At 46.2% G+C, this 139,708-nt stretch overlaps 11 protein-coding genes, 1 long non-coding RNA gene and 2 other non-coding genes across 39 annotated transcripts; 9 read left to right on the top strand and 5 right to left on the bottom strand.

Annotated features, from left to right (window-relative positions):
* Positions 1 to 31,570: 31,570 nt before the first annotated feature.
* On the top strand, positions 31,571 to 36,257 carry LOC120688463 (methionine aminopeptidase 1A-like). The gene is made up of 17 exons (XM_039970797.1): positions 31,571 to 31,713; positions 31,817 to 31,890; positions 32,234 to 32,284; positions 32,730 to 32,876; positions 33,441 to 33,516; positions 33,685 to 33,732; positions 33,812 to 33,856; positions 33,949 to 34,048; positions 34,184 to 34,235; positions 34,322 to 34,363; positions 34,520 to 34,581; positions 34,670 to 34,768; positions 34,937 to 35,010; positions 35,097 to 35,166; positions 35,302 to 35,367; positions 35,462 to 35,550; positions 35,848 to 36,257. Exons 2-17 carry the CDS (start codon positions 31,826 to 31,828, stop codon positions 35,923 to 35,925), a joined length of 1,164 nt encoding a protein of 387 aa, XP_039826731.1. The 5' UTR covers positions 31,571 to 31,713; positions 31,817 to 31,825; the 3' UTR covers positions 35,926 to 36,257.
* Positions 36,258 to 36,329: 72 nt separating this feature from the next.
* On the bottom strand, positions 36,330 to 46,267 carry LOC120688462 (tubulin-folding cofactor D-like). Of its 2 annotated transcripts, none has more exons than XM_039970795.1 (17): positions 45,962 to 46,267; positions 44,530 to 45,077; positions 44,191 to 44,293; positions 43,785 to 43,961; positions 42,514 to 42,693; positions 41,187 to 41,303; positions 40,962 to 41,066; positions 40,562 to 40,732; positions 40,226 to 40,441; positions 39,543 to 39,741; positions 39,232 to 39,437; positions 38,742 to 38,966; positions 38,086 to 38,637; positions 37,465 to 37,734; positions 37,103 to 37,147; positions 36,841 to 37,023; positions 36,330 to 36,758 (listed from the first exon to the last, which is right to left on the bottom strand). In XM_039970795.1, exons 1-17 carry the CDS (start codon positions 46,220 to 46,222, stop codon positions 36,468 to 36,470), a joined length of 3,849 nt encoding a protein of 1,282 aa, XP_039826729.1. In that variant the 5' UTR covers positions 46,223 to 46,267; the 3' UTR covers positions 36,330 to 36,467. The 2 variants fall into 2 exon arrangements, with proteins under 2 accessions (XP_039826729.1, XP_039826730.1); XM_039970796.1 differs by having other exon boundaries at positions 44,530 to 45,083; positions 45,962 to 46,244.
* Positions 46,268 to 46,702: 435 nt separating this feature from the next.
* LOC120688461 lies at positions 46,703 to 48,914 on the top strand. 6 transcript variants are annotated; one of them, XR_005681108.1, is made up of 5 exons: positions 46,705 to 47,295; positions 47,403 to 47,433; positions 47,583 to 47,664; positions 47,776 to 48,437; positions 48,531 to 48,914. It is a non-coding gene; the product is annotated as an uncharacterized LOC120688461 (long non-coding RNA). The 6 variants fall into 6 exon arrangements; XR_005681105.1 differs by having other exon boundaries at positions 46,703 to 47,295; positions 47,508 to 48,437; XR_005681107.1 differs by having other exon boundaries at positions 46,705 to 47,433.
* A 204-nt stretch (positions 48,915 to 49,118) lies between these two features.
* Positions 49,119 to 52,269, top strand: LOC120688460. Its single transcript, XM_039970794.1, has 6 exons — positions 49,119 to 49,301; positions 49,393 to 49,448; positions 49,541 to 49,664; positions 50,295 to 50,401; positions 51,788 to 51,854; positions 51,939 to 52,269. Exons 1-6 carry the CDS (start codon positions 49,205 to 49,207, stop codon positions 52,016 to 52,018), a joined length of 531 nt encoding a protein of 176 aa, XP_039826728.1. The 5' UTR covers positions 49,119 to 49,204; the 3' UTR covers positions 52,019 to 52,269.
* Positions 52,270 to 53,211: 942 nt separating this feature from the next.
* Positions 53,212 to 54,421, bottom strand: LOC120688459 (pectinesterase inhibitor 9-like). The gene has a single exon (XM_039970793.1). It carries the CDS (start codon positions 54,272 to 54,274, stop codon positions 53,612 to 53,614), a length of 663 nt encoding a protein of 220 aa, XP_039826727.1. The 5' UTR covers positions 54,275 to 54,421; the 3' UTR covers positions 53,212 to 53,611.
* Positions 54,422 to 55,897: 1,476 nt separating this feature from the next.
* LOC120688828 lies at positions 55,898 to 58,172 on the top strand. Its single transcript, XM_039971195.1, has 4 exons — positions 55,898 to 56,241; positions 56,369 to 56,566; positions 56,822 to 57,019; positions 57,675 to 58,172. Exons 1-4 carry the CDS (start codon positions 55,898 to 55,900, stop codon positions 57,712 to 57,714), a joined length of 780 nt encoding a protein of 259 aa, XP_039827129.1. The 3' UTR covers positions 57,715 to 58,172.
* A 5,545-nt stretch (positions 58,173 to 63,717) lies between these two features.
* On the bottom strand, positions 63,718 to 64,391 carry LOC120688458. The gene has a single exon (XM_039970791.1). It carries the CDS (start codon positions 64,346 to 64,348, stop codon positions 63,920 to 63,922), a length of 429 nt encoding a protein of 142 aa, XP_039826725.1. The 5' UTR covers positions 64,349 to 64,391; the 3' UTR covers positions 63,718 to 63,919.
* Positions 64,392 to 64,435: 44 nt separating this feature from the next.
* Positions 64,436 to 69,204, bottom strand: LOC120688457 (protein Rf1, mitochondrial-like). 2 transcript variants are annotated; one of them, XM_039970789.1, is made up of 3 exons: positions 66,594 to 69,204; positions 64,528 to 65,195; positions 64,436 to 64,453 (listed from the first exon to the last, which is right to left on the bottom strand). In XM_039970789.1, the coding sequence occupies exon 1, from the start codon at positions 68,998 to 69,000 to the stop codon at positions 66,646 to 66,648; it is 2,355 nt and encodes a 784-aa protein (XP_039826723.1). In that variant the 5' UTR covers positions 69,001 to 69,204; the 3' UTR covers positions 64,436 to 64,453; positions 64,528 to 65,195; positions 66,594 to 66,645. The 2 variants fall into 2 exon arrangements, with proteins under 2 accessions (XP_039826723.1, XP_039826724.1); XM_039970790.1 differs by lacking the exon at positions 64,436 to 64,453 and having other exon boundaries at positions 64,592 to 64,922; positions 65,055 to 65,195.
* A 354-nt stretch (positions 69,205 to 69,558) lies between these two features.
* Positions 69,559 to 79,007, top strand: LOC120688454 (endonuclease MutS2-like). Of its 14 annotated transcripts, none has more exons than XR_005681099.1 (21): positions 69,559 to 69,891; positions 70,013 to 70,144; positions 70,576 to 70,743; positions 70,837 to 70,920; positions 71,399 to 71,449; positions 71,770 to 71,826; positions 71,903 to 71,985; positions 72,157 to 72,280; positions 72,354 to 72,413; positions 73,206 to 73,448; positions 73,625 to 73,705; positions 73,776 to 73,923; positions 74,177 to 74,304; positions 74,465 to 74,512; positions 75,278 to 75,408; positions 76,440 to 76,522; positions 76,975 to 77,078; positions 77,473 to 77,543; positions 77,897 to 78,191; positions 78,300 to 78,691; positions 78,808 to 79,007. XR_005681099.1 is itself a non-coding variant. In XM_039970785.1 (20 exons), the coding sequence occupies exons 1-20, from the start codon at positions 69,661 to 69,663 to the stop codon at positions 78,467 to 78,469; spliced, it is 2,496 nt and encodes an 831-aa protein (XP_039826719.1). In that variant the 5' UTR covers positions 69,562 to 69,660; the 3' UTR covers positions 78,470 to 78,717. The 14 variants fall into 14 exon arrangements, 5 of the variants coding, with proteins under 5 accessions (XP_039826721.1, XP_039826720.1, XP_039826722.1 ...); XR_005681095.1 differs by having other exon boundaries at positions 69,562 to 69,891; positions 77,893 to 78,191; XR_005681094.1 differs by having other exon boundaries at positions 69,563 to 69,891; positions 77,893 to 78,197.
* Positions 79,008 to 86,228: 7,221 nt separating this feature from the next.
* LOC120688453 lies at positions 86,229 to 89,384 on the top strand. Its single transcript, XM_039970783.1, has 3 exons — positions 86,229 to 86,332; positions 87,096 to 88,481; positions 89,001 to 89,384. Exon 2 carries the CDS (start codon positions 87,154 to 87,156, stop codon positions 87,583 to 87,585), a length of 432 nt encoding a protein of 143 aa, XP_039826717.1. The 5' UTR covers positions 86,229 to 86,332; positions 87,096 to 87,153; the 3' UTR covers positions 87,586 to 88,481; positions 89,001 to 89,384.
* Positions 89,385 to 106,857: 17,473 nt separating this feature from the next.
* On the top strand, positions 106,858 to 126,903 carry LOC120688451 (probable plastid-lipid-associated protein 10, chloroplastic). Of its 6 annotated transcripts, none has more exons than XR_005681092.1 (9): positions 106,867 to 107,112; positions 107,193 to 107,297; positions 107,407 to 107,547; positions 107,993 to 108,088; positions 108,333 to 108,413; positions 108,969 to 109,055; positions 110,322 to 110,377; positions 110,453 to 110,640; positions 126,601 to 126,903. XR_005681092.1 is itself a non-coding variant. In XM_039970779.1 (8 exons), exons 1-8 carry the CDS (start codon positions 106,948 to 106,950, stop codon positions 110,565 to 110,567), a joined length of 846 nt encoding a protein of 281 aa, XP_039826713.1. In that variant the 5' UTR covers positions 106,868 to 106,947; the 3' UTR covers positions 110,568 to 110,941. The 6 variants fall into 6 exon arrangements, 2 of the variants coding, with proteins under 2 accessions (XP_039826714.1, XP_039826713.1); XR_005681093.1 differs by having other exon boundaries at positions 126,551 to 126,903; XR_005681091.1 differs by lacking the exon at positions 126,601 to 126,903 and adding an exon at positions 111,119 to 111,453.
* A 244-nt stretch (positions 126,904 to 127,147) lies between these two features.
* On the bottom strand, positions 127,148 to 128,018 carry LOC120688452 (protein RESPONSE TO LOW SULFUR 3-like). The gene has a single exon (XM_039970781.1). The coding sequence runs from the start codon at positions 127,793 to 127,795 to the stop codon at positions 127,445 to 127,447; it is 351 nt and encodes a 116-aa protein (XP_039826715.1). The 5' UTR covers positions 127,796 to 128,018; the 3' UTR covers positions 127,148 to 127,444.
* A 7,601-nt stretch (positions 128,019 to 135,619) lies between these two features.
* Positions 135,620 to 135,756, top strand: LOC120693681. Its single transcript, XR_005683137.1, has one exon. It is a non-coding gene; the product is annotated as a small nucleolar RNA snoR77 (small nucleolar RNA).
* Positions 135,757 to 136,069: 313 nt separating this feature from the next.
* LOC120693682 lies at positions 136,070 to 136,207 on the top strand. The gene has a single exon (XR_005683138.1). It is a non-coding gene; the product is annotated as a small nucleolar RNA snoR77 (small nucleolar RNA).
* The last annotated feature ends 3,501 nt before the right edge of the window (positions 136,208 to 139,708 follow it).

The raw sequence follows: 139,708 nt of genomic DNA, 5'->3' as shown, positions 1-139,708 counted from the left end.
TGGAACTCATTATATCTACAATCTATTTGTGTTCCTAAATCATATCTGAACATCCTCTGTAAGCAGCCAAGCACATATGTTTGTTCGTCATTTGCCTGGAGCTAATCTTGCAATGACTTCTTCAGGGGAACCATATCTTGGCTTCCCTAAAACCATATGACATTACACATGAACACCATAATCGATTAACCCCCAGGTCAACAAAAACCTTGCAAATGGTAAACTCCAAAGTTCACCTCTAAGCAAACTTCGCGTGTGGCATCTAGTTTAACAAGCTAGCTTCTGATAGATATGGGGAATGTATAATCTATGGTGTAAATAGGTATAACATGAGATCATGGCGACCATATCCATGTGGACGAGAACACCAGATCTGGCTAAGGGAGTAGGCGTGTACCTTAACGGAGGCCGACCTGGAGACGGTGAGACCGAGGAAGATGATGAAGAAGAAGGGCCCCCACAGGTCTCAGTCCCTGAGCGCCTTGCCGAGGTCCTCGCGCTCAGTTAAGGGTTGGCGCACGGCGAGGACAGGGACGGAGCGGCGCTGGAATTGGGGGCTCGGCACTTAGTTGGGGACAGCGCTGGAGTTGGGGATGGAGTACCTCTGGGGAGCGGGACTCAGTTTGGGGCGGCGGCGCGGCGCTGGAGTTGGGGATCTCTGCGGAGCGGCACTCAGTTGGGGGACGGCACTGGAGTTGAGGACGAAGCAGCGCGCGGACGAAGATGGTGGCTGGAGCAGCGCGTGGCAGGACGAGGTGGCCGGAGCGGCGGCCGGATCTGGGGGTGGGGTGGGAGCGGCGCCGTGTAGGAGGTACGAGGAGGCGGCGGCGGGCGGAATGCAGCGCGGGGGAGGAAAATTTTTTTTGGGCCTTCCGCTTAGGTATGGCGCTCGCCATACCGCGCCATAACAGGCGCTCCGCCCCTGTGTACAACCATTTTTTGAGCTCAAAAAATCCTATTTGGATCCAGGCTATATAGTTGGTACTAACTGGGTAGCTACTATCAGCTAGTTTGAAGGTTTTTAGTTGCATATTAGTTGGTTCCATTTGGATCCACGCCAACTAAAATTTGTTTGGATTAGCGGGTAGATCCAGGGGCGGATCTAGCGGTGGGGCGGGAGGCCGGGGCTCTGGCCCCTCCTACCGCCGTCGGATTCATGGAGCCCCTTCTATAACTTTTTGTCATGGATGCACTGCAAGGAGAGGTTGAAATTGTCTAGAGGTGGAAGAAAGCCCCTCCTAACAATTATCCTGGATCTTAAGTTCAAAAAAACAATTATCCTGGATCCCCACTGGGTAGATCTAAACTGGCTCCAAATATGAACATTTGGAATATAGTATTTTCGAGCTCAAATCATTGATGCATTGACTACAAACAGAAATATAATCAATTTTACTATATCACACCAGAGTGTTGAATGTAACTAAAGACTACTCTATAAGTACATTGCACGATCTATCGATCGCTGGACTAATGCTAGATAAAAAAAATATAGTATCCAAAATATATAAAAAGAATCTGCAGGGAAAACCCTAGTAACTAAAGCCATCTCGTCCAGCAGTACGTAGCCAAGGTAGGTGCTACTGCTACCTATGCATGCACGATCACCCGCTTGGTCTCCCGGGCCCGGGCGAGTGACAGGGAGCCAGAGAGAGAGAGAGAGGAGAGAGAGTACGAGCAGCTATCTAGCTGCGTGCTCTGTTCATGCTTACAGAGTACTGAATGAAGTGTATGTGTCCAAAAATAATGCAGTGGGTCCTCAGGAAGATTATTATTACTAAATGCAAGTGTAGAGAGAGGGAGGGAGGGAGGAGAGAGAGAAGGGCATGCGGAAATGAAAAACAAAGGCGCCATTCACTTTTGGTGATTTGACCTCACCATGCAGTCAGGAGTAACAGAAGGGCAGCATGCAGCTCCAGGGCCGTGGCAGAGATCCACCATCTTCTCTCTGCCCACCCCTCTCCATGCTAGTACCCTCTCTCTCTACCCCCTTGCCCTGTTCATGCAGTCATCTTGGAAATCACCGTGCAGGAAATTCTGCTCAAATTTACACAAGAATGTCCCGAATGTTTAAGGCTGTGTTTAGATCTGTAAAATAGTGGTAAAAAGGGTTGCATCAAACATTGTAGCATACTGTAGCACTTTTCGTTTGTTTGTGGTAATTGTTGTCCTACCATGACCTAACTAGGCTCAAAAGATTCGTCTCGTCGTGTACATCAAAACTATGCAATTAGTTTTTTTATTTACCTACATTTAATGCTCCATGCATGAGGCAAAAAATTTGATGTGATAGATAAATAGTGAAGTTTGGAGAGAGAAATTTTGAAACTAACAACAGCCTAAGAGGCCAGAGGGCGGGGAAAAGTACAGTAAGTGGCAATAAAAATTGCTAGCTATAGCTTGGTAGGTGAAATGGTGTGTGTTCACCTATTATTTCCATCTCACGGCAGAACCACTACGGGAAATCGCTAGTTTGCCATGTGCCAGGTCTTTGCCGTGTGCTTTTTGTCGAGCACACGGCAAAGAGATACTTTGCCCTGTGCCACGACGAAAACGCACGGCAAAAAAAAGCACGCGGCAAAACAGCAGTCTCCCGTAGTGAACCCTAGGATCGATGAAGATTAGTTGGTCTCTGATTTTTAGGCCGGGCAATGGGCATCATATCCTCATATATAGCTAGCTTGTAAGAACTTCTTTCATCTTAGAAACCAAGATCAATAACAGACCAGCACAGAGCATACTGCATACAAACTGAGCATAGTTACATATATGAACACACCCTGCTTAACATGCATGGGCAGAATTATTGAAATGAAGAAGATAATAAATTCTTGGTAGTACGTAGGCAAGAAAAAAAACTCGTAAATAAAAACCATCGGCATCGTGAGAGACCTAGCTAGCTTGCCATGAACTTGGGTCTTGTAATAATATGTGGCCTGATTTCGTCTCTAGAGACGAATAAAGCTGGATCGACACTCTATCCTTTATCTAAAAACACTGCTAGAAAACTTAGCTTTTGTAACACAAAATTGTGTTACTATAGTTTAATAAATGTGGTACTAGGTATCCTAGTAACACATGTTCGTTAGTGTTCCTATTGTTGATGTTACTACTGTATGATCAATTGTAATACAAGATATGTGTTCCTTTACATCCAAAAAAGTGTTACTATTTGATATATAGTAACACATGACATGTGTTCCTTTACATCAAAAAAGTGTTACTACCAGATCTATTGTAACACAATACATGTGTTTCTTTACAACAAAAAAAAGTGTTACTACTCTATATAGTACACAATTAAAAGATACCAATTTTTTATCCACATGCCATACATGGGATTCGAATTTGCAACCTTCTTTTTGCACATTGCCTCTCTTACCATCCCACCACAATGTGTTTCTTGTCAAAAACGATATAGGTTTTTCTTTTAACTATTCTTTGCTAAATTGATGATGAATATTTGGACAACCTAAATGATTTCAAATAAAATAATCTTGAACTGCAACATTGTAGATCTTGTTGAGACCTAAAATTTTATATAAATATTTTTTCTCATCCAAGAAGTTGTATACTTTTTTTTTAATTTTCTTGTATCTCACTATAAACTTGAAAATTGACTCTTATTTTTCAACAAACCAACTTACATGATGCATATGTTATCTTAGTGATCATGATATTTTTATTGGTGGAGTTCAGCACTCCTCTCTAGTGTATACTTGCATCATAAATATTTCATCTGATATAGAAATAGTGCCTTTCACTTGAGCATGAAGAGTTTGTTTTGTATAAATAACATGTGTTAAAATTTATTTTGTATTAAGAATTAATATAGTTACTTAGCCATGATATCGTATTGTTTATCCTTTTGAAGTAATTTAGGAATGTTTACCCTTTTCCCATAATGTAATGTCTATTGTGCCTTCGGTAAAGTTTGCGCTGCTCATAGTATTAAAGTTTTGATAAACATAACAGATGTGTCACAACATTAACGCCACTGAATAAATAAATATTTTATGGTTATTTTCTTTATTTTGAAAAGTTGAATCATATCTTTTTAATCAACTTTAAATAAAAAGTATCAAGTATAAAGAATATATGAAAGTTAATATCAGCTAATAAAAAATATGAATAGCTAGAGCAATTGCCTAGAACATATCATAGATTTAATTCTTATTTGTATAATTTTTTATTCCAATATCAATATTATTTCTTCTCAACAATTAATAATTTTGAAGGAAAACATTGGACACAAAGATATGAAATCTTATGAATAAATTGTCTGCATTCAATCATAACAAAAATAATATGTTACTTTGTAACATTTTAGTTCTAATATTATTTGTATGTGTTAAAAATATTACCACTTTGTAACATTTTAGGTGTAACATTAATTTTGTGTTACTATTTTAGTTGTTTGTAACACAATTTTATAGAACAAGAGGTATATGTTACAATGTTTGTTGTAACACAAAATTTTGTGTTCCTATGATTCTTCTTGGTAACACATTAATGAATGTGTTACAAGAGTGTGTTACAATAATATCTATGTTTTGTAGTAGTGTAGCTTGCCATGAATAAGTCGACCCTTAGCTTTGCAAACTGGAGAGCGAGCATTTCGCCATGCTGCAGGTATACTCTTGGTAATTTCGTTCCTCCTGATGTCTCATTCTTCCTCCAATTAGGTCATGGTGGGGCTCATTCGATTGCTTGACGCCAGGCCTGGTCTATGCCCCTGCCTCCCGGCCCTTGCCTTGCCTGCATGCCTGCATGCTTCTCCATCTCGGCATTCTTGCCATTGTCCTGCAGACCTGCACACCACCTCACCTTTGGCGCATGGCCCCCATGCATGGTGAGTATCCGGCCGGGAGGGGATGCCTTTTATTTTGGGTGGAAACCAAAACAGTGCTCCTCCTATATGTCACTTCTAGGCTCTAGCTTTTGCAAGCCCATCAGTAGCATCGATGCATCTACCAGTGTAGAATGCTCCATTGCCAATTATATTGTTCAGCATGCACATCTGCTTGCTTGCTTGCACCCCGCGTGGAAACTGAGAGCATCATGTCCTCGGACATACGGTTTGGACAGTTTGATGCGGTGAACAATCCAATTAAACTTGTGACAAACATAGAAGATGGCAAAAGCTAGTGCAACTAGATTTAATTTGAGTATAACTACTTGAGCAAATTAAAATCATGCACATTTTGAGTTTAGGGTGTGTTTAGTAAACTTGTACTAATTCAAACTCAAACAATATGCTCTATGCTCTTACCGTCGTCGTCTTCTGCGAGAGTCAGTCCCAATCAACCGCTGCTGAGGCAAAGCGATGCCGGTCGCCATGTTCACGATCCCCTAAGAATCTAAGATGGGGACCAATAATATCACGTCCCTGCAGTTCCGAGGGCTGCAAGTTAAAGGGCTTTAGTTTTTCTTTTCCTTTTTGTTTTCTGAAAAGAAATCAAGGTGTCACAGTCACAGTGTGTCGATCACGTATGCCATCGACCTCTCTGTCTTCTTGTTTGGCAGGTGACGATGGGACACCTGCCGATGGGTGTGGCCGGCTGAGAGTCCCGGTACGGACAGATCCCAACTGATGATTGCCGAATGCTGCTAATACCCGGCCGGCCCCTTTCCAATCACTGTATACTGTTGGATCGAAGAGGTTAACAGCAGTAATGTTGACAAAAAAAAAGAGAAGAGGTTAACAGCTAGCAGAGCTGTTGGCATGGAAGCATCAGTGGTTAACTGCTTCAGTAGTTGGCAGCTACAGAGACCGAGCCTGAAGAACGTAACCCGCTCTCAGTCAGCCTGTCACCTACACACAGGATTACGATGGTTTTGCCCCGTTTTCTTGCGAGATCACGGCGTCTCAACAGGCACCCCGAGACCGCATGCAGGTCCGCAGGACGCGCGCGGGAGGGCGAGGGCGACCGCGGCCAGGTTGTTGTGGGAGAGAGAGAGATCTAGAGAGCACAGGAGGGTGACCACGCGATCCCTCCCGCGGGTGGCTGGTGGGGCGGTGACGACGGTCACGCCGGCCGGGGCGCGCGGGCATTTACTGGCTTTGCTCGCACCGAGAAAGGCTGGCTGGCTGGCGGCGGCAGCGGCAGCGGCAGCGGCCAGGGGGAGAGCCCCCGGTTGGGGAGCCCCGAATCTAACAAGAGCCCGCATGGAACCCGCCCATTCCTCCCCCCTCCCTTTCCTATTTTATTGCTGCGCCGCCCGCGCCTGCGCCTGCGCCCTTCTTTCTTTCTCTGCGCCTGCGCCCGCATCCCCCCTCCCTCCATTAATCCGTTGAGGCGACCGAGGAGAGGAGGGCCGCGCCGGCAGGCAGGGCAGGGCACTGACTGGCGTCGAGGCATTCACGCCGCGCGCAGGCGACGATCGATGCTCTCGTACGCAGCCGCGTACAGGTGCCGCGCACGTAGGCGGGCGGGCGGGCGGGCGAACCTCGTGCCACTACCACGGCGAACAATAAGTACTAGTAAAAATGGTTAGGTTTGAGTTGATTTCTATCGCTCCATGAGTTAGTTGACTTGGTGTTAACGATAGATAGATCCTCGAGCTACTGCCGACCTGCGTGCTCGGTGTCAGGAGCTCATCGAGGGGAGTATGGCGCGCCGAGTGCAGACACAGGAGCAAATACAACGCAAGCAACTGCCCGTATGAAGGCCCCATGCCATGCTCGTCTGCTGGTGGCATGGCAGCGGCATGTACGTCCGGCGTCTAGTATGGATCAGGCATCGATCGCTGAATTTAATTTCCACGAGTTAAAGAAATGCTGGGAGAGGCGGAGGATGTAGATTCGTACTAAAGAAAATGAAAGGGAAAGCTAAATCTCACTCGAGTGATTTGGAGGCTCTCCTCACTCGAATTTTTTCCCGCAACTCCGGCGAGGTTAGGATTCGGATTAGGGTTCCGGGTTGCGGGGGGGGGGGGGGGCGTTGCTCACCACCGGCCTTAGAAGGAGGGGCGGCGGAGGAAGGCTGTTGGGCGGGGCCGGGGCGGGGGCGTCGGCGGCGCGAGGCGGTGGCGGGAGCCCTAGCCCGCCCGCGCCGGAGGGGTGGTGGCGGGTCTGGGCGGCGGGGTGGGCGCCGGTTCGAGGTAGAAGATGAAGGAGAGCCATTGGATTTTAATCTAATGGTCCAAAAAATCGAGTGAGGAGGAGTGATATTTCACTCAAGTGAGGGATAGACACTCCCAAATGAAAATGTAGCAGCAGAGAGCAAGAACAAAGCAACGCTCTGCATGCAGTATGTAACACAATGCAAGCGCGGGGGTATAGACGATGTCACATATCAAAACTTAACGACCGCTATAGCGTTTTTCAGGCCCCTAGACGTGGTAGCGGTTCATTGCTAGCCTAACATCTCATTAAAACTAGGCGTATAGCCCACGCATTTGCGCGGCTAGTATTGAAAATTCAAAAATTTGCATGTCGTTATATCCTTACTTAAATATTATACTATTTTTTTACCATACATTACCCTATTCATTATCGTAAATTGTCTTATTGTTGGTTAAAACAATTCAAATGTGATCTACCTATAATAACAATTTGATTTGTTGAGCTTTAATACTATTATGAATATAATTATTCTTATTTTTGTTTTATTTTGATTGAACGTTGTTAGTTTTAGTTTTTATTAATAGTATATGTTTGTAACTGATACATAGCTAAATGGTGTTTTATATTTAATTTTCATAATGGCATTGGTGGGTGATTTTTAATTAGGCACATGAGTATTTTAGACTATTTTTTTATTATAATGGCAGTAGTGAGTAATTTTTATTTTTCTATTTTTCTCAGGTTAACGTGAGAATTTCTAGACCTTGAGAGCGAACGTGGAGGCTCCAATTATTGACCAAATAATAAGATAATAGATGTAATTCTTTTACCTTTTTTTCCTCTCGTGGTCCCTTTAATAAAACTACATAAATTTTGAAGCAATAGAAAAAAATAATTAATTTTAAATTTTTGTTAGGCTAATTTTAGTGCACAATTTTATTGTACAGTTACCAAAATTGAGAACTAGATCACTGTATCAGCTGAGTTTTACGAAAACTACTCTCTCATTCTATAAAATTCTCTCCTCTCTCCTCTTCATATCAGCAAAACTGATGATGTGATATAGCATTTAATTCAATAAAGCTTTCCATGAAATTTTTATTGTGACTGGCCTTATATTGGTACCTTATTTGGGTGTACAACTCAATCCTTGTTTTAACAGTTTAGCTTCGTCACTTACAACGCAACGATAGGAATTCATGGCTCTAAAGATTGAACAGTCAGGTAACCTCTCCCGGCTCCCGGCCCTTCTGGAAAGTATGGGCCCTTCAAAGAAGATGGGCTACTTAGGCCTTCCGCAGTGGTGAAGCGTTGCCTTAAAAAAAAAGTAGGCCCAAAGAATAGGACACAGCAGCGATGCCCGTGAAGCTGCAGTGTCAAAAAAATTTGGCACCGATGCCATCTACCATCACCGGGACCTGCATCGAATAAAATACATGTCCCTCCATTCTTCTCCGTCTGGTCCCTTCGCGGGAGGAAAATCACTACAGTGAATTTATATATTTCTATGAATTGGGCATCGGTGAATCTACATTCACCACTTCACTGTTTCACATGAATCACACTTCACTGTTTCACATGAATCACTTCTACCTAGCACTGCTACCTGCAGTGTTGGGAGTGATGCCCAAACACACTCTCTCTATTTTTGGGCATCACTCTCACAGCACACTGCGGAAGGCTTTATCTAATATCTTGAATAGCATTACCAGTCTTGTGGTCAATCTTTTGGGCCACACGCATAACGCCTTTGCAGCAAGTAGAAACGATCAAAATAAAAAAGCACCAGGTCGATCAACTCTCATCAAACAAGGAGTATTGCATTTGAATTTTGAGTTGTTACAGCAAACAGGTACCGGCAAACAAACAGGTCTGACGCCGTATTTTTGGTGGCGGTTTTTTCATCCGCCATCAATCTTTTGCCAGTACAAATCAACATTTATACTGGCGAGTGCACAGACGCCGGCATAAATGCATTTGTGCTGCTGGCTTGTCTTAAGCATCCGCCAGCACAAATCGATTCAAAGTTTTTACAACTTTAAAATACAAAAATCAAAATATAAAAAAATATTTACATTTTAGTAGGCATCTACATCTGACCGTCCATCATTTGGCCCAAGTTTCATACTTTTCGAGGACATGCTACTTCGTGCGGTCCTTCCTTACCATCTCATCTATGCATTATATCTTGTATTTTCAAGATATTCTATTCTTTTTATATCACCTTTCTGAAATCTTACTTTGAATGTTTGGTACTCTAAACGATGTCAAATTAAAAAGTTATTAACTACAAAATTTTAGATGTCTAGCACTACAACTTTGGTATAAAGTTCATCTTCATCTGAGGTTGTTTAAAACATTCAAAATTTTGTTTTTAAAATTAGATTTTAGAAATGGTAACAAATATTTAGCCTAGTAAATGATCTTGAATGAAAAAATTATCAACTACAAAGTTTTAGATCTTGTCGAACTCTATAATATAAGGTTTGTTTTCATCTTAGGTTGCCTAATCTTACTTGCTTTAAGATTTGATTTCTGAAATGGCAACAAATGTTTGGCCAGTAAACGGTCTTGAATGAAAATATTGTCAACTATAAATTTTTAAATATCATCGACCCTCTATAACTTCTGTATAACATTCTTCATCCGACTTCATATGAAATGATTATTTATTTATTTATTTATTAAGAAAAAATGATTTGTACGGGTGGTCGACATAAGCGCCAGCACAAATACCCTCTATTTGGGCTGGCAGTCGCTTAAGCCAACTGTCAGTATAAATTGATTTATGTGGTGCTTGCTTATGTCACGGTAGGCAATAACGACCGTGAGCAAAAAAAAATTGAGGTGTCAGTACAAATGCTTTCTGTACTTGTGTGAAATAAACAACTTTTACATAGGAACTAGCGAATACAAGACCCAAAAGGTGTGAGAACCGCCCAATTTGATACTATTTTAAACGAACCGCCGGTCATTATCATCCAGATGAGAGTTAACACGTGCTTGCCGGAGAGCGTGACACGTGTTATCCCACATCTAGAGACACGAATAACCGACACGTCATTCATCCAAAATAAAATCAAATCCGGTAGTCCCGGTATGTGCTCCAACATACGCCCAGAATCAGCATATGCACATACCGTTTACAATCGAATACATCACCAAAAATCCACAAAGAGCAGTTTTATACAATCAGAGTTCACAGCTTAATATTACAAATTCAACATAGGTGGGTTTCAAGCTTCACTTTACAAGCATTGGGCTCACGCAAGTCATATTAAACAAAGATTTAGAGCTTATTGAAAATACATGCTCTCCCGAAGCTCAGCTACGATAAAACTTACTTAAGATGATGATGCCTTGCTCAAAGACATCACCACAGCAGCAACAGCCTACTCTTCCCCCGCATTAGGATCAGCGGGGTAGAAATGGCCGAACACCACTTCCGGCTCACCTGCAACTAGGTTTAGAAAGCACCCTGAGTACAAAAGGTACTCCGCAAGTCTTACGCGATTAAATAAGCAAGGATCATGCATTGGCTCAATTAAAAGCTTTAAGGTTAAGTAATTATTGCATAAGCATTAGCTCTCTACACTATCACCTAGCAGAATTAATTAATATTGCCCAACCCCAAACAATTTTAGTTGATTAAGAGAGTAATACAAACTATAACTGTTCATAGCTGTAACAAGAACCATTCTCATCATAAACGATAATCTATGAGGAGTTCATGGGTTAAAGAGCGTGCTCATAACCGAGAGCGCGGCAATTCGAATTGGTTATAACCTTGCAAGAGTGTACTACTTTACCCACACGGCGCGAGGACCATGCGACTCACCCAACCGGCCAGAGTTGGATAAGGGGATACTCGCGTCAACCGTTCCCAACAAGGCTCAACCGTTGAGGGTACGCCCAGCTTGCGCGTGGAGACTTAGTTCCACCGAGGACATCTCTAAATTTTCCTACACATAGCTCCACTCGGGGACCTGCTAAGCCTCCCTACATAGCCCGTTGGCCACGCATCTGGGACCGGGCCCCAATGATCAAGTCAAAGAAGGTATTTGGCTTATCCGTTCCATTATATTGGATATGTGGTAGCACGGAAAAGTGCTCAAAACCGACGTCGTCCACTCGGTCCTTAATCGATCCAAGCGGACTATGCCCATGTGACTTCATTCTCTAGGCCCTAACATTCCGCTCGAATCTCGATACTACCAACTTATACTTGCCCCGGCTCAAGTGCGATTAAGGATAAACAGGTAAGTGTGATACTCCAAACCAATCCTTTCTAGCAAGCACTACAAGTAATCTAAGCAGGGCTAAGCATCTAGTCAAATTAAGTAGTTCATTGACTAACAAGTGACAACGGTATGGATAACAATTCAAGGAATGGTAATGCAGGAAATTAGGTACAAGAATGCAATACAAATATAACATATCACCCAACATTACCCGGTGAGATAGCTAAACTAAATCAGATTAAATAGGTGCAAGGAATATGCTTAGCTGCTTGCCTGGGTTAACTTCCGACTCGACCCCGAACGGGACTCCGGGTTCGGGCTCCACGGACTCGGCGGGTTCCTCGGGTTCGTTCTCCGACGGTCCGGTCACTAAAATGCATGAATGCGATGCATGCATTAGTGCGATGCTATGCTTATGCATAAAATAAAATACACGAGATGATATGCGCGAAAAGATATGCACGAGGTAACATTTTGGATATGCAATCCTGACAAACCCGGAAGTTCCGGAATTTCAAACCCGGAGGTTCCGGTTTCAAACCCAGAGGTTCCGGTTTTTCAAACCCGGAAGTTCCGGTTTCACTGGACTTCGCCAAAACGTGCGCGGCGCGCGGCCGGCGCGACACAGCGGTGACGGCGAGTGGCGGAATGGTGAGGTGAGGCTGGAATGAGCAAGAGAAGGCGCGCACGACGCGTTCTAGGGCGAGGCGAAGCTCACCGGCAAGGGCACAAGCGGAGAGGAGCAACGACGGGGTGGCGCGATGACGAACGGCGGCTACAGACAGAGGCGCACGCCGGCGGCCCTGTGCAGTGAGAGGTGAGGCCGGGTGAGCATCAGAATCGATAAAAGGAGAAGGAGAAGAAGCTTCCCGCGAGAGGAATCGAGGAGAGGCCGACCAGAGACGACGATTCGACGGCGACGGCGGAGCTCGGGACGGCGACGACGATGGAGGACGAGAAGAGCTAGGGTTTGGCAAAGGGGTGAGTCTAGAAAGACGAGGAGAGGATGAGCAGATGGATAAGTACGCACGCGTGGAACAAGGATGGCCGGCGCGTGGCACGAGGTTGGCCGGCGGCGGTGGTGACGTGGGGCGCGCCGCGATTCGTGCTCTGCCCACTGAGCAGAGTAAAACCAGATGTTCCGGTTTTTGAACCCGGAACTTCCGGAATTACTAAACTTCCAAAACTTGGGATGTTACAATCTACCCCCCTTAAAGAAATCTCATCCCGAGATTTAGGTAAACAAGAGGGGAAGGATAAAACTCAGACTAGGTTGAGGCCATATTCACCTAGACAAGATAAACATCTACGAGATGATGCACAAATGTAGGGATGATGTGGTGTGAGGCATTCCTAGGGTTTTCTTGATGGTGACTGTGTACACATATATAACATCTAGAACTATGAACTTCATCAAGAAAGCGGGGTGTGGTAGATAGAGAACTTACTCATCGGAAAAGAAATCTGGGTATTCTTGACGTAACCGATCCTCACATTCCCACGTGGCTTCATCTTCGGTATGATTGCTCCATTGAACCTTTACAAATTTTACCATACTACGCTTCACTTTTCTTTCATCACAATCAAGAATGGCAATTGGGTGTTCCTCGTAGGTAAGGCCCGGTTGAAGATCCAGTGACTCAAGGTCGATGGCGTCAGCTGGAACACGATGGCATTTCTTCAACTGAGAGACGTGAAAAACATTATGCGGAGAGTGATTGAGGAATGTGACATCCCAGAGTTTTTAAATGCTAAGTAAGAAATATTAGATACGATATTATGCATAATCAACCAAGAAGATGGACTCGAATACATTTATGTGTGCATGCATGTGTATGTGTATAGATGCATAGGTCAGAAACCGTAAATAATTTTGTAAACCAATGCAAGTATACATATGAAAGCGAATAGGCGTCTCTCTAAAATCATGTTAAATCAAAGTCTTGTTGAAGTCAAAGAGAGAAAATAAAAGTTTGAACATAAAATGACAGGTCAAATTTCAAACTAATCTGCTTTGAAAATAATTTCTAAATTATAGCTCAAATGAATTTTTGTCCAAAACCAAAGTTGTAGGTTTTCAAAATACGAACAATTTTCGTGTTCAAAGTTTTTCGAGTTGCCGCACAAAAATGGAAGAAATATTTGAATTTCGAAGCACAAAGGACATTTTCAAATGTACTTAAGTTTTAAATTGTATCTTTCAAACGAAGCTTCAAATGAACTTTTGCCTAAAACGAAAGTTGTAGATCTCGAAATTCTAAGCAAGTTTGGTATTCAAAAGTTTTTCATTTGAGGCCATGTAGAAGGAGAAAATATTAGTTTTCAAACTGGAGTTTTGAACTTCGTTTTATTTACGAAACTGCCATTACCTCCATCCCCTCGCACCTCCCTCTCTGTTCTCGCCGTGACGACGGCGTTTGCCAGCGCCGCCGGCCACGCGCCGCGCCCCAGCCCTCTCCGCGCCTCTGGTGTTTCCCTGAAGCTTCGCGACATCGCCACGCGGCGCCATCTCCCTACGCGCACGCCGAGGACGGCCGTCGACGCGCCACGGCGACGAACACGCCGAGCCGTGCCGTGTGCTGCTTCGCAGCTCGCCGCGAAACCCCTGCCCTGCCCCTCCTCCGCCACAACTCAGCGCCCAGATAGCATCTCTCTCGTCCTGTGCATCTCCCAGGCCTGCCCACCGCCTCTCCCTGGACGCGCAGAGGCGCCACCACACCATGGCCGCCGCCTCCACCTAGGCCGCCGCCGAGCCTCCTCCTGCGCCTCTCCTCTCCCCAAACCGACCCTTTAGCGAGCTTCCTCGACCTCCACTGGTCCTCCCAAGCCCAGCCAAGCCGCCTCCCACTCGCCGGAGTGCCGCAGCCGCGGCACAGGGCCGCCGCCGGCCGCCGCCGCCCGCGGACAGCCCGCTACGAGCCACCTCAGCCTCCACGGAGACCATCTACAGGTGCGGCTCGACCTCCTCTCCATTTCCCCCAACCTAGCCCCCACCTCCGGTGCCTCTCCTCGCCGGGAAACGGACCGCCGTCGTTCCTCTGTTCCTGGTCCGTCCAGGGACCTACGGTTAGAAGAAACAGAAGTCCAGGGGGCCAAGCGCAAAAACGCCATGAACTCAAAACAGTGAACTTTGAAAATACCTAGAAAATCGTAGAAAAATCAAAAAAATACAAATCCAAATGTTTTGGAATCCTTGCAACAAGACCTACAACTTTTGTTACATCCAGTTTTGCATTTGACCAATAGTTTTATCTCTATATTAAATATTAGTTTTATACACCTTTGTATGTATCTCCTGTTGTAGTCATGAACTAAGGCTAGTTTTTGGACAGTTTGCTACACCATAGATGAATAGAGTACTGTAAAAATTTGAGTACATTTTGACAACTCTAGCTATATATTTCATTAGATCTTGGTTTATGCTTGTGTTAAATAGAGTTAAATCCACAGGGTTCTATACTAGTTTTCTTGAGCTGAAATTTTTATTACAGTCTTAACTTTGTTTATAGATGCTACAGAAAAATTTTGGGAATTTTTAGTAATGTGTAACTAGTACTTTTGATTTATTCATGAATAAACTTTGTAAATCAAAAGCCCTAGTTTCGTTTATTAGAAAAATCTCATGTTTTTATTAGAGCTTGATTTTCAGTACATGAACATTCCTGTAAAATTTTAGCCACTGAAACTTAGTATTTTGGTCTGAATAAATTGAACTTGGTCTATGTTACTATAACTTGATTTACTTTGGATGCCTTTTATAGCGCTTGTTTAAATCTGAAAAATATACAGTAGGCTCATCATGAGATCGCCAACACTTAGTGAAGAATCCCTTATCTTTACTTGCATGTTTTGACCTGTACCTTTTATCTTTGTTTAATTAGTGTCTGTTGAAACACTTGCGTTATATGACTTAGCCAGATTCTGGGAAGCCACCCCACGTTGTTTTTATGAACTAAATTGCATCAAGTTACTACTCTATAAATGACTGCCCAGTAAGTAGGAAATGAAATAAGTGTTTTCTTGACTTAAGTTTTATGTGGACTACAACTTTATCGTGAAGGAAAAATAATAACATCTATATTGTTGAGCAACTCGAAACTGTGCATTCATACATATGCATTGTTGCATTTCATTTAGGTACGATAGATGAATCATGTGAAGGACGCGACGTTGGAGTCAAGCCAGAAGACGGTGAATGGTGGACACATCCAGAAGATGGACGGATGGATCCCGATGTGCACGACCGAAGGAAGATGCTCGCCGAGCACTTATCCTCTAACTAACACTGACCTAGTGTTATTCCCAGGCAAGCCCCGGAGCATGTCCTACTATGGAAAAATTTATGCAACTTATTATTGTTTCTATCTACTTGTGCATCTAAGTTACAGGAGTTGATTGGAACCTTAGTTGCATGATCCTAGGTACCTATGCTTGAACACTAGTATGTGTAGGTCGCTAGTTGGCTATGCTAAGTGTTCGGTAGAAGTCGAGTGATTTCCTGTCACTCGCGAGAATTATAGGAGTTGGTTGTTTAATACCTGCTGCAACTATAAGGTTACGGGCGGGGCTGTGGTACTTGTGATGCCCCGTCTGTTTAGTGAAATTTGATAAGGCCGCAGTGTGTGGTAGTGGTGGTTAAGCGTTTGAACGTACTAGACACATGCCGAGAATATGGTAATCGGTAAGCTTAAGTACCTGATTGGACCGGCAAGTGGACTTTACTTTCACCTTCTTTGAACGTCGTTTCTCATGCGCGCACATGCGGGTGCAGAGTCGTCGTACTCTGTAGTCGAGGACGGCGACCCTGATCCACAACCCGGAAAGAAAGGGGAAATGTTGCACGTGTGACTCTGTGAGTAACCACGTGACGTGTGTTTAGGTCTGCCTTGCAAGGTTAACAAATTCGATTCGAATCGTCCGCTTCTCACGGTTTGGGACTGCTTAACCCTTCTGCTACATAGAGTAAGAAGTAACAGATGATGATGATGAATATGGTTGGTTGAATGTTGAAAGATAATTGTTTCCCACCATGTATGCTATTGGGTAGATGTTCACCTAGAGTGGTTAATTGAACTAGAACTTGAAAGCTAAAATTTGAAATTAAGGATCTACTCTTAATGCTTTTCGGCAAAACAAACCCATCAAGCCAAAAGCCTTGCATGTCTAGATAAAGGACTAAATATACCCTTAGTCGGGTAAGCCTTGCTGAGTATTAGTATACTCAGCCTTGCTTGTGGCTTTGTTTTTCAGGTGGTATATCTGAGGGTGTGGCTGACGTCATGTACGGGCTTCATCATGACGTCTTGATTCGTCGGTAGAATATCGTTCATTTCTCCGCCGTACTTAATCTCTGTTGTACTTTTGTGAATTCAAACTTGGTTTGTAATAATAATTTAATTTCATACTCTATGCTGTAAAATTTGTGGAATGTTGCATTCTCTGGACTGCTTTGTCGATCCTGTTCAAGTGGTTTAATCGGGATTTTACCCGACAGCACTGCCGGATTACTCCGTTTTAAGTGCGTATTAACCCTAGTTACTGTTTCGGTAATGGTTAGCGCACTTAAGCCGGATTAATTTAGGCGGGGCTGCCACAGCTGGTATCAGAGCCGAACAAAGCGTGCACCAGAGTTAGTGACGAGTTTTTGAAGGATTTTATTAAAATTTTGACCGTAACACTTGCGTTTGCAAAATACATTGGTTCGTTAAGGTGGTGCCTAGTTCGTAAAGCCCTAAGGGAATTATGGGAAGTTACTAGGTGGCTATCTAACTTATGTCATTATATATCTGACTTCCAGCACTTTACTTTCCGTCAGACCTTATTTTGTGCTCAATCAACCCTTGAATTCTGTAACGACGCACCTACGCTAAGGTAAGGAGGTAAGGATCCTCAGTCAGCTGAGGGAGTCTGACCTTCCCGTCGGTGATGCGAGCCGAACGTTGCCCTCAAGCAATGGCTTACTTGAGGTGCTGCCAATATATCAACTATCGGTTGACTATATTGGGAGTAAAGTATACTCAGTCAGCTGAGGGAGACTGACCTTCCCGTCGGTGATGCGAACTGAACGCTGTGCTCAAGCAGTGGCCTACTTGAGCTGCTACCAATATACCGACCTCGGTCGATTATATTGGGAGTAAAGGAACTTGTGAATACGCCGCTGAGTAGCGTATGTTAACGTTGGCCATACGGCGGAAATTGTATGGCTATCGTTTCTATAGTGAACGGTAATGTATGGGTGAATATGTGGGCAACTGCATATGCGTTACCCATGTGGCGTAGGACACATGGGGGCCGTTCGTGGGTGCTAGCACGAAGGGTCCAGTCGTGAATATTTATATATACCTATTTATGCTGTTCATTTCCTGCAGGTACGCTAACCCCGATTTCGATAGGTTAAGAACGAATAGAATTCGGTTAAATATATATAGGGAGAGACGTAATTTGTGCCAAGCCACCGGTGCTAACCCCGTAAGTCCAAAGCTATTTGGCAGTTGTTTTATTTTGTGAGGACGTATAGGGCGTGCATGCATCATGGCATATCATGGTTTGGTTGATTGCCTTTCTTGTTTTGTTGTTTTATTAAAATATGTTGCTCTTACCTGAATGTCTCCTTAGGTTTTCTGTTGTAGTAATGCGACCGATGTAATATGCTAGTTCAATCTTGAGTTGAGAAGGTCCTTTTGTAAGCTAGTAGCTTCAGGTCTTGCGTGAACCTTACCGTTGATCTTAACCTGTCAATCGATCCAACCCTTGATCAATGTGTTGAATCTATTCCTATCAAAACCATTTTTTTTTCCTTCATGGCTCCCTGGCTAAGCCATGATGTTTGTTAACAAAACCCCATCAATAAACATTCTATTCCTCTTGGTGTTATACCTGATCCTGCCGACTACTTTGATTCCAACATTTAAAAACTTGTACCTTCATTCTTGCTCAGTTAATTTTGGATAAATTTAAAAAAAAATCATGATAATAATAACTTTTGGAAATACAGTCCTTGATGCAACAATCATGCATCCCATCAGTTCATGTCATTCATCAGTGCATGGTGTTGCATCATGATCGGGAATTTGTAGATTAACTAACAGGTATGCATTCGAGTGTAACATCGTGGGCTGTCTTCAGTTTCCTCTAACCTATCTTGCCATTGCTGGCACTGTTGAGTTTCCACTCTTGATTTATCTCGTGGTGGTGTTTAGTCACGTGGCCTTGATGCCGCGACGGAACCTAGACTCTCGTGTGCGCTGCAGCCACATGATTGAGCTACTAGGAGCGCGCTGGTGTCTAGGTATGTGTGACGTAACTCACTGCAATCTCCTTCTATGCAACCTTACTAGTGTCCTAACTTCTGATCCTTACTCAAGTGTATAGGGCTAACGAGTTTTAATCGCGGGAAAATAGGTACGGTATGCGCATTGCAATATGTGCATCATCAACTATCCATATGTGCATCATGCTTATGCATCTCATACATGCATACGTCAAGAACATCATCATCGTTGCATCATGATGTCTGCATCATTGGTCTGGCATCCCGGCAAATGCATCAAGTCACATACACCATTTCATTCGCATGGAGAAGTTCATCATTGCATTGCATGGGCCCTACAATCATTCCTCTCACGAGTCTATCATTATCATGGCTAATGAGCAAATGCATCATGAGTTTGAACATTTTGTCACTATTCCTTAGCATAGTGACACTTCATTGGCATAAAAATCATATTTTGTGACTAGCTAAATCCTGAGCAAGGATGTTCCAAACACTTCTCTAGACCAATCTTCAGTACTATTCTCCCTTGCTATACATAAATCTTGCAATGACTCTCCTCGACACCTGCAAACGTTCAACGCCAAAGAATGTTCTTATCTCGGCTCAGCGAGAGCTTGACCACCTTGCCTTATCGTCGTTGATTGTCTTTTCATCTTTTCTTCTGAACTTGAGAATCTTCCATGTCGAGTTTGTACAATCTAGTTGAAGGGCCGTGCAAGAATCCAAATCGGATGTTTTCTTGAACACGTAGTCGTCATGAAGAGGGGTAGACTTGTTAAAAATGCCGAGGTGATCAAAGGTACCTATGCCAATGCTGTTGGAATGAAAGGGCGTACAACACTTGAAGTCGGATCAATTACCATTTGGACAACAATTACGCAAGATGTGTATTCCTCAATCAACCACTTTGTTCATTTAATCCTTCGCTCAGTGTTCAACCCTTATCTGCATGGGAACATACCGTCAAGATCAACCTTCTCTAGTGTAAGCTTTTCCTTCTGGCTTTGATGGGTATTATGTTTCTCTTCCCTTGGAAGTCTTTCGTTCCGAATCTCGGGACGAGATTCTTTTTAAGGGGGGTAGGTTGTGACATCCCAGAGTTTTTAAATGCTAAGTAAGAAATATTAGATACGATATTATGCATAATCAACCAAGAAGATGGACTCGAATACATTTATGTGTGCATGCATGTGTATGTGTATAGATGCATAGGTCAGAAACCGTAAATAATTTTGTAAACCAATGCAAGTATACATATGAAAGCGAATAGGCGTCTCTCTAAAATCATGTTAAATCAAAGTCTTGTTGAAGTCAAAGAGAGAAAATAAAAGTTTGAACATAAAATGACAGGTCAAATTTCAAACTAATCTGCTTTGAAAATAATTTCTAAATTATAGCTCAAATGAATTTTTGTCCAAAACCAAAGTTGTAGGTTTTCAAAATACGAACAATTTTCGTGTTCAAAGTTTTTCGAGTTGCCGCACAAAAATGGAAGAAATATTTGAATTTCGAAGCACAAAGGACATTTTCAAATGTACTTAAGTTTTAAATTGTATCTTTCAAACGAAGCTTCAAATGAACTTTTGCCTAAAACGAAAGTTGTAGATCTCGAAATTCTAAGCAAGTTTGGTATTCAAAAGTTTTTCATTTGAGGCCATGTAGAAGGAGAAAATATTAGTTTTCAAACTGGAGTTTTGAACTTCGTTTTATTTACGAAACTGCCATTACCTCCATCCCCTCGCACCTCCCTCTCTGTTCTCGCCGTGACGACGGCGTTTGCCAGCGCCGCCGGCCACGCGCCGCGCCCCAGCCCTCTCCGCGCCTCTGGTGTTTCCCTGAAGCTTCGCGACATCGCCACGCGGCGCCATCTCCCTACGCGCACGCCGAGCCGTGCCGTGTGCTGCTTCGCAGCTCGCCGCGAAACCCCTGCCCTACCCCTCCTCCGCCACAACTCAGCGCCCAGATAGCATCTCTCTCGTCCTGTGCATCTCCCAGGCCTGCCCACCGCCTCTCCCTGGACGCGCAGAGGCGCCACCACACCATGGCCGCCGCCTCCACCTAGGCCGCCGCCGAGCCTCCTCCTGCGCCTCTCCTCTCCCCAAACCGACCCTTTAGCGAGCTTCCTCGACCTCCACTGGTCCTCCCAAGCCCAGCCAAGCCGCCTCCCACTCGCCGGAGTGCCGCAGCCGCGGCACAGGGCCGCCGCCGGCCGCCGCCGCCCGCGGACAGCCCGCTACGAGCCACCTCAGCCTCCACGGAGACCATCTACAGGTGCGGCTCGACCTCCTCTCCATTTCCCCCAACCTAGCCCCCACCTCCGGTGCCTCTCCTCGCCGGGAAACGGACCGCCGTCGTTCCTCTGTTCCTGGTCCGTCCAGGGACCTACGGTTAGAAGAAACAGAAGTCCAGGGGGCCAAGCGCAAAAACGCCATGAACTCAAAACAGTGAACTTTGAAAATACCTAGAAAATCGTAGAAAAATCAAAAAAATACAAATACAAATGTTTTGGAATCCTTGCAACAAGACCTACAACTTTTGTTACATCCAGTTTTGCATTTGACCAATAGTTTTATCTCTATATTAAATATTAGTTTTATACACCTTTGTATGTATCTCCTGTTGTAGTCATGAACTAAGGCTAGTTTTTGGACAGTTTGCTACACCATAGATGAATAGAGTACTGTAAAAATTTGAGTACATTTTGACAACTCTAGCTATATATTTCATTAGATCTTGGTTTATGCTTGTGTTAAATAGAGTTAAATCCACAGGGTTCTATACTAGTTTTCTTGAGCTGAAATTTTTATTACAGTCTTAACTTTGTTTATAGATGCTACAGAAAAATTTTGGGAATTTTTAGTAATGTGTAACTAGTACTTTTGATTTATTCATGAATAAACTTTGTAAATCAAAAGCCCTAGTTTCGTTTATTAGAAAAATCTCATGTTTTTATTAGAGCTTGATTTTCAGTACATGAACATTCCTGTAAAATTTTAGCCACTGAAACTTAGTATTTTGGTCTGAATAAATTGAACTTGGTCTATGTTACTATAACTTGATTTACTTTGGATGCCTTTTATAGCGCTTGTTTAAATCTGAAAAATATACAGTAGGCTCATCATGAGATCGCCAACACTTAGTGAAGAATCCCTTATCTTTACTTGCATGTTTTGACCTGTACCTTTTATCTTTGTTTAATTAGTGTCTGTTGAAACACTTGCGTTATATGACTTAGCCAGATTCTGGGAAGCCACCCCACGTTGTTTTTATGAACTAAATTGCATCAAGTTACTACTCTATAAATGACTGCCCAGTAAGTAGGAAATGAAATAAGTGTTTTCTTGACTTAAGTTTTATGTGGACTACAACTTTATCGTGAAGGAAAAATAATAACATCTATATTGTTGAGCAACTCGAAACTGTGCATTCATACATATGCATTGTTGCATTTCATTTAGGTACGATAGATGAATCACGTGAAGGACGCGACGTTGGAGTCAAGCCAGAAGACGGTGAATGGTGGACACATCCAGAAGATGGACGGATGGATCCCGATGTGCACGACCGAAGGAAGATGCTCGCCGAGCACTTATCCTCTAACTAACACTGACCTAGTGTTATTCCCAGGCAAGCCCCGGAGCATGTCCTACTATGGAAAAATTTATGCAACTTATTATTGTTTCTATCTACTTGTGCATCTAAGTTACAGGAGTTGATTGGAACCTTAGTTGCATGATCCTAGGTACCTATGCTTGAACACTAGTATGTGTAGGTCGCTAGTTGGCTATGCTAAGTGTTCGGTAGAAGTCGAGTGATTTCCTGTCACTCGCGAGAATTATAGGAGTTGGTTGTTTAATACCTGCTGCAACTATAAGGTTACGGGCGGGGCTGTGGTACTTGTGATGCCCCGTCTGTTTAGTGAAATTTGATAAGGCCGCAGTGTGTGGTAGTGGTGGTTAAGCGTTTGAACGTACTAGACACATGCCGAGAATATGGTAATCGGTAAGCTTAAGTACCTGATTGGACCGGCAAGTGGACTTTACTTTCACCTTCTTTGAACGTCGTTTCTCATGCGCGCACATGCGGGTGCAGAGTCGTCGTACTCTGTAGTCGAGGACGGCGACCCTGATCCACAACCCGGAAAGAAAGGGGAAATGTTGCACGTGTGACTCTGTGAGTAACCACGTGACGTGTGTTTAGGTCTGCCTTGCAAGGTTAACAAATTCGATTCGAATCGTCCGCTTCTCACGGTTTGGGACTGCTTAACCCTTCTGCTACATAGAGTAAGAAGTAACAGATGATGATGATGAATATGGTTGGTTGAATGTTGAAAGATAATTGTTTCCCACCATGTATGCTATTGGGTAGATGTTCACCTAGAGTGGTTAATTGAACTAGAACTTGAAAGCTAAAATTTGAAATTAAGGATCTACTCTTAATGCTTTTCGGCAAAACAAACCCATCAAGCCAAAAGCCTTGCATGTCTAGATAAAGGACTAAATATACCCTTAGTCGGGTAAGCCTTGCTGAGTATTAGTATACTCAGCCTTGCTTGTGGCTTTGTTTTTCAGGTGGTATATCTGAGGGTGTGGCTGACGTCATGTACGGGCTTCATCATGACGTCTTGATTCGTCGGTAGAATATCGTTCATTTCTCCGCCGTACTTAATCTCTGTTGTACTTTTGTGAATTCAAACTTGGTTTGTAATAATAATTTAATTTCATACTCTATGCTGTAAAATTTGTGGAATGTTGCATTCTCTGGACTGCTTTGTCGATCCTGTTCAAGTGGTTTAATCGGGATTTTACCCGACAGCACTGCCGGATTACTCCGTTTTAAGTGCGTATTAACCCTAGTTACTGTTTCGGTAATGGTTAGCGCACTTAAGCCGGATTAATTTAGGCGGGGCTGCCACAAGGAAGTTCCAATTGATAAGCCACTGCTCCAACTTTCTTGATAATCCGAAAAGGTCCGACATAGCGTGGCGCTAACTTTCCTCTGACTTGAAAACGGCGAGTGCCCTTAAATAGAGAAACCTTAAGATAGACATAATCACCGATTTTGAGATGGAGTTCTCGGCGACGACGATCAGCATAACTCTTTTGACGAGATTGAGCAATGCAAAGATTCTCACGAATAATCCTGACTTGATCCTCGGCATCTTTCACCAAATCTGGACCATAGAAAGGCCTTTCTCCCGATTCGGACCAGTTGATCGGAGTTCTGCACCGTCTTCCATAGAGAGCTTCAAAAGGTGACATTTTGATACTTGCTTGATAACTATTGTTATAGGAGAATTCTGCAAATGGCAAGCAAGTAACCCATCTCTTCTCATAGATTAGAGCACAGGCTCGCAGCATATCTTCTAAGACTTGATTAACTCTCTCGGTCTGACCGTCGGTTTGAGGATGATAAGCAGTACTGTAGGTGAGGTCAGTTCCCATGGCTTCATGAAGACTTCTCCAAAAGTGAGCAACAAACTGAGGACCACGATCAGAGACAATTTTCTTGGGAACACCATGAAGACAAACGATGCGGGTAAGGTACAACTCCGCATATTGCTTGACAAGATAAGTAGTCTTCACTGGAAGGAAATGAGCAGACTTTGTCAATCGATCCACAATTACCCATATAGAATCATATCCTTGAGAAGACCTGGGTAATCCAGTGATGAAATCCATTCCAATTTCTTCCCATTTCCATGATGGAATAGGTAAGGGCTGAAGGGTACCGGCAGGTTTGAGATGCTCGGCTTTAACCCTTTGGCAAACATCACACTCAGAGACGTACCGAGCAATTTCCCGCTTCATGCGAGTCCACCAAAATCTTTGCTTGAGATCTTGATACATTTTAGTACTACCTGGATGAATGGAGAATTGAGAACTATGGGCTTCATCAAGGATAATTCGCCTGAGGTTATGATCCTTAGGCACCACAATTCGCTTCCCAAAGAATAGGACCCCTTGATCATCCGTAGAAAAACACCGAGCTTTGCCCTCATTCATTAACTCCCGAATTCGAGCCATACCCTTATTCTTCTTTTGTTTTTCTTAATTTGATTATAAAGATCAGATCTGACTGTAAGGGTAGCAAGATAACCTTCTTTGACCATAGAAATTCCGAGTTTCCGAAGATCATCACAGAGAGTATGCACAGGAGAAGCTATGGTCAAGCAGTTGCATTGAGCCTTTCGGCTTAGTGCATCAGCGACGACATTCGCCTTTCCAGGATGATAATGTACCTCAAGATCATAATCCTTGATCAGTTCAAGCCATCGACGTTGCCTCATATTGAGATCAGATTGAGTGAAAATATACTTGAGACTCTTGTGATCAGTATAGATATTGCAATGATTACCAAGCAGATAATGACGCCATATTTTTAGAGCATGGACAGCAGCTGCAAGCTCTAAATCATGGGTAGGATAATTTTCTTCATGTCGCTTGAGTTGACGAGAAGCATAGGCCACCACTCGGCCTTCTTGCATAAGAACACAGCCAAGACCGATGCGAGAAGCATCGCAATAAACATCAAAACTCTTGGAAATATCTGGCTGAGAAAGAACTGGAGCAGTAGTGAGACGATCCTTAAAGGTTTGAAAGGCTTCTTCACAGGCTGGGGACCACTCAAACTTGACCCCATTCTTCAGTAACTCGGTCATAGGCTTCGCAATTTTAGAAAAGTTCTCTATGAACCGGCGGTAATATCCCGCAAGTCCCAGAAAACTCCGAACCTCATGGACATTCTGAGGTTGCTTCCAATCAAGAACATCTTGCACCTTGCTAGGATCCACAGCAATACCATCCTTGGAGAGGACATGACCAAGAAAAGATACTTCTTCAAGCCAAAACTCACATTTGCTAAACTTAGCATAAAGATGATGCTCTCTAAGCTTTTGGAGGACGATATGAATATGACGAGCATGATCTTCTTTGGTCTTGGAATAAATGAGGATATCATCAATGAAGATGATCACAAAGACATCCAGTTCCTCCATGAAGATGCTATTTATCAGATACATGAAATAAGCCAGTGCATTGGTGAGGCCAAAAGACATGACAGTGAATTCATAGAGACCATATCTAGTAGAAAAAGCCGTTTCTGGAATGTCTTCAATTCGAATCTTGATTTGATGATAACCTAACCTTAAATCAATCTTAGAGAAATAACGAGCTCCAAATAGTTGATCAAACAAGATATCAATCCGTGGAAGAGGATATTTGTTCTTGATAGTGACTTCATTTAACGGACGGTAATCAACACACAACCGTAAACTATCATCTTTCTTCTTCACAAAAAGAGCCGGGCATCCCCAAGGAGAGGAGCTCGGACGAATAAAACCCTTATCCAACAGAATCTTGAGTTGTTTCTTCAATTCCTTTAACTCATTGGGAGGCATTCGGTAAGGTTGTCTAGAGATAGGAGCAGTCCCGGGCTTGAGCTCTATGACGAACTCCACCTCACGATCAGGAGGCATACCCGGTAATTCTTCTGGAAAGACATCTGGATACTCACAAACCATGGGAATATTTTCCAACGCCGTGGCTATGGTACTCGCCAAGGCATATATACAAGATTCCATCTTGACAAGAGAGAGTAGAACTCTACTCCCGGAAGGATGCAAAAGATCAATGGAGCGGGGCCCACATTTGATAACTCCGTCATGCTTACCCAACCAATTCATTCCAAGAATCACATCTAAACTCATCTGATCTAGGACAAGAAGATTAGCTTGGAAAATAGCTCCCTCGATGAGAATTGGAACCCTATCCACAAAGTTTCTAGAAATGATCTCTCCACCCGGTGATTCTATATGGCATGGCACTTGTAGGTTTTGCATTTCAAGCTTACTATGCAGCACAAATTTCTTGCTGATAAAAGAGAAAGTTGCTCCAGAATCAAAAAGAACCATAGCAGGGTGAGATTTGATTAGGAGCGTACCCATGAGTACTTCAGCATTCTCCGGAATTTCTTCAGTGGTGGTGTAGTTGAGACGGCCACATTTAGGAGCTTGTTGTGTCTTAGCTTCTTGACGCTGTGCTTGAGGCAGAGGAGTATTGGGCCTAGGTGCATTGAAGGCACCGCCACGCCTCGGAGAGGGGCAATCCCTGGAAATGTGGCCTTGGCCACCACAATTAAAGCACGGATCCTTTGCGGTCACACCTGGGTTGTTCCAATAGGCACTGACCGGCCTAGGAGCTTGTCCTTGAGGAGGTTGAGGGTGGCGCACAATCCACATAGGACGTGGAGCTTGAGCACCCGGCGCCCGAGGTGGAAAAGGAGAAGGCCCCAGACGTGGACGTGAAGAGATACCGCCTGCTGAGGTAAGAGCAGGACGCTTGTTCTTTGCCTCAAGATTCTTCATCTTATGCTCAGCTCTGATAGCGATATTCACCAAGTCATTGAAGTCCTCAAACTTGGTAGTGGAGAGCTTATCTTGCAACTCTGCAGAGAGCCCATCGTACAAGCGTTCTTGCTTCTTGGCATCGGTGGCCACTTCTTCAGGTGCATACTGGGAGAGAGTGTTGAAGGCATTGACATAGCCCATCACATCACGACTTCCTTGAGTGAGATTTAGAAATTCCTTCTTCTTGATGTCCATGATACCCTTGGGAATATGGAAGGAGCGAAAAGCTGTGCGGAACTCCTCCCATGTGAAGCGGTAGTTGGCAGGGTGAGATGCCTTGAAATTCCGCCACCAAGCCCCAGTGGCATCATGCAGTTGATGAGCAGCAAAAAGAACCTTCTCATGGGGCTCACACTCAATAAGACCCAGCTTCTCTTCAATGACATTGAGCCAGAAATCTGCATCCAGAGGATCCTTGGAACCACGGAAGATAGGAGGATTGGTGCGGAAGAAATCCCCGAACCTGTTCACTTGAGGCTCAGCCCTGGGACCATTATTGCCGGCATTGCCCAACTGATTGACTAGGGTCGCCATGAGTTCAGTTTGCTGAGCCAAGACGTCCGCGAGGTTTGGGTGAACGGGAGGATTAGGGAGGGGATCCTCATTGTTGCGGTTGTTATTGCCACCCGAACCACTGGCACCATCCCTTTCATTTCCCGAACGCAACACCATCCTGTTAATAAACAAAATGGTTAGCGGTAAGGAATGAAAGATTGAGAATGATACTCAAAGGAAGGGTGGAAAGATAATGTGTAGATAAAAATCTAACACACGATCAACACCGGAACAACATATCTAAGAGAAAGGATAGATTTGGCCCACTAAGATTAGCAAGAACGAGATCAGCAAAAACTAGACCACGACACACCAGATTAGTTAGATGCAGGTTTGAAAACCAAAAGAAAGTATGCATGCATGCGAGGTATGAATGCACATGATGTCTCCTCACATCGTGAGCACGCCTTAACGTTCTAGCACTCACTTACGACCCGAAACAACCGCATTGTCCAGCAGCGCTACAACCCTCCTACTAGCGCCTCGGGCCATGGGTGATTCCCACCTTCTCAACTCTAATAAAAGGCTCAAAAGGTTTCCAGATGGTAAAAGGGTTTTCCTACGCTACGGCCACTCATATAGACAAGAGAGGTTAAGCATATCTTAATTAAACGAGTGAAGCAATAAGGGAGAATTAGCTCTAGGACAAAGGAAGAAAGGTAGCATTTCACCTTAAGTTCAAATTTTTAACAAAAGTAAACCTTAGTGCAAGTGATCAAATTTTATTTTACTCTCAACCCGCTAAACAAATTTTAGATTCACTTCATGGAAACTCAGCTCTGATACCCGTTGTGAGAACCGCCCAATTTGATACTATTTTAAACGAACCGCCGGTCATTATCATCCAGATGAGAGTTAACACGTGCTTGCCGGAGAGCGTGACACGTGTTATCCCACATCTAGAGACACGAATAACCGACACGTCATTCATCCAAAATAATATCAAATCCGGTAGTCCCGGTATGTGCTTCAACATACGCCTAGAATCAGCATATGCACATACCGTTTACAATCGAATACATCACCAAAAATCCACAAAGAGCAGTTTTATACAATCAGAGTTCACAGCTTAATATTACAAATTCAACATAGGTGGGTTTCAAGCTTCACTTTACAAGCCTTGGGCTCACGCAAGTCATATTAAACAGAGATTTAGAGCTTATTGAAAATACATGCTCTCCCGAAGCTCAGCTACGATAAAACTTACTTAAGATGATGATGCCTTGCTCAAGGACATCACCACAGCAGCAACAGCCTACTCTTCCCCCGCATTAGGATCAGCGGGGTAGAAATGGCCGAACACCACTTCCGGCTCACCTGCAACTAGGTTTAGAAAGCACCCTGAGTACAAAAGGTACTCCGCAAGTCTTACGCGATTAAATAAGCAAGGATCATGCATTGGCTCAATTAAAAGCTTTAAGGTTAAGTAATTATTGCATAAGCATTAGCTCTCTACACTATCACCTAGCAGAATTAATTAATATTGCCCAACCCCAAACAATTTTAGTTGATTAAGAGAGTAATACAAACTATAACTGTTCATAGCTGTAACAAGAACCATTCTCATCATAAACGATAATCTATGAGGAGTTCATGGGTTAAAGAGCGTGCTCATAACCGAGAGCGCGGCAATTCGAATTGGTTATAACCTTGCAAGGGTGTACTACTTTACCCACACGGCGCGAGGACCATGCGACTCACCCAACCGGCCAGAGTTGGATAAGGGGATACTCGCGTCAACCGTTCCCAACAAGGCTCAACCGTTGAGGGTACGCCCAGCTTGCGCGTGGAGACTTAGTTCCACCGAGGACATCTCTAAATTTTCCTACACATAGCTCCACTCGGGGACCTGCTAAGCCTCCCTACATAGCCCGTTGGCCACGCATCTGGGACCGGGCCCCAATGATCAAGTCAAAGAAGGTATTTGGCTTATCCGTTCCATTATATTGGATATGTGGTAGCACGGAAAAGTGCTCAAAACCGACGTCGTCCACTCGGTCCTTAATCGATCCAAGCGGACTATGCCCATGTGACTTCATTCTCTAGGCCCTAACATTCCGCTCGAATCTCGATACTACCAACTTATACTTGCCCCGGCTCAAGTGCGATCAAGGATAAACAGGTAAGTGTGATACTCCAAACCAATCCTTTCTAGCAAGCACTACAAGTAATCTAAGCAGGGCTAAGCATCTAGTCAAATTAAGTAGTTCATTGACTAACAAGTGACAACGATATGGATAACAATTCAAGGAATGGTAATGCAGGAAATTAGGTACAAGAATGCAATACAAATATAACATATCACCCAACATTACCCGGTGAGATAGCTAAACTAAATCAGATTAAATAGGTGCAAGGAATATGCTTAGCTGCTTGCCTGGGTTAACTTCCGACTCGATCCCGAACGGGACTCCGGGTTCGGGCTCCACGGACTCGGCGGGTTCCTCGGGTTCGTTCTCCGACGGTCCGGTCACTAAAATGCATGAATGCGATGCATGCATTAGTGCGATGCTATGCTTATGCATAAAATAAAATACACGAGATGATATGCGCGAAAAGATATGCACGAGGTAACATTTTGGATATGCAATCCTGACAAACCCGGAAGTTCCGGAATTTCAAACCCGGAGGTTCCGGTTTCAAACCCAGAGGTTCCGGTTTTTCAAACCCGGAAGTTCCGGTTTCACTGGACTTCGCCAAAACGTGCGCGGCCGGCGCGACACAGCGGTGACGGCGAGTGGCGGAATGGTGAGGTGAGGCTGGAATGAGCAAGAGAAGGCGCGCACGACGCGTTCTAGGGCGAGGCGAAGCTCACCGGCAAGGGCACAAGCGGAGAGGAGCAATGACGGGGTGGCGCGACGACGAACGGCGGCTACAGACAGAGGCGCACGCCGGCGGCCCTGTGCAGTGAGAGGTGAGGCCGGGTGAGCATCAGAATCGATAAAAGGAGAAGGAGAAGAAGCTTCCCGCGAGAGGAATCGAGGAGAGGCCGACCAGAGACGACGATTCGACGGCGACGGCGGAGCTCGGGACGGCGACGGCGATGGAGGACGAGAAGAGCTAGGGTTTGGCAAAGGGGTGAGTCTAGAAAGACGAGGAGAGGATGAGCAGATGGATAAGTACGCACGCGCGGAACAAGGATGGCCGGTGCGTGGCACGAGGTTGGCCGGCGGCGGTGGTGACGTGGGGCGCGCCGCGATTCGTGCTCTGCCCACTGAGCAGAGTAAAACCGGATGTTCCGGTTTTTGAACCCGGAACTTCCGGAATTACTAAACTTCCAAAACTTGGGATGTTACAAAAGGCTTCCAATAGTTGACATCTTCTACCTTCAACGGGACACCTACCTCCAATAGGACACCTGAAATCCAATGGGCAGCTGAAAAATGATGTGAATATAGAAAAGGCAGATTTAGATTTATCAGAGAGTTGAAAGAAACATATATACCGCAACAACACTATTACCTTCGGCTCTTGTACTTAGAGCTCAGTAAATTGGTGGTCACCTTTCTCTTATGCCGGAGGCCATTATTGCTTCTTCCGGTGCTTTTTTCGGCCGGTGGCCATATCAACAAAACTGCAATGCAAGAAACCTACGTGTGTTCGACTTAAAAGGAAGGTATTAGATGGAGAAGAATAAGATAATAACAAATAGATCTCACATATCAGAAGAAAATAGGGACTATTAATAAACTGCTATTTCAAATAGTTAAAGTTTAGGACCTCAAAATAAAAGAGCGGGTTACATTTAGTATTTTACGGTTACTAGCGAAACGAATAAACCTACCGACCTACCATTTAAAAGATACTGCGAGAGATTGATATTCAAATTTACTTTATTTTTCCTTCAATCCGTATATACATATATTAGAAAGGAATTGGGTTATGTCAAACAAAGGTTAAATGGAGAGAAGGGCCGGCCCACGTCTGTCGCGCACGGCCCCGCCCACCTAAACCCCCGTTCGGCCGCCGGCTCGGCATCCACGCGCGCAGCGCACACGACCGGGGCGACCAGAGAGAGGCCGTCATCACCGCCGTCACGCCACGCCCCTAAAAACCCTCCTTCCCCGGTCCGTCCGTCCCCCACCAGGCTGACTCGTCCGCCTCCCCTTCCCTCTCCCCGCCGCGTCCGCCGCACGCGCCGCCAGAACCCTAGCTTCCGCCGCCGCAGGTGAGTGGGCGGCTTCGGCGCCTGTCTTCTGCTCTCGCGCTCTCCCCGCTCGGGGTTCTGCCCTCTACCGATCCGTCCGATCCAATCGTTGTGGGTGGCGCAGGCAGCTGGGATGGAGAAGGGGGCCTCGGAGTCGCCGCTCTGCTGCGCTCGCTGCGGCAAGCCTGCCCTCCTGCAGTACGTTTTTTCCTCCGTTGCACATATTACTTCTTCCTGTCTCCGCCGGTTTGTTGTCTGCTGCCGAGTTCTCGAGTTTCGATTCGTGGTACTTTGCTCCAGCGCCAGCAATAAATTTCTCTATCTAGTAACAGGAACTGATTCTCGGTGCAACTTTGTCGTGAAGCTATCTAGCAAGTCATATAAAGGGTGTCACTAGCTTTCATTTACAGCAAGTACTTTGAACGGCCGTTGTGGTGGTATGCGATCTGAAAAGCAACATTACGGTTCATACCATTGAAATAAGCGCGAGATAAGGTATTTTTAATTTGTATCTTCTTGCTTACCCTTTTCTGTTTTTCAGATGCCCCAAGTGCGCGGAGCTGAAGCTGCCGCGCGAGGCCGCTGCTTTCTGGTCAGTGCCAACCTCTCTTTCTCTGTCTATTTCACTTGCCGCATCATCATACCGCTAGCTTACAGGATGCTTAATAATGAGTTAAAGTTTATCCTGGAGCCTTTGAGTTCACTACTATTTGTAAGTTAACTTGCAAAAATAAACACATGTTAGATGGGCAAGTGTTGGTAAGTTATGGCATTATATGGAAACTTCATCATCAATCAGAATGAATTTAGGTCAATAAAATGTTTTCTTTAGGTGAACTTGTCAGCAAGGGTAATGGGTTTTAGATCCTTGTTGTTTTGGTCCTTTAAGAAAATATGTATTTTGATATTAAAGTATCCTTTGGAAGTGCCAGGATACTAGCACAGTGTAGAATCATGCCTCGTATATAGTAATAGGGCTTCAGCTGTTTGAACTCGAGGAAACATTGAATTCTTTTGTGTCCACAAATCATTTTCAGCACACAGGATTGTTTTAAGGCAGCATGGAGCTCTCACAAATCTGCCCACCCAAAGCCAAATGCTCAGCAGTCTCCAGAAGGTTGGAAGTATTGTGTGAAAAAAGGGCGGGCACGTTCGTTGCAGCTTTCTCATTTTCCATGGACTGGGTAAAATGTTATTACCGTATATTTGCATTTTCTTTGTTGGCTCTGTTGTATTTATTATACTGAGCATCCATTTAGCCCCTGAGTTGCAGGGCAGGTTTTTAAAAATTGCTGATCAACTCAAATTAAAATACTCCAAATATATTAATTGCAACTGGATGAATTCCTATTGCTATCTTATTAATTAAATGGTGGTATCTTCTGGCTACAATTAGAAGAATTTGAACTCTTGGATATATGCACGCAGCAAGTTCTTTAGACATAACTGCAAAAGTGAGAGTTGCAGTAGATTTCAGCAAAAACTTGGCTGCATGCATGATGTTAAAAAAAACACGTGCTTCCTATTTAGTTTGGTATATACATCACCCCATTTAAGGTTACTACCATTCCTTCCAATCAGGCAATCAGACAAGAAAACTGCCACACATCCTAATCCACAAAATAGAACATTGACAAACCGAATCTTTTTGCAACCTCAATGTATCGTTATTCTCTACTAGGAGGACTGAATGACTAGTTTGATGATACCTTTCTTTTCACATTTTATTGAATGATAATGTCTTGCAGTCCATTGAGACCATATCCAATATCGAAGATGCGTGTGGTTCCAGATGAAATTGAGAAGCCTGATTGGGCGCTTGATGTAAGTCCTTGTTAATTTAATTGCCTTTTTCCTCAACTCTCTACTTGTGTGTCCTTATTACCAATTTAAAGTTGTAAACTGATACATCTTTCTAAACATGAAAAATGGATCATTATGTTTGACCTGTGTACCTTGTAATATGATCCTCATGTTGTAATACTTTTGCAGGGGATTCCCAAGATTGAACCAAACAGTGATTTGCAGAAAAGAGTAGAGGTAAATTTCTTCAGAGATTTGTGAATCTCACATATGCTCCACGATAAATATTTGATGATTATTACTGCTGTCTCTTTAGATTAAGACCCCTGAGCAAATAGAAAGGATGAGAGAAACATGTCGAGTAAGTTTCCAGAACATATAAATGTGTGTTACTTACATATTATAATGTCACTTACCTAACCATTTATGTTTTGTTCAATACTGCATTGTTAGATTGCAAGAGAAGTTTTAGATGCAGCTGCACGTATAATAAAACCAGGAATTACAACAGATGAAATTGATAGAGTCGTCCATGAGGAGACAATTGCTAGAGGTCAGATTAACATCATTCCACAATTTAAATGCCACAATTGAACATCAGACATTGAATGATGAACTTGCCTTCGTACAATTAATTGTGCTTATTTATTCTCTTATTGATCATAATAACTTCCATCTTGGTTCTCAGGTGGATACCCATCTCCATTGAATTACCATTTCTTCCCAAAGTCATGTTGCACGTAGGTTGTCTTTGTTTAATAACTATAGCTTCATGACTAGGAGACTATACACTAGTATTGCTCACATTGTTGTCGCTTGTTCACAGGTCTGTCAACGAAGTCATTTGCCATGGAATTCCTGATGCCAGGTCTTATTGAATACACACTATTCTATAGACTTCCATTTACATAGCGATACTTCATATTTTCATGTTGAGCAAACTAAAATAGTTTTACTATTAGTACCTTATTGCCCAAGTTTGCGTATGATTGCCGTTGGTAATTCTATCTGTTTTTTCTTACAGGAAACTTGAGGACGGTGACATTGTAAATGTTGATGTAACTGTATATTATAAAGGCGTTCACGGTGAAGTCTCTTTTGTTTTATATGATGCTTAACTGTTTATATATGTTGTGTTTATTTTTAATTAGCATCTATATCAAATCAACTGCAGGTGATTTGAACGAGACATATTTTGTTGGCAATGTTGATGAAGCTTCGAAACAGCTTGTCCGTTGTACCTATGAGTGCTTGGAGAAAGCTATTGCTATAGGTGGCATTATTTATAATTTCGACTTGATTTATTCCTTATATATGCTTAGTTTTAAAAGAAAACAAGAGGAATTTCTTTTGTTTGCAGTTCCCTATACATTTTATAAGACCCTCATTTCTTACCTATAATGGAGTTATTTTTCTTGAACCTAAACAAATTTATGCGCAGTTAAACCTGGAGTTAGGTTTCGAGAAGTTGGAGAAGTCATAAATAGACATGCTTCAATGTCAGGTTTATCTGTGGTCAGTATCACATTGGCACTGAACACATTCATTGCTATCTCCATTGTATGTTTGCACCTATCCTCTTGTGATTACTTTTCTTTCAGGTGAAATCATATTGTGGCCATGGCATAGGAGAGTTGTTCCACTGCGCCCCAAACATCCCTCATTATTCAAGTACATTTCTTGCAGCTAGTCTCATTTTCATTTATCCTTATATTAGTGCAATAATTGCGATACTACTGTAGAAGTTATGTCCGTAGGGTACACAATTCTATTCAACTCAAGGTGTGCTTTTGTTATTTAATATAGGAAACAAGGCTGTTGGTATCATGAAAGCTGGGCAGACATTTACAATCGAGCCAATGATCAATGCAGGCAAGTGGCTCCGGCAAATTCCAAAGGCTTATGGTGTTTTTTAAACAAATACCTAAGTGTTTAGAATTATAGTATATATTTTCATATTGTGTAGGAGTTTGGAATGATCGTCTGTGGCCTGATGATTGGACCGCAGTGACTGCAGATGGTAAACGGAGTGCTCAATTTGAACATACACTTTTGGTGAGTTCAAGTTCAATACCTTTTGAGTTTTAGGAATACCATTTGTTTAATTGGAATCTGTTTATTATGCATATAATTTCATCATAATATTATAATAGAAAGAGCAGATACCTCATGTGCTGTTTAATCCTAAATTGGCACTGCGAGTTTTTGCCTGTTCAACTTGCTTCTGTTTGATTGTTATTCCACCAGTTTTTCTGTACAATTTGTTTTATGTGCGCTCTGTTGAGTGTTGGGTCTCAGTGCTGCTGTGTAATGGTATATGTGAATCTTTCTTGTTTGTTTGCTGTTCTCCAGGTGACTGAGACAGGATGCGAAGTGTTGACGGCACGGTTACCTTCATCACCGGACGTATTTCCATGGTTGAAGCCATGATACGGATACTCTGGTCATAAGCAACAAGTGATCGTGATACATTGGGACTGCATTAATTTCGTTGTCTCATCAGCCGGTGGCCACAGAGAAATTTCAATTTTTCCAAATTAATGCATATATGCAACTGTTGAACAGTCGCTGGAACTTATGTCCTGCTGAGTTGTTTCCGGGAGTGTGGATTGTTGAATCTGCTGAGCTGTTTCCGGGAGTGTGGATTGTTGAATCGATCTGTTCAGAGTTATATGAATATGAGGCTTATAATTACTTGATGCGTGTTATATGCCATACCATCCCATTGTGCTAATGATAGGTTCAAAACATATTTCTATCAATTTATTCAAGTACTTTAACTTGACTGATAATTTAGTAGCCCCTTGGCTGCCAATTGCTCCGCATGTCATAGCTGAATATTACGTCCAAACTCTTCATGATCAGGCCCCTTCCACTCGGAAGCAAAATTTTGTAAACAGTACAAACCAAAATTTGCAAAAAGTACATGCTTGTGGTTTATAAAACCAAAATCTGCTGCTGGTTTCTGCATCCTAGTATCCACTGAAATCAACCAACGATGAATAAGATTTGTTTTCATCGGTGGAAACAATGTTACGCGCATCAGTAATTCTCGTTTCTTGGTTTTCAGATTTAAGTGAAGTGGCAATCCTGAAACCAGCCATCTCGTTAATCTGTGACCTCTTGCACCTTGCTTCCTCCACATCTCCTTCCCAGCATGTCTCTGCGAGCAATTCCTGGGTTTTATCCATATTTTCTGATGGAATAAGATCATCATTTTGCAGGAGCACAAGGTACACCTGGTCTGCTGCAGCCTTCCGGATCTGTCAAATTGCAGGGCATCTGAGCTCAACTGATCATTGAATGGAGTTCTGTACTTCTCAGGCAAGAAATGGCAGATGTTACCTTGGGGTATCTGTGGCCTAGGAATGTGAGGAGTTGAGTGAATGCCTTGGTGCAAGTTCCATCCAACTGTGAAGAAATGTATCCAAGGATTGAGAGGCCCGCACATAACTTTGTGAAATCTTTTGACCCCTTCAGCTCGGAGCTCACCGAATCTACAAGTCCACTGTAGAACTCACTGTATCCCTGTGTTGAAAAAGCAGAAGATATAACAGAGAGTCTCTCACCATTCTGTACTATTTACTGCATTGTGGAGTAAACTCACCTCCCTGGTCAAGAAAACCTTTTTACTGAAGAGAGGCTCAATAGTCTGCAAATACAAGGCCCTTGTTAGATAACAAAAATGGATAGCACCACATGTGGGAAACAAGAATGCACAATCATGTGAACTTTTACTATTTAAATCATGAAACGAGAACTAAATCAGCAGCACCGGTTGTGATGTCATTACAATGAGTGACATGAGTTTGAATCGAGAACACATGTTTTTAGATAAATAAGAGCAAAATGAAAAGCTATTCAAAGCCCTGTGCAACGAATAACAAGTATTAGAATTTACATGCAACACATGAAAGATCTAGGTGCATAATATGATGCCATCAGATGATGTGAATAATCCTTTGTTACCTTCAATGTGGGAGTAATCACACGATCACACTTCTGGTAACGCTGTAGAACCCATAGAAGGTCACAACTCAATAGATACTCTCTACTTTTCCCTTCACAATTTGTATTGATATCTGAATCCTCGAGATACCCTACTAAAGCTGTTGTTGAAGCTTTTCTCAAAGACTCCTGCAATCCACCTGTAGAAATGACAAGCCCTGAGAGCACAGACTTGCTATAGCAGCTGACTTGAAGAAGCTTCACCAATCGTGGATATGATACTGTAGGAACCTAATAAGGCAAAATTTCTATCAGTTAAATAAACAACAACATCACCACATCTCAAATTATGCACAAATCGGTGAAAGAATAATAAGTGCTTACTTTATTAGGCAACTATATGTTCATTGAAAACATCAATTATTAAAGAAAATATATTGAATTTTGGGTAAACTTCCATTATTGTAGATCTAAACCCCCCATGAATTCATTCTCAACATGACTAATTTCTATAGCAACAAAACTAATATACTGAGCATTAATAAGATCAATTCGAAGGCAGGACAGGTATTCTCGTAAGTCACAATAAACAAGTGCCAAAACTAGATGTGATTTTTCCCATGAGTTTTCACTATCACTTACTGCCCACTCTAAATCTGTGCTGTTGGGAATAATCTCTTCCAGCAGTTCCCTGTGAGGTATATATGGGATGAGGTGTTCCTGGTGGTACAGAATTCTCTGCAGAGTCTTGATTGCTATTTCTCTCATCTTATCTATTTTCTCAACTGCTTGTTTTGCAATGCCTGCAATAAGATCCTGTGCAATTCCAGAATCAAATAGCTGATCTGCGCTACTACTTGAATTTACTTCCATTACACTCAGTTCAGACTCATGGCCAGAAGCTGGTGCTGTTCTCAAAGCAGCAATATCTCTCCTGCAGAGGATGAACGTGCACCGTTCCAGTGCATCCATTGCTTCTTCACGTACCCAAGAACCCACATCTCCTCTGTTGTCCACAGCGTAATCATCAAGTGCTGTAAATAAAGCTCGCATGACATAATCTTTTATGTATGCATATACAGAATCTCCACTATTTAAGCTCAGATCAAAAGGTGCTGTTAGTGTTTCACAAACTGAAATTAGCCCCCTAACAGAGTTCACACGTGCTTCAGCATCAGGATCATCAGGCTTATCCTACAAACCAGATCACAGGTTGTTTTAGTTCCAGTGTTAAAGAACAACAGCAACGGATTATTCCCTCTTTTTAATATTGAAATATCAATAGATAATTCCATTACCTCAATTGTGCATGAGCTACAGAGCTTATTCATGATAGGCATCCATTTCAATATCAAGAATTTGTATGGTAATATTCCAAGGGCCAGTGCGGCTCCCCGTCTTGCAGCCACATTGGGGTCGTCTAGAAGTGCCAAATATTTTGAAATGATATCATTGGCAATCTTTTCATCAGAAGATACCAGATATATTGGAATAAAATGTTTTAATGCATCAACAGCAGCACACTGGACAAAAACAGTGAAAAAAAAGGAACACTCAGTCTACAAGAGTAGATGGTTTGTGTCATGGTTGTACAGTACCTGGAAAGTTAGGTGTACAAACAAAAAAGGGATTGATTATGTATCAAATCACACGAACAACTAGTAAGATGACAGCACTATTTATTTATTTATTTATTTATTTATTTATTTATTTCGTGGTGGTGTTTTTTTGGGGTGGTTGCAGAGCACTCTTTTCTGTGAATATACATTGAGGACATAGAAAATTCACCTGTATTTGAGAATTAGGATGCCTCAAATTCTCATTAAGTGTTTCTAATAAACTTTTCTTTATCTTCTGGTTCAAAGATATTCCAGCAATAGAAATACATGAAATGAATCGGGAAACAGCGGAGCGCATAATCTCTCCTCCTTTGCCTCGATAAAGGCGTGCCTTTTCTATTGCAGGAACAATACCCGACAGAGCTTTCTGCATGTCTTAAAAATAAAGATACAGATGCAAGGTCACTTTTCAGGTAAGTGTATGAAAATATTCAAATGATAAGCATCGCAAAAGTGCAAGATATAATGTACATGACTTACCTGTGGAAAAGGTAAAACCAAGTTGGTACAACCTTAAAGCAATCTCACCAGCAGCTAAAGTGGCTCCATGGCGAGTACACAAGTCCGATGATAGAGTGCACGGAACTAACTTTTCAAGGGCATGTCCACCAAAGTAATCCATATCATATTGTACAAGCAAAGAAAGGGCCTGAGCAGCCAACTCTCTCAAACTTTTCTCCTAGAAAAGAAAGAAAAGTCAGCCCAAATGATGTATTGAAATATTGCAAGCTCATCTTCTCCATTAAATTTATGAAAAGAAGCAAGAGATTAAGTGTCATGAAAGCAGCACTCCATAGAAAACAGAATTTGCATATTGAAGCACTGCACAATAGAAGTGAAAGAAGAGGGGGAGAAAACTTATTAATATGTGAAAAAAAGAGCCACATGAAAGGCAGTACAGTTTTTTTTCTTTTTTTTTTGGGGGGGGGGGAATCAAATGGTGTAATTGCTGCAACAATAATACACAAAAGTAATTGGCACTACAGGGTGTTTACATCGTATATGATTTTAACTTCAATTTCCCAAATCAGCTAACAGTTACAGGTAAGGAATGCAGAAGTTGAGAAATTAATAGCAATTGCAGCACAGTCAAAAAGTGTGGAAACTGGCAACAACAAAGAAATCTCACTCAAACCATAAATACTTGCAGAGAACTACAGTACCCAGTGAGTTATTTTGTTGCAAAGTAGCTCATCTGCACAGGGATAAAGATATTCCTTGTACTGAGCAACAGAAACAGCAACATTTAGATAAGAATTTGATCGAGAGGCCAGTGCAAAGTAGTCTGTTGTATTCACAATATCAATGCCATGTGGAAAAGTTCCTTGTCTTCCAACATTCTCTTGAAAGGCAGCAGAAGCAGCTCTTCTACAATTAACCTACCATCACATTGACAATAAGGATTGGTAAGATAAGATCATCTAGTCAAAATACTATGGGATCAGAGGTAAAAACATCTGGAAGCAACAAATGTAGAACTAAATTAGAAATAAGCTTGCCTCTCGATCATAACAAGCAACTGTTAGAAGGTGAGGAGCAAGTTGTTCCAGGACAGCCTTCATATCATAATTGGTATAAGCCCGACCAAATGCCCAACAAACATATGCTGCTGCATCTCTTACATGTGACCCAATGCTATGTGGACCTCTTCGTACATCGTAATGTAAAGCCTGCAAAGGCACGTCATCGAAATCAATTGAGAAAGTGAACTTATGTTACTGAAGCAGCACGAAACGTAGGTATCAATATGTAATTGTCTTACTATTAGGCATTATAACCTCTGATTCTAGCTGTATTAATCAGGGGTTATAATGCCTAACACTTGCAATGTACAAAAAGAAATAAAGGAAGGAAAGGGTATCATTTATTACTATTCTACAAATCATGTTACTTATGCACCTTTATTATAACAGGAATAACATCAGGAAAACTAGAAGGCAGCAGTAACCCTCTCCGAGCAAGTTCAGCCAAGGCCAAACAACCTCCATGCCAGGAACCATCACCCTTCAGAATCCAAAAGGCATAAGTTATTACTTGAGTAATATGGTGCTGAGAAAACTACCAGTTTGCCGAGCTATATGAACAATCAAAGGATGTTGCGAAGTTCATAAGTTATACACAGACCTCCCCAGGAGAAAAAAGTTGCAAGATTGATGATATAACTTCTTCTGACAATGCAGGTGTTAAACGTGCAGTTATCCTACCAATTCCTTTGGCAGAAGACCACCTTACAATTGTATCCTGACAGAAAATCAAAAAACATTTAGCTTTAGTTCAAGAACAGCAGTGTTTGATGCTAAGTGGAAAAGATGAATAATTTACGAAAGCAATCCCTCGGTACAACTTCAACTGAGATGACAATGCTACTAATTGCATTTCATATCCCAGTAAGATATTGGCATTTTAACATGCAAAGAATCATAATAACAAGTACGTGGAATAACCTCCCTACTGTTATCCTCCAGAAGAACATGAAGCAGTGAGTCATGACTCCAACTGTGTACATAGTTCCTCATATACACAATTGCCTTATTCATTTCAGGTACCACCATTGCTGCCGAATTTGTCCTTAGAGCAGGCAGTTGTGTTGGTTGTTTGAAGCAATCCAGTTAAACTACATTCAGTAACATACTGGACACCATTGCCTTTTTATGATATTCGAGTTTTGACTTTGACCAATATTTTTTCTTATTAGAATATAGTTATAATATTTTATAAGTATAAGATTATGAAAGCAATCTAACAGATGGTCATCTTTTCTTTTTTCTGTTATGTAAGTTTGAGTGCTAGTTTGGGTTCCCCCTGAGGAAGTAAGTCTGTATTTGGTTCGTTCCTTCTCTTTTAGTACAAAAGATACGCAGCTCTCCTATGTATTCTAGAAAAAAACATACTATGGAAGTACTTTGACACAAATATACTCATGTGCTTTTTATTTTCGAAACTAGACACTTTGGGAACTATTGATGGTCAAACTTGACCGCATTTTGATCAAAGAGCCAAGTATTTGTTACCTGAGGGGATTGGCATGCATGAATCTCCACAGAAAAAAAATCATCAACTCTCTTAAGCAATTAAACCAAATTTTGGTTAAAGGAGGTTAAAGTTCAATTATATATTCTACAAACAATTATATAAAAATTCAAACGAAAGAAGGCTGTGTCTTTTTCCCTCCAACATACAGGACAATATGAACAATGCTATGTATTTGTTAAGATATGAAGTGCAGTGGGGATAGACTGGCAGGTGAAGGTCCGTGGGTGGGGTGGGGTGGGGGGGAGGGATAGTCACCAGCAAGCAAAGAGAGATAGTTACTGTTCTTGTTATAATTATTTGAGCACAAACAATGGGACTGCCATGTATGTAGAAGACATCATATAATTGGGTAAATATTACTACCACGTTCTAGACAACAAAGTAAAGTTTACTGCATAATATCAGGTAAAGAACATACTGAATCTCTCAAACCAGTCAACAGCAAGTCGATAATCTCTTCAACAATTTCTGGTACATCCATATCTTCTAACAAACACATGTCTGTCTGATCAATATTAGCTTGTTCGCTTGATTCACTTGAATACGCTTCTCCAGTAGTAGAACTTGAAAGGTTTGCACCCAGCGAACTGCTAATTGACTGCATGAGGTTAAAACAGTGAGCACTGTGGTAGAGATATCACCTTACAAGCTCCGAAACATAGAAAACTAGACTGAACAACAGCTCAAAATATGAAAACATTTTTCAATACTGCTCCCGTAAAACAAAGATGTAAAACATGACATAAATTCTTGATTACTTCGCTCTTTATTAGACATCTGGGAAACTGGCATGGAAAATCTAGCAAAGCCGGTGGCATGACTAAGTACACACGCTTTTGGTTCAGCTTATTGCCACCTATCTGATACCTTACATGTCTATGCCAATGTTCCAAGACAGTATCTTCATAAATGTTTAGATTCTCACAAGATTCAAATACTTAGTGTACTGTATCTGCTAATGTAATTCCAGCATACGCATAAACTTCCTTACATCCAAATTATGAACAAGTTGAAGCATTTTGATGCTAAGAAAAGTATATGTATAAATATTCAGCCGAAACTAATTGTTGACATATTTCAATTCAGAAACAACCCCCATTGCCAATCACAAGAAAGAAATAGTGCTTTCTAGTTTCTAGTGAAAGTGTTTAACCAAGCCACCGTTTCATGAGAAGTTTACTGTTCAGTTAGCATATCCTTATGAACAGTTGTATACTTATGATCAAGCTATGAATGTTTCCTTAACTGATCAAGCATTGGATCTTTGTCATAGTAGAGAAGCTCTTCACCAACTGCTACTATATGAGCGGTCCACATATCTAAATTTAGTGAACAATTTTCCAGAATTTGGATATGATTTGGAGTTCTGCATGGTGCATAGAATATAATCAGACTGGAAGCACATGCCAGTCAGATGTCCTATCAAATTCTAAGTGAACTATGTGTGAAACACAAGTATCAGGTACTCCAGCAATAAATCACTTTTACCTCATACTATATGTCCTATTAACTTTACAAAGGGTACATGCATGAGTGAAATAATCTCGATGCTCCTTGCATGTGTCACCTTAAAAAGGACATAATTCTTAAACACCATATTGTTGGCATATTTTTGAAACAAAAGAAGTCGAAAAACAATCGTGATGGGGAAATGTTGCGGTTTTATAACAGTAATAAGATATTTAAAACCTTATACCGCCATGATGGCGAACGTGGAGGCAAGCTAATGAGAGCAATTCGCTGGGCCAGTTTCACCAGGAATTTTCTAAGAAGTGGACTCCTGGCTGAGACATTAGTCTTCATCACAACTGAACAATCATTCCAAGCACCAGAAACAGTATCATACAATGCTCTACGGTTACCAATCTGCAACAAAAGGAACCAAAGGGAAGACATCAATGTAAATGGACAATATGTAATTTATGAAAGCAAATACGCACATTCATCCCCTATTGACAACCACAAAAAAGAATCATGTGTGTAAAAGAGCTCCTACTAAGAGACAAATAAAATTGAAAAGTTCTATGAAGGCAAAGACATATCCACCACATAGGTAGAATACTGAATAGTAAGTAAAAATAAGGTACATACAAACCTTAAATATTGACGCTAAAGCTTCCACTATACCAATGGATCTAAATTGATCCACAAAGTCATCTGTGACAGACAATAACATCTCGTGTGCCCATTCCACAAAACTGAAAACAAAGAAAAGCAGGACAACTCAAAACATTGCCTAATATAATGCTGGATAAAAGTACAATGAAATGGTCACGCGAGTAGAAGTTGTTACTGATGTTTGATAATCTCACAAACATTAAATCTTCATTTTAGTGAACCCTATAGTGGCAGGATACTTTCGAATATACAAGTCAGTACAGCAACTCAAAACATAAATACATGTGAGTTGCACAAAAATAATTGTAAGAATCACCTGCTGAAAGCTTTTGCCATGTCAGGACGAGTCAAGAGTCTTGCAAGCAATAATCCTGAAATCCTTCTCATTGGACCAGAACTGGAGAGATAATCCTTACAGATGTTCAATATCCTTGTCACAAGCGGAACGACCTCAGCCCCATCCATGCTATCAGCAGTAGCAATGCTTGTATCCACAGTGGAAATGTCAAATGGGATAAGGACCAGTATATAAAGCCACAATAGAACAACACATTTAGTCTCCATTTCTCCTGTGCTCTCTTGCCTAAGAGCAGTCGCCGAACTCATTGTATGACACTTCTCAAGGAGAGCAACCCCAAGCTCTAGATCTGAAACCTGGTGAGAGAAGAATTTGATGACACTCTTGTACCCACACACTGTGACCAGGGTGTAGATTATGATACACAGAGGCTTGATAATGTCAAGGAGCTCATCGGTGCCAGCACCAAGTTCCATTGTCTTTGACCGAACCAACGACATAAGTGGTGAAACAATGTTCTCCAGGTATGGCTCCAGTAGTTGACCCTCTTCTTGATATTTGTCCATCTATTGCTTAACAGGAAAAATAAAATTTTGTCATATCAAGCTCTTAAGCATGGTAGTTTTGCCATAAAGTCAGTTCAAAGATTGATGCTCTACGAATATCAAGATTGGATATATGAAGAAGATATGTTCAGACTTTCCTCAAAAGTGCTTTCATACTAGTACAATAGTACAACTTTCTAGGTTATACAAATACAATATTACAGTAGAAAGTAGTGGCCAAAGTTGCACTCCAAAGACCATGTCATCCAAATATAGCAGTTGTTATAGTTTTCCTAATGCTTAAAGTTTCCTCGTTATGTGGACATTGACTCTTACCTTTACCTATAGCGGTGGTAATAGATCATAAGTTTCCACGTTATGTGGACATTGACTCTTACCTTTACCTATAGTGGTGGTAATAGATCATAAGTAGTAACTCCCTCCCAGATCCATATTTTTCACCAGGAAAAGTAGAATGTAATTCATAAACATTCTAGGACTTAGGATTGATTCATGTGAATCATTTGTATCCCAGCTCAGCTTACTCTTCAACCTTTGCTCTCACTATCCTCTATTTTAGCAATAGCAGGCGCATTCGCAGATTAACCTCAACCAAACAGTTTAAACTGCCTCCTAAAATACTCAATTAGTGCTTAGCAAATAATTAAAACAGGAGTTTGTGGGAAAAGGCTGCTTGAAATATTTACAGGATCTCTTCGAATTTTGTTTGTGTGCATCTAGCAGCAGACGCTGAAGCACTGTAGAAAATTATAGCCTCCACTAATCCACAATTAACCAAACAAAAGCAAATGTTGCTTCCAGAGCTGCACTTTCTTCTCTTGTAGATCTGTACAAGGTTCAGCGACAGAGAACATTTGGAGACCAGGAGGCAGAGGATTGCTTACGATAGAGCGGATCCTATGGACGTCGGCGGGCTCGGCGACGCCGCCTGCTGCGACGATGCGACGGAGGATGGCGGAGACGAGCTCCCACTCTTGGAGGAAGTACCTGCTCAGGACGACCTCCTTGGAGTCGTGCTCGTCATCGCCGACGGCGGCAGGATCAGCGGAGGCATCGCCGCTGGGAGCATCCCCCGCGGGCTCGGCTGGGGCGGGTGTGGCGGCATTAAGTACCGGAGCAGCGGCGGCGGCGGCGGTTTCCTCCATCGCCGGAGCTCGGGGGTGGTTGCCTGACTTGGTGGTGCCGTGGTGGTGTGCGAGGTTGCCTGACTTGTGGCCCCGTGTTACTTTAACAGTTAATTACGGTGTTAAACAAACTCAATTTACAAATTTAACTTCAGAAACTCCGCGCTAGTGACTCTAAAGAATCTAATGAGATCTTTAACCCCGCGATTAGAGAATAGTTACTGTAGCATCACTGTAACTAATTATTAATTAATTACCGTTATTAGATTCGCAAAAAAATTACACTAATTTTTTAAAAAATTTACAAATAGATTTCATTTATTACATCATGCCCGGTTTTTTTGGAAATGTGCGCGCTACAAATCTTCTCTTCTAACTACGATTCTTGCACCAAACCCGGACATCTGGTTGGGCCACGTCATCTAAATTTTGCTCAGGTGTTGGATCAGAAATCAATGTCGTCGACCTCTTCAACGTGGCCTTACTTTTCTGGCAGGAAGTCTCGCGAAGAGCGCCGGCGGCACACGCAGCCCGAGGCCGAGGCCTTCGCAAATGCTGATTCCGCAGCCGTGCCTATCCTCTGCAGCAGATCAGTGGCTTCCCATGAGACCAGACTTGCAGGCCTCTGCGCCACGGCCGGACCAGCTGGGTTGGCCGCCGGCGTGCCCCCAGCTGGAGCAATATGGGCATATGGCCGCCGCCTCAGTGCCCCCTGCGCCACAAGCCCAGTGTCCCCTGCAGCATATCCGGCCATCGCCGCACCCCTGCCCTTGGACCACGGGCCGTCGCGCCACTGGCCCCCTTCACCACGGCTGGCCTCCGCGCCGCCGAGGGGAGCAGAGTCGGCCAGCGCCACGCCATGCACCACGAGCGTCCGCTGCCGCGCCACCGGCCGGAGCAGGGGCCGCCACCTCTCGCCTCGGCCACCGCCGGCCCACCGCCGGAGCGCCACCTTGCTACCCTCTCCGTCTTCCTCCCTTCCCTGCCTCATCAAATGGATCACGCCCAGCCGGCCACTAACTGCTCGAAGAAATGCCTCAAAGGGAAGGTGTTGGGTGGACAAAATTTTCAGGACAGCTCAATAACATAACAACGTGTGCACAAACCTAGAATATTTGCTTCCACTTATTTTTTTTCTATTGCATTTCTTTACATTTACTGTTATGCTTCAATTAAGTTATTTCTTTCTTACTTACTGCAGGCTTCCTTGCATTGTCAAACTAGCGATGCAGGTAATTTATCCACCTACATCTTCATTTATACTACTGTCCAAATTAAAAAAATAATAACAATGTGTAGTAATTAGTAAACGAGTTGCAGGGCAAAATAACTCCATTATAGAGCTGCATCCCATGAACGCTCTGTACAATGTTCTTGTCAGGGTGTCAAGGACTTGGGAATTTAGGGGTAAAAGTGAGAACAACCCTCTAATCCATTTTGACATGGTCCTCATTGATCAAATGGTATGACTACATACTCCTTTGGCACTAATTTTTATAGAGATAATCTTTCAAAGCATTTCTCCTACAAAACTATGTTCACGTAATTTTAAATCTATGAAATTGGAATTACAGGGTTATGCGGTGTACTGTGAGGTACCTCCACAAGTGCTGGATCAGTTAAAGCAATATTTACAAGAAGTAAAGGTTCTCTATATATGCAATGCATGTGTTGAAAGGGCTATACCTGGATTTAGAGTTGTGGATGCCCCTTACATATTAAAACTGATCATGAGAACACAGATTTTTTAAGAAAATAGCAGTGATACAACTTTTCCAAAGTATGTATTTTCATTAACCCCAATCGAAATGCTACCACAATATGCAAGAAGGACAAACCGTTTCCTAGGTAACAAAAAGAACTATTTACACACATTTATACTTGCCTCACACTTAATCTGCACATGTTCATTAAATATAGTAGGCTATCATAACTTACAGTCTTTTTGGAATGTAGATGTCATTGGAAAAATCACTCTGTCATCTCAAATGTAGCTGTAGCATGTAACACATCTGGAGATCTTTTACATCCAATTGATATCAGCTGCCATTCTATCTCTTTGATGATGTTTAGTCGCTCTGCCTGTAATGATTACAATCCTATGATCTATGCATCAGAAGCACAGTTAAGCCTTCAGTTCATTTTTCTTGAGATGTTAACCTGTTCAAGCTTATGCGGTTGGACAACCGTGAGCAACAGGAGAGGAAGAAGCTAAAAAACTAAAGAATGATCCAAGGTAAGCCAGCCTTACATAATTCCCCTTTATCCATTATCATTTAATTTGGATTTAGATACTATCTGCTTATATTTTTTCATCTGTGTGGTATAGGACTACACAGCTAGCAGCAAGCAAACCAAACAGAAGGATATTTTGTTGTGCAAGACATGCCAATATGGATCGTGCTTCTGCTTATAATTTTGGATACAACTTTGGCTAACTGATGCTTTTGCTTTTGGGATACATCTTTAGGTCGAAAAATAAACTTTCGACAGCCCAGAACATTTGTAGCCACCACAGAATAACATCGATGATGAAATGAAAAATTAAAACATATCTATCTTTTGAGAACAAAGATTAGGTTCACTGCTTCCGCTGAGCAGTGCTATTTTAGTTTACTTAATATTAAGGTTGTAAGCAACATAGTATGATGACTTCAATGCCTCGCCTAAGACGTGCTTTATTACTTTATAACAGAAAGAGATCTCAAAATCATCTCATAGCCACACTTCAGTTTCTAATCATAATCCAATAACTCACACGCCCATCTATGCTGCAAGGAGAACAAACATCAGGGCCTACGCGGCAATGCCGCGGGCATTTCTAGTATAGCGAAACCAAACAAGGTATCAGTTTGTGTGTCTTCTGCTCGTGCTATCAGTTTCCGTATTCGCATTCAGGAAGCGTATTTTTTATTGCAAGTGCTGACGCGAAGACGACAGGCCGACAGGGTAAACAGGGCGCCTTCTGCGAACTCGTCCCCCTCCCGACGAAGCATCCTCGTCATGTCAGTGCCGGCGGCGATGCAGCGGCGCGGCGCCTCCGGCCGGCCTTCGGGCACAGACGGCTCCGACTTCTCTTACCGCATGGTCGTCGAATCCCGTAAGCACCCACGCCCAAACCCCCAAACCCTCGAGCCCAACGCCTCGTCGGCACCTCTCCCCTAACCTCCGCGATCCTCGCGATTTTGCAGGGTACCAGAGGGTTGCCGAGGGCAGATCCCGCCTCGCGCGCCTCATCCTCGTGCAGGTGACGGCACAGCTCGGCTCCTGGAGTCGCTCCTTCATCTCTTGCCGTCGTTGGCGGTGATCTGACGTGTGCGTGTGGTTTACTTCCTTCAGGTACTGCACCAGGTAGCTGGGGGCGCCTTGCTGCTGCTATCCTTGTCCAAGGGGAAGGAGGTGAACAAGTTCGCCGTGCTGTCCGCGGCTGCGGGACTGCTGGCTATAGTGGTGGGGGAATTAGGTGATATTTCTGTGTTAACTTCAATTGCTCTGATTCCATACGTCCTTATATTTTCTATACCAAAAAAGAATTGGATTGACCTCTCAGCCTCGAGTGAAGAAAACTGCACTAGTGCCTTACAACTTTACAAGTCTCAAGTTCAATAAAAGGATCCTTGGCACATTGGCACTGAATGGGCAGTGACATTGCAAATGTTATATTAGTTGTCAATGTTTCATTGATGCGCTTCTTGTTTAGGTGGTTTCGGATTAGCAACATAGGAGAGAATTTGGATCAACTATCTAGGAAATTCAAATCTATTTTTGCTAGAACCAGCAAGCTTGTTTACTATATTCTACTTAGCATCCATATCAAGAAACTCTGCCGAGGGTTCTGGATCCACTTGTACTCTTGGCCATTGTATTAGGAATTTAGGATCAGCTGGTAGGCATTAAAGCTCCACCTCACTGCCTTCCAAAACAACCAGTGAATTGCATCAATTTCCACAAAGATTAAGTTTATGATATTTTCTCTAAACACCTTTGTCATCTGGACCAGCTAAAGAAATACCTTCATTCTTTTTTCCAATCAATCATCCATTGTCAGATTATTGATTATATTTAGCTGATGTTGCTATTTGGTACTTCACAGGACGAAAGCGGACTGTGGCGGTGCTACTTCGGCTTTACACAAGCTTGTCATCAATTGCCGTTGCATTCTCCGTGACGTGCATCATCCGCTCAGAATTGTTCTCAAAGGTTGGGGCTCTAAAATTCAGAATTTAGATTTTTGCTAGATGCGTGTGAGTATGTATATCTTGTGAGTTTATTATTTTTCTGCCTCTTGATGCTATCCAATGAGCTCAACCTTCTTCAACTTTTGATGAGGCAGCCTGTCCCATTAGACTGTTATTTCATTTAAATTCAGTTGTAGAGGTTTTACTTAAGCAGCAATAATATAGTCTTATTGTTCTCACTTTAGTCCTGCTAATGTAACGACTTTCTGGAATCATGCTCGAGAGTCAGACGGGCATTGGTTAGTGCAATTGTGAACTAACCAAACATATAGTAGAAATCTTGCAAACCTTACACATTTGTAGAACCTTTAGGGGTAGATAACAACTAGTTGAAGTCTCCCCCTGGGAGTACATTTACAAGAATGAGACTGAAAGGAGTAACCTTAAGCCTGCATGGGTAAGGTTCGATAATTCAATGCTACATGGTCTTGGCTTGTTTAAGTTAGATGCAAGAATTGTCCATCCAGATTTAGACCAGCTTCGAGTTACTGGCTTACTGCTGAATAAACTGAATGTGAATTAATTGGTGGTTTCATATTTTGGGTATATCCAGTCCCCAACAAAAGTTTTGATTATCAAATCAGTACCAAAAAAGGGCAAAAATATCTCTGGCACTGAATCTATATGTAGCGACTCCATATTACAGAAACTTATGGCGCCAGCCAGAAGACTGACAAATAGAGGGCCAACTAAGTCTTTGGGATGATCCAGCTATGAGGAAGCTGGATTCGCCACATTGAGTAATGATAGAGTATCACAATCACTGTATGTAAAGCACATAACGACATTAGATTTGAGAAGTTTGATAGTCAGGTGAAAAGTCATAAGCCTGTTTGGCAGAAGAAAAATATCTGTTGATAGGTCCCTCTATTTTTTTCTTTAATAAAAAAAGGATAGATGGTATTAACTGGATCAATGTGAAAGATGGTTGTCTCGTTCAGTGGCATGCCCACATGGATGACATAGTTGACAGGTATAACACGATACACATGTCTTAATCTCAATAATTCCACCAGCAATGACTCAGGTCCGCACATTCCATCCTGAAATTAGCTATCATGTTCATGCCAGTATTCTAGTGTAAGATAAACTGGAGTTAATCTTTGGCGTTAGTCAATTTGTGGCCACATTTTTGTTTTCTTTCGCTTCCACCTCATGCAACTGGTGGAATTGAGTGAGGCATCACTTTTGCACTTTGAAATTCCTTTTCCATGCCTTTGTGTATGAATTGGTCTTTTGTGCAATGAAGTTATGATTTTTGTCTCTTGATAGGCAATGAAGTAATGATTGCAACTATCTTTGGGATTATGAATATCATCATATATTTGCATTTGATTTTTTTGCTTAGGTTATGAAGCAAAACACAGAAGCCATCACAAGCTATGAACTGTTTGATGCCGTTCGAGTTGCTCTTGGTAAGTTCCAACTCCTGAATATCTTTTAAGTTACAGTCAAAGAATTTGTTGCTAACTTGTATGGTCTACCCTCCAATTTGTCAGGTATCCTGCTGCAAATGGTGGTTATAGCGACAACTACCAGACTTCTGCAGAACATGTCTCCTCCCAGGAGAGCTTCATGAATGTTAATGACATTGTAGCTATGTGCTTGACCATTAGAAATGATACAAAACTTGGAGTTAAATATCTATAGAGTTCTATAGACTTGTAACGAGGCAGTTGGTGCACAACCTTCTCAGCAGTCATGAGTTGCTTGTGTCATCTTTTGTGTTCTCCTTTTACTCCTTCCCTTTCTCTGAATCTGGAAAATTTGGAGTGATCGATGCCCTTTGCAAGCAAAAAAGGCTAATGAAACATTTTTTCTCAATCATCTCAGCATGATGTGTTGGTAATCTGTTATCATGTTTTTGTTGCTGGCAGTTGCTACCCCTGCCAGTGGTTTCATATGCTGAATTCAGATCCGGGCAAATGGGGACCTGTTCGTTGCCGAAGCATCTTGCTGAAAGCACAAGATAACCGTCAAGCATCACTTTCAGGGTGCAAACAATCGATCTAGTCCTGCATACAAAACGATGGCGATGATACGTTCGATATCTTTGATTATCGCAACTGCTGTACAAACATGACTCTTGAGAGTGACCTCTAACTACACCTGTCCATTTGCTGCGTTTCATGGCCTTCTGAATTTGCAGTTGATTGGAATGTTGCGTTTGGAGGGAAGCCTCTGGATTGGTTCTGCACACCTTTCACTCTGCTGTTACTGACCAGTGCTCGGCGGCTTGGGCATTGAAAAGGCTTCGGTGTGTGCAACTGCAACGGTATCAAGACTTTTGGAGTTCTTGCTTGCACTCAACCAAGATGGTTTGTAGCTGTCTTGATCACCGGATTATTGTGCGGTACTCGTAGCAGTAGTTCATCCGAGCAGTAAACATGGACAGCCACTCTTTGTCTTCCGTAACCAATCTAACGAAGATTAACTTTAAACCCACATGACAGCAGAGTAGATTCTTGATCTGGGAGTGGCAGGTACAGATCTCTTAGTTCAATATAATTGCAAATATCGATGGACGAGACACAACCGAATGACACAACTGAATAACAATGCGTGTTCTAGTATATCGTAAAAATCCATGGACGAGACACAAAACTTGTAGCACTGTCCGGGCACGGGTGCGGTGCGGTACACGACAACCAGTCCGTGGGTTTTCCATTGCCAATGCCGCCCACCAACGCATCAGAAGAATCAGATGCGATCAAACTCTACTACCACTATGATCATTCTCATCAGACGGCGAACAGCAAACGCAGAGAGACGTATACAATACTATACGTACTTATGCACAAGGCACACGACGACACATGCCTATGCACGAGGGCAACAACCACAACTCCTTGAGGCAGTCCCAACTCTCCAACTCAGCTGGTTTCCATAGTATAAAATACGTTGTTATGTAAGCAAAAAACTGAGACGACAGGAGAGTTAATGAGGAGAGAAAAACTATAAAGAAATTGTGTCTCCTGCAAGAAACCATATCTATCCGAAAAACAAGCCAAAATAAGAGAGGATTGGAGGGAGAAAAGAGGGAGAAGAGATACGATTGGATTGCAATTTTTTTAAAGAAACCATCCATTGGGGATGTAATTTCTATAAGTAGTATCTATATGATATGGCAAGTATAGAAACTGCAAGTAGTGTTTTGGGGTTGGGATTGCCCTTAGGCCATCTGCTTGGCCATGGCGTTAACGATGCCGAGCGCATTGACCGTGAGGTGCGTGACGTCGACGACGTGCCCGCGCACGGCCTCCCTCGCGCCGCCGCCGCCCGCGGCCTCCGCCCAGAACCCCTCCACGCACATGTCGTCGTCCGTCAGCGCCGCGCTCGCCCACGCCTGCACGCTGTCCACCTGGAACCGCACGTCCCGGCTGCTCGCGGCCTGCCCGCCCTGCCGCTCCTTCCCGAACCGCGCCATGGCATCCGCGGACTGCCGCAGCAGGTCCTCGGCGCGCCCGAGCATGCTGACGCAGTCCCGCGCGGCCTCGGCGCCCAAGGGCGCCAGGTGGCCCGCGGCCGCCATCGCCTTCACCGCGGCCGTCGCCGCCCGCGCGCCGCCCAGCGCCACCGTCAGCGCCGCCCACGACAGGCGCGCCGGGCTGGACCCGACCGCCGCCGCGTACGGCGCCAGCGTCGCGTCGCACAGCGCCGGGTACTCCGTCGCCGCGCACCACGACCTCACGAAGCCCGGCACGGAGTCCGGCGACGACGACGAAGGTGCTGGCCGCGCCGCGGAGCCGCCGCCGCCGCAACACCAGCTCATAGAGAGCACCAGGAGAAGAAGCGGCGGCAGCATCGGCACGACGCCACGTCGTTGCGGTGCCATGGCCGGTCTGCGAGTTTCTCGATCGCTGCCTCCTGATGATGAGCGGTCGAGTGGCGCACGGGTTTCAGAGTTTGCGTGGACGGGGCGCGGGTTTTATAGGGGCAAGAGGATATGGTCTCGCGCCCCATTGGCTGGCTGCTGTACGTATGGCTGGCTCGACCGACTCGTCATCTCTGGCCAGGACACGCGAGCCCGGCTGTGCTCCAGCCCTCTTGTGTGGAGCGCGCACGGAGAGCAAGGAAGCCAGGCAAGCTGCCCGCATCAGCCAACCGCCAACGTGTTGCGCGCGGAGATTTTGCGTAGCCACGCCCAGCCCAGCGCGGACGAACAGTGACATGGACGACGCGACACCAGAACCTGCATGACCAGAGCGTGGGATATCATGAGCGTCTGTGGATCCCACAGAGATGGGGGCTAGCCGGCTAGGCGGCTAGCGTCTAGCCATAGCGAGAGACAGCGACGCGAGGGTGGTGCTCGGCTAGGGTTGGCTGCAACGGGAGCACGAGGTCGATCAGATTTGTTCAGATCCCGTGACGGCGGCGCACCGGCGACGCGCCAAAGCTGGCGGGGCCGTCGCGAGGCGGCCAAAGGTTCCTTTTCAGGGCGTGGGGGACCGAATCGACGACGCTGCCTGGGCGTTTCCGTCTGCGATCCCCATTGATGGCCGCCGGCCGCCCCATCGCTGTCAGTTAGGCTCGAGTCGGACGAATCAGTGCGGCGGCGGGACCGGCTGTTTCGTCCGTTGCGCCACCACGGCGAAACTGAATTGCAAACCGCTCCCCCAGCCGACATGGAGGCACACGGCACAATCGTTCAGATTTCCAAGCAGACGTTTTTCAGATAGTGGTAAAGATATTTGCGCCCATTGGTGTGATATCTGATCGCCCATCGCGTTTCCCATTAGGCCTTAAGATCACCATCACAATTACAGGCGAGGGCCGAGGAGATAGCTGTTCCCGCAACTTGCCCTCCTGTTGAACGCAGAGCGTGTATGACTGGTGCTGACTCGTCAATCATACACCTTGTCGTTCGTTGCCTGTTGGGTCGGTTGAGGTCGACCTCCCCTGGCGCCGCCCCCACCACCCGCGCGCGGCCTCCCCCTCGAACAGTCGAATCCCTCCATGCACGAGTGTGGTTTTTCCACCACTGCCGGCTCGGGCCGGCAACTTTCTGACCGTGGATGAAGCTTCAAAATTCGCGCACCTGATCCTCCGCCGGTGCTGATCCCACCATTTCCAGGCCGCACGCCTTAGCCCTGCCCCGTGAATAGGGGGGCAAGTTTTTTGGGACCCACAAACTGCATTGGATTCCCTTCGCGTCTCAGGCCGCTTTTTGCTTCACGAGCTCAGCAATGGAGACTCTCTCACTCTCCTAGATCCGTTTTCCCCGGAACTTGGTTCGGAACAACAATGGCGGATGGTAGCTAGGAAGAAAGCATTTGTGGCAACGGTCCAGGTAATCTCATGTTGGTACCTTACATCCATTTCTTTTAAGTACCAAATCTGCTTCATCTTTGGTTATTTATCGGCTTACAAAACTCCCCTTAGCGCTGTGGTTTCGGTGGAAGAGGCGGCCGTTCTGAACAGCTACCCATTCGTGCTTCAGTCGCACTTCAACCAGCAGATGTGTAGTCAAAATGGTTTGTGTTTCATACTGCTTGGTTTTGGAATGAAAAAGATTTATGTTAATTTGTTCTTCGTCGACCCGGTTGTTTTGACATTTGGTTTGCATTTTTCCTTTGTGGATTTTTCCCCGAGGAAATCAGGTGGAGGTCTGACATTCCAGGAATTGGTAATGAGGGCCACCAATGGAGTGTTGAACTGGCATACTAGTAATTTGAGTGGTACAACCGATTCTGGCCATGTTCAACATAAGCAAACATGGGATGATGTAGTGGACCATCAATTTTCACAAATTTTGCCAACTGTCAATGAAATACATGAAAAAGGTGTATCTTCTTCTTTTGGGTAAGGCATTCGCAGTTTGACTTCTCGGGACATTGCATTTTTATACATTACTCTCGTCCATGCATTTTGTTTCTGACAATATGTTATCTTGTTCTTGAAATGTGTTCATTACCTGAACATTCTTTAGCCACCGGCTGGTGGTGCCTAATTCAGTCCAAATCGCAGCAACAGACTCTGAACATGTTGAACCAGATCCTTCTGACAACTTGCCTAGCAAACAAGATGGATCAGAGCAAATGCCCTTACTAAATGACCATGACAGTAATCATTCAGGCAACATCACAAACTTTGGTTCAGAAGATGTAGCACAGCAATTGGCTATTGGGTATGTTAATGTTGTTGCCTTTTCTTTAGGACATACTTACAGAATAGCACTTCTATTTGTTTTTCTTTAGCTCATATAAATGTACTGAATGCATATCAGTAAGCCTGCAGTTATCAGTAACATGATCAATATGTGCTATACATATGGCTGTTGTCACACATAACTAGATTTGTACATGCATTGTTTACTACCTTTGTGTAAATTACCTACTATATTTTGTTGGAAACATGTCTGAATTAACTTCACAATTTCAAGGACCGGAGATGGAGCCACAAATTCATTGCCAATTAAACCAAGAGATGGTGGCCAGGTTGAATCACATCCGTCTGTCATCTTATCTGGCAAACAGCATGGTTCAGGACCCATTACATCCCAAAATCAGCCGGAAGGGAATCCGTCTCCGAACATCACCACGTTTTGTGATCAAGTTGTAGCTCCTCCATGGCCTAAGGGGTATGGTCCTTCTATCTGCTTTGCTCTGTCCTTATTTTGTAGAATGGTCAAATTCTTGTGGCTTCAAATACAAAATAACTATGGCGACAATTGAATAGCTCTGTGTTGTTTGGGTGCTGAAATACAGCCTATAATTTCACTGGGCAGGGTACATACTTTTACACGTGCAATGGTGCAAACATATGAAATTTGCAAATACATATAGTCCAGTTCAGACATCCTTGTGAATTAATTTATAAAAAACTTCAACCCCGAATTTTAACGCGCTTGCTGGATTCAGGATAACAAGTATTATCTATATATCGTTTCCTATCTTTTTCAGTAAAAGGATCCCAAAAGATGCACCTGCTATTTGCTCATGTTATTTGCTTTTTTTTGTCCATACTTAGTGAATGCACAACTTCCAGTGGCAACCAAGTAAAATTAGTACCAGAAAAAAAAATCAAGGCTTGTGTTGTTTGTCTGTAGAAAGCCAGTTTGCAAAAATACTGGTCAGGGTATATACTTGTATCGTATACAATATATAATTTACCAATATGTATTGTCCAGTATCTATATCTGGATGCCTTAAGTTTTGAGCATCATGATCCCTAAATATTCTACCTGTTTGGCTTCAGCATAACCAGTTTTGTATATATATGGTTCCCTATCTTAGGATTACTGACCACCTGTTTTCTGTTCTTACGATGTGGTGATTACTTCAACATTCTTAAGCACTGAAGATGGTGGCACAAATTCAGTTCAAATTCCAGCAAGGGAGGGGGGGGGGGGGTGGGGGGGGGGGCAGATTGAGCCAGAGCCGTGTGTTACCTTGGCTGGCAACAAGGATGGATCAGTGCCTATTTCCTCACAAATTGAACAGGAAGGGAATGCTTCTGGGAACATCACAATGTTTATTACAAATGAAGGGAGTTCTGATTTTCTGATGATGCTAGATGGCAGTCCTGAGCGTAGATGTTTTTTGGGTTCTTGGAAATGTTACATTTGTAATGACTGAGACATTTTCTTTGTTGGATCACTTAATTTTTTATTCTTGTAATTGATTCTGGATGGCAAGTTATTATATGTTTCTGTCAGTCCTGAACTAATTGTTCAGACAATTTATTATGGTTATGTCGTAACTGATTGAAATATAAATGACATGGTTGTTGAACTTACAAAATTTTCTTCCTACAAAATATAATCAAATACTTTTGTATTTGATTAATTAATTTGAGGTGAGTTGGTTCCATAATCTACCCTAAGTGAGCATGTAAGTGTGATTGGTTTTAGTAAGTAACCTGGTCTGAACTGGTTGCCCAGCTGGTGCCCAGCTGCTGCTAAAGGTAAGGTAGTACTAGTTCAAAGAGCCTAGCATAGTTGTTGACACCAGTACATTGTTGAAAGAGTCAAGCAATTTGATGAAGGTGAGACCTGAACTTTCCTGCCCATGTCATTCATTCAAGATAGAAGTCAATTTCATTACAACATACATGAGTCATACAACAAAATCAATTTACAGAGAGTCATACATGAGACATTTCCTTCCTGGCAAAATCAAAATTACACAATTTACCCAACTCTCACACTGCCAAACACTACCATACCCAACTCTCACACTGCCAAACAATGATGACCTCAAGTTGGGAACAAAATGGTAGTGCTGGGAATGATTCTGGTGATTGGTGAGGCTGGAGTAATAGAGTTGGAGCAGCTGCAAAACCAATGGAGAACAAGCAGCTTGGTTCAAATCTGCTCTGGACCTCCAATCGTCGCCACTGCAGCAGGCCAGGGCGGGCTCCAACCCGGCGGATGGCGACCTCGACAGTAGAGGGAGGAGGCGCTGCGCCGCCGCGCCGGCGACGGCATATCAGCTTGCGGAGGCCAACCTCCCCGCTCGCACCATGGCGGCCCCAGCTTGGCCGTCCCCTGCTCCGTGCGCTACCTCCCGGTGACCACCTCCCTCCACGCGTTGGGTTCCAACTGAGCGAGGGTGCGGCGGCCGCTGCGACGGGCGACGGCGGCCGCGGCGGGCGACGGGACTGCCTCCAGCGGCGGCGATGGACGACGGGACGGCAGCCTCCCGCGGCGGTGACGGACGATGAGCGATGGGCAGGCGACAGCGAGCGCGTCGAGGACTCTGATTTGGGGGAAGAGTCCCGAGTCTGGGGGGAGAGGATGGATCTGACAATTGGGCCCGGCGGGAAGGGATTGTCCGCCTCAGACGCGAGGCATGAATTGGCGTCCAGGCACAGTTCCGGATAAAGACACAAATCTCGAAAGACAATCGGACGGCAGAAAAGATACCCGGGCCGGCGCCAGTGGGAAACATTCACCCCTCCATGCACGTGTCGTCGTTTGTCAGCGCCGCGGTCGCCCACGTACGCAGCACGATGCATGTCCAGCTAGCTGGAACCTCACGTCGCCCCTGCCGCCCGCGGCCTGCTCATGCCCTCCCCCGGAGCCGCGCCATGGCCTCCTCCACCGGCCGCCGCAGCGTGCGTGCCCACGGCGCTCAGGCAGTCGCGCGCCGCCTCGGCTGCCGCGGGCGCCAACGTGTTTCGTATGTCTCTGATCTCATGCGACTGTGAGTTCGGGATGAGGACGAGGGTGATTTGTAGCGTAGGGCAGCGCAGGAGGAGACGCGGCCAACGGCCTTCTAGGTATGGCCGTGCGCGAGATCGCAACACCGCATGGCTGGATGACTGGATCTCACTTCGTTCCGCGTGCCGGCCGGGCTCAGGATCGGAGAGGTCGGCATCACATTTCACGCGCGCGAAGGCCGGCGTGTTGGGGACTTTGCTGTTTCGTCGGCGGCCGGGCCGCTGCTACGGGGATGGCGCGCATGGCGGCTGCTAACGATGAGATTAGTTTCAGGGCCGGCGTGGTGGGGCCTGATGCCCTGATCAATGGCGTTCCCGTCTCATCTTCCAGGTCGAGGTCGCCATCGCCGCCGGCTGGACTGGAGGCTGGAGCTAGGCTGCTAGGCGCGGACCAAATCAATCACTGGCGTTTGGCTTGGCATCCCAGCTGCACTGTACAGACGGGAAACCTGAATCGCACTCTCTCGCTGGCTGCTCCCGGACTCCCGGTCCACATGGCGAATCGGGAACTACTCCATCGCCGCGAGGAGAGATGCAGTCGTGCAGATACTTTCCCCGGAAGAAGAGCGCTGAACTGGATTATTAAGTATCGACGATTGGCTGCTCAATACAATAATCCTCCATTTCTCAAGCAGGGCTGGAGCTGGTGTGATATTCGCTCTGTTCGTTTGGCTTGTCAGCCAACTAGACAGCAGTACTGTTCTCTCATACTAAATTAGCACCAGCCACCAGCTACCAGCCAATTAGCAGTACTGTTCTCTCATAACAAATCAGCACCAGCCACCAGCCACAACCAAGCGAACACAGTGCTGTCACAGACTTACAGTATCATCCACAACTTGCGAGCGCACTGAATTGCCTACGGAACGTGCCAGGCACTGCAGGGCGCAGGGACCGCTTTTCTTTCTATTATCCTTTGCTAAAAAATCAACTTTCCTAAAAAATAAACACGAAAAATTTACTGATGGACGTGTATATTGTTGGGTAATGACTTCAATACAGCCGGCCGTACGATTGTCCGACCGCACGGCCGCTTTCATCCAGCGTCCACGTTCAATCCAACGACACAGAGGGCCCCGCGCGCACGAGCGGCATCAGACCGGGATGGTCCCACGTTCTAGAAGGGAGGAGGGCGTGGAGAAATTTATTCAAAACATCGGGACGCGCGCCTGTTCATTTCCTTCAACCCCCCTCTCTCTACTCCCCATCCTCCCGCTTGCATCGCCCGGTGATTTCTCCTCCCAATCCCTCGCATCCCGTCGCCATGGCGCCCAGCTGAACCCGCGGCGCAGCACCCCTCGGCGAGGTGAGCGATTCATCCCCAACACGCGCGCGCATCCGCCCCTCTTCTGATGCTTCTCTGATGGGGTTTTTTGGTCTCATTTTTGCGCCGACCAGTGAGAGGGGGGGTCGCTCGTGCGTGGAATCGCTGGATCAGGTCAAGGTGAGCATTCCCCCTCTTGTTCCTCCCCCCGTGCGCATGCATTGAAGCCCCGCGGCTCCCCCTGTTTATCCTAATCGATGCCCCATATCCGCCGCGGGTGTCTGATGTGCTATGGTTTTTATGGATTTCAGCACGAGCAACCAGAGGCATCCACCTGTGCGGGAGCATACGTGCGTGGGGCGAGTGGAAATCACAGACAGCAGGCTAAGTGAGTCCCCCCCTCCCTCCATTCCCCAATCCTCTGCCCACGGAGCCCCTGCATTTTTTTGGTTCAGGCTCTGTATTGTGTTTGGAGTGATGATTGTTTTAGCTCGCACCCCCCCAATGATTTTGATTTGTGCAGATATATTCTAGGTTTTGATGTAGCGGAAGTGCAGGTTCATAATCAAAGGGGGCGATTTTTCAGCATTGCCAACAGCAGCACCTAGAATTTGTTTAGGATTTGGGGGATGTGTGGCTCAAAGCAGAGAATTAGGGGTGCTGCTATTTTTTTCTCTCACACCCACAATAATTCGTGGGTTAGTGGTCTGGAAGCGTAGGATTTGGGGGGAATGGGCAGCATTTTTTCCGAATTTTGGTGATTCCCAAACTTGACTGTATCCCCGCCACAAGGGGGTTTTCACACACTGGACACGTGGAAATAGAAGCAATACCCCACATGCACACTACATTCTAGTATGTTTATACGTAGCTTCAACAAAAGTGGATCACAGTCTGTCTATGCAAGCGTGTGATTTGTAGGTTTTAGTCTCGTAGAATAACAAGTAAGCCGTTGTGGTAAGCAACAAATTCATTTTCTGTATGCAACAATCAAGTGGTCAGTTTTCAGGTATATTTGCATGGAAATTGATTTATAATTGCATAAGCTCAAACAATGTAATTTCTTTTTTCTTATTTCTGGGGTTCCACACAAGCATACCAAACATTTTATTTGCAAGTACATCAGAGTTATCTTCTATTTTGTTTTTTGCAAGAATAATGACTGCATGTTAACTCCAAACAAAGTGAATCATGGCCTGTGTGTGCTAGCTTATGTATTTTTTGTTGTAGTCACGTAGAATAACAAGCAAGCCTCGTATTAAGTAGCACATCCATTTTTCATACAGCGATCGAATTTGCCAGTTGTTTGCTAAAATTGCGTCAACATTCATTTATAATTGCCCAAGAACAAATAACATAATTGCCTCTTCTGTTTTTACACCCCCCACCGCGCTTTTTTTAGATGCATGAATCCATTTCTGTACAAGTTGATCAGGGTTATGGTATTTTTATGTCTTCCACTTTTACAACTAAATCTGCATCAGTTAATATTTTTCATTAATAATGTGCATGGTTTCAATAGCAAGAGGGCAGAAGCGGCAACATGGCCGCGTCCAACCATCTAATATGGAGGTGCACTATTTTTCTCTCTGTTTGTTAACCCATCCTTTGTTTGACAGTTTTTAATAACTAATCTTGTCTTTTCATAACAGAGCATCGCCTGCCAGGCTTGTCAAGCTATATTCAAGTTTGTCAGGTCCACAACGTAAGATGATAGAGGAAGTGAATTTTGATGGTCTGCTAAAGATATCCTGCTCCACTATGCCGACGGGTCTTGCTTCATGGCTCTTTGTGGACTGTTTTGATTCCGAGAGGTTAGAGCTGGTGTTTCTAGGGAGGGGTAGGATTGCTGTCACAGCAGAAGCTATTGCCGACATCCTAGATTTACCATACGGGGGTGATCAAGTGAAGTATGAGGTGGATGTTGATGCTATTAACTTCATGCAGAATAAGTATGACATTATCCATGGTTCAGCACCAAAGATTGAGGAAATTATGGAGAGGATAAAGAAAAAAAGGTCCGCAAATGAAAACCAGGTGGGAAGTTGAAAAACACTATTGCAGAGGTTGGCATCTATGTGCTAAATGGCAAGAAGAAAAGGGGTGCCACCAGATTCGTCATGCCGCTATATGTTACAGTAAGTAGAGCACTTCATTTTTTTTCTTTTCCCTCTTGCTTTACCTGGTAGAAAACAGCAGCAACATTACATTTTTTGTCACAAACCTCCATGCAGACTCTTTTGCAAAATAACCAAACTGGTATGGTTGCTGTTACACATGCGTTCCAAAAGGATACAAATAACCTACACCACCGATAGTTGGTATGTGCACACTTTTTTTCCTTTCTTTTACAGTCTCGCTTCTCTTTTTTTTCAATCATCTAACTTGTTGTGGAAAAAAACACACATATATTATTCCCTATTCTGCAGAAGTTGGTTCAGTATGATGCACACTCAGGCCATTATTCCCTAACATGTTGCTAGAACCCTAACAATCAAATTGCAGATCATTGGTACATAAAGTCCTATCAAAGTGCAAAAGTACACTACCAGATGAGCGTACCTCATCTTTTGCTGATCCTCTTCTTCGTGCTTTTTTTATGCGCCGTCGCCGTTGCCTGGCGGCCGGTTTATTTTGCTCCGGCAATTTTTTCAGCGTACGGTGATTGGTGGGGGTATGGAGAGGGGGGCGCGGAGAGGCAGATTGCTTTTTCTGGTGGGCCCGTTGGGGCTAGGTTTGGCGCGCAACTAGCGGGAGTTGGCGTGTAAAAGGCGCCCAGCAGACACAAAAACGTGGGTTGCCAGAAAAGAAAACGTAGTTAATTAGGACTTTCCTATTATGGGCAGCTGTACGGTTGCATAATATTACGGCCGGCCCTAAGTTAGCCGGGCCCATATATTGTTGTTGCTGAATAAACATTGGTTTTTTATGACACAACCGCCAAATGGCCAAAAAAAAGTTTTGAAGCGCTCATTATTCTCATCCGATCTTGTCTTGGTACGTGTGCAGGCGAGGGTGCAGCATGTCAGCGTCAAGAGTGGTGCGCGGCCGCCGCTACGGCGCGTCGTACAGAGGCTGCAGGCGGTGCCCGGCCGGCGCGGCGGCGGCATCACCGCGCGTGCCGCCGCCGCCACGGCAGCGAGGATTCCACCCGGGCCACGGGAAGACGCCACGCCGCACGGGCACGCGCGGCCCGCAGCGAGCCTCGTGCTCCAGGCCCCGCCTCTGCTCCGGGCTGAGCGCGGAGGGGTGCTGGCGAGGCCTGAACGTCAGACTCCCCGGCGGCGCCGCGATTCTGCCGGCGACCTCGTCTTCTGCCCGCTCCAGTGCCGCTGCCACGGCCGTCGGAGCCTCCGCTGGTGAGTCGGCAGGCCCGCTGTCACCGCCGACGGCCGGGCCGAGCCATGCCGGAGCGGCTGACGCCGGCGAGAGCAGGAGAGCCAACAGGAGAGGGAGCATCACACGAGCTCGTGAGGCATGCATAGTGGCGTTTGTGACTCCTTCCCAACCTTGTCTTGCTGTGTTGGATTGAGGTGAGGCAGATGGTACTTATAGGAAGTTTTTTTTTTTGGTAACCTGCAAACATTACTGCAGAGAGTTTTACGTTGATTCAAAGTTGTAATAGATCCTGTAACTAACATACACTGAATGAGAAACGTTACCTGAAGAAAATTCCCTTCTTAGATGTCTCAGGTGTTAACTGAGACATGACATTTCAGCAGCTGATGAGGTACAATTGCGACATATCTTTTCAAAAAAAAAAGGTACACTTGCGACATATAAACGTGAGGGAAGAAGAAGAGAATCTCTAGGCGTGAAGGGGCTGAAGGACCCTGGCGCTCTGCACACTGCACTAGCATGTACATGACTGACCTGAACAAATACAGCATCAGCCATTAACAGTATACATCGACCGTCTGAATTTCTCAACTACAGCAGCACCGTTTTCTGGTCACCCAACACGAAATCTTACTGAAATGATTGATGCTGCTCACAAGACGTATATTTGCGAGAGCGTGACCAGTAGACGGCAACAGACACAAGACAGGAGCACCTCCTGCAAATATTAGAGTTCAGGCAATGGAGCACAATTTATAATCCCATGCTCACTTTTCCTCAGAACAAGCAACTCTAGAACCCGACCAGGGCTCTCCTCTTGTTCAGGAGCTCAATCATAACCCCTTCTCACCTTGTCTGGTGGGCCAGAGAAGACATGCCCTAGCATTTGCATTGCTGATCAGTACAAAAAGGAATCCGCACGGCCCCTGGTTCAGGTGAGATCATCGCATTAGCAATTAGTCAGACACCTTGTCCACCCTTTCTTGGATCCCTGGTTTGGCCATATATGAAAAGCGCAAAAATTAGTGACATATCTTAATCTTTTTGACAGAAAATGGGACAGCGCCAATGCAGGTAATAAGTCAAAAAGAAAAGGCCAAATGATAAAAAAAGATTTACTTTTGCATTAAAAAGAGGCAGAACAAAACATATAAGAGAAATAGCTCTATGGGGTAGCAAATTCTCTCCTTAGTTCAATGCCATCTTTCGTTCTTGAGGCCACCCCTTCCTCAGAAAGGGGTCTGTGTTGGAAAATTCTGTGATTTTGTTGTTTACAAACATTCCACATGGTGGCAATGCACAAGATGATTCATAAACAGGAAGCAGACTTTAGGAAAAATTGGCAGAGCCATTATACTAATACTAAGGCGATGACTGATGGATTACAAATCAAGGGCCCACAAGGCTACAGGTTACAGCTATCAAACCTCTTACAGTAAGACAAAATCACCAAACGTTAAAGCATTCAACTGTGTTCAGGTAACTGAGGAGAGCCTCTGAACCTCTGGAAAAAAAATCTAGATCAATCATTATTCATTGGAGTGAAATTTCTTGGTCTATGCATCTTCAAGTCTTCTATCCAACCGATTGCCTTTGGAACATCGATGAGACAATGATTTTGCCCTAGCTCTGACTCTCATTGCAACATCACAAGAGGGATGGGGGGAAATGCCCAGTAAAAGATGAGACCTTACATACAAAGCAATAAAGACATTCATTGTCATGTAGGTTCTTCGGTATGCTAGGTGCAAAAAGCAGCTGGCGTTGCCAGACACCGCACAGTAGTTGGTGTCATCAGGTGTTTAGATCTTTTGTCGAGAGAGAAGTTATTGGGAGTTTGGTTAGTGCTTCGATTTACTAGGGGATTAGTTAGAGATAAGCTTGGGTAAAGGGCAAATGTGCATGGGCCTATATATATGGTCATGTAATCTGAAAGATCAAGAGAGAATTAGAGTTCTCCCTTATCCCTGCCTCCTGGTTGCATCTCGCCATCACTGGCTCCCAAGCTGCAGCCTAGAGGTCCAGGGACACTTCCATCAACCTCGCGCAATTACAATATACGCCATCTTCCATTCTCTAATTACCCACCATCACCACATTCATAGTTCGCTTATGAGGAAGAGAAGTGCACTCAGGATCTTTAAACTTTTCATGGATTATCACATGGGTCTATGAACTTTCAAGGTAAGCATCTGGGTCATTCAACTATTGAATTGGTTCACTCCAAGTTAGAATCCAGTGAACTTAGAATAACCCACTTGAGAAGTCGAAGGACCCAGATAGTCACTTTGAGAGTTTATGGCGAGTGTAAATCCAGGAGAAGTTTAGGGACGCCGAGTGTATTTTACTCTATGAGGAAAAAAGAAGTCTTAAACTCTTAGTGAAGTACCTGTCTGGGGTGTCCAAGTAGGATTCAGTTGCAGATAAAATATTCCAGCCATTCAGTCTTCGCTGAAATAGTGATATTTCTCAGGAAGAAACTTTTTCTGCTCCTCATGCTTACCATCTGAGAAAAGAGATATCAGAGCTTGAGTGGTGGAAGAATAAAGGGAGAAATTCTTCTCATCAATCTTCAAGAGGTAAGTTCCAGCCTTGAGCACCACCCCTTTTTCCAATAATATCCTAACAATATCATTTAGCATACGTGAGTCAGCATCATGACCATTGTTCTCCATTGATAAGAACAGCTCATCAGCCTCTTCTAATAACCCATCTTCTATAAGAGCTGTTATCATTAATCTGTATATGCTAGCATCAGGTTCCAAACCATTGGTTGATATTGCAGTAAAAACATCCTTGGCTTCTTTCCTTTTACCAGCACAAAGCAAGCCATCAATCATAATGTAGTAAGTAAGAATCTCAAGATGAAAATTCATAGAAAGTAGTTCTTGAAATATGACGAGTGCTTGACCAGCAAGATTATTCTTACAAAGTCCTCCTAGAATTGTATTATAGATAATGAAATCAAACTTCACTCCACTTTCAATCATCTTGTGATATTGCTCCAATGCAGCAGTAGTTCTACCAGCTTTAAACAGCCCATCCAGTATAATGCCATATGTGATAACAGTTGGCTTAATTTCCTTGCTCAACATTCCTCTGAACAGAGTTAATGCATCATCTATCCTCCCAATTTTAAAATAACCATTAATTAGAGCACCATAGATGACAGAATTGGGTTTAAAGCCATTAGAGACAAAAGCATCAAACAATGTCATCGCCTCTTCCATTTTCCAAGATAAGCAATACCCATTTATGAGTGTACCATACATAAAAATGTCAGGTTTCCCACCTACACCCACAAATAGGTTGAAGAGTTTTTGGGATTCTTTAAGCCTCCCCTCACTGCATAGATTCCGTATGACTAAAGTAAAACGTCTGGCTTCAGGATGAACACCTCTCTGTATCATGTCAAAAACTAATTCCTTTGCTTTCTTCCAATTGCCACATGTGCAAAAACCCTGGACCAAGAAAGCATAGGCAATACAGTTAGGATGCACTCCTTCATGAATCATCTTATTGAATTGGGACATAGCATCCTCCATCCTGCCTGCTTTGCACAGAACATTTATTATTGTTCCATAGTGAACCACATTAAGGCTAAATCCTTGCTTCCGCATATCAGTAAGCACAAGCATTGCTTTGTCAGCACTTCCATGAACAGCATATGCAAATAGCAAACTGGCAAACACATATTCATTAGGCTCAATACCATTCCTTAACATCATCTCCAATATGTTTTGCACATCAGCAAGAGATCCATGAAAGGCATACCCATGAAGCAGAATGCCATAGGTGGTAACATCAGTCTTTTCACCACTCTTGATTAAATAATCAAAAACTTTCCTAGCTTCATTGCATTTTCTGTGCTTGCACAGAGCCCTGATTAATGAAGTGTAAGTGATGACATGTGGTTTAATACCCTTGCCAATCATCTGTTTTAACATCATAACAGCCCCTTTCCACTGTCCTGATATGGCGTACCCATTGATCAGGCTACTATACACAGCACAATTTGGGGCAACACCTTCAGCGACCATCCGTTGAAGGACCCCCTTGGCCTTGTCAACTGATCCAACCTTGCACAGTTTGTCGATGATCGAGAGGTACGTCACCACATTAGGTGAAACCCCCTGGTTACGCATTTCATCGAACAGCTTGACGGCTTCTTCCACTTTATCTTCCTTGAAGAGGCCTCTGATGACAATGGTGTACGCCACCACGCCAATTTCATCTCTGTTCCTCACCAACGTGCGGAGCAGCTCGAGCGCCTCTAAGCTCCGCCCGTCGTCGCACAGCCCCTTGAGGACGGCGGAGTGGGAGAAGGCGTTGGGCGCACATCCCAGCTCGGGCATCATGCGGCGAGCTACGTCCACAGCCTCCGCCACCCGCCGCTCGCAGCATAGCCCCTTGAGGAGCGGGGTGAAGGACTTGGCCGCCAACCTCAGACCCGCCTTGAGAGCGGCGGCAAGCGGGGAGAACGCGAGGTCCACCCGGCCCGCGCGGCAGCAGCTGGCGATGAGGATGCTGTAGGTGCGCGCGTCAGGCACCGCAGCGCCCGCTCCGGCCATGCGGCCGAAGAGGGAGACGGCCCGCGCAACGCCATCGTTGCTGCCGTAGGCGAAGGTGGCGAGGAGGTGATTGAAGGCGGTGGCTGAGCCGGGCCTGGGCCGTGGTTGACGGAGAAGTTTGTCGAATAGGCGGAGCGCGTCGCGCGGGCCCAGGCTCCTCGACCGCGCGCGGTCGCAGATGGTGCGCTCCAGGGAGGCAACGAGGGATTCCTTCTTAGCCTTCATGGCTTAGGAATAGCCGAATAGGAACGCATATCTAGATTCACTGGGTCGAAGATCGAAGTGGTGAGTGGTGTTTACGAACTGCGCCTCTTCTTCTTCACCTCCGGCGACGGGCGACCGGCGTCTCCCTGTCCACGCCCATAAGGCCAGACGGGGCATGGCCATGGGAGAGATGGCACAGCCGCAGCAGCCGCGCCGCCGCTTCATCTCTAGTATCAGCTGGGCCATGGGGCCACGGCATTTGACGGCCCACTCGTACCATCAATCCCCGCGATCTGAATTTGGATGGGCCAAAACGGCGGTGGCCGGCAGGCGGCAGCTCCGCGCGCCCGTTACGGGTCGCACTCCCGCCGCTCGGCGTCGCCGAGGCGGTTGGGAAAAGACGGGAAAGATTGAGAGAGGACGACTGGAGAGCCCGCTGCCAGTTTGGGCCATGTTCGGATCACGGCTCAATTTGGCCCATTATTATAGTCATTCGATTCGCGGGCATCGATCGCGAATTCGTGACTACTACTCCGAAGGCGGAAACGGCTTGTTCATCCAGCCCCGCCCTATCCGAAAGAATGGCGGGCAACTTCCTCCTCCCGCTTCGCCGCCTCCGCAGATCACACTCACACCATTCACCAGCAGTCCATCACCTGCTAGGCTGCCCTCGTCCTCCTGATGCTTCGCCTCTCCATCACCGGCCTCACCTCACCTCTGCTCCCCACGCCCGCCCCCGCCGTCCGGCTCCGCCCGCGCCCCCTCATCCGCCTCCGCCTCAGCGCCCTCGCCGCCGGCGCTGCCTCCTCGCTCTCGCCGTCCGCCCGCAGCCTCCGCCTCCTCGAGTGGGGCAAGGTATGCGAAGCCGTCGCCTCCTTCGCCGGCACCGCCCACGGCCGCGACGCCACCAAGGTATCGCGCTCCGATCCCGTAGGACTAGGATGCCATGTATCGTTGCCGGCGTGCCGCACTACTGCTGCCGTAGGGGTTGGCTCTGACGCCAGGTGTGGTGCGGTTTGCTTTGTGGGCGCAGAAACAACTGTGGGAGGTGGAGGACGTGAGCTATGAGAAGAGCCAGAGGCTGCTCCAGGAGACGGAGGCGGCCGTGTGGCTGCTTGACAACGCTGGTGGGGCGATGGATTTCTCTGGGCTGGATACAGTTGCGGTGAGGACTCAGGATGCTTGAAATAACTGCTGTTTGACAGTTTATTCTCACGGAATTCATTAATTCTGCAAATTGTGTGAAGCTTCTGTAGCCTAATGTGTTCAAACATAAGTTCATTCCCTGCTGTCTTATGACTATATTAGATAATGCACACCATGTTTAACTTTTAGAAAAAGCATAGTAATGTAACCATGATGTGCCTACATGAAGTAAATTTTAGTACCAAATGATGCATGGATAATATGTGCACAGGTTTCTAATCTCTTTGTGGTCTTGATCTTAATTGCTGATGATGGAATTTCAGTACCCTGTTCTTCGTACATTTTTCTTTGCATTCTTAGGCACAAAAGCGCAGTTATGTAAGTGACAAAAGCCCAGTTATGTAAGTGTGAATACACTACTGAATCTTGTGTTTTTCTGTTGAAATGAAGATAGAGTCGGCAATACATTGTGTCTCTGGAGGTGCCGTGATAAAAGGCCTGGAAGCAGTAGCAGTTGCTAGTCTGATGCTGTTTGCTGAATCCCTGCAAGTAAATATTAAAGCTGCCATGAAGCTGGATGAAGGCTCGCGTAGTCGATTAACAACTCTTACAGAAACAGTAAGAACATCTCAGCTTTTGTTATCTCCATAAACTATTATTCAACCATTCATGGCAGTGCACTATGCTGAATACTCCTGTTCTGAACTGCAGATTTTAGATGCTGCCATTAACAGGTCACTTGTGAAATCCATACAAGATATCGTTGATGATGATGGTTCTGTAAAAGATACCGCGGTTTGGTTCTTGCACCCCTATTTCTACTTCTGTTTCCTTCTAGTAATGTTATACTAGTTCAATAAGCATTTCATTCGCAAACTCATGAATGTTAATACCTCAACATTCTGCTCATTAAATCAATAGAGGGGTAAACATGAAAATGACAGTCATCCATGTTTAAATTCTTTGTGATCAAGTGATGTGGCATCCTATCATTAATCCAGAGGCCATTCATACATGCTTACTCACCCTTCATCACTGTATAAAAGATTCAGTAACTATACAGATGTTGAAGTAACTTTATTTAGTTCATTATTGCCAGTAGTTGGTATAGTGTCTGCTAAGTTTTTTTTTATCGTAAATTATATAGATTGTCTTTTGTACTTTCTTTTATTATAAATTATCCTAACTGTTACTTTTTACGTTCCATTTTAAGGCCTTGATTGATCTCCTCTGGACTATGCTTTCCTAACTGAAGAAAATATTTCTTTTCCAGAGCCCTGAGCTAAGGCGGCATAGAGAGCGAGTGCAGCTCCTAGAGAGCAGGGTAGGTGGTTCTGGATATCCTTTTCGTTTTTATTATTTCAGCAATGCCATACTTATTTGGCAGGTGCCAGCTATGTGCTATGAAGTATAACTTATCTTTCCTCACCTATTTTTCCCTGACCAAATTGCCTAAAAGCTATGTTTCTTCACCACCAACTAAAAGCTTGATTTCTTTTGTATATTACAGGACTAAATATCGTATCCTAGCTTGGTGTCCATATTTCTGCCTTAGTTGCATTTAAAAGGAACATTTTACAAATTACAAGCAAAGCTGTTGACGTCGATTAATTCTTGAAAGTTGCATCTCGTTAACTTTTGCAGTTATACCAGCTTATGGACAAGTTGATGCGAAGTGCTGATAATGAAGCTTCCTTGTCGGTATTGTTTCATTAAACTCACTTATTGCTAAGAAAACATCATATTCAATGAATTAAAAACTGTTAATTTTCTCTAGGAAGTATGCATTGTAAATGGAAGATGTTGTATTAGAACAACCGGGGATAAGTCTTCAACTTTTGACGGGTTACTGCTCTCCAGGTGAGTCAAACATTTTTACATCCGTATGTGCTAGAGTGATGACTGTTTCCTTGAACCCTTTTCTGTTTCTTCAACAATTTATGACCAGTGTGTAAAGGAAACATGTCTATAACTGTAATTTGATTTGGTAATTCAAGGTTATATTTTGATAAAGATACATATGTGCTGTAGCGGATCAGATGCTGGAAATATGATAGAACCAATTGCTGCTGTTCTGTTGAACGATGAGTTGCAGGAATCAAGAGCTCTAGTGGCTAAAGCTGAACTGGATGTCTTATCAAAACTTACAGATAAGGTTGTAGAAGATGGCCAATTTGATTTTGTGATGTTCTGTTATCTTATGTATGCTTTCTATCTTTTATTCGCAGATTCTTCTTGAGCTTGATAGCATTCAAAGTTTGCTGCAGGAAACAATTAGACTTGATAAGGTGCAGTTTTTTCTATGGATCTTTACTTCATTTTGTGGTGTATGAAAACTCGTCTAGGAACTATGGACAACAAATATATGAACATAAAAGTTTATATGCTTAAATTGCAGTTATTAAATGCTTACAGGTTATAATTTTCTGCAGTTATTTACTTGTTTCACTATGTTAATTGTGTATTATTAAGATAGCATCAACCCATTTATAGCATAGGACATTACTGATTTGTTTTGGTTCTGGTTGGTGCACCATTAGTTGTGCATTGGTTTACAGGCACCCAACGAAAGGTTTTTCTTAATTCTTAATTCTGAACTAATGAATATATTTCTTACTTCCTATCGTGAAAATATCCTCATCAAACTTACCCATCCAATAATTCACAGCCAGGAAGCACGATGTAGACTGATCCATGTTGGAATTTAAGTGAAAATACATGGCACTAAAACAATTTCAGTATGTACTCAATTTCTTGATAAGATGTCTGGCAGAAAGTTGTGTACCATTATCTGCTGTCTTGTGGTTCACAGTTCACCAAAATGATAGTGTTGACATTACACACTGTCAGATGATAGAGTCTAAAAATCTGATCTACTTAGATCTGGGTCTTCAGGGTTAAGTCAATTATACTTTTATTGTAAATACACACTGAAAACTAGAAATATCAAAATTCACAGTATTTGCATCACATGTAATGATGTTACTATTAGCTTGGAAACCGTGGAATGGCATTTCTGGCACATGTTTTCATCAGTTTTTTTTTGACGTGACTGAACATGTTCACTGTTTGCTTTTCAGGTCACAGCTCGCGCAAAATACAGTATAGCATATGATGGCACATTTCCTGATCTGTACTTGCCGAACTTTGAGAACGAAACTGTTACTAGTGCTACAAGTGGGTCTGCCAAGGAAACTTTCTCAACTCACCCCACTAAAAAGGCATGGAAACTGTACATGCCAAATGCATATCATCCACTACTTCTCCAGAAATATCAGGAAAATCTTGATAGTGCGAAAAGAGATGTTGCTAGTGCCGCAGCGGTGAGTTTATCTTGCTCCAAGCTATTTCACTTATTCTTTCCTTAAATAAAAGAATATTGGTTGAAGGTGATGATATATTTGTTTACTTTCCTGAATAGTCTTGAGTATAAGAACTGTTTCATTTGCTGTTTGTCAATTTATAGTTACGTGATTATCATTTTACTTCCATGTTGTAGGAGATTCGGAGGAGGAGGATATACGGGCAAGATATTGCAGAAGATCAACTGGCATCAGTCCTCGATTCTATGAAACTTAGGGTTAGTTTTTGTTTTGTATCAATGATGATTGTTGTTAGTTTCATTGGATAATTTATGCGCCCATTTGCAGGTTTCCCAGCTGGAGAAAGACCAGCCAGTACCAGTAGATTTTATGATTGCTGAAGAAACTACGGTCTTGGTCATAACTGGCCCAAATACAGGGGGTAAAACAATCAGCTTAAAGACGGTTGGCCTGGCATCGTTGATGGCTAAGATAGGTAATGGAGGAACAACATGCATATTGTTTCACTGTTATGATTAACATTACCTACTTAAATAGGCATCTGTAGATTTTGTAATTGCGGAATATTTTAATGTTATATTATTTTGGAATGATTGGTGCAGTTTCACCAACTACACATTTTCTTGAAAAAGGAAACCAAAGATATTAAGTACTTTCCACCTACATTTTAAGTATTCTAGTGAATACACACTGGAATAACTTATATGATATTTTCCATTTTGTTGCAGGTCTGTACATTCTAGCTTCTGAACCAGTAAAAATCCCATGGTTCAACGCTGTTTATGCTGACATTGGAGACGAGCAATCTTTGACCCAGTCACTCTCTACATTTTCTGGGCATCTGAAGCAGATTGGTGTATGCTTTAGTATTACATTTTTCTAGTTTCTAAATCCTAACTCTCTTAAATGATTGTGTTACTGAATGTATGCATCTTTACACAAAAAGGTTAAGCTTCATTTCTACATGTCCGAATCCGTAGTTATCAATATGAAATTCAAGCCTTCTTCTTTATTAGGCCATTCGCGCAGAGTCAACTTCAGAGTCTTTGGTCCTTTTGGATGAGGTAAGCAGTTTATCCACTATCTTGATAAATATTAGATGCATCTTGATTCCTTGGCTATGTTCGTAGGCATGGTTTGCTGGCTGATTATGTTTTTCATTATGCTTTCTGTGGTATTCTTGTCTCTTTTCTCTAACAGTCACATCCCCCATACTATTCATGCTGCAGAAAGTTCAGATTAAAGAATGCATGTTTCTGAATTCTGACAAATACCCCTTGCAAATTTGCATTGGAGATTGTTTATGTTGTCAGATTCCCAGAATGCATTGGTGTTTACATTATGGTCATGTCGTAACCATATGCACTTGTACAGCATTCTGCATGATCAGTAAAATCTAGGTAGGGGTCTCCCCTCTGGACTTCCTCAAAAATAAAATGTTTTTCTGCCTTGGATGGTTTATGACTTGATCTATATACGAGAGTTAGAAAGAATTAGGGATGAAGGAAGATGAATTATGGTCATGGAACACATGGATGCATGTTAATGCCAAATTCTTTGTTTCAAGATAACATATTTCCTCTAATTAACAAGGCATGACCCAAAGTAAAACGGCTTAGGAGTGCCTAGGGCACCTAGTGCCTAGTGCTTTTTGAAACATTAGTTGGATGTGGCAATTGTTTGTATTCTAAGATTCTCAAAATGCATTGCTGTCGATGATACCTTGTGCTGAAGTCATCACTAGAATGTTTTTGCTGACGAAGGACTTTTTCATGATTCAAGCATCCTCTGAACTTTAAGTCTTCTAAATTCGTAGTGATATGTACTAGGTAGGTGCTGGGACAAACCCACTTGAAGGAGCAGCTTTGGGGATGTCTCTTTTGGAATCTTTTGCTGAAGTTGGCTCCTTTCTGACATTAGCAACAACTCATCATGGAGAACTTAAAACACTGAAATACAGGTTTTCATCATTCCAAGCTCGAAATTCTCGTGTATTATGGTAGAATAAAATTCTAACAATGACCTTATACTGAATTAAGTCGATCTCTTATTCTCTGGAGTTTTCTTTTTTGGGTGTGTGTGTGGATCGAATTAATTTCTCAGTATTGGGAATACTTATATATTATGCACCAAATGGAATGAAGGTTCAGGGTATAGATTGTGAGCTTTGAATGCCAACTAAAAGTATTTTTGAAAAAAAGTCATATATTCAGTGTTTTTAAGGCTTAAGGCGTCGTATAGGAGTCGCCTAGGCGACAAGGTGGCGGTGGCTCGCCTCGCCTAAGCGCATTAGTCCGCCTTAGCCCGCCTAGGCGTTGCCTAGGCGATAAGGCGGTGGTGGCTCGCCTTGCCTCGCCTTAACACTTTAAAAACCATGCATATATTTGACCTATAAATGATTTCTTCTCTCACTGTTTCCTTTGAAGAAATAATTCTCCCATAGAACAATCCATCCACCAAAATTTGCACCATTTATAGCACCATCTATGATGCAATGCTACCAACAATGTCTAAATTATATCTGGCTGGTGCAAGTGTGAAAATGAAAATGGTTACAAAACAAGATTGGGTGCAGGTTGAATGATACTGGCTAAGGATCACATGTTTTTTTACTGCTAAGCCGTAGTTGACCTATTCCTCTCTTGCTTTAAAAGCGGACATTTCTTTTGTCAGCTGTCTTATCATTCCTATTTCCAAATAACATTGCTGTGAAAACCAACAATTCTAGTGCAAGTTATTGTTTGTGAGGCAATATAGATTGTTCATGTATCCCTTGATGCTGAATTGCCGATACCACTTCATAGTTTCTTACTTTTCCCCAGCTTACATAATGAGTGAGGACAGAAATCTTTTTGCATAGTTTTATGGAATATTTTTGAATGATTCTTAAACATAATAGTAAACGCACACTAGTTGTTGCCTAGCAAATACTGAACATTGAACAATATTGATGTTTTGGAGAACATGACTCATTGTTGTAAATACTTTCAGCAATAACTCATTTGAGAATGCATGCGTGGAATTTGATGAGGAGAATCTGAAGCCCACCTTCAAAATATTATGGGGAATACCAGGTTGCCTTATGTTTTGTTTCCCTTCCCAATCATTATATTCATATTTGCTTGGGCCACTGCCCTTAGTAGATCCTAGAAGGCTTTCGTCTTTAAGTTGAGTGTCTGCATGGAAAACCCCCTTTCTCAAACAGGGTGACTACTCTAGCCAATCATATCGTATTATCACTGATGCTGGAATTCCACAGCTCGTGTTATGTGCTTTTTTACAAGGCCAAGGGGATCTGCATTGTTTAATCCTGTGTTTCTTATTTGTTCTCGCATGGAAAAAGTTTAAGCCTTATGAAACAGCACTAATGAACTAATTGGACACCTCATATGCATTTTGACACTAGCTGAATGGCTTTATGTTTTATACAGGGGTAAATAATGTTTTTGACTGTTGTCTGCACTAATACGTACCACCTGCTCTTAGTTCATTATTCTTTTCTGCTCATGCCTTGTTACACATGTAGGCCGGTCAAATGCAATAAATATTGCTGAAAGGCTGGGTTTGCCCTCGGATATAGTGGAAAGCTCTAGGCGTTTACTTGGAACAGCTGGTGCAGAGATAAATGCTGTAAGTTAAGACTGGGCCATCATCTATTCGTTGTACTAATTTTCCCCCCTTGTATTATTTGCATTAGCAATTTGCATTTGTTCATTATTATTATTTTTGAAATTTGAAATAATGGGTTTGTTCATTATGAGTTGCTAGGATAGTAGATACTAGTCTGTTTCTCCATAATGGTTAAACTGAAAGAATGGGAGGCACAATAATGATTTCCCTTGAATTGCCATTGCTGCATTTTTCTCATGTTTGGGGGTTCCTGTGTATGTTTTCTTCGGTGCCTGCACTCGGAACTTGCATTTTTTTTTTATGAAGGAAGCTTTATTGATCTTAGCCCTCATAACTTGCATGTAATTGAATTATTATCCAAAAAGGTTGAGTACTATAAGTTCATCTTTTGCAGTTGATAATGGACATGGAAAGATTCAAACAAGATTATCAACAAGATCTTCAGAAGGCACAACACCTTCTTATGTGAGGACTTAGCTATACATAGATTTGTGTATTTGGCAGTTCTGCGCTGAGTATGCTTGCTTCTCTTTCCATGCCACATATTCTTTGCCTTATTTCTTTCTGTAATGTTTCGCTCAACCTACACCTTCTTTTGATGAAAACAAGTAGAGCTGATTTTGAGGCATGTGTTGTTCAATACCTGCTTTGACTTTGTATTTATGCCGTCTAACTGAACTTTAATTCCATATCTTTTTTCGTGTCTTATTGTGTGAAGTGTAAACTGCTTGTCTTATGTAGTGTTGTGTCTTCTTCAGAGGTGGAACTTCTTAAGTCAAATGATATCTTCTGCTCATTATTGATGCTGTCTCAGGCAGTCCAAGGAGCTTCATAATAACTTGGAACTGGCACAAAGGAAGATTTTAGACCACACTTCTGCTCAGAGAAAACGGAAGGCGAGAGTAATTTCAGAGTATGCAGTTATGGCCCGTTCTATCATTCGTAAGAAGTTTCAACAGTTCCAGGAATCCGCAATAGCTGAAAGAGTGAAAGAAGAGAAGGCTGCAGACAACGCCAAATCTGAGAGAGTGAAGGATCACATGCCAACAAGTACTGCTGCCATGGGAAAGGCACATAATACAGATACCAACTTGGCCACAGCAGCCGACGACGGTAAAGGTTATATGGGAAACTCCTTTGTTTTTGTATTAGTATTAACCTTCACATTCTGAAGACAAGTTAAACTGGCAACTTTTCCTTACTTTTTATCCTTAAATGAAGATGGAATTCCGGAAGTTGGTGATTCAGTTTATGTTCCTAAGCTCAAGAACCAAGCTACTGTAGTCAAAATAGATTCGTCCAAAAATGAAGTGCAAGTTCAAGCCGGAATGATGAAGCTCAAACTAAAGCTGCAAGATGTTAAGGTTCAGAAGCGGAAAGTATCAAGATAGCACAACTACACAGTCCTATGCTAGAGAGATTCAGATAAGTCATAAGTGTGCATGTGCTGTCTCAATTCAATTCCTAACATTTCATTTGCAACAACCTTTCAAGTTTCAAATGAAAATGTTGACCATTATCTGCATGTAGTTTTACTTCTGGGCAAACTAGCAGTTGTCAAAAAAACATCAAAACAGTTGCTGAACAGCTTCTGAGTTATGATTATCATATGGGTATGCAATATTTTATCATTAAGTTATAATTGTAGGGTCATTAGAATGTTTCACACGGCACTCAAGTCTCAAATGGTTTGTGGGGCATGGAAATTGCCGAATCGGCCCCATTGCAGAGATGGTCATTCGGGAAGAACTAACACATCTGTGTTCATTGCCCAAAGGAAGGATGGTTTGCTTGGACGATCGTTCAAAGCAACTTCTCTATCCGATCACGGACTTCAGAACAGCAGAACCATGTCTCTAGTTTCTCTTCTGAGCTTGTGGATAATTTCAAAGAATCCCAAGGTAATCTGGATAACATGTTTTCGCTGAAGCCATGTGCATTCTCAACGAGTAACATGGTAAGTAGCGGGTGGCCGCTGTTGTCGGCGTTATTTCAACACTTGCGAGTTTTGGACCTGATTCACCACAACGCATGCTGATGGTGTCGTGCTTGAGGACTACTATAGATTTAAAAAGGTAAGGGATTCGTACTTGCGAAATATATAATGTGCACAGATACTCAGATACTGACATGTATGCATAGACAGTCACCGGTAAGAGATTAGAAACTGTTGATCTAGTAATCAAGTTGCCCAAATTATGAGCTCTGTAGCAACCATGCCTGGGCCCTCAAATGCAGAATGGTTTTAGTATCATTGAGGCTGTTCGGCTGGTAGAATGAATAGTGCTCGGCTGGTAGAATGAATAGTATTGTGTGAGAGGAAATAAGCCGAAATAAGTCAAGCCGCCGTGTTGATTAGATTAGCCTAGATGATGTCGTGGTATGTGACAACGTGTGCGGTCAACTTCTTACAAATTTTCCATTACATACATCTATGAAAATAGGCATGCAAGGTATGAGAACTTTTCAAAAAAATATGCTCAAAAAAATATGATTATAATTTTTTTTTGCTATGAACAATATTATCTAAGTTATGATTTGCCATACGAAATCAATTTTTTCATGAGCATGCAGTGTTCTTCCTGTTTAGATCCCAAGTTTTTACACCCAAAAATATCACATCGAATGTTTGGACACATGCATGGAGTATTAAATGAAATCTATTTACAAAATTTTTTGTATGGATGAGCTGTAAATCGCGAGACGAATCTAATGAGCCTATTTAATCCATAATTTGCATCAAAGATGCTACAGTAATCATATGCTAATTATGGATTAATCATGGATTAATTAGGCTCATTAGATTCGTTTCGCGATTTACAATCCATTTCTGCAAAAAGGTTTGTAAATAGACTTTATTTAGTACTCCGAAATAGTAAGATTTTGATTTAAAAAAATTTGTCCAAAAGAACTAAACGAGGCGGCTAGATTCCTGTCGGATCGATGTGCGCCTTCAATCAGGGATGGCGACAAGGCACATGAACGCGAATTCCTTATACAGCGCGCGTGCGCCGCTACCGGTAGCGGCGCACGCGCTCGCCGCCGCCGCCGAGGAGCGACCTAGGGTTTGGCGGGAGGGGGCGGGTAGGGAGGGTGGGAGGTGGGCGGAGCGGCCGCCGGCGAGGTCGCCGGCGGCCGGGGTGGCGGCGGGAGGCGGCGGCCTTAGATTTTGGGTTGCTGGGGTGGGGGCGGCTGGCCGGCTCCCATGGCCATCGGCCATAGAGGGGGGTCGGGGTGGCGGCGGTCCGGTGATGGAGGCGGGTTGTTGGGCGGAGGGTGCAGGAGCGCCGCCGGTCGGGCCGGGCCGGGCCGGACAACCGGTGGGCGGTGGCTGGCGGCGGGGGCGATGGGATGGCGCGACGGTGGCGCGGTGGCGTGCTCGGTTAGGGATGGCGGCGGCGGAGGCCGCCGGAGCTGGAGGAGGAGGCCGCCGGAGCTGGAGGAGGCGGTCGCCGGCGGTGGCGACGGAGGTAGAAGAAAGAAGGAGGATGCAAGAAGGAAGAAGATGCCTGTTCGTCGCTAGCGCGCGGGCGCTGAGCAGCGTCTCCCACATGAACGACGGAGATGCACCGTGGACTTGGGACTGACTGAAGAGCAATTGGCTCGCTGTTTCGCAACCGATGTGCAGCACGTGCTCTCTGCAGCTGGGCCCCATTTGTATCTTTCGCTGTGGCCGCTGGGAATTTCGAGGTTAACCGAACAAAATCCGCGTGCCTTGGTAAGGATGGATTCGGATGTCTATTCGAATCTCAGATTTTTGGTCATTTTTCTTCGATTATGGACAAATAAGATATAGAATTTACATAGTAAATTCATAGCCTTGTATTTAACATTGATCTTGTAAAGATTCATAAAAACTAAACCTTAAATTCATCATATATATTCTCAAATAATAGATATAAAAATTCGAATACGGATCGGATACGGATACGAATCTTTTTTCACCTTTTTAATTGTAGGGAGCAAATAATACATAAAAAATTTATACAAAATTTTATTCTTATGTGTAATAATATGCTTGATAATATAAAAAAAGATTAGCATAAAATTTTAAATATATCTATTTTAAAATATCAAATTTGTTCTAAGAATTCGGATGTTTAGATCCATCCCTATGCCTTGGTACCTCCTGCCCTCTCTATGACATGTGGGGCCGCCCATCACCGAACGGCGACGGCCCCACACCTCGTTTACAGGCCACAGTATGGGATGACGATGATGTTTAGGATTTTTTTCAAAGGGTTATCCACGGAATTCGCGGGGAATAATTACGTTACTTGCTGCCGGTTGAATCCGTCACGTGGCCGGTCGCACGGCCCGTGCACACGCGTACGGCCCCCATTCGTGGCTTGGTCAAGCTGCTGGGTCTCGTTTCGTGGCTTAGCCCGGCTTGGTCTTCGGCTCGGCTCGGCTCGGGCTCTACTTTCGCAACTAACCAACGTAGCCGCGCATAGGAGTATTGGATTGGATCAAACAGTGACTCTGGATTATGACGCGTTCTTCAGCAACCCCCTTTTCTTTGTGTGGGCCAGGCGGGGGATTTTTTTAGGTCTTCTAGAACTTGGCCAGTGGTGATGCTCTAGTGAAGCCGTTAGGTGAGCCAACACTCGATTGGAACCGCGTCCTTCTGATGCGTCAATACGGTAAGCATCGAGGACATAGTATATCTGTATATGCAGCACTAGGAAAAAGGTGAAGCAGCAACCTTTTGGGTTTAGTGATTCTCCCTTTTGCAATTATTAACATGTGATATACTAGACTTATGTGTGGTCTTAGCAAATATCTCAGCCATGCCGGTTCATGCGAAAGTAATAAAAACACAAATTATACGAGAAGGGCGCATTTATGATACAATCCACTCCACTCCGCTCCTTCCTTCCTCCGTATACACAATTAAATATTGTAAAACCTGCTCGCTTCTGCTACTTCGAAGCAGCTGTTAGCTGAAAAACAAATGCATAGATTTTGTTTACGAAAAAGTAGGAGTTTGCATTTGTTTTGTTTCACTTGCCGTCCTATATTATTTCTAAAGTTTGACCACTGCTATCTTTCAAATATCATAACCGAAACTACATAGATTTTTCAGTGAACATTGTATATTATGATATCCTAACATATATAAAGTTATGAGATCTAGTGATCCAATTCATATATAATCAAGGACCTTATAAATTCAAAGATAAATCAATTAAAGAAAGAGCACTGCTAGCAATAAATATGGCTGATGATTAGGTTGCCATTATCATTTGTACTGTTACCAATATAAAAAGCCCAGTGTATCTTAATAGATAATGCATTCCAAAAAGGAAATCTACAACTTCGAGATTTTTTTATTTAACTTTATATATATATATATAGTCTATTTGACTCCCATGATGTTGAATACTAATCAGCAAGCCGGCGGCGCTGCCACCTCTCCGGCGAGCCAACAACCACCACATTTAATTCGCAGCAGTTAATTCCTGAAACCTGCATGCACGGAGGGTACAATAAAACCACCAAATCAAATGCGTAATTAAAGGGCCGTCATTCTTGTAGGTAAAACCAAACGCTCACGGATCGTAATTATCAAACAACGCAGTCGTAAAAACAACATAGTGTTACGGTTCAAAAACCCCTCACCGAGCACTGATTGTAGATAATGAAGGACGTTGTTTTCAAACCATCGGGAATCATGCCTCCGATTATGCTCCCAGTGCAAGGAACTAGGAGCCCACCTTCCCTCCTCCCTCAACATTGATCCACACCCAATCCACCGCCGCACGACGAAAAAATCTCACCCCGCCGCTGGCGTGCTCACTCACCCCACCCATACGGCTTTCTCCACGGATTCCCCACCCCCTGCAACACACCCGGATTGGAGGCCTGCGTGCCCTATGCCGCCATCCCCCTGGTCATCGGGCTTGCTGGCAGCGCCCCCTGCTGGCGGTGCCCCCTGGTGGCCACCACATGGCCGCCCCTGCTAGTTGCGCGTGCATGCGCCCCCTCCCCCCGGCGGAACCGCTTGGGGGCCATCGCCGGGTTAAGTGCCCACTACCCACAGTTGCTGTCTACATCGCCGGCTGTCTCCACCAACGCACCGGGAAGCCACGAGATTCTCTCCACTATTCGCCGCCCAATCGATTTCGCTAGCACAAATCCGACAGCGACAGTCAGCGGCCGCGGAAGCCACATTTTGTGGATACAACAGGTAAGACAGGCAACCACATTTGATCATCTTAATTTCGTTGAACTGATGCCTCCTAGATGCAAGCCACATACATGAGTCTGCCAAATAAAGGATTAGGAATCACAAATACACAACGAACCCAATTCCATGGCAGTGGCACTTGTTAGTATTTTTTACGCCAGCCACTCATACTTTTTTACTTCAACATCATATGTGCTTCAACCTCGCTTATTAGTATTTTTTACGACAGCCACTCATACTTTTTTACGGTAGCCACCCAACCTCACTTGTTAGTATTTTGTATTTAGAGTAGTATTTTTATTCATATCCAGGCAGTAATTTCACAATTTAGAGTAGTATGAGCTTCTATTAGATAAACCCCAAGCTTCAAGGATTCGGGGGCAGTTGCATGCATGGGCGATTACTTCTTTGAATATTAGGCCTCTTAATTTTAAAGAATTTTATGTAGTATTTTTTGTATTTAGAGTAGTATTTTTATTTATATTCAGACATTAATTTCACAATTTAGAGTAGTATGTGTTTCTATTAGATAAGCCCCAAGCTAGAAAGATTCAGGGGAAGATGCATGCACGGGATGATTAATTCTTTGAATATTACTCATCCTAATATGGTAATTACTTCTTTAATATTAATTACTCCTCTCAGTTTTAAACAATTTATGTAGTATCTTTTCATAATTCAAAGTAGTATTTTTGTTCGTATTCAAGCAGTAATTTCACAATTTAGAGTAGTATTTGCTTCATGAGTTAGAGTAGTATTTTTACAATTTTCATATTCAACAATTTAGACACTACAATAAATATTTCTTGGTAATGCAGGTGGTGAGGAGAGGCATAGGACTGTCACAGAGACACTCTTGGGAGCAATGCTACATCGGAATTTGTCGAACAATGAGCTTGTGGGATAGCATGACCACATGGTGGCGACTGGCGAATGTTGTGGCATTGCTTCTATGACTTTTGTGTGATACGTGATCAGCTCATGTAACATGGTATTTAAATATTTTGAAACATGAACACGTCACTTTTTTAAATATACCACAAGTCTGATTCTTGATTTTTTAATCTATTTGCTGCGGTTGTATTTATGCAAGAGTCGTAGGTTCGATCCTCTTAGAGCTACAGCATTAACTGGCAAAATCATGCCTGTATCGTTGCTGTAAAATTTTTACTTCCCAACCAAATCAAACAATGTTGCTCACTATTTTTACTTCCCAAATGTTCAGCATTTTACACCTCTAAACCGAACTCATTGCTTCATCCATAATTAATAAAAACTTCAACCTAACTCATGCTTGGAAGTAAAAAAAAAGACTCGTGTACAGATGTACATTAGATGCGTGTAGTAGTAAATCTTTTACTCCCCATTCAAACCAAACAAGGCTGCCAGGAAGCTGCCACGGAAGGCTTTTTACTCCCACCCACACCAAAAACTGTAATATTTAGAACGCCGGAGGCACCACAACTGCGCTGCAGCGCACAACGACTGGCCAACCGGCCAACTGAAATCACGCCAAAATCACCGCGGGGTTGCAGAGCAAGCATTAACTCAGTAGACACGGACAACTGTTTGGTCAAAGGAGCATTAATTTAAAATGGACAGACAGTAAAGTACTCACAGCTTTTACTACTCAGAGCTGTCTGAGCTCCGGCGAGAGCGCCGCCGTTGGTGTATATTATTCAACACCGGGATGCTAAATAGACCGGTCATATATATATATATATATAAAACAAATTATGTACTCCATCCATCCATAAATATAAGCATTTCAAACATTCCAAATTTATCCATGGATAATGTCAGCATTTCTAGCATAATCCACCCTCATCATTAATTTAATTAGATGTTAATGCATCTCCGAAATATTTGTGATTGATTAAGAGGACCCATAGCCATTTCTCTTTCTCATTAACCGATCTTTTTTTTTTGCGATCATCTCACTAACATATCCTAAAAATTATAAAATGCTTGCATTATTTGTGGATGGAGGATGTATGCCTTTAGCTTCTAATCCTTTTGGGCATTATATGTTGCGTATATGGATAGACTGAACTTGCATACTTTGAGGCCTTTCAAATTTAAAAAAAAAGAAGAAGTTAAAGCAAAATAAGTAGCAGATGGTTCATGCTCTAGGTACGGTTATTGCAGACTAATTAAATATTTATCCATTTTTGAAAATCAAGATGGTACATCATTGAGCTGGCTCCCTCCATTGCAAATTATTGTTCAACTTTGCTCTGTTCTAGGTCAAACTTGTCTAATTCTAATAACTAAATTTACAAAAATGAAAACACTCTTCAATATTGAATTAGTTTAGTTGCATCCATCATGAAATATGTTTTAACTGTGTGTACTTTGCTTTGGTGTTGATTATTAAATTATCCGTAAACTTAGTCAAACTTAGTTTCGACACAAAGTTAAAGTAAGCAATAATTAGATATTATGTATGTCGCGGGGCGGAAAACATCATGTGATACCACATGCAACGTGTTTCGGCGATTGCTAGTTACCTCATGTGACCAAAGAATATCTGGGATAGATGGCCCGGTAGAATGATCCCTTGCTTAAATTGTTATACGGATTCTGCAAGTTGGTCCTGGGTCCCGTATAACGTTCCTCGAAACCCCACGAAATGACGAACAAACTGCTCGTTGTTTGACTTCATACTGCGGTACAACGGGGGGCCGGCCCACAGGTTGAGCGGTGAGCCTAGCCGATCTGAGCCGCCGGACAGGAAGCCAGCCACTGAGGGACGTCGAGGACGCGAGCACGCGCGACTGCGCGAGCTTCGTGTCGACGTCTCAAGCTCTGGTCCATTGGTGTGGGTATTTTGGTCATTTGATGAAGGCCGCAGATCCTATAAATCGGGGCCCTCTCCCTCCCACCCTCCTCCCGGTCCGGCTGTTGCTGCTGACTGCGAGGTTCCTGTTCCACGGGGCGGAGAGAGAGAGAGAGAGAGAGAGAGAGAGAGAGAGAGAGAGAGAGGGCGAAGCCCTCTTCCGCGTCGTCCCCTGCTGTTTCTCTCCACCCTTCCCTGCCTCGGCTTGAGCCTCTGAACTTGCCGGTAAATCCCCTTCATCCACTCTTTAGGCGAGCTTTTGCCCGAGAATTCTCTTTTGGGGTTTCGAGGAAAGAAGAGGGTCCGTTTAGATTTTTGGATTAGCTGTTGTTAATATGTTCTGGTTGCGTTGCATGTGGATTGTGGCGCGAGACGCTGTCATATGAGGATTTATTGCGGCTGATGAGGTGGTTGCAGTTTTTTTACCGTTCAGATCTGATAAAATTGCAGTGGTAAAGGCAGAGGAGGAGTGGGGCAGCTAGGTTTTTGGTTCACCTTTGTTTAATATTTGGTAAAGAAGAAGATTTCTGGTTTGCCTACCGGTTGAAAGGGATGGATGCTGAATTGTTGGGGTCTTATTTTTTTTGTTTGTATCTGCGAGATTTTATATTTCTACTTGGCGAATTTTATATTCGTTAAGGTTCAGTGCCAGCTGTACTGCATCTGTAGCTCAGATTCGGTTTGGTGACATGAAACTCTTAAGATTTGGCCAAAATTCGATGAAATTCAGGTTTTATTATTGTCAGGCACACGAGTGAACACTAGATCTATGATGCAGGAATTGGGCGAAAATGTCACGAATCTGCATTTTGCTCTAATTTATTGCTAATTAGGCGAGATTATCTCACCTCCTGACAATACAATTCCCAATTGCTTTAATTTATTACTGATGAGTTGCCTCAGCAGTAGCATCAAGAAATAGCACATTTTGGTCATTTGCAGTAGCTCCAAAATAGAACTCTGAACCATTTTTTGTTTTGGGTTGCAGAAACTTCTGACCTCAGAAACCGAAAGGGGTCTGTGAGGGAAATTTTTGCAGCAGTGCAATGGAGGTATTTGGCAAATCTGTGATTGCTGAGCCCAGCAATGTGATTTTCTTGTCTGCCATTCTTAACACAGAAGGGTCAAACCCTAGTCACAAGTGTGACAAGAGGTGCCAGAATGAGCACGTTTTTGGAAACATGTTTCGTTGCAAACTGACTGGAACCACTCACATCTGCGACAAAAACTGTAACCAGAGGATCCTCTATGATAACCACAACTCGCTCTGTCGGGTGAGTGGGCAGTTGTTCCCGCTCTCTCCACTCGAGCAGCAGGCAGTGAGGGGTATCCGCAGGAAGCATGAAGTTGACAGCAATGAAGGTTGCTCCTTTAAGCGCAGGCGTGGTGCGCAGCTGCACCCTTCCCCTTTCGAGAGGTCCTACTCTGCTGTGTCTCCAATCCCCAGCCAGGTTGGAGATGGCATGGACCTGAGCTAGAGCTAATGAGACTTACTTTTCTTCGGCCAGCCATCTAATGCCGTTCTTTCTACCCCCTTTTCCCTTGGATCACAAGATGGGACTATAAGAGCTTCCTTCTTTGTAGACCTGTGAAGGGATATGAGACTCCTTAGACCACTGAATAAATGTCTATGTAGTATGAATTCAGTTTCATGGAACCTTGTTGTAACTCGTAAACTTTGGTTGAACTGCCTATTCGGAATCAGTAGTGAGTAGTACTTTCAGATAAACGATCGCCGCTTCTCTTTTCCCCACTCCTATTTAGTTATTTTGTTTTTTTTTACTTTACGTTCTGTTATTTTTCTTTTCTATGTTCTTCTAATATTGATTGTCTGATGCGCTATAATATAATCAAGCTGTGTAAATTTGTTGGACAATGTAAATCTCTGAGGATTCTTTGGTTCTGCAATCCAGGCAGCAGGAACCTGACTGACTTTGCTGACTGAAATTTCTGTACAGTTGTGACTAGTGTTTTGCTTGACAGGTTCCTGATCAAGCTCATATTGTTTACGGTTTGTTCTCATATAGCTTGATTCTATCTGTTATTTAACTCTTTTTTACAGGTTATCTTTCTAACACTTGTTGTTTCCCTCCTGTTCTCTTTTGTTTTGTCGTTATACTTAACTTTTGTTGTATGCAGGACCATCCAGGTGCTAATTATTTTCGGAAATGTTTTGATATTTTAAATAATTTATATTTATATAATGCTAACTTAATTTTGTTTGTTAATTAACTTCTCTCTTTTGTTTTTGTAGGTAAACTGCTAATCCTTGATTCATTTCCTATCGTCAGTGGCAAGAAACTAATCAAGGAGGCTCTTCTCATTGTTTGCAGTGGAGGGCTGTTAAGCTTCAGCTGAGCAGCATGCTTTGCAGGTAAATGATTAGCTATATATTATTTAGCAGTGTCAGAACATGATTAGTCATGTCACCTCTATGTGCTAAGCTCAACTTTATGGATACACAATGCTCTTCCAGTCCTCTTGTGTACATTTCATGATTTGGCAACCCATCTAAATCTACAATAAAGTGAAAAGAGCATGTTGTCTGTGAAATTGTTGCATGTTAGTAGATGATGATTAGAATCAAACCTGACAACTGTTGGCATCATTTTTCTGTCCATTGTGTGACAAGTTTGTTTCATTTTCTATTGTATGACCTTTGTTACTGGAAATAATACACCATAAATCATGGCAGTTCCTTTGCTCTATGTAAAACAAATGATGTTCTTTCTCTTCAGAGTTCAGACTAGCATTTGGATTATTTGCACCTTAAGATGCACAGTGTAGTCTCTTTATTTTTTAACATCCTGGAGAACTGAAAATGGCCTGAAGTGCATCCCTTAAAGATGATATGCATCCCCCCCCCCCACTTAATTGGTGATGTTTTGTGCAGAACATAAATCGGTGATGAGAAGATCGGTACTACTACTTTGCTAGATAAGCTTGAGAGACAGATAACTACAACGCCCAAATTGGCAAAAATACTGCACTTTACCAACTTATTATTTGGTAATGCAGTTTGAAGAGCAGCTACCATCTGCAGTTTTAAGAAATCTCACTGCCTCTCGGTGGCTTCAGGAGCACCCATCCCACAATCTTGCTTTCACCCCAAGCATGCCTTGTTATGATTTTACTTAATGTAAGTGTTATAATAGTGGGTGCTTTTCCTTTTCATGAAGTTTCGTTGGTACCCACACCCCCGCCTTTGTATGTCTATATGAACAAATATTCTTGACTAATGCCTAATGGAACTGCTAATTTGTCATTTCATCCTATACTCCTTGAGAAAATGATTATCAGTATAAAGAGCTTTCGACTTTTTAAGGCTTCATATTTAGGGCTTTCATTTTGTGTTGTTTTCTGTCCGTTCTTATCTTCAAATTGGGCTCAGAGACTCTCAAAAAAAAAAAAAATTGGGCTCAGAGAGACATTGGGCTCGGCACGGGCATCTTTGTGCTTGAGATGCCTACGAAAGGCCCAAACAGTCATGGGCTATCAGCCCCGTCAAGTTAACTGCAGAACAGCAGAAGTTGTGTGTGTTCACGATCACACTTGCGGAGTCGAGGGCCAGCGGCGCTGCTGCCGGGGAGAAAATTGGGATTGTGTCTTTACGAAGGGTGGGCAATGCCATCCTATAATTGAGGTTTGTCCGTTTGTCCTCCTACATTGTGCCAGCACGCTAAGAATGCCATCAGAGTTTTTTCTTCCACTTCTGCCCCTCCCTAGTCGTCTTCTCCGTTCGCCCGTTCGGATCGCGCGAGCGGTGCTGCTCACCGCCGCCCCAGCCTGCTCGGCGCTCGGCCCCCGCCCAGCTCGGCCCCGTGCTGCTCCCCACCCCCGGCCACATGCTCCATCCCCGCACTCCCCACCCCGCGCTGCACTGCGCGCCCGCTCCGGCCGGCCGACGCGCAGGCCCAGCGAGGGCGCGGTCGAGGAGGCGCTCGCTCCGGCCGGCCGACACGCAGGCCCAGCGAGGGCGCGGTCGAGGAGGCGGCCTGGTGCCTGCGGTAGATCGAGCTCGAGCATCTGCTCCCTGCTCGCCTCTTGGAGCTGGTCCCTTGACCTCAGCGCTGATTCCCGCGACGGTGAAGCCACTGCGCCCACCGAGGCCGCCTCTGAAGCGCGCGCTGAGTAAGCTCCGCTTGGACTTGAGGTCCTAGAACTTGAGCTTTATCGTTCATGGCCAACCCCGTTCTTCAGTCAATAGAGGAGCTCGGCTGGCGAGCCTGGTACCTCCATGGAGCAGAGCTGGCTAGCGGAGTGGAGCAGGGCTGGGGGCGGGCGCTCGCCGGCGGCGTCGAGCACGGCTGGGGGCGGCGATCAGGGGCGGCGCCAGGGGTACGCCCCTGTATGCCTAGGCATACCCAAGATTTAGGAGGAAATATCAACATGTATTCATAGATATATATACTCTCTTCATTGCACAAAGAGTGTAGTTTTAGAAAATTCAAACACATTACTCATTCAAAAAAATGACTTTGTTACCCATAATTATTTCTACCAATTGTGATTGAAAACTGTATTATTTATTTGGGTTTCTGGATCCTTAATGAATGCAGACATTGAAACTAAAAAAATAATATCTACTGAATATTTGATTCGCTCTATATGTTCTTGGTATACTTGATATTGCTTTAATTAGATGGATTTCATTACAAGCTAAAACTGCATTATTTGTGGGACAAAATTTGAATGCCAAAAACTATACTTATTTTTGGAACGGAGGGAGTATCATATACAACTTATGGACCCAATTCAACAAAGTCTAGCAAGGAAGCCCCAAATGCAAAAGAATCATTCTCTCCGTCTCTGCTCGCGGCTCGCCCTGAGCCCCTTGGCTCCGTGTTCGCCCCAGTGCACCTCCGGCCCTCGGCTCTGAGCCCTCCGCCTTCGGCCCGCGGCCCTTCGCCTGTTGTAACACCCCTGTGTTAATCGTCTCGCTAATCTTGAGTTAAACTCGCTAATCGTGGACTCAAATTCGTCGTTAACGCTAATCGCGTTCGCTTAGTAAACATCTACTTAGCTGTGTTCGATCTCGTTTTTGTCCTTGTTCCGAGCTCCAAATCAACTTTCGCCCAAAACGAAAGTTGTAGATCTTTTAATCCTCTACAACTTCTATTTTGGCCAAATTTCATGTTCCCATATGAAAATTTGAGTTTCAACTGGTCAAACGCGAGCTAAAATCATTTAAACGAGTGAACAGTATCTCCACTGTGCTCGTCACTGTGACGTTCGACGCCATACCGGCGACTGTGGCCGGCGGCGAGCTTCCACGCGTCGGCCATCGCGCTGAGCGCCGCTCTTCACCTCGCGGACGACCTCGAAGCTTCTGGTGCCGTCCCCATCCTCCTTTCTCCTCCTCAGTGCACGACGAGCCAAGCTCGAGCGAGCAGCACCGAGCAACCGCCGCCGCTCGTCGCACCGGCAAGTCCTCGCCGCCGCAACTCGATTCGTCGCGCTCCAAACCACTACACCTCGCCCCGAAGCTCGTCCATCCCTCCACGGGCGCGGCCGTGCCCTACCCCGGCCGAATCGACTTAGCACCGAGCTCAGACCGCCGCTCGCCATCGTCGTTCCCGCCGAGCTCCGCCCCTCTTCGTCGAGCTCCCTCTCCGAGGTCTCCTCCGCCCAAAATCGACCCACGGTGAGCTCAATCGCGACCTCCCCTCGCTCACCGGCCTTTTCCCCACCCGAATCCGCGGCTGTCGCCGTCGATTTCCTGCTGCGCCGCCGCGGAATGCGCCGCCGCCGCCCGCACACGCCGCCGGACCTCCCTGGGCCTCCCCGTGCGCCGCTGACGCGCGCCCTAGGGCCACCCGGGCGCCCTGGTGCTCGTGCCGGCCGCTCCCGCGGCCGCCGAGCTCCGCGGCGGCCGGAACGCCGCCGCCGCAAGCCGCCGCCGCGTGCCACCGCTGCCGCACGCCGCGGGGGCCCCCTGCGCACGCTCGTGCGGCGCCGCCGCGAGCCGCACGGCCGCCTGGGGCCCCTGGCCCTCATCCGCCCCTCCCCGCGCGCCGCCTGGCCTTGCCCTGGCCGGCCCGGCCGCGCCGCCACCGCGCCACCCCTACCGCCGCCGCTCCAAGCCGCGTGCCGCCCTGCGCCCGCGCCCCTGTTCCCGCGCCCGCGCCCTGGGCCCCGCCCGTGCGCGCCGCCTGCCGCCGCACCTCCGGCCGCCCCGGGGCCACGGCTCGGCCCGCAGCGCCGCCGGCGGGGAGCGCCGCCGCGGCTGCTCGGTCGCGCCCCGCGCGTGCGGATGCGAAGCAGAGGAAGGGGGCGGGCCGGGTCGCTGACGGGTGGACCCCGGCTGTCAGCCCCCTTTAAATGTTTTCCATTTTCTCTTTTTTTTTGCTGAAACTTTAAAAATCCGTATAAATTCACAGAAAAATGCGAAAAATGCCAAACTAATTTTGTTAGGTTTCTAAAATCACAAGCTTCTGAGGAAAAATACTTGTGCCTGTATTTTGTTACTTTTTCTCTGATGAAAAATTCAGTTTGCGTTAAACCTAGTTTAATTATTGTAGGTAGTTCCATGGCTCTAAAAATTATGAAAATTTTGCAGTAGCTTACTCTTGATATGTGTAGTTCACTGAAAAAGTTTCAGGTGCTTGTTCTATATGCAAGTGTGTGGATCTAATTGTTGTTTAATTGCTTTGCTAGGGCTAGTTACTTGTTTTATGCATGCAAAGCAAACTCCTGTTAATCCATGCTAACCTAAGTCGTTTTAGTAGTTGTTTGCGTTGGAAGCACTTCAGGTTAAATGTTGATCTTTGGTTTTCGCATCGTAAGCACGTATGCATTGCACCATATCCTAACTGTTGCATGTCATATTTTTATTCGTGTAGACGCTACGAACGAAGCTGTCCACGAGCTGATCGTTGAGCCGGTCCAGGAGCCACGACCAGGAGCGCAGCAGGAAGACGCCGTTGAGCACGCCCCCGGAGACCTAGTTAACCCCGCTGACCTGCAAGGCAAGCCCCGGAGCATAACCATAATTTAAAATTATTCAATGTTTATTTAAGTATTGTGCATTTATGTTCTAGGAGTTGAATGGAACCATAGTATGCATGTTTCCCTAGGTACCGTGGGCCTATACTAGTATGCAGGTGTCGATAGAAATGCTTTGCTAAATAGGATTTCGGTAGAAGTCGAGTGATTGCTGTCACTCGCGAGTTTAGGATCTTGATCCCTTAGCTTTGGCTTGGAAATACGTTGTTGAGTAAAAAGAATTGGAGACCGGGCGGGAATGAGTTGGTTTATGTGAGAAAATGGACTCCCGCCTGTGTCGATTGAGGACCGTACCGTTGTTGGCCCTGATGACCGAGTTTGAACAGTACTAACCACATACCGGAAGTAGGAGGTAGTCGAAACCGGTAAGCTGTGTACCACATTACAGCGGTGATTTGAATTCCGCCATGCTACGCTGGGCGTGGGAGTTGGCGGGTGTTGGATAGGATGCCGCCTCCGGGTTCTCCGGGAGTTCACCGCGAGGGGCCCATCACCTGGGTTTTAGCAGGCGTAGTTCAGATGCCGCGGTAATGTGGGAACAGTTGACGCGCATGGCCCGGCGGGGCTTACATGTGTCGTGTGAGTTAGGTCCACCTTGCAAGGTTAAATCGGATCGATTCGCCGTCTCTCTCGGTTAAGAGAACCTTGGTCACTGCGTCACATCGTAGTAAGAAGTGGAATAAGTATGGAAAGGTAGCAATGGAATGCTTTACCTGTTGTTCTGAAGAATTAATCTAATCTACCATGTGTGCTCTAGATGATTAGGCAAACTTAGTTAATACTTGAGATACTAAACGGAGCTAAAATATTGAAAGTAAGGATTCACTTCTAGCAGCTTTTCAGCAAAAGAACTTCAGAGCCAAAAAGCTTTGCATGTCTAGGTAATGGGCTAAGTATACCCAGAGTCGGGTAAGCCTTGCTGAGTATTAGTATACTCAGGGTTGTTGTTGTAAACCTTCTGAGCAGGTTGTGTCCCGGCGGACTTCGAGGAGATCTGTGCGTCCTGGATTGGACAGCCGCTTCCTCCAGGTTGGACCGTCGAGTGGGCCCCGTCTTCCCCGTGAAGATTGGGCAGGTTGGCATCACATCGGTGGCAGGATGTGGAGCTCACCTTTTATCGTCGTCGTAGCTATCGTATTGTATTTCGAACTCAGTTTTAAATTTCCGCTGTGCGTTTGAACTCTGTCGTTTGTATTCGAATCTTTTATGTAAAACTGGTGTTGTAAATTAATTTAAAGACTTCTGTGTGCTGGTATCACCTGTGCTCGTCTTCGTACGGGTCTAAGTGCAATTGTGATCCTGGAGTACAGTAGTTTAATCGGGATTTTACCCGACAGCCTGTCAGGTTACACCGTTTTAAGTGCACAGTAACTGGATTAAGTATTAAGATGATGGTTAGTGCATTTAAGCCGGTTTAATTTGGACGGTGCTGCTACAGCTGGCATCAGAGCTCTAAATTGCACTGGGGTGATTACCTTGCAACGATTTAAGGTTTTCGAAAAGTTGACGCTAGATGCGCTAAGGAATAGAATAGATAGTTCGTATGCCCTAATTATGTTTTATATAAGTTAGGTGGCAACTAAGTATCTATTTTATTCCAGCACTTCCAGCTTTTCCTTTTTGTTAAACCTTATTTCGGTAACGACGCACCTACGCTGAGGTAAGCAAGGTAAGCATTCTGGTAGTCCTTAGAATAGCCCACGTGTTTCATACGTGCGCGGGTCCCGTATGTTGAGCATACGAGGAGGTGATAAGGCTCGATTCAAACGAGCCTGTCGCTATCTGCCGCCTGATATGGAGTGCGGATTTCATGTCGTGTGATTGTGATCACGGCCATTTCGTAAGGCAATGTTACGAGATGTAAACCTGTCATGCGGTTGGCCATGACCGTGACCCTTGGGACACGTCTACCCTTGGATGTCCCGTAAGGCGAGTGTACGGGAAGTGAATACGTTGTTATGACGTATGCAGCGCTGCCCATTCAGCGTCGAACGTCTGGGTGCCATCTCTATAGTGGATGGTAATGTATGTGTGAATATGTGGGAAACTGCATATGCGTTACCCGTGTGGCGTAGGACACATGGGGGCCGTTCGTGTGTGCTGGCACGAAGGGTCCAGAAATGGATATTATATCTGTCTCTGTGCTCTTCTGCAGGAAACTAACTCCGTAAGCGCGTTATAAAACTCCTTGATCGTAGGAACGACTAGTCTATATATAGGGAGGGTACGTAAATGTGTCACCGATTGTCCTCGTATACCATATTTGGTACTTGTTGAGTGAGAAACGCTAGAACGTGGCATGCATCTTGCATCTTGCATTCCTGAGTTGTTGTTTATTTTTGTTACCTTCGGTTGCGCTTCACAAAAATTTATTTGGATCACCATGTTTTTACTATGTGTTCTTAAAAATTTAATTGTGTTGCGTTGCCAAGTTTAAACCTGTTTCTTTTGAAAACTGTCACTTACGTTAGCGCTATGTGTTCTTACAGATGGCTAGCTTCACGCACGTGATCGTGGACGCTGAGGGTTGGGCGCACTCCAGTGCCCTCCACACCGGCCACTTTCCTCGTCTGCTGTGGCAGATGCTCAGGGCGTTTGACTACACTGAGCCCCCACAGTACTCCGGACACGAGTCTAGCTTGCTGGGCACCGAGCGCTGTCAGATGATTGTGAAGATTCCTGCTTGCCCCGCTCGCTTGGACTGGGACTCGTGGCAGCTCACTGTCTATGGTAGGAAGCTGGCAGACTCCTGGGAGATTGCAGCTAGGAGGGCTATTGAGGAGTTCTCAGAGAAGCATAATGCAGAGGTGATAGATACTCCTTACAGTGTGTTTCCTCTGAGGGATGAGACCACTCAGGCCTATACAGATCGGGTGAACCGCAACCTGAACATCATGATGCCCGACTATAGCGTCAGGACAGCACTCTCGTTCAGCTACTCCTCAGCTTTGAGCAACATGTATGAGCAGCTTCGTGAGGAGAATGCGATATGCAGGAGCAAGGCTCGAGAGGCTCACCTTCATGAGCAGCACATGATTGGTACCCAGGACAAGATCAAGACCCTGAAGGCCAAGTCCAGAGCAAGGAAGATCAGGATTCAGGAGTTGCAGGAGGAGTTAGAGAACAGAACTCAGATGGTGCAGCACCTTGAGGGGCAGCTTCAGCAGGCCCAGGAGTGGATTGAGGACGCCCAGGCTCAGGTGCAGGCAGCAGCAGAGATGGAGGCTGATGCAGCAGAGGAGGAGCCAGAAGAAGAAGAAGAGGAAGAGGACCCTGAGGAGATCGAGGGAGTGTCTGGAGTCGAGTCGGGACCCGGGACTCCCTGAGGACGTGGATGGATAGTGTTGATTCTCCCCTTGCAGTGTAGCCTTACTGTAGGATAGTTGGGTAGGATGACCAACATAGAGCTTTAGGCTAACCTTGGGTTGAGAATTCTTTTGTGGCTCAGTAGTTCGAGTCATGTAGGATAACCCTCCTAGTGTGGTGTGTAGCCGGGTCGTGTAAGACCCCGTAGTGGTGTGTTGTAGGGTCGTTTGTGAACCCTTCTCCCATGTTAGTTTGTTGCCGTAGCACGGCTTGGGTTGTACTGAACCTTGTTCCAGCTGAAGCAGCGTGGCTGCTTATTGTAAATTTTACTTCCGTAATGATCTTTTCTGTCAGTGTGTGAATTTTCAGATTTGAGTTGTGTTTGGATCGTCTTCGAATCTGAAACATTGTTGAGCGAGGTTCAGTTTTGCATACGTTAGAGCTACGTTGGACGAAACTTGTTGTGTTGATGCATTTTCAACCAAAGCAAGTAAATTTTAATTCCCTTGGTGAACCATCTCGCGAGAGAAATGATTCATGCCGTGTGTTCATATTATATATGCACATTCTTTACTTGCATGGATTAGTCTTGCTAGCGAAATGGCTAACCAGGGGAATGATTTATTTTGCAGATGGGTGATAATCATGACAATGACAATCACGAGGCACTGCCCCAGCAACCTCCCTCTTTGGCTCAAGCTGTTGCAGCTCTTATCGCAGACCGCAACGAGCAGACGGAGTTGATAAGGCAACTGGTGCAAGCCCAGGTCAATGCCGGCAGGGGTCGACATGCTCCCCCGCTAGCACCAGCAGAAACTGACTATGTCGGTTTTCTGGCCACCCAGCCACCTCTGTTCCACAAGGCCGATGATCCCCTTGAGGCTGATGCCTGGATTCGCACCATTGAGGATAAGTTCAGCATCCTCAATTGCACAGAGATGGACAAAGCCGCCTTTGCAGCGCAACAGCTGCGAGGTCCTGCGAGAATATGGTGGGTCAATCATAAGGCTTTACTTCCCGCTGGTACACGTCTCACTTGGGATGAGTTTGTGGCAGCGTTTAAAGCTCACCACATCCCTACGAGCTTAATGAGGCGAAAGATGGCAGAGTTCCTAGCCCTGAAACAAGGGACTAACACCGTGCTGCAATATGCTCAAACCTTCAATCAGCTATCTCAGTACGGCGGTTTTCATGTGGATACTGATGAGAAGAAGCAGGATTGCTTCAGAAGGGGACTCAGCACAAAACTTCAGGACAAACTAGCTCTCACCACGTGCAACAACTTTACCGATCTGGTTAATAAAGCTATCACTCAGGAAGATGCCACACTGGCACACAAAGTTGATAAGAAGAGAAAAGCACCTGCTGGATCCTCTAGCAATGCACCCCAGAGGTACAAGCTGGTTCAGACAGGGAATCAGCAGGCTTCAAACCGTCCTCCACAGCAGGGCCGTTGGGTCGCTAGGCCACCCCAGCAACAGCAACCGTGGGTACCTCGTTTCCCGACACAGCAGCAGAGGCCGCTAATGCTACCAGCTCCACGCCCCAACAACTACCCCTGTTACAATTGTGGTAACCTGGGGCACTTTGCACGAGACTGCCGTCTGCCACCTCGGCAGAACATCTACAAGACTCCAGCACTGAGTCAAGGTTCCAGCCAGAAAGATCAGAAAAAGAAGGTTGTACCTGCCAAGACTGGTCGTGTGAACTACACTACTCTGGAGGAAGTTCCGGAGGGCACCCAAGTGATGGCGGGTACGTTCTCCGTTAATCACTGCCCTGTTACTGTGCTATTTGATTCTGGAGCATCTCATAACTTTATCAGTGAAGCATGTGTGACACGACTTCACTTACAAGTAACATGCTTAGAGAGACCATACATTATTCAGACACCTGGCACCCGATTAAATGCTGGCCAAGTAGTTCGAAATGTTCCCCTTACCTTGGGTGGGAAAAATTTTCCACTCACTCCCATTGTCCTTCCAAGCCAGGGGATAGATATCATACTTGGAATGAATTGGATGAAGAAGCATGGCGTTATCATCAATACATCTTCTCGTGTTCTTCAGTTCAACTCTTCCATGTATGGTTCTATGGAAATTCATCTTTCCCAGCATGCAATTCCAGCCACTGTCATATACCATCTTGAAGGGAAAATCCTAGAGGTAATTCCAGTGGTTTGTGAATACCCCGATGTGTTTCCGGAGGACTTGCCAGGCATGCCTCCCGATCGGGATATTGAGTTTGTCATTGAGTTACAGCCTGGCACAGCGCCCATATCTCGAAGGCCATATAGAATGACTCCCAGTGAGTTAGCTGAATTAAAAATCTAGTTACAAGAGTTGCTGGATAAAGGCTATATCCGACCGAGCACCTCACCTTGGGGTTGCCCGGCTCTGTTCGTGAAGAAGAAAGGTCACGGGCTGAGGCTATGTGTGGATTACCGACCTCTGAATGCAGTGACCATCAAAAACAAATATCCACTTCCTCGTATTGATATTCTTTTTGATCAACTAGCCGGAGCTAGGGTATTTTCAAAAATAGACCTACGATCTGGTTATCATCAAATCAAAATCAGACCGGTGGATATACCAAAAACAGCTTTCTCTACTCGTTATGGTTTATACGAGTATTTGGTGATGTCCTTCGGGTTAACTAATGCTCCCGCTTATTTCATGTACCTCATGAATTCTGTATTTATGCCGGAGTTAGACAAGTTCGTCGTGGTCTTCATTGATGATATCTTGATCTACTCCAAGAATGAGGAAGAACATGCTCATCATCTTCACATAGTACTTCAGCGTCTGAGAGAGCACCAGCTTTATGCCAAATTCAGCAAGTGTGACTTCTGGCTGAAGGAAGTGCCATTCCTCGGTCATGTCATATCTGCTGAAGGTATCTCTGTGGATCCCAGTAAAGTACAGGATGTACTCGATTGGGAAGCCCCCACTTCAGTTCCTGAAATCCGCAGTTTCTTGGGTTTAGCTGGGTATTATCGTCGGTTTATTCCAGAATTCTCCAGAATTGCGAAGCCAATGACTGAACTTCTGAAAAAGGGTGTTAAATTCTATTGGAGTATTCAATGTGAGGAAGCTTTCCAGAAATTGAAGACACTTCTCACTTCTGCTCCAATCTTGGCCCAGCCTGATACTACAAAACCATTCGATGTCTACTGTGATGCCTCAGGCACAGGACTTGGCTGTGTTCTGATGCAGGAGAACCGAGTGATTGCTTATGCATCTCGATCGCTCAAGCGTCACGAAGAAAACTATCCCACTCATGATCTTGAATTAGCAGCTGTGGTCCATTCACTGAAGATCTGGCGACACTATCTCTTAGGTTCATTGTGCAACATCTATACCGATCACAAGAGTCTCAAATATCTTTTCACTCAAGCTGATTTGAACATGCGTCAAAGAAGATGGCTTGAGTTGATTAAAGATTATGAACTCGAAGTGCATTATCATCCTGGCAAGGCGAATGTAGTTGCCGATGCGCTAAGTCGCAAAGCTCACTGTCATTGCATCTCAGCTATACCATTAAGCGAATCCCTTTGCTTTGAAATGGAAAAGCTGAATTTAAGTATCGTACCACATGGCACATTGGCTCATCTAGAGCTTACTCCTACTCTTCGTGACCTCATCATAGCGGCACAAAAGCAAGATAAAGGGGTGAAGGAAATTCAGAGAAGACTGTCAGAAGGAGACCCTAAAGTGAATTGCTTCCACCAGGATACTGAGAATGTACTATGGTTCAAGAACCGACTAGTGGTGCCTAAAAATTTTGAGCTTAGAAAACAGATCCTTGATGAAGCCCATACTTCACGACTATCAATTCATCCGGGTAGCAACAAGATGTACCAAGACCTGAAGCAACGATTTTGGTGGACTCGGATGAAAAGGGAAATAGCCAAGTATGTGTCGGAGTGTGATATCTGTCGGAGGGTTAAAGCCAGTCATCTCAGACCAGCTGGGACTCTCCAGCCCTTGAATATTCCAGAATGGAAATGGGAAGATATAAGTATGGATTTCATCGTCGGCTTACCTCGAACTCAAAAGGGTTATGACTCTATTTGGGTTGTGGTCGACAGGCTAACCAAATCAGCACATTTTCTTCCAGTCAGTACTCGTTATTCCACAAAAAGATATGCTGAGTTATATGTTGAGCGTATCTTAAGCCTGCATGGTATACCCAAGACTATCATCTCTGATCGTGGTAGCCAATTCACTGCTCGCTTTTGGGAACAATTGCATACTTGCTTAGGAACTCGGGTGATTCGCAGTTCTGCTTACCACCCTCAAACAGATGGCCAAACAGAGAGAATTAATCAGATTCTGGAAGATATGCTTCGTGCATGTGTCTTGACCTATCCACAGAAATGGGATCAATGTTTGCCATTAGCTGAATTTTCTTATAACAATAGTTATCAAGAAAGCATCAAAATGGCTCCCTTTGAAGCCTTATACGGTCGTCGATGCCGTACACCTCTGAATTGGTCTGAAACCGGGGAAAGAACAATCTTTGGGCCCGACATGGTTCAAGAGGCAGAAGAACAAGTCCGCCTTATCCAAGCCAACTTAAAGATTGCACAGTCCCGACAGAAGAGCTATGCGGATAAAAGAAGAGATCCACTCATCTTTAAAGTCGGTGACCATGTATATTTAAAAGTATCACCTTGGAAAGGCGTGCAAAGGTTCGGAATAAAAGGAAAGTTAGCTCCCCGCTACATCGGTCCATATCCAATTGTGGAACGATGCGGTCCTGTGGCTTATCGGTTGGACCTTCCAGCAAATCTTTCTGCAGTTCATAATATCTTCCATGTATCGCAACTCAGAATGTGCCTTAGAATTCCGACGGAAGCTGTAGAAAGCGACTCGATTCAATTAGAATCTGATCTCACTTATCCTGAGCATCCTATCAAGATTATTGATCAAAAGGATCGAGTTACTCGTCGCACCACGAACCGATTCTACAAAGTTCAATGGAGTAATCACTCCGAAGATGAAGCGACTTGGGAGAAGGAGGAATTTCTGAAATCCAAGTATCCGGAGTTCTTAAACGCTCATCCAGGTACTACATCTTCGAACCCTTTCCGCCTGTTTGAATTCTCTCATGCTTGAATCTCGGGACGAGATTCTTTTAAGGGGGGAAGGCTGTAACACCCCTGTGTTAATCGTCTCGCTAATCTTGAGTTAAACTCGCTAATCGTGGACTCAAATTCGTCGTTAACGCTAATCGCGTTCGCTTAGTAAACATCTACTTAGCTGTGTTCGATCTCGTTTTTGTCCTTGTTCCGAGCTCCAAATCAACTTTCGCCCAAAACGAAAGTTGTAGATCTTTTAATCCTCTACAACTTCTATTTTGGCCAAATTTCATGTTCCCATATGAAAATTTGAGTTTCAACTGGTCAAACGCGAGCTAAAATCATTTAAACGAGTGAACAGTATCTCCACTGTGCTCGTCACTGTGACGTTCGACGCCATACCGGCGACTGTGGCCGGCGGCGAGCTTCCACGCGTCGGCCATCGCGCTGAGCGCCGCTCTTCACCTCGCGGACGACCTCGAAGCTTCTGGTGCCGTCCCCATCCTCCTTTCTCCTCCTCAGTGCACGACGAGCCAAGCTCGAGCGAGCAGCACCGAGCAACCGCCGCCGCTCGTCGCACCGGCAAGTCCTCGCCGCCGCAACTCGATTCGTCGCGCTCCAAACCACTACACCTCGCCCCGAAGCTCGTCCATCCCTCCACGGGCGCGGCCGTGCCCTACCCCGGCCGAATCGACTTAGCACCGAGCTCAGACCGCCGCTCGCCATCGTCGTTCCCGCCGAGCTCCGCCCCTCTTCGTCGAGCTCCCTCTCCGAGGTCTCCTCCGCCCAAAATCGACCCACGGTGAGCTCAATCGCGACCTCCCCTCGCTCACCGGCCTTTTCCCCACCCGAATCCGCGGCTGTCGCCGTCGATTTCCTGCTGCGCCGCCGCGGAATGCGCCGCCGCCGCCCGCACACGCCGCCGGACCTCCCTGGGCCTCCCCGTGCGCCGCTGACGCGCGCCCTAGGGCCACCCGGGCGCCCTGGTGCTCGTGCCGGCCGCTCCCGCGGCCGCCGAGCTCCGCGGCGGCCGGAACGCCGCCGCCGCAAGCCGCCGCCGCGTGCCACCGCTGCCGCACGCCGCGGGGGCCCCCTGCGCACGCTCGTGCGGCGCCGCCGCGAGCCGCACGGCCGCCTGGGGCCCCTGGCCCTCATCCGCCCCTCCCCGCGCGCCGCCTGGCCTTGCCCTGGCCGGCCCGGCCGCGCCGCCACCGCGCCACCCCTACCGCCGCCGCTCCAAGCCGCGTGCCGCCCTGCGCCCGCGCCCCTGTTCCGCGCCCGCGCCCTGGGCCCCGCCCGTGCGCGCCGCCTGCCGCCGCACCTCCGGCCGCCCCGGGGCCACGGCTCGGCCCGCAGCGCCGCCGGCGGGGAGCGCCGCCGCGGCTGCTCGGTCGCGCCCCGCGCGTGCGGATGCGAAGCAGAGGAAGGGGGCGGGCCGGGTCGCTGACGGGTGGACCCCGGCTGTCAGCCCCCTTTAAATGTTTTCCATTTTCTCTTTTTTTTGCTGAAACTTTAAAAATCCGTATAAATTCACAGAAAAATGCGAAAAATGCCAAACTAATTGTGTTAGGTTTCTAAAATCACAATCTTCTGAGGAAAAATACTTGTGCCTGTATTTTGTTACTTTTTCTCTGATGAAAAATTCAGTTTGCGTTAAACCTAGTTTAATTATTGTAGGTAGTTCCATGGCTCTAAAAATTATGAAAATTTTGCAGTAGCTTACTCTTGATATGTGTAGTTCACTGAAAAAGTTTCAGGTGCTTGTTCTATATGCAAGTGTGTGGATCTAATTGTTGTTTAATTGCTTTGCTAGGGCTAGTTACTTGTTTTATGCATGCAAAGCAAACTCCTATTAATCCATGCTAACCTAAGTCGTTTTAGTAGTTGTTTGCGTTGGAAGCACTTCAGGTTAAATGTTGATCTTTGGTTTTCGCATCGTAAGCACGTATGCATTGCACCATATCCTAACTGTTGCATGTCATATTTTTATTCGTGTAGACGCTACGAACGAAGCTGTCCACGAGCTGATCGTTGAGCCGGTCCAGGAGCCACGACCAGGAGCGCAGCAGGAAGACGCCGTTGAGCACGCCCCCGGAGACCTAGTTAACCCCGCTGACCTGCAAGGCAAGCCCCGGAGCATAACCATAATTTAAAATTATTCAATGTTTATTTAAGTATTGTGCATTTATGTTCTAGGAGTTGAATGGAACCATAGTATGCATGTTTCCCTAGGTACCGTGGGCCTATACTAGTATGCAGGTGTCGATAGAAATGCTTTGCTAAATAGGATTTCGGTAGAAGTCGAGTGATTGCTGTCACTCGCGAGTTTAGGATCTTGATCCCTTAGCTTTGGCTTGGAAATACGTTGTTGAGTAAAAAGAATTGGAGACCGGGCGGGAATGAGTTGGTTTATGTGAGAAAATGGACTCCCGCCTGTGTCGATTGAGGACCGTACCGTTGTTGGCCCTGATGACCGAGTTTGAACAGTACTAACCACATACCGGAAGTAGGAGGTAGTCGAAACCGGTAAGCTGTGTACCACATTACAGCGGTGATTTGAATTCCGCCATGCTACGCTGGGCGTGGGAGTTGGCGGGTGTTGGATAGGATGCCGCCTCCGGGTTCTCCGGGAGTTCACCGCGAGGGGCCCATCACCTGGGTTTTAGCAGGCGTAGTTCAGATGCCGCGGTAATGTGGGAACAGTTGACGCGCATGGCCCGGCGGGGCTTACATGTGTCGTGTGAGTTAGGTCCACCTTGCAAGGTTAAATCGGATCGATTCGCCGTCTCTCTCGGTTAAGAGAACCTTGGTCACTGCGTCACATCGTAGTAAGAAGTGGAATAAGTATGGAAAGGTAGCAATGGAATGCTTTACCTGTTGTTCTGAAGAATTAATCTAATCTACCATGTGTGCTCTAGATGATTAGGCAAACTTAGTTAATACTTGAGATACTAAACGGAGCTAAAATATTGAAAGTAAGGATTCACTTCTAGCAGCTTTTCAGCAAAAGAACTTCAGAGCCAAAAAGCTTTGCATGTCTAGGTAATGGGCTAAGTATACCCAGAGTCGGGTAAGCCTTGCTGAGTATTAGTATACTCAGGGTTGTTGTTGTAAACCTTCTGAGCAGGTTGTGTCCCGGCGGACTTCGAGGAGATCTGTGCGTCCTGGATTGGACAGCCGCTTCCTCCAGGTTGGACCGTCGAGTGGGCCCCGTCTTCCCCGTGAAGATTGGGCAGGTTGGCATCACATCGGTGGCAGGATGTGGAGCTCACCTTTTATCGTCGTCGTAGCTATCGTATTGTATTTCGAACTCAGTTTTAAATTTCCGCTGTGCGTTTGAACTCTGTCGTTTGTATTCGAATCTTTTATGTAAAACTGGTGTTGTAAATTAATTTAAAGACTTCTGTGTGCTGGTATCACCTGTGCTCGTCTTCGTACGGGTCTAAGTGCAATTGTGATCCTGGAGTACAGTAGTTTAATCGGGATTTTACCCGACAGCCTGTCAGGTTACACCGTTTTAAGTGCACAGTAACTGGATTAAGTATTAAGATGATGGTTAGTGCATTTAAGCCGGTTTAATTTGGACGGTGCTGCTACACCTGTCCCCTGGATCGGCGTCTGGCGGCACTCCGGCGACCGGCGTCCGGCTCTCTCATCCTGATCACCTCCCCAACTCGGCAACTACAACTCCGGCAGGGGTAGGCCGCAAGCCCCTCGCCGTCCCAGTGCCAGCGCCCCAGCATCAGTGCGAAGGAGGCCGCCACCGGTTGTTATTCACACCGTTCAACTGCACTATTGTTGCACGCTCGGCTGCAGCTACCGCGTGTTGCGGCAGCGCAAAATGGCGGTGGCAGCTGCAGCAATAGCCGAACGGTGCGATTATAAATTTGTTATGCAACTTATCGTCAACTATACTGCGTATTAGCTTCGAATTTTTTTATATTTGGCATACCCAGCCACAAATTTCTGGCTCCGCCACTGGCGGCGATGACCAGAGCTGGGGGCTCCCGAGCTCCTAGCGCGATCCGTTCTGGCGAACGGGGAAGACGACTAGAGAGGGGCAGAAGTAGAAGAAAAAAATATGGAAAAACTCTACTTACCCCCTGAACTATGCCCGTCTACTTCGACCCCTAATTTTAAAACCGTCTACTCTACCCCAAATTTTCCAAAACCGGTCAAATAACCCCCCAATCGGTTTCGGAAGGCGGTTTTGTTACATTAACACAATTTTATCTTTTTTTATTTATTTCCAATAAATCTTTGAAAAATCATAGTAAATCACAGAAAAATCATAAAATAAAAAATCTAATTTTGTTGGACTCTACATGAGTAGATCTACACAGTGAGCATATAATATATTATAGTTTTATACAAATTTTTTGATGTAGCTTTAGATATATATTTTTCTATAATTAATTGGAATAATTCATATGTGCAGCTTCTATGGTCCAATTGAGGTGAAATTTTTATGGTAGGAAAATTATTATATGCTTGAATTGTAATAAAAATTTCATACTCATTGGATCAATTATAAATTAGTTATAGATTTAATAGATTTGGAGCATAGATTTAACGAGCATAAAACTAAATAAATCTATAACTAGATTATACAGGGTCCAATGAGTATGAAATTTTTATTACAGTTCAAACATACAATAATTTTCTTACCATTAAAATGTCACCCCAATTGGACCATAAAAGCTGCACATATGAATTATTCCAATTAATTATAGAAAAATATATATCTAAAGCTACATTAAAAATTTTGTACAAAACTATACCATATTATGTGCTCACTGTGTAGATCTACTCATGTAGAGTCCAACAAAATTAAATTTTTTATTTTATGATTTTTTTGTGATTTACTATGATTTTTCAAAGATTTAGTGGAAATAAATAAAAAAGAAAAAAATAAAATCGTGTTACTGTAGCAAAACCGTCGTCCAAACCGTCTGAGAGGGGTTATTTATCCGGTTTTGGATAGTTTGGGGGGTAAAGTAGACGGTTTTAAAGTTATGGCTGGAGTAGACTACCACTAATAGTTTAAAAGATTAAGTAGACTTTTTTTCAAAAAATTATATTGACATCCTCAGCGTGTTGGCACAATATAAAAGGGCAAAATCTAATTGCGAAATGGCATTCTTACGAAAGCTGCTCCTCGTAAAGACAGAATCCCAATTTTCTCGGCCGGGGCCGGCAGCTGGCGCATTGCGCTTGCGCTTGCGCGACATGCCGGACGCTGAGCAGTTGTTCTGGCGGCTGAAATATTATCCAGGCCGTCGAAAGCGAAGCGGACGGGAGTACGGCAGGTTTGGCCGCGAGGGGATGCCAAGCTGCCAATAGCAAAAAGGCGAGGCCACGGTCTCAAACCGATCTGCGGCTGTGCCTGTGCCGCGCCACTCTTCGTGGTTCATCCACTTCGCCACCGAGGAGCAGCGCGAAAAAAATGGCGCTCGCCGCCCCTTCTTCCCTCCGCCGCCTCCCAGCCACGCCGCCGCAGGCGCGGTCTCCGCCCCCGGCCTCCCGCCTGCGCGAGCCCCGTCTCCGTCTCCGCCGGTCCCTCGTCGCCGCGGCGGCGGCCGCGGCCCCGCTCTCTGCTTCGGCCTCCCCCGTACCTACTCCGCGAGCTCCTCGCCCTCTTGCAAAAAAAAAAAAAAACCCGACGTTCCCTGACGCTCTCTGGTTTCGCAGGAGGACAAGGAGCGGAGGAAGCACGAGCTGCTGCGTGCGGTTCAGGAAACGCGGCGCGGATTCGCGGCGGGGCCCGACCAGCGCGCCGCCATCGAGGAGGCCGTCGTACGTACGACGCCTGCTGCTTACTCTAGAGTCATCCTGTACTCACGCGTCGTGGCGCCGTTTGTGAAACGGCGACGGGGTTCGGTTTGATTTGGTACATCATGTTTAGGTGGCCGTGGAGGAGCTCGGCGCCGGGGAGGGGGCGCCGCTTGATCTCGCGGAGCTCGACGGCACCTGGAGGCTATGCTACACCTCGGCGTCGGACGTGCTCGTGCTGTTTGAGGCGGCCGAGAGGCTCCCACTCCTACAGGTATTTAATCTCGCGTATAGTTCCTCGTTGCAATCGGATGCCTAGTTGCGTACTAAGAGCTATCACCTAGCAATCAATTGGCTTTACCGTTACATTTGAGATCAACTGGACTACTGGAGACATTGGGAACTTCCACATTTTTAAATGTTTGATACTGAGGGATGCTTGCTGAAAAGTGCCTTTTAAGTTCAGTTCCGTTCACTTTATACTGTCTCTTTTTAGGGGCTTTATACTGTCTCTCGACAGGTTGAACACTTGAGCTATTGGAGATGATGAGTTTCCACTGCTCATATATCATTATCAACAAGATGCTTTCTCTGGATAGTGCATTTGGCCAATTACTGTTTATTACTGGTGTGTTTATGCAATCGTTTTGAGTAATTTGGGGGGAAGTATTGGAAGCCTTGTGACAAGGGCGGTGTTTTTTTTGGATCTATTAATGCAGGTGGGGCAAATCTACCAGAAATTCGAGTGCAAAGATCAGTCAGATGGTGGAATTGTGAGGAATGTTGTACGGTGGAGCATCGAGAACTTGCTAGAGGTAAACCTTGTAAGGGTGTTGTGCCTCTTGGCATATATCGAAAACTTGGAATTGTAAGTCATTATTACACCTGTGTTCGGTTGATTGCGAATGAGACCAGACTCCAGAGGTGTGCTGGTATTGCAATGGTTACAAAATTGTGTCGTATGGATGTTGTGTACTATGCAGTCAAAATGAAAAAGGGTGGTTCCCTTGTTATCTTTTCAGCTTCTTTCATGTTTGATTCTTTTAGAAATCATTATAGGACCAAGAAGGTGCAACACTGATGGTCTCTGCAAAATTTCTTGTCCTGTCTAAGCGCAACATCTTTCTTCAATTTGAGGAGGTAATATTCCTTTTTGAAAATATCTAATTATAATTATCTAAGAAAAAAGTTGCAATGGAAAGATTTAGCATTTATATGGCGAGATATTTAGTCTGCTATGTTAAAAAAAGCACACATGAAGCACACATGCTTGCTAGGTAGCATAGTATCAATTCGAGCTACATTGCCAGTAAGCATTCTCCAAAATTCAATTCACATGCAAGATGATGCTAAATGCTATACAAGCAGACAACCTGTCACTGGTAGATCGAGACTGACTAGATGATGCGTACAAGTCATTTGCAATATTGGGCTATTTTTGCATTATCATTTTGGGGAGGTTTAAGTAAGTGCTGACCTTTGATGTGGCTATTGTTTTCCCTGTTCTGCGATGCCTACACTTTTGGCACTTGTCTCCTGACCTGAACTCATTGTTTCAACCCTTCAGCTTTCTTGAATAGTAGAGATTCTGCCCTCTTTTGTTGCAGAAAAAGAAAATACATCTTCATTTTCATTTGTATCCGTGTTTTTTTCTACTTTAGTTGCTAATTTGATCTAAGATCCATTGTTTCCCAGGTTGCTGTTGAAAATATCAAGATTAGTGAGCAGCTTCAAGCACTAATAGCTCCTGCTATACTTCCTCGGTCATTTTTGAGCCTTCAGGTAAGCCAGCCTGTCAGTTTATATCCAATAAGTTACTGTTAACTTGCATTTATCATTAATTTCACTATATATTATTTTCTCATTCTTGGTCATTGAAAATTACCAGCATATCTAGATTTCATTGGTTCCCATTATACAGTTTTAGATTCTGTAGTTTTGAGAGCTGCTGTTACCACAGCATGCAACATGTCATCATTCTTGTTGTCTTTTGCCATTTTTTATCATCTATTATTGGACAAATATACCAGGTTTAAATGTTGCCATCCTAAGTTTTTCAGAAAGGAGCCTTTCTTTTATGGCAACGTATGGGGTGCAAACCAAGCTCCTATGCATATGCAAACCAGCGATCAGGACCGCAGGATTCCAATCCAATAGCTAGAGATGAAGGTGGGCTCTTTTAGCACTTAAACCCCTCCACCAATCCTCTCCTAATCAAACTTTTTGCAAAAAAACACCCCTAGAATCCCAGGCACTGGTTCGGTTCCTCCCCTGCAGCCGTGCGTGACCTAGCGATCGCCCTGATCACTGGGCTGCCGTCGTCGCCCCTGCGCCTCAGGCAGGAGCCCGCCGCCCCTGCGCCGCAGAAGAGAGTCCACGCGCTGCTGGTGGTCTGGTGGATTGCTGAACCTGGCCGCCTGCCCTGCTTGGGCCACCGCGCCGCTGAAGATGACCCCGCTCGTGTGCGCCCCATACCAGGAAGATGACCCCCTGCTGCACGAGGCCCAAGCGAGAGCAACCCCTGCAGGACGCTGCTTACTTGCCTTGGCTCGTGCCTTCCTGCGCAAGACCCAAAGTCAGCTCCAAAAACCAGTGCTTCCAATTCCTGCAGACCAAAAACAAACGACAAACGAAATTCACAAAACCCATCCAATTAAAATTTGCAACGTTTTTCAATTTTCTGCAGCGATCGTTTTCTGCAGGGGCGGCGGCGTCAGGCGCAGGGGGCGGCGGCGTCAGGCGCAGGGCGCGGCGACGGCAGCCCAGCAGCGATCGCTAGCGCGGCGGCAGGAAAGATCGGAACGGAACCGATCGCAGGGGAGGAACTGAACCGGTGCCTGGGATTCTAGGGGTGTTTTTTTGCAAAAAGTTTGATTAGGAGAGGATTGCTGGGGGGTTTAAGTGCTAAAAGAGCCCACCTTCATCTCTAGCCATTGGATTAGAATCCTGGGGTCCTGATCGCTGGTTTGCATAGTTTGCATAGGAGCTTGGTTTGCACCCCATACGTTGCCTTCTTTTATTTATTTTGTATCGGGCTTGTTCATGCAGATATTGCAGTTCCTTAAAACCTTTCGAGCTCAAGTTCCTGTTAGTGGTCCTGAAAGGTACTTTTCCATTCTAACAAATTTTCCTCTCATGTTCCCTGCCTTTTGTATTTATCAAACTGAATTGAATGTCAGACGATCACCTGGAGGACTATATTATCTTTCTTACCTTGACCGTGATATGCTGTTGGGTCGTTCGATTGGTGGTGGGGGAGTATTTATTTTCACTAGAGCTCAACCTCTCGTATGAAGGTTTTCTGGTAACCAAGAGAATATCATCTGACGACATGGCAGCTGTATTTGAGTTTTCCCACTTACAAGAGGTATATACCTTTCATCGAAAATTGGCAATCTACATGAGTTGTTTATTAGACATATGAATATGTGATTACAGCCTCATTCTAGTATTTTAAGAGATTGTGACGCTCTACTTTGATTTTTAAGAGATTACATGCAACACATTTTTTTTTGTACACCAGTTGTGGTGAAAGTTGGGTAGTGGATCCAAAGGCTTCCTGAAATAGTTCTATTCTAGTTCATTTGACTGTTGTATGATTACTGAAATGTACCTACAGAATTAACATTTCAATCAGTAAAACCAATGTTCCTTGTGTTCTACTCGAAGACATTGACTTTTTTGTGGTCTATGAGATGGAATTTCACCTTATTTCCTAACTTTATAATTCTACTATACTATAAGATTATCATTTTATTAGAGTACATTTACCGATTGATCTAGTGATATGTTTTTTTATCTGTCCAATCCTCATAGTTTCCCTTTCCAAACAAAAACCCTCGTAGTTTCAAACGTATTGGACCATTGGTGATCAAGTTTTGAAAGCTTGACTGCATGGATGTACAAATAAAAAAGGAGTACTGGAATGGATGCTCAGTGGATGTGTTTTGCAAGAAATGCTGTCGTGTAGCTTAACATGGACATTGAGTACTATTAAGTATTTTTTAGGAAAAAAAAAATCAGAAACTGTAGGTTTGTGGAGCTTGCAAATTCAAAGATGTAAGAGACGATTTGGGGGAATTTTGAGGGGTTTGTCGTTTGCATATATTGATGTAACAACTGTTGAAAGGCAACATTGAAACATAAAATACAACAGTTTAATGGGGAGCAAAATAGTTAATTTGTAATCTAACAGCAATGATTGTGACATTTAGTCTCAAGCAAAGTTGAGGTACACTACAAATAAAGCCCAACGGGTGGTACACAAATTTAAGATAGAGAAAGAAAAAGATAGAAATTTGTAAACTAACAAGCACTATAATTTAATTTGGTTTCCCCAGTTCAGTTGATTTTGACTCAGACTCAGAACACTACCACCCCTGTTTTTTCCATGGGAACTTTTTCTTTGTTTTTTCCATGGGCACTTTTTCTTTGTTTTTTCCATTCTATCTCCAGATACCCTTGTTTAGATCAAGGTGGTGCAGAGTCATGGACCATAACACAGAGCAGTTGTTAGTTAGGCAGCAAGCTTCTTTGCTGAAATTGTGGCAGTGGCAGCCGATTACGTTCTAATGGAAAGTAGGATGTCATGTTTCCTGGATTGATTCATGACTGTACATGGTCATAACTACACCTAAAAAATTGCACATGCATAAGCTTGGGACTGGGAATTGAACAAATCCAATTTGGCTCAACTGTACTTATGCTACACTTCTGTAGCACACAAGGCTTTGGGCTTTGCATGCTATTAAACCATGTTGCTCCTACTTCAGAGTTTAGAGTGTGCTGTGCGTAATTGGGTAAAGTATATTGACTGGTTTTATTTTTTTGGATTTACACTGCTTCACATCTTCTAAGGAAAAGCCTTAGGTCACAATTTTGTTTTGTTGTGCCCATATATGGGAATATTCTTTTTCCAGTGTCAGGATATTCTTTCCTTATGCCTGACTGAGACACTTTTGTTAGGGCAATCTCATATTTGATATGATGCTTTCCTGGTAAGTGCATGTGGCCAATCCCTACACCACATGGTTTTGGTTGTGGTGGGGCCTCAGACTTGCTGTGTCATGTTTTGGATTATACTGCACCAATTTCCGTTTCTGGGCCCTCTTTGGATTTTGCTCGCTAACAATATCCCATACCCCAGGATCAACTTGCAACTTTGAATTGATTTTTTACTCTGCTAAACTTTTAGATTGCTGGACAAATTCTTCTTTTAAGTCCTGTTTGAAGAATTATTTACCAGTTTCATGACTTGATAGCTTGGACAGGAAGAGGCAATCCAATCAGAACATGTATAATAACTGAAGCAATGTATATTTGAATCTACTAGAAACCTTTTTGAAAACTGGGGTTCTATGTCACTATCTGACACACACCATTATTAATATTTAATTATTTTCAGAAATACCATTGTCGGTACCCTGTAGCAGGGATACCCACTCTTACTGCAGCAAGGCAGGACCCGCGTAGTTATCCGAAAACTACGCGTAAGGACGGAGAAGCCAGGCCCCACCGGTCAGGCTCTTTCCTCATCAGGCCAACGGCCCCGGATCCGTTCCCCGCCTGGGGATGGGTCCGGAGACGCCACGTGACTCTAAGGAAGGGAAGCTCCGAGCCGACAGCCGAGGCCTCGGACCCCCCATAGGGGTCCGGGACCTCCTGCGCCATCCGGACCCCCCTTACCGTGTGGGGGTCCGGAGCCGCCACGTGTCCCGGAGGCACGGGCGCGGGCTCGTGCGCGAGTCCTCCGCAAGGGGGACTCGCCCACCCACCGCATTTAATGTGGATGGTTGACGCGTGCTCTGCCGCCGCAGCACGTGGGACAGCCTTTGTCAAGCCCCGCTGTGCACCGCGTATTACCAAGGTGCACAGTGCGGCCGCCTGTGCCGCGCCCGCGCAGAACCCGTCTCAAGCATTAAATGGATACGACGGCACGGCGCTTTTCCATCATGCCACCTACGCCGCTCCCTACACAGCCGTTCAGCTACGTGGCAGGCGACGCCGCTGGCTACGACGGGCGCCGTTCCGACAAGACAGCGCCTAGACATGCTGAACGGGAGACTCCAAGAGCAGGCAAAGATATCCAGAGAAAGATCTCATTTGCCTGCAACGCCATAATGATGAACAGTACGATATTTTATACCGCATCGCTGGGCCCACTTGTCGGGGTCCCAGCAGCCATGTACGCGCCTCCCTTGAGATATAAAAGGGAGGCGCTCGCTGTGCACAGGACATCTCCAGACAGACACAAGCTCTCGCAACTCTCACACTCTCGTGGGGAGGCAATACATCACACAGTGGACGTAGGGTATTACGCTCCGGCGGCCCGAACCACTCTAAATCTTGCTGTGTTCATCGTGTTCTTGAGTGAAATCTAACTGGCACTAGCTAACCCCCGAGTACACACCCTCTGGGCTAGGGCGGGTGCCTTACGCCACCCGGCCGTGGTTGCAGCTCCACGACATTTGGCGCGCTAGGTAGGGGACTTAGCTGGTTGCAGTTCATCTCCTCTTCGTCCCCATGGTTCGTGTGGACGACGTAGAGATGACGGAGGGTGTGGCGTCCTCCACGCCACACGCCCCTCGTGTCCCTGCTCCAGGGGCAACTGTGCCTGCGGAGCAGCCACCGTTGGCGGCAGCGCGCGCTGCTCGCCGACAAGAGTCAGGGCGCCCATCAAGGGCCCCCTCACAAGCTGCGAGCGGCGGAGCGCTGGCAGCGGCTAGGGAGTTGCTTCGCAACCCCCCGGCTGAGGCAGCCTCGCCAGACGCCCTGAAGCAGTGGCGGGACGACGTTGACCGTCTCCTCCACCTGGCTCAGGCCTTCCCCAGTTCTGCAAGGACTGGGCAACGACCTCCGCCCGGCAACGCGGTGGTACCTTACCACCAGCGTCAGGACGGTGCGTCGGCGTCCGTGCGCTCCTCTACCGTGAGGGGTGCACGAACAGAAGACCTGCGGGCGGAGCTCAACCGTCGGCGCGCGGGAGAGGATGCCCGCGTCTCCGTTGAGAGGGCGCGAGAGTGCCGTCTTAACATTGAGGGCCGTAACCTCAACGCCGACTTGGACATGGTGGCACCCAAGCCCCCGGTGAACACCCGGATACAGCCAGGCGCACCAGTTGTTGGGGTGGGCTGCGCTGCGCTGGCGGACCACCTCCGAGCAGTGGCATGGCCATCCAAGTTTCGCCCCCACCTGCCGGAAAAGTACGACGGTACCACTAACCTGTCGGAGTTCCTGCAGGTGTACGTTACTGCCATCACAGCGGCTGGTGGTAACGGCGCCGTCATGGCAAGCTACTTTCATGTAGCCTTGTCTGGGCCAGCCCGGACCTGGCTCATGAACCTCACACATGGGACGATCCAGTCCTGGGAAGAGCTCTGTGCGAGGTTCACAGCGAACTTCGCCAGTGCGTACCAGCAGCATGGTGTGGAGGCACACCTCCACGCCGTGAGGCAAAAACCCGGAGAAACGCTCCGGGCCTTCATCTCGCGCTTCACCAAGGTACGGGGTACCATTCCTCGTATCTCAGATGCATCTATTATCACTGCTTTCCGCCAGGGGGTACGTGACGAGAAGATGCTCGAGAAGCTGGCGACGCACGAGGTGGAAAGCGTCACTACGCTTTTCTCCCTGGCAGACAAGTGTGCCAGGGCCGCTGAGGGTCGTGCATGGCACTCAGCCCCCCAAAGCGGAGACGCCAAGGCTGGCGGCTCCAGTGCTACCGCTCAGGGTGGTGGCAAGAAGAAGAAGAACAAGAACCGGAATCGCGGGGAACTGCAATCTGGTGGACCAGTCGTTGCAGCGGCGGCGCCAGCGGCGGCGCCGGCTGTGGCAGCAGCGGCTGGGGGCCAAAATGCACATGGCAAACGCCCTCGCCCGCAAGGTGGGAGCGGAGGTTCATGCCCAGTGCATCCCACCGCACGCCACAGCGCCGCTGACTGCCGCGAGATCCAGAAGCTCGCGAAGCGGGTCAGTGGGCGGCGTGAGCAGTCCTCCAAAGACGGCTCACCTCCTCCTCGCCAGCGGGCAGGCAAAGAGAAGGCCTCCGACAGCGGGGCCGCCGCCGGGGAGAAGGAGCTGGGGTACCAATCCCCCGCTCGAGAGCTGAAGGGCGTCTACCACGACGATGACTCCGATTCCGACAACGGCGACCGCCGCAAGAAGCTGTACGTAATGTACGGCGGAAGTTGGGAGCTTGTCTCCCGACGGGACGTGAAGACCCTTCGCCGGGAGGTCCTCTCGGTGAAGCCGGGGGTCCCGAAGGCGGTGCCGCACCAGAGGTGGATGAACACCACCATCTCTTTCGGGCCATCCGACTGCCCGGAGAATATGGCCGGAGCTGGTGTACTACCTCTAGTCACCGCTCCCGTCATATCCAACGTAAGGCTCTATCACGTGCTGATTGACGGTGGGGCAGGCCTCAATGTCATCAGCTATGCAGTGTTCAAGCAGCTGCAGATCCCGGAGTCCAAGCTGACTCCCTCTCGCCCATTCTCTGGAGTGGGCCCACACCCGGTGTTCCCTCTGGGGAGCATCACATTGCCGGTCACATTCGGGACTGAGGAGAACTTCCGCACAGAGAGCGTTCTGTTCGATGTTGCGGAAGTAAACCTCCCGTTCAACGCCATCATTGGCCGGCCGGCGCTCTACCGCTTCATGGCCATTGCTCATTATGGGTATTTGGTCTTGAAGATGCCTTCCCCTGCCGGAGTCCTCACCGTGCAGGGCGACCGCACCGCTGCCGTCGCTGCAGTTGAGAGACTGCATGCTCTGGCGGCAGAGGCTGCGCGTTCCGAGGAGGATCCGTCCACCTCGCAGCCCAAGGCGCCCGCAAAGGCTCCCAAGGTCCAACCGTCCGATCCGGACCATGTTCCCGTGAAGACGGTGCAGATTGGAGCGTACTCCACCAGGACCACCCGCATCGCGGGGAACCTGGAGGAGAAATAGGAAGACGCGCTCATCGCTTTCCTCCGGGCAAATGTCGACGTGTTCGCCTGGGAACCGTCACAGATGCCCGGGATCCCTAGGGAAGTGATCGAGCACAATCTGAGGATCTACCCCGACGCCACGCCGGTGCGCCAGAAGCCTCGGAAGCAGTCCGTGGAGCAACAAAACTTCATCCGCGAAGAAGTCCACAAGCTCCTACATGCCGGCTTCATCGAAGAGGTTCACCACCCCGAGTGGTTGGCCAATCCGGTCGTCGTCCCAAAGGCCAACGGGAAGCTTCGGATGTGCATCGACTACACCAGCCTCAACAAGGCATGTCCTAGAGACCCCTATCCTCTTCCGCGTATCGATCAGATCGTGGACTCCACCTCCGGGTGTGACCTTTTGTCTTTCCTAGATGCATACTCTGGTTTCCACCAGATTCATATGTCTAGAGAGGATAGGAAGCATACTGCCTTTGTAACAGTAGATGAGCTTTATTGCTACATTGTCATGCCGTATGGTCTAAGGAATGCCTTACCCACGTTTGTACGAGCTATGAACAAAACCTTCTGTAATCTGATTAGAGATGTTGTTGAGGTTTATGTCGATGACATTGTGGTCAAGACTAAGGTAGGGTCAACACTAGTGGAGGACCTGTCCCTCGTCTTCGACCGGCTCCGCGCCACGCGCACGAAGCTGAATCCCGAGAAGTGCATCTTCGGCGTCTCAGCAGGGAAGCTGCTGGGTTTCCTGGTCTCACATCGAGGCATCGAGGCAAACCCAGCCAAGATCAAGGCGATCGAAGCGATGAGGCCTCCTGGCCGCATCAAGGATGTCCAGAAGCTCACTGGATCTCTCGCTGCTCTTAGCCGCTTCATATCGAGGCTAGCTGAGAGGGCCCTCCCCTTCTTCAAACTATTGAGGAGGTCCGGTCCATTTTCTTGGACCGAAGAGGCTGAGCAGGCCTTCCAGGAGCTGAAGCAGCACCTCACCTCGCTGCCAGTATTGGTGGCTCCAGAGCCCGGTGAGCCGTTGTTTCTGTATCTTGCTGCGTCTGCGGAGGCAGTCAGCATGGTGCTGGTCGCCGAAAGGACGGAGCAAGCTCGCCAGGGGGACACCAGGGTCTCCCCGGCCAAAGATGGTGAGCCGGACCCCGGACACGGGGGCCCGTCAGCCTCACCTCTGCCTGAAGCCCCGGACCCCGCACAAGGGGGTCCGGACGAGCCTTGTGCCAGTGGGAACCCAGAGCCGTTGGGGGCCCAAGGACCTGATGTGGTGGATAAGGGCGAGCCGGACCCGGTAACCAGGGTCCGGACCGTCCAAAAGCCAGTTTACTACGTCAGTGAAGTCCTCCACGAGGCGAAGGCCAGGTATCTTGAGACGCATAAGCTTATCTATGCGATACTTATTGCGTCCAGGAAACTGCGCCACTACTTTCAGGCACACCGAGTTGTCGTAGTGACCTCTTACCCGTTAAGAGCGATCCTGCACAACTCCAACGCCACAGGCAATATCGCCAAGTGGGCGGCAGAGCTGGCAGAGTTCCAACTGGACTTCCAGCCACGCCATGCAATCAAGAGCCAGATCCTGGCTGATTTCATAGCGGAGTGGACTCCTTCACCAAGCAATCCTGGGGGTCCGGTCGTCAACGCTGGACCCCCGGAGCCGGAAATCAGGACACCAGTCTTCACCGAGCCTCAATGGACACTCTTCTTTGACGGGTCCGCCCGCGAGAAGTGGGCCGGGGCTGGTGTGGTCCTCATCGACCCAAACGGAGATCAGCTGAAGTACATGGTGCACCTTGAGTTCAAGGCCACCAACAACATGGCGGAGTACGAAGCTCTGATCTTTGGCCTGACGCAAGCCCTCTCATTGGGGGTCCAGCAGCTTCTGGTGAAGGGGGACTCCCAGCTAATCATCAAGCAGGTCCGAGGGGATTGCAACTGCAACAATCCCCAGCTCGCGGCATACCTCATACACGTGAGGAAGCTCGAGAAGGACTTCGACGCCTTGGAACTACAACATGTTCCCCGCGAGCACAACTCAGCAGCAGATGATCTCTCTGCGAGAGCATCTACCTGGGCACCCGTGCCCGAGGGTGTCTTCGAAAGACGGCTGCTGAGACCTACCGCCCAGCCTGCCGAGCTGGGAGAAGGGGATCAAGCTAGCACCTCAAAGCCAGCGGTCCCGGCAGCACTCCACCTGTGGTGCCCAACCTGGGCCGTGTGCCCTGTTGAGGATCCTGGTGACCTCGCAGGGCCACACCCACCTACTCAGGGAGCTCCCGATGCATGGATCTCCGAGATCCGGGACTACCTGAAAGATAACATCCTCCCTGATGACGATGTGTCCGCTGAGCGCATAGTCCGATTGGCTAAACGCTACGCGGTGGTAGAAGGGGATCTTTACCGCCGTGGCGCCAACGGTGTCCTCATGCGGTGCATTTCCCAGGGAGAGGGCCGCGAGTTGCTCGCGGAGATCCATGGAGGCGAGTGCGGAAGTCATTCCTTCTCTCGCACGCTTGTTGGCAAGGCCTTTCGGCATGGCTTCTACTGGCCAACAGCACTCCAGGATTCGGCTGAGCTGGTAAGGTCCTGCAAAGCATGCCAATTCCATGCAAAGCAAATTCACACCCCGGCTCAAGCTCTGCAGATGATTCCGCCCTCATGGTCATTCGCTGTGTGGGGTGTGGATATCCTGGGGCCATTCCCCCGGGCTGTCGGCGGGTACCGGTTTCTCTATGTCGCCATCGACAAGTTCACAAAGTGGCCGGAGGTTACCCCTGTGGTGAATATCACTAAGAAATCAGCAGTCGCATTCCTCAGGTCCATTGTGTGCAGATTTGGCGTACCAAACCGCATTATCGCGGACAACAGGACCCAATTCAAAAGCAGACTCTTCCAAGAGTACTGTGAGGACATCGGCATCCAGCTATGCTTTGCGTCCGTAGCACATCCCCGCAGCAATGGACAGGTTGAGAGAGCGAATGCAGAGATCCTAAGGGGACTCAAGACCCGCACATACAACTGCTTGAAGAAGCACGGTGCCAAGTGGGTTGACGAGCTTCCATGCGTACTATGGGGCAACCGGACCACACCCAGCCGTGCCACCGGGGAGACTCCGTTCTTCCTGGTCTACGGGGCTGAAGCATGCCTTCCCCCAGAAATTCACCTGGGCTCACCACGGGTCCAGGCCTTTGACGAATCCATGCAGGAGCAGCTGTGGTGCGACGACGTGGACTTCGTTGACGAGCGAAGGTGGCGAGCAGCAATCCGAAACGCACGCTACAACCAGGCGCTCCGGCGCTATCATCAACGGTTCGTGCACAGCAGGGAGCTCCGGGCTGGCGACCTCGTCCTCAGACGGATCCGGAGCCGAGCAGGGCTCCACAAACTCTCCCCCAGCTGGGAGGGGCCCTTCAGGGTCACAGAGGTATGCCGGCCCGGATGCGTTTGCATCGCCACAGAAGATGGAGTGCCGCTGCCCAACCCATGGAACATAGAGCATCTGCGTAAGTTCTACACCTAGGCAGAGCCGGAAAATAATCCTTTCATTTGTAATAAGATAGAGTTACCGTGCGGCCCAGAGCGGTTGGGGGCCACCCTCGTAAACCCGACCTCTGGCATCCATCGCACCGTCGGCTAACGCGCGGCCCAGAACGGTAGAGGTCCGACCTCGTAAACCCGGTCTCTGGCATCCAACGCGCAAGCCATGTACAACAAGATTGCAAAGGAAATAATTTCTCCCAGTTCTGTCTTTGTGTCAAAATTTAAATTCGCATGCCGATTCTCAAGTTTTTACCTCTCTAACCCCCGCGGGGACCTCTGCTCTTGTTGCTACAACTAAGATCTGCATTGAGCTGCTGGACTGCTGTACAGATCCGGACCCTCTTGCTGCTGGAGAGGGGTCCGCGCCCCTAGGGACCAACTCTGGAGAGCGGGAGCTTGTTTCCTGGGGTGGTCCGGAGCCCTGTGTAGCCGCTTAGCTGGTTCCGTACCCAAAAGCCTACACACTCCACCACCCTGAAACGAGTGCTCTAGTACCTGGAGCCGGGTAATTAGGGGCCCGGACCTCGTTCCAGCTCAGCAATTGGCCTCCTAAGATCAATACAGCATGTCCAGCCTTATATCTCAAAGGATCGAGTACAACAAAGCGACCTCACCCACTGCTGCGAAAAGTCTGGGACGATGAAGCCAGGTCCGGAAGGATCGTGCTGTTTCCTGGAGCGGTCCGGAGCCCTGTGTAGTGCCTTAGCCTGGTTCCGTACCCTAAGCCTACGCACTCCACCACTCTGTAGCAAGCACTGAACTACCTGGACCTGCGCATCTAGAGCCCTGGACCTGGTACCAGCCTGGGATTGGTCAGGATTGAGCCCCGCGGGTCTGCTACTAAGCTATAACTTTGAAGTGGTACACAGGTTAAAGCCTGGTTGGTGGTAGTCAGTCTCAAACCATTGAGCCTACCTACCAGGGGGTCCGAGTATCCGTTTCAAAGATTTCATGCAAGATAGGATCCAGTCTAGATGGTAGTCAGTCATGAATGGATTCTGCATGCGTCAAATAAGCTAAGTTACAGTATCATTGCTACTGTATAAGCGAACTTGATCCTTCTATCTGTAGTCCTGTATACTACACAGGGAACAAGGCGCTTGCTCGTCTTACAGGCTATGCAGCCCTATGCTAAGGAGGTCCGGAATATCTCCTACGACTCACGTGGCAGACAGGTCCAATCAACTGAACCTATCCGCCAGGGGGCCAGGGCGCCGGGGTGCTGCATGCCGCAAATCAACAACAGACAAACAGCTAAGTTGAAGTTTCTTCTACTTCAAAAATTTCAGCTAGTACAAAGTTTGTTACATAATACAAAAGGAAAAAGATACAATGCCCAGCTCAAGGGTCTGCAGGCTCTCGCTTGAAGTAGGCGGCAACGAAGTCAACGACCTCCTGCACGCTCTCCCGAGCGGCGGCCTCCGTCTCCGCTACAGGGCCATCGACCACGGGCGCCGGCGAGATGGTCTGGTCGTGGCTCCGGAGGCAGGTCAGGATGTGCTCCGCCACCAGCCGGATCAGCTCGCGGCCCTCGGTTTCAAGCTGTCCAGCAAGGACTGGCCCCAGGCGCTGGAGCCTATCCGAAGCAGAACTCAGCACCGGGAGGGCGTCAGCTATCGAAGCTGGCGGCTCCGCCACTTGGATCGGGCTCAGACCAAGTGGCACCAGCGCCAGGCTCGCTTCAGTCGCCCAGTCAGTGATCCGCTGGGCCTCAGCGCGCTGGTCTTCCTGGTGCTTCCGGACCGCCTCCCGGACCGCCTCTTGCACCCGGGTGTCCAGAGCCGCTTTGGCCACCTCCACCTCGCGGGACCTTTCCTCGAGCCCGCGGGACCTCTCCTCGAGCTCGGCCTCCCTCTCCTCCGCCCGGTCCTTCAACTTCTTGAGCGACTCACGCTGGCGCCCGAGTTCCTTTTCTATGCCGGTGGCATGGGCCTCCTGCTTCGCGAGGGATTTCCGGCCCTCCTCCAAAACCGCCTCGTCGGCAGTCAGCTGGCGGGCTCTCTCCTGCAGTTGTTCACGCCATCCCTGCAGAGTCGCAGAGAAGACGTCGAGCTCCTGCCTCCGGACCTCGAGGTCCTCGCTGCGAGTCTCCAGCTCGGATTGTTGAGCTGCGAGGTGAGCCTCGAGGTCGGACCGCTGAGCAGCGAAGCCAACAACCTCCAGGGTGAAGTCCTGCTCCCGCTGCGCCAAGGATTTCTCTCGGTTTGACACTGCGAACTCTCGGTTAAACACCTTCCTAAGGTTGGCTCGGTAGGCCTCTTGGTCCGCCTTGAGCTTTGACCGAGTTTCCGCAGCGCGGGAGGCTTCAGCCTTCGTGTGCGCTTCCAGGCGGGTGTGCCAGTCGGAGAGGCGCTGGCGCTCGCTTTCCAGAGCAGACCACTCCCGCCGGAAGGCCACCTCGGCGGAGGAGGTTGCCTCCTCGATCGACCGCCGAACCTGCAACAGCACCTGAGGAAGGGGAGTCGCATCCTCCTCCGGGAGTTGGAGCTGCAGGAGCCGCCTGCCAAAGACCACCTCCAACTCCTCCTCTGCAACAGGACCGGAGCTGGAGGTGGGGGCTTCCGCTGCGGCACTCGTCTCCGGCGCCTCCGCTGCCACCGCGTCGGGTGCGGCTGTGCCCAGCTCCGGCGCCCCCGCTGCCGCCGTGGCGGATGCGGCCGTGCCCAGCTCCGGTGCCTCCGCCGCCGCCGCGTCGGGTGCGGCTGTGCCTAGTACCGGCGCCCCCGTCGCCGATACGTCAGGTGCGGCTGCGCCCAGTACCGGCACCTCCGCCACCGTGTCGGGTGCGGCTGCGCCCAGCACTGGCGCCTCCGCCGCCGCTGCGTCGGGGGCCGCGGCGTCCAGAGCCGGCATTTCAGCCGCCGCCGCATCGGGTGCGGCAGCACCCAGCACCGGCGTTTCCGCCGCCGTTGAGTCGGGTGCGGCTGCGTTCAGTATCGGCGCCTCCACCGTCGCCGCGTCGGGTGCGGCTGCACCCAGCACCGGCGCCCCCGCCGCGTTGTGCGCTGCAGAGTCTAAAAATAACACGCCAGTCAGCATCACGTCATGCGCCACGGAGCTAGCAGCAGTTCGCCGTACCTGAGGGTCCCGCACCTGCTGTCGCCGTCGCTGTTGACGCCGAGGCCGCCACCGCCTGGGCACCTGCCGATGTGCCGGCGAGGGTAGAAGAACCGCTGGGGCGAGGAGCCCTGGTAACAAAGCAGAGAAGCCTTCAAAAAAAAAGAGAGAGAGACAGAGCACCGGCGCAAGGGAAGAGAGCAGGATGACACTAACCCAGAAGTACCGGGTACCCAGCGTCCCCGGAGCCCGGGCCTCTTCTCTTGCGGCTGCTGCTGTTGCTGCTGCTGCTGCCCTTGCAGCTGCGATGCAGGCGCAACCCGGGTTTGCTTCCACTGCTGCTGTCCCTGTGGCTGCGGCATGGGCGCAACCCGGGGTCGCACCTGTTGCTGCTGTTGCCGCCCGCGTGCCTGCTGCCGCTGCTCTTGCGGCTGCTGCTGCTGCTCTTGCTGCCGGCGGGAGGAATTCCTCGGCGGCGATGGTGGTGGTGGTCCAGTCGCCCCAGAGGGCCCGTGGGGGCCGGCAGTCCGGGAGCTACCCTGGCCTGCGCCCTCAGAAGACCTCTGGCGCTTCGCGGCGGGCTCCGAGACCAGGGTCCCGTCGCCCCGGAGTAGCCTGCGCCGGCCTGCGTCGCCCGACGATGCACCGGAGCTGCCCTGTGCCCGGCTGGAGCCGGCTGCGGCCGAGCTGCTAGCTGCGGCCTGCTTCCCCTTCGTGGTGGCGCCGGATCCCGCAGCGCTCAGCGTAGCTTGATTCCCGGACGCGCCAGGGATCCGGAGCCCACGGTTCGGGTCGCCTCCGGTCTGGCATGGGGCCAGTCCCCCGTCGTCCAGAGTTGGCAGGGTAGCCAGCACCGCCACCCTCGCGGGGTCCTCATAGAGGGGGACAATGCTCTGCGGGAGGATCAGGTTCTCCGGAATGAAGGCGTCCCCCGTCACATTCCGCACCAGGACCTCCAGGGCCTCCTGGGACAGATCGCTCCCCTCTCCGCGGTGGGTCCTGCTGCAGTCGTTGAGGCCAGCGAAGCTCCAAGCAGGGCGCGGCCGCTGCTTCAGGGGGGCGATCCGGCGCTTCACGAAGTCGCCGAGCACGTGCCACGAGGATGCTTTGTCGGAGGCGGGCCCCTCAGTCGGCAGGGCGAGGTGCTCGTTGGCTTCGGTGGTGGCGATCACCCAATCCCTGCGCCACTCCTCCCACCTTCCGCCAGCGAGACCGGGAATGTAAGGAGTCGGCAGGTCGCTCCTTATCTGGAAGTAGTACCCCCCCCCCACTTCGTCCTTGCTCCTTCCGGACCTCACCAGAATGAAGAAGTAGCGGAAGAGGATGACGCAGGGACGCACTCCCACGAACATCTCGCATAAGTGCACGAAGATGGACGTCAGGAGGAGGGAGTGGGGCGTCAGATGCTGAAGTTGGAGGCCGAAGTCTTCCAGCAGCAGCAGCAGGAATGAAGAAATCGGCAGTCCCATGCCGGCGGAGACGTGGGAGGTGAATAACATGAACTCCCCGGCGCGGAGGTTGCCGAGGGGAACCGAGCCTGCTCGCACCCCCCAGCCGGTCTCTTGAGCACTCCACCCAAGCAGGCGGCGCACTGTGTTCAACTCTCCCTCGGTCTGGAAGCGGCGGGGATGAACAAGGGATGCCATCTCTTGGTGGAGTGAGGAGCAGCCTGCGTAGGGGAGAGAAGGGCAAGGAAAGCTCGAAGGCAAAGGGGCGCAAAGGCTGGAGGAAGAAGACGAATGCGGGAAAGCAACCGCGGAATGCGGTACGCCCCGTTATAAAGCCTGACTCAACTAGCGCGCCCCGGAACCGTCGCCGAAACTCAAGCGACGCCCGCACCTGGAGTTAACCGCCCAGTCCATGACATGGGGGCCCAGGCCCACCTGGCGGGGTGAGCGGGTAACCAACAAGGGTGCGAAAAGACGGGATCTGAACCGTCGCCCACACGCGCGCGGAGCGAGGCGGAAGCCGAGCTGACGTGCGCGTATTAAGCGCTGGCGTGGCCGAGCTTTTCGGGAACTGCACCGGTGGTAAATGATCCGTTTACTCCGGCCGCAAGAATGCCGAGCGTCGCGCGCATGACTAGGTGTACCAAGGTGCGTGGGGGCCACGAGTCAATAAGCCATTGCGATGTGATGAGGCAGCGAACAATCCGATGGATAGTCAAAGCCGGTCAAGACCTCTGCAGCAAGAAGCTTCAAGCTATGCAGAGCCAAATTGCAGTAGTGGCCCCACCTGCGGGATCTTACCTCCCCCAAGGTGGGCCCGGGGGCCACTGTCAGTACCCTGTAGCAGGGATACCCACTCTTACTGCAGCAAGGCAGGACCCGCGTAGTTATCCGAAAACTACGCGTAAGGACGGAGAAGCCAGGCCCCACCGGTCAGGCTCTTTCCTCATCAGGCCAACGGCCCCGGACCCGTTCCCCGCCTGGGGATGGGTCCGGAGACGCCACGTGACTCTAAGGAAGGGAAGTTCCGAGCCGACAGCCGAGGCCTCGGACCCCCCATAGGGGTCCGGGACCTCCTGCGCCATCCGGACCCCCCTTACCGTGTGGGGGTCCGGAGCCGCCACGTGTCCCGGAGGCACGGGCGCGGGCTCGTGCGCGAGTCCTCCGCAAGGGGGACTCGCCCACCCACCGCATTTAATGCGGATGGTTGACGCGTGCTCTGCAGCCGCAGCACGCGAGACAACCTTTGTCAGGCCCCGCTGTGCACCGCGTATTACCAAGGTGCACAGTGCGGCCGCCTGTGCCGCGCCCGCGCAGAACCCGTCTCAAGCATTAAATGGATACGACGGCACGACGCTTTTCCATCATGCCACCTACGCCGCTCCCTACACAGCCGTTCAGCTACGTGGCAGGCGACGCCGCTGGCTACGACGGGCGCCGTTCCGACAAGACAGCGCCTAGACATGCTGAACGGGAGACTCCAAGAGCAGGCAAAGATATCCAGAGAAAGATCTCCTTTGCCTGCAACGCCATAATGATGAACAATACGATATTTTATACCGCATCGCTGGGCCCACTTGTCGGGGTCCCAGCAGCCATGTACGCGCCTCCCTTGAGATATAAAAGGGAGGCGCTCGCTGTGCACAGGACATCTCCAGACAGACACAAGCTCTCGCAACTCTCACACTCTCGTGGGGAGGCAATACATCACACAGTGGACGTAGGGTATTACGCTCCGGCGGCCCGAACCACTCTAAATCTTGCTGTGTTCATCGTGTTCTTGAGTGAAATCTAACTGGCACTAGCTAACCCCCGAGTACACACCCTCTGGGCTAGGGCGGGTGCCTTCCGCCACCCGGCCGTGGTTGCAGCTCCACGACAACCATGTTGAAATATAAACTCTGGTAGCTGAACATCAAATGCTTAGTGTTTGATGAACTTTGAAGTAGTTTTTCAGATTAGATGGCAATTAAATTAACAGATAGTCTTTACATAATGCCAGCTTTTTTATTGAGATACTTTTTCATGATTCAGTTGATATTCTCTCTCTAGTATCTGCTTTCTTGCCATTATCATATACAGTTGGCATGCCACTCCAGTTGACATAATTTTTTGATATACCGAGGAAAGCATTATATTTAAAAATTTTAATATGTTATAATAGAAAATATTCATAAGTACATGAAAACATAATCTGGGCTGTGCTGATATGGTCCATGGTTACGTCACTCTCTTTTTTAATGCTAAATCTGGCAGCATGCGCAGTCCTTTTCCATCTAAATGTATGAAAACGCAGGATTCAGAAGTCGTTGTTAAGCAATGTCGCCTGTGTGCTGTGTCCTGCAGTATTTTCAGGACTTGGTCTTCGTTATCCTTCATTCAACCCAACCACGCACATCTCCCTCGTACGGTTCGGTCGAATTGTGTACACAAATTGTTTCGGGAGAAATGATTGATGCAAACGTGACGAACTTTCTTGCTTTTGTGAGTCGTGCTCCAGCTTTCTCGGAAAATCCGGTCCCTGCTAGCTCATACTTCTGTGAATAACTCTGATCCGGTCGTGGCAATAAAGTCAATTGAATTGTTCTATACTCTACTAGTACCATTGGTACCCTGTAAATTATTCATTTTATCTTCTTATTTTCGTCAGCCGTAACTTTTGTTGAACTCTAGTTATGGTAGTTCCTTTAATCTTCTTTTTGTCAGCTGTTACGTACTTTTGTAACTGGTGATAAAACATGAAAGCGGCACATCTACCCCCCCGCCATCCCAGCCCCACCCAGAGAGTAATACTAGCATCACCGTCTTGCTGATGTTGGGGCATTCTTTGCTGTCCAACTTAACTAATTATATCACTTTTTCTACTGGCTGATGTTGGGGGGTCATCAAAGACTGCAAAGAAGATTACTTGAAGGGTTTTTTTATTATTACAAACGGAGGGCAAAAACTAAATTATCCTGGTTCCATTTTATAAAAAAAAAAGAACCAGCTATAACTAGATAGAAGGATCAAGTGGCGACTGATCTCTTTAATACCTTGTATTCATCTCAAGCTAATTGACAACCCTCGCTCTACACGTCACACACCAATCGTCGTCGTGGAGCAACAATAACAACAACAAATCATTCACACCTTTACACGATCACCAGCTTGCCGGTGAGATGCTGTACTGGCCGGTGATGCCGCTGGATCACATCAATCCCTTGCCCGCGACGCCGGCGGCGATCCCGGACCCGGAGCTGGAGGGCCTGCTGAGGACGGCGTCGGCGAAGGCGAGCCTCTCGGAGAGCGCCCTGACGTGCTCCTGGTACTCGATGGCCTGCGTCACGGCCTCGGCCTCCAGCTCGCCGAGCTGCACGCACAGCCGCTCCTCGGCCTCCTCGGCCACGGCCAGCCGCGCCAGCGCCGCCTCCAGCTCCCGCCGCAGCCGCTCCTCCCTCGCCGCCGCCTCCGCCGCCGCCCTCTCCAGCTCGGCGTTCCTCCGCCTCATCTCCTCCGCCTCCCTCCCCGCGTCCACGGTCACCTTCGTCCTCGTCATCATGGCCGTGCTGCTGGGCACAAGCACAACAATGTACACACAGACAGACAGCTGGATGCTCAAGGCTCAAGCTTGTTCTTCAAGGCCTTCAGGGTTGGGGTTGGTTTGGAGCCTTGGACACTTGGATCTCTCTTTATGTAGGCGGGAGCGCCAAAGCGATGGGCGAAGCAGGGTGACGACGCGAAGGTGTCCAGGTTCAATGAACCAATCCGGGCGGCCGGAGCTGTTGGGGTCCGGGCACAGCGATGCTACGTACATGGTGACGACCGGCGGCATCTACCGTCGTCGAGGCCTTTATTTTCCCTACGCCTCTCTCTCCCCCACCTCACCTTTTGTCGTCTGGATTCATTTCGAGAGGCGGCAAGCAGCTGGTGAATCGGTGAGCGCGACCGGACCGGGTACTGAGACGAACGCTGGACGATCCAACGGTTTCTGAATTCTGAATTCACCACCACAAGCCGCGTCTTTGTTTCGTTGACGCAGCAATGGTTTGAAGAGACGAATGGATACTCGAATAGTCCACGAGTACTGTGGAGGAGTTTGCATGAATTGTCGTGCTTTTATACATGCATATGAACACGTTAATTTGTGGTGTCAAATTGGAATAAAGGCAAGGAACTGGATGGACTTTCTTCTTCTAGGCTTTTAAATGGACTTTTTATTCTAGGACTCTAGTCCAGTTGAAAAGTAAGTGGCCGGGGATTTCCTTTTCGGGTGTAATTTAATTTGTAGACGATGGCGAAATTGTCCGCGTTATTCACGAGCACTACTTGTTAATTGGGGGAAAAAGGAAAACAATACTCATCGTACGAATTATTCTGGGACCATAGAATGGATCTTATCCTCCGGTTAAGTTACTATCACCCGAAAAGAAAAATAATTGAGAGCGATGAGCCAGTTGGGTCATACTACCTCGTATGCCATATAGCGAAGCCTTTTGACTCTGGAGCATGAAAGATGAAATATGATGGGTGCGAGTGTGAGAGGAAGGGGAAACCCGCAAATTCATCTTTCTCAGCGTAGCTCGTCCAGCAACAAAAGCGTGTCCGACGACCTTTCCACTAATCTCATGGATGAGTCTAAACCAGGGGTCTCGGTCGCGGGGCAGCGCATCATCAAGTATTAGCTTATTTATTTTTTCAAGCAACGTATTAGGCCATGTTTAGTTCCCAAAAATTTTCAAGACTCCTCGTCACATCGAATTTTTGAACACATGCATAGAGCATTAAATGTAGTTTAAAAAATAATCAATTGCACAGTTTAGCTGTAAATGATAAGATGAATCTTTTGAGTCTAATTAGTTCATGATTGGACACTAATTATTAAATAAAACGAAAGTGCTACAGTAGCCGAATTCAAAAAAATTCGAGGAACTAAACACGCCCTTAGATTTTTTTTTGATCAACGAAAAAGTCATCATGATGTCCAACTTTACATCCTGCTCATTATAGCCCGTACAAACCTACCTCTCTCTTCACCATATATGTCTATTCCCAAAGACACCATATATGTCTTCACCATATGCTTTAGGGTCAAATTCTTCACTTGGCTGGTTCTGCAATGCCGGCCCTGGACTGCAGACCGACGATGACGCCGGCATGGTCTTGACCCACACGACAATTACTGTTTGTGTGACCAAGAGCCTGAAATGGCCGATCATCTACTCGTCAATTGCAGTTACACTAAAGCCATATGGTGGAACACACTATCTTGGATGACATGCCAATGTTCCTTCCCAGAACCTCCGCGACTGCATTCATGGTGGAAACGAGGCTTCAACACTCTCTTCATGCTGATCATCTGGGCATTATGGAGGAAGCGCAACAACCGGCTGTTCCAACGTGTGAGTACCCACGGACCCAATCTCCAGAAAAAGATCAAGATGGACATTAAATTATGGATTGATGCGGGGGCGAGACGCTTGGGTTGTTTAAAACGGGAGTAGTACTTATAGCACTGAGATCCCGTGCAGTCACTGCATGACTGCACGTGCAGTGACTGCACGGGAACTTCGTTCGTACTTATATGGTTTGGCCTCCTGGGGCATCTTTTCTTGTATCAATTGCACCTTAGCGTGCTTTTGGGGTATTATAAAACTTATGCTTTCTTCTTAAATTATGGATACGAATTATTTTGGGGCCATAGAATGGATCTTATCCTCCGGTTAAGTTACTATCACCCAAAAAGAAAAAGAAAATTGACAGCGATGAACCAGTTGGGTCGTATGCAATACAGCGATGCTTTTGGCACTGGACTATTGGAGCGTGAAAGATTAAATGGATGTTTGGTTGGAAGCCATTCATTGCCACATGCAAAGTGCTTTCGCCACGGAACAATATTTTCTGAGGCGGAGGAAACGGCCGCCTCAGACCTGTGGCGAATCACGCCGTGGCGTGGCGACCGATGGCTGTAAACCAAACACGCCCTAAAGATGATTGGTGCGAACAAGCTGCTAGAGTGCCAGTACTACTTTTGGCAGTATAACAGGAAGGGGAAGCCTGCACATTTTATCTTTTTCAGTTTCAGCGTAGCTCGTCAAGCAAAAAGTGTGCCCGACTACCTTTCAGCCAATCTCATACATGACTTTTAAGTCCTATTTGAATCCAAATGTTAATGGATGGAAGTGCCAAATTTTATCACTAGCTCATCTAATCCGAAGTGCTAATGGGGTGGGCTAAATTTTAGCTAAAATTTAAAAATTTTAGCATGTGCATTACTGCTAATATATGCTAAAATTTAGCACTCCACTTTAGCTTCTCCAAACAGAACCTAAATCAGAGATCTCAGTTGCGGGGTAGCGCATCATCAATTATTAGCTTATTTTTTTATAAAAAATCATCATCATGTCATCAGGTATGGATACCATCATGATGTTCAACCTTATATCCCGCTCATAACCTCTCTCTCTTGCGAAAAAACTTCCCCTCTCTCTGTCTCTCTCTAGCATATACGTCTACTAAACTGTAGGCATCAATCAACCTGTTCGTCCAGAAGGTGAATGCTGTGATCAGAGAATAAGTTTGGATAGTTCACTGTTATTCCTATTAACAATGACCTGAAAATTACCGTGTACCGTGAAACATGAGCGGTCACGGGTTACCCCAACAAGGTTGAGGTTTGTTACGGTGCTTGGCAGGAACAGGTGGTTCCTCCCCGCCTAAATTTTCTGGAGCGTTGAATTTAATTGAGAGTGTTTTATTTAATTAAGGACAATTTGGTCAATTTGCTCTCAGCACAAATACGTCTTGTTCATCCCTCCAATGACCGGTTATTCCCAATCGGCGGTCTGCGTGCGGCTTTTGCCCGGCGGCGGCGGCGACCTGCGCACACACCTTCCTGGCGGCGGCGGCCTGCTCGCTGCCCTCACTCGACCGGCCATCCACGTGCGGCTCTTCCCTAGCGGGGGCAGCCTGACTCCTGAGCGCGGTAAGCTCCGGTCAGGGTCTCTTCGCAGGTTGTCACGAGTCATGACCTAGGCCTCTGTACGCGTAGGGCTCGCCGGCCAGGACCTCATCGCGTAGGTTCTCGGTGTCCTAGGCCTCAGTCTGCTTAGAGCAAATATAATAATCGGCTAGAATCCAACGTGGAGGAGAGAGAAACCTCAAGTCAGCGCCTGCCAAATCGCCCGCTGGGAGCCGGCGAAATGGGTGTGTTGTCTCACTGCAGCACATTAATGGTCCGTGGGGTCCGCCACCTTCGGAAGCGCTCCCAGCCGACTGTCGACGAACACTATTATCCTTGCTCTTAGGGGCTCGCCGGCCATACGCCCATCGCATAGGGGCTTGCCGGTGCACTCTGCGCCAGGCATCAGGACCAAGATTGGCCACTCAACTGGCTGCCAATATGTCAGCGATCAACACAGCCAAGGTAAGGAATCCATCGATTTATTGAGCAAAAGGATAGGAAAAATACTAAAATGTCCCTACCATTATTTTCATAAGTGGTTCCTGGCCCACATAATAATAGGTTCTGGTCCACATCTTTGGTTCTTCATAATAGGTTCATACTTCTTTCTAATTATTGGATGTGAGCCTCTCAACGGCTCCTAAAATGTCCAAACACCGTAAAATTTCTCTACAAGGTTAGGTTTGTTGTGATGCTTATTTCTTTTTTTAATAGAGGCAGTTGATAGCAATTTCGTGAATTCAGGACAATATGGTAGACGGTGTTCTGTGGTGCGTTCGGAAAAAGAAACAGCCACGAACAGTGACGTCACCCCTGGCCGCCGCGTCTCACGCTCGCTCCTCACCGCCCGGCTGGCTCTTCCGACGCTGGCACGGTCGCGCCTCCCCGCGGCCCTTCGGGCTCGCGCGCGATGGCGATCTGCAGGTACCTCCCCCGCTACTCGCGCGGGCCCGCTCGCGCTGTGGTGGCTCCGCCGCCCTGTTCATCCTACTAGCTGCTCTGTGCCTCTCCGGCGGCGGGACAGCGGGCCGCGCGCCGTCGCTTCAGACTTCCCGGTTAGGCCTAAAACGTAAAATTTTTAAATCACTTGCATGGTGTATTAAATGTAGTCAAAAAATAAATTATATTACATAAATGGACTGTAAATCAAAAGACGAATCTAATGAGCTTAATTATGGCGTGATTAGACACTAAATTACTACAGTAATACTACAATAAACACGTTCTAATGATGAATTAATTAGGCTCATTAAATTCGTCTCGTAGTTTACAAATAAAATCTGTAATTAGTTTTGTAATTAGTCTACATTTAATACTTCAAATATTAAAAATTCTTTTTTCAAAATACAGAAATATAAAATACAAAATACACCCTCGGACAGGGAGGGCCCGACGCTACTCGGCGGCCGGCTACCGGCCCAGCCACCGTCGTCGTCCCGCCTAGAAATGATGGCGCCTCAGACCCCGTCGAAACTGCGATGGCATTATTGCAAAAACCTAACCAAAGAGCTGTATGGGGTAGGTTTCCTTGGTGATCTGGGACGATTCGATCCGATGCGACCCCAGAATCCACGATGCCTGCCGCAGCAAATGATCACGCGAGCTTTACACGCGAACTTGGAAGCGGATATACTTATCTAAATCAGATACATGAAAAATTCAGTGAGAGTTCTCCTATTCCAAATGAATGTGTCAGGAAACCATTAAATGGTGCAATATCATTTAAAACTCCTGAAGTAATTAAAGGTGCAAAGCAGATAAGTTTTAAAAATATTTTTGAAAAGAACCTAGGAGGAGGAGAAGAAGAAGAAGAGTGCTCAGAAGAAAGGTAATGGCCTGCCCACTACCATCGATTATGTGTAAAGTTTATTTTAAATTATTATCATATATATATTTCAATATAGGTGAAAATCTGGAAAATAATAATGTACAAATAAGAGATGAACGTGCTGAGCCAAACCAAATAATCGTAAGTCATTATCTATTTTCACAATTTATTCCATTAGAAGGTTGATTTATGAACACTTTCTTATGCTATGACACAAGATTATAATGCTGGACCATCTTCAGCCATGGATGTACCTTTTTTCAAGGTGGATATTCTAGTTCCACACCACCACACTTCAATTTATTTGCAAATCCTCCTGCAGTGGCTGCTTCATACATACTAGGGGTACACAAGTCTCTTAATGGAAGTTGATCAAGATGCTACACGCAAAGTGCTGTTAGGAAGTTACATTTTGATGGAGTGCAAATTATGAATCTATGTAACTGTGCTCTTCTGCTGTGATCAGTTTGTCTAAAGTTTGAATCTGTTGGAAGTCAGATAAGTGTGCTCTTTTGATGTCAAGGAACCTGACATCTTTTATCAGTTTGACAGTTTTTGAAATGTGAAAGCTGATGGCAAGATCTCATGTCCTTCTTTGTTATAAATGAATCTGCCATTTTTTTTACCACATGTTCCAAGTAATTTGTATAGAAATATGACATTTTTTTGTTATATAGAATACTCCATTTTGAACTTGTCATCCATTTGAGTGCACCATATTCATATCCCTTGCAATGTTCTTTTGTCTTAAATTGAATCAGCCAAAACAGAAAACATGTTATTGTATACAAACTGAACGACAGCCATGTTCAAGGACAACCATATTTGAATAATATCTCTTTTGTAATACATCCATACATTATACAATTTGAGCCCTACACTATATACATCAGATTGTCAGCCTGCCTTATCTTGTCTGAAGTGATCAATCATGCAAAATTTAATTACATTTAAATGGGCTACTCTGTCACAATTTGCAGCCTTGAACAAGGGCTACTCTATCCTCAGACAGCTTATGAATCACCCTTTCTTCTTCCTTTGGTTCCTCAAGAGCAGCATTGTCTTCTGATGGCTGGAACGTCGAATTACCTTTGTCTTCTGACATGGTCACAGTGACATCAGACCATGTCTGTCTTGGACTGCTGTATGGAGTGCAGCCTGACCATACCTGGGACCTAATTCTCTGAATTTCTTCATTCAGACCGCCACCTTTGGAGCCAAAATTGAATCGCCATTGCCATTCACTCGTTCCGTGAACCAGGGCATGCTAACACCTGAAAAGCAGCAGCATTTTGTGAAACACATGCACATGATAACACCTAAAAAGCAGCAGCATTTTGTGCTCCGTGGCGTTTGAAGAACCGGTTGGCAGTCCTATCAGTTTCAGTTGAATCTCCTGCTAGGATCTATGTGCAATCTTAAAGGATATAGTGATGTAGCCTTTTTCGTCACATGGTCACATACCACGTTCATAATTCGGAGTTTCGGCCAGACGAGTGTGAAATGCTGAGATGCTCTGAAAGCCTGAAGTTTGCCGCTGCCTCGAACAGGACTGTGTTCTGCATGGAGAAGAAAGTGTTGCTTGGTGGTGCCAATTCGATTTATCAGAATCAAATTATCTCAGAAAAATCCGATACACATACCTAAAAGTAATGCCCTGGGAAATCAGGTCTCTGAACCAAAGAACAGATTGAAACCGGAGTGCTAGAACCAGACCATGGAGAAGATGCGAATTCAATTTGTTGGACAAACTGCAACCACAAATCTCTGATTGATGGAGGCTAACTATGCTGCCATCCTGCATCGTTGGTCTAACCCTCTAGTCTCAGTTGTTAGTTGCAGTAGCACTTGAAGCTGTAATTTTTTCTTCTGAATTTCTCCTGCTGCCGGACCCGGACTTGGATCTGCCCTCAACAGCTAATAAGGGGGAAGAACTACTGAAATCTAGCACGAATTGGTTCACAAATGGATAAAGCAACTAATCACCCACGAATTGGTTAGCCGCTCGCTTCCAGTCTCCTCAGGGGACCCACCTCGGGGCGGGAGCCCCCATCCCGCCGCGGCGCCAGAGCCCTGTCGTCGATGGTGCCTCCCCGGTGGGGGAGACTTCATCATCAGACGGACAAATGATCAGGGCCCGCCAAACCATTCCTGTGTTTTGCTCGGCGCAGTTCTGATCGGGCCTCTCTACTGGGCCCTCCGTGATCGTAACCCAGAGGCCCCTGTTACCTGTAATGGGCTATCCCGTTGTTGAGTCAAACGAGAGAAAGCCCGGAGCACTCGCGTGCAGGAGGCCTTCAAGGAAGGGTACGCACGTAATTTCGCTCTGTAACAGATGAAGCACCCAGCTAGGGTTCCCCCTCCCGTTCCTCTCCTTATAAATTGGTGGACACGCCGCCGCCGTCAGGTAGCATGGAACCGGAGCATCGCGTCCGCTACTCGCGGCATCTTTCACCTGTTCGCGTTTTCTTTTCCCCTTCTTGATCCGACACCCAGCGATTTTTCGCCCTATTTTACTGTATTTTTTCTCTTTTATACTTTATACTATTTCGTTTCATCTCGAAGGAGAAGGGAGCCTCAACGAGCAATGATTCAGGCAGCCCCTTTGTCCGATTCCAATGGCAATGGAGGTGTTGCGTTGCTCGGAGAACAAACCTTTTGCTCTTCAGATCGGCTGAGGGGGGAGTTCACCTCCCCTCATTGAGGCTGGTCTAGTAGTCTTAAGGACAACTGTTTATCTGCCTCTTAATCTTCTTTTGGTCTTCAGTTAAATCCCTTTTATTTGCGACTTATATTTAAATGATTAGAGGAAGGTTTCATAGGTTCACAGCAGTATAGAATTTGAACGGCAAAAGAAAGTTCAAATTCTTTTTGAACAATAGATCGGCGCACTGCAGTGAACAGGCATTCTTGCCAAATCAAAATCTGAAATTGAACGCAGTAAATCATGTAAAGGTCAGTGTTTTATTAATGGATAAAAGTGTCAACACTTTTGCTGGATCGATGGCAAGATCTAAATGAAGCCATACAACGAGCAATGATTCAGGCAGCCCCTTTGTCCGATCTCTATGGCAATGGAGGTGTTGCGTTTCTCGGAGAACAGATCTTTTGATCTTCAGATTAGCTGAGAGGGGAATTCAATTTCCCTCGTTGAGGCTCGTCTAGTATGTCTTAAGAACATCTCTTTGTTTCGGGTAAGATAAAGGCTAATAATTTGCAAAAATAAGTGCAAATTTTTATTTTTATCTGAATCTCTCATTGATATTTCCCCTGGAATCTTATTTTGCCTTAGGCTAGCTTCAACGGTTCACCGTAAAGCGCCCCCCATCCTACGTAGGGGGCTTTGGGGGAGCGAGCGGTCCAACGGCTCCCCCCACAGCTCCCTCTATATACGGGGGGAGTTGAAATTCTCTCCATATATAGAGTGAGTTTCAACTCCCCCTATATCTCTAATCACACTGTTTCTTCATGATATTAATCTCGTTTGAGCCCCGTAACATGATGATAATGTATATTATGACAGTATAAATATTGTATGATTTTTTTAAAATTCAAAAATGATAAATAAATAGTTAGTTAATGAGTGATAGTATATAGAGGGAATAGATATGGGGGAATTGTTGGAGAGAATGAGTTATAGGGGGAGAAATTTTTTGGAGGAAGGTAGTAAAATATAGTAAATAGTACATTTGGGGGAGTTGGATGGGGGAATGGTTAGAGATAGCCTTAGCCTCAGTAATAGAGGAAGTGCCAAAACTTCGAAGTTTGAACATTAGAGCACACTGCAGTTGTTGCTTGTATCCAATCGAAAACTGAGATTGTGGAATACAGTACTGAAAAATTCAAATGTTTTAAAAATTATAGTCTATCTGGATACTCTCTCTGTCCCAAAATAAATGCAATTCTAGGACCAAACATATAAATCAATGCTAGGTGTTAAATTACCAAATTGCCACTTGTCTTTTGTAAGAAAAATCTAGACATTGTCTTGTTTTTTTTGTAGGAGAAGTTTCCAGATACTCTTGTGTTTTGTGGTTGCTAAGTTAAAGTTGCATTTTTTGTGGGACAAATTTCGAATTATAGAATTACATTTATTTTGGGACGGAGAGAGTATAGCGTGAAAATTGAGATTGTGGAATACAGTACTGAAAAATTCAAATGTTTTAAAAATTACAATCTAACTGGATATAGCATTGCAATCTGTAACTGTATATAACTGAACATTATTACCAACACATGAAACATCTAATGATGACATGGCGAAGGGTGTCTGGCGCAATGGCCGACGCCGAGTCCACTACCGGACGCCATGTCGATGATGTGACGATGGTGTTGGCGGCGGCGGCGGCGGAGTCCGGTCTGGTTGACGACGGTGCATGACCGGGCCAGATTTCGGTGCTGGCGGGTGCCCTCGCCGTCCCCCCCAGCACAGCAACCGGCCATACCCCGATGAACAGAGCAGCCAGTATAGTGAGGCTGGCCAAGAGCTTGAACAGTCTCATGGTGGCTATGAACGTTTGCTCTCGGGTGATCTGCTGACCTGAATTTATACTGAAACTTGGGCCTGTGACTCAGTGTTCCGTCTCAAACCTCTTGAGATCCGAACAACACGTGGATGCCATCAATGAGTTCTTTGTCCCTTTTTTTTTCTGTTTTTCAAAAAGAAAAAGTCCGGTTTACACTCTTAAATTATCGCAAAAGTCCGATTTTCAACCTTTAATTACGAAATCGGACAACATAGACCATCCCACTGTCAAAACCGGGCAAATTTGGCTCATGGGGTGGTTTTGAAGGTGGTTTTCCATTTTGTGAGAATTAAAAATATTTAATTTTACACTAAAAAATTTATAAGTAATTCATTTTAAGTCAAAAAAAATTATGAAATGTGTATCAAAAGTTTTCTAAAAATATAACCTATATATTGTCACATGACTTGTGAGCTATTCAGATCTAATTTTTTTATGTTCATAATAATTGGCTACTTGCAGTTATGCCTATTATTTTTAATAACTAAGATTCAAATGGAACAATAATAGATATGTTACATTTTTTTTAAAAAAAAATTTGGTACTAGTTTCGTATTTTTCTGATTTAAAGTGAATTAGTTTTGAATTTTTAAATCTAATTAGATTTATTTAAGTTTTTTTAGAAAATGCAAAACTACCTTCAAAACCACCCCAAGAGCCAAATTTGCCCGTTTTTGACAGTTGGATGGTCTATGTTGTCCGGTTTTGTAGTTGAAGATTGAAAATCAGATTTTTGCGATAGTTCGAAGGTGAAAATTGGACTTTTCTCTTTTCGAAATGGCTAGAATAATGGAATGGCAGAGATGCTAAGCTGCAGGCAGGGTGCATTGGCAGTGCTTCATGTCTTCAAATCTTCAACGAGGCAGGTCGATTCATCTTGCTGATGCGCAATCACAAGGATTTGCTAGTTTCCTCAGTTTGGATCAGGGAGTCAAGATCTATTCAGGAACAAAAAAATTACTTGTTCATCAATTTCTCCGTAGAGCCGTAGCATAACAATTTCTCCGAGGCTAATTTAGTAGTCTTAGGAACATCTGTATTTCCCTGGTCTTCTTTTCTCGAGTCAAATCTTCACAGTTTGCCCACAGAATTACGATGATTTATTTGACTAATAGATGAAATTGGTATTACACCACTGCAACAACATTGTGCGTCAAGATAATTTAGTTCTTTGTTGTGCTCTGCGCCGACGGTATTAGAGCCTAGAGGACGCAACACGCAATGGCTACTAGCCACAATACACGCCGTGCCAGCTGCCGGGATACCCCGGCCGCGGCGGCGGCCAACGAGGTGTCCGCTCGGCGCTCGCTGTTCCAGTGGCGGCGACACGACGGCAGCAGCGTCGGCAGACGGAGACCGAAGGACGATGGAGCTTGAGCGCTGCCATTGTGGCCGAGAATGGTGGCTCATCTAGGCGACGTGGTGTGAGCTCTATTTTATACTGACAAATCGGACGGGTGACGTCTGGGTCACCTAAATAAACTATCTATTTTACAGTGTTGCAACACATTGTGGAATGATCAAAGAAGTCGAATGACAAACGAAGCTATGTTAGAAATCATAATATATCTGGGCACAAGTTTGTAAGACTACTAGACTAGCTGCTGGGAGCTGGATGAACTGCAAAGATCTAATGGTGGCACGGCGATGGTGCAGGTGCTGCCGGTGGCGAAGGGCGCAATGGCTGCACGTCCCGCGGAGGATACGGCAGCGGTGGCCGAGGCAGTGACCGTACGCCGTGCCGATGATGACGACGACGACGTCGTGCCGGTAGTGGCGGCGGCGGCGGTGGCAGTATTGGTTTCACCATGGCCCTGCTCCGGCCAGCCTGCGGCGCTGGCGGTTGCCTCATCACCGGCCTCGCCTGTACAGCGACTGGCCAAGGCACATTTGCGGCGGAGAGAGCGATCAGGATGGCGAGGAGCTTGAGCAGTCCCATGCTGGCTGCTGAGAAGCTCGGTTCTCGGTCATCTTGGGAGCTATATATGGATTTATACTGAAATTTGGGTGGTTGACTTGGACCTGTTTAGTTTAGGGGATCACACATGGATGCAATCAATGAGTTCTTGGCTGGGCTTGCGCAGGTCAACGCTTCCAGCGTTTTGTTCAGTGATGATTCCGAGGTCTTTGTGCGTTGAAATGGTTGTCATCCGCGGA

This window comes from Panicum virgatum, chromosome 9N, assembly GCF_016808335.1.
Source record: "Panicum virgatum strain AP13 chromosome 9N, P.virgatum_v5, whole genome shotgun sequence".
Classification (NCBI taxonomy): Eukaryota; Viridiplantae; Streptophyta; class Magnoliopsida; order Poales; family Poaceae; genus Panicum; species Panicum virgatum.
The sequence above is the reverse complement of the archived record's forward strand: the minus strand, read 5'-3'. Positions and strand labels throughout refer to the sequence as shown.

Excerpts from the sequence above, each read along its gene's own strand:
- LOC120688463 (XM_039970797.1), top strand. The coding sequence starts at position 31,826 with ATGGAGAAGGGGGCCTCGGAGTCGCCGCTCTGCTGCGCTCGCTGCGGC. Across the intron at positions 31,891-32,233 it reads GGCAAGCCTGCCCTCCTGCA|ATGCCCCAAGTGCGCGGAGC; the intron begins GTACGTTTTTTC and ends TCTGTTTTTCAG. Across the intron at positions 35,167-35,301 it reads AAACATCCCTCATTATTCAA|GAAACAAGGCTGTTGGTATC; the intron begins GTACATTTCTTG and ends TATTTAATATAG.
- LOC120688462 (XM_039970795.1), bottom strand. The coding sequence starts at position 46,222 with ATGGAGGAAACCGCCGCCGCCGCCGCTGCTCCGGTACTTAATGCCGCC. Across the intron at positions 41,067-41,186 it reads AACTTTTTTCTCCTGGGGAG|GGTGATGGTTCCTGGCATGG; the intron begins GTCTGTGTATAA and ends TGGATTCTGAAG. Across the intron at positions 36,759-36,840 it reads TAGGCCACAGATACCCCAAG|ATCCGGAAGGCTGCAGCAGA; the intron begins GTAACATCTGCC and ends GCAATTTGACAG.
- LOC120688460 (XM_039970794.1), top strand. The coding sequence starts at position 49,205 with ATGTCAGTGCCGGCGGCGATGCAGCGGCGCGGCGCCTCCGGCCGGCCT. Across the intron at positions 49,449-49,540 it reads CGCGCCTCATCCTCGTGCAG|GTACTGCACCAGGTAGCTGG; the intron begins GTGACGGCACAG and ends TACTTCCTTCAG. Across the intron at positions 50,402-51,787 it reads GCTCAGAATTGTTCTCAAAG|GTTATGAAGCAAAACACAGA; the intron begins GTTGGGGCTCTA and ends TTTTTTGCTTAG.
- LOC120688459 (XM_039970793.1), bottom strand. The coding sequence starts at position 54,274 with ATGGCACCGCAACGACGTGGCGTCGTGCCGATGCTGCCGCCGCTTCTT.
- LOC120688828 (XM_039971195.1), top strand. The coding sequence starts at position 55,898 with ATGTGTAGTCAAAATGGTTTGTGTTTCATACTGCTTGGTTTTGGAATG. Across the intron at positions 56,242-56,368 it reads GGTGTATCTTCTTCTTTTGG|CCACCGGCTGGTGGTGCCTA; the intron begins GTAAGGCATTCG and ends AACATTCTTTAG. Across the intron at positions 56,567-56,821 it reads GCACAGCAATTGGCTATTGG|GACCGGAGATGGAGCCACAA; the intron begins GTATGTTAATGT and ends CACAATTTCAAG.
- LOC120688458 (XM_039970791.1), bottom strand. The coding sequence starts at position 64,348 with ATGCATGCCTCACGAGCTCGTGTGATGCTCCCTCTCCTGTTGGCTCTC.
- LOC120688457 (XM_039970789.1), bottom strand. The coding sequence starts at position 69,000 with ATGAAGGCTAAGAAGGAATCCCTCGTTGCCTCCCTGGAGCGCACCATC.
- LOC120688454 (XM_039970784.1), top strand. The coding sequence starts at position 69,661 with ATGCTTCGCCTCTCCATCACCGGCCTCACCTCACCTCTGCTCCCCACG. Across the intron at positions 76,523-76,974 it reads AATATTATGGGGAATACCAG|GCCGGTCAAATGCAATAAAT; the intron begins GTTGCCTTATGT and ends TTACACATGTAG. Across the intron at positions 78,198-78,299 it reads AGCAGCCGACGACGGTAAAG|ATGGAATTCCGGAAGTTGGT; the intron begins GTTATATGGGAA and ends CCTTAAATGAAG.
- LOC120688453 (XM_039970783.1), top strand. The coding sequence starts at position 87,154 with ATGGAGGTATTTGGCAAATCTGTGATTGCTGAGCCCAGCAATGTGATT.
- LOC120688451 (XM_039970779.1), top strand. The coding sequence starts at position 106,948 with ATGGCGCTCGCCGCCCCTTCTTCCCTCCGCCGCCTCCCAGCCACGCCG. Across the intron at positions 107,113-107,192 it reads TCTCTGCTTCGGCCTCCCCC|GAGGACAAGGAGCGGAGGAA; the intron begins GTACCTACTCCG and ends CTGGTTTCGCAG. Across the intron at positions 109,056-110,321 it reads GGTCATTTTTGAGCCTTCAG|ATATTGCAGTTCCTTAAAAC; the intron begins GTAAGCCAGCCT and ends TTGTTCATGCAG.
- LOC120688452 (XM_039970781.1), bottom strand. The coding sequence starts at position 127,795 with ATGATGACGAGGACGAAGGTGACCGTGGACGCGGGGAGGGAGGCGGAG.